A 126,788-nucleotide genomic window follows, 5' to 3' on the forward strand; every position below is an offset into this window, starting at 1 on the left:
CGCTCCAAATGTTCGTAAGAGAGAAGCTTCAGATCACATAGGTTAATGTAGACTTGATTCAAAGGCACCTAGTCCAAATCTCCTACACTTTTTTAGACCCCACCCACCATTGCAGCAGAAGACTATAAATATTAACTACTGCCAGCTGCTTGCTCCCAGTAGGGATGCCTTGCCCTGGAGTTAATCTTTCTGATTCAGTGGGGATCTTTCACTGCCAAACCAACCCAGGGACTTGTGAAGCCTGAGAAGGCAAAGAGCAGTTTGTTATCCCCATGACCGATTCCCGGCAAGTTTTTTAATTCCTGACTCCAATAACAGCAGGACACAACACTAAAATTCTTCTCAGATGCAGAAAGAGTGGACAATGATGTCATAGCATGGCTATTTCTGTTCCTCAGATTTGTGCAATTTATGTTGTTGGGGGGGAGGAGACACATTTTTATCTAGCATCTTTATTCTGTTTTTTAAAAAAGATTGATGAACTGATTTTTTTTTTTTTCCTTCCCTGGGGTTTAATAACCTAGAGCTTTAGGAGTTGTACTTCACTTGCTCCCATGTTTGTCCTGGCAAAGAGCAAAATGTAAAGCTGAGCCTTTTTTCTGCTGGGTGTTTTTCTTTTCTGCGATAAACACAAAATATGCAGTTGGTGTCATAAGAGCAGTAGGTGTGGGATTCAACTGACACTTCCCAGCAGAAAACTCTCCGTCTTGCCAGGCCGTTGAGGAGATGCGACAATGATTCATTTTGGTGATAACACAGCAGGAACACAAGTCCAATTATTTGCTATGTAGGTCAGACTGGGGTATGTTGGCATCTCTGTTTGCAGACTTTACAAAGAAGTCTGGGAATGGGAAGCATGACAGGAAAAACCCTATTCTGATACTACTTAAGTTGTTCCCCTGGCAGAGGTAAGCTATAAACAGTTTGCTGTCAAATACTTGCTGTCTAGCTGGCATAGCTGGACACTGTCTGTATATGAGGAGGTTTAATTTTTCAGATTAAACAGCTTGTTTACTCTTTGCCCAAACTCTGTGATTAAAGTCTGTGTCAAGGAGAAAGTCCTTAGAAATACTCAGTCATGCTGTTCCAGCATGAGTTCCCAAGAGCAGTTTATGTCCATGTAGATATTTCACGTACTTAAGAGTCAGGGGAAATTTGCAGGTAACTTGGTTAGTTCAGGACTTTTCTTGCAGCCCTGTGCCTTTTAATGTCTGTAATAGTGCTTCAGAAACCTGTTCACCTGTCAGTTTGGGTTTTGCCTATTCCGTCAACACAGGCTTTGCAAATTGGCAGGAGATTAAGTTGTTGGGGACATAATTTTGTGTAACACATTACAACATTTTATTGGATACCCCACTACACATCATGACAACATGTCTTCTTGTGGGAGTCTACCTCTCCCCTGATGTCTCTTCTTTCCAGGAAAGCCTCTGGTTATTGAAGATGAAAACCCAAGCTTTTATCTCCAGGTTTCTAGGTTTGTCCCTCCACTCCTCTATTACCATTATCTACATAAACAGCAGCACTACAGCTAATACTGCTCTATAGCTAGGAGAAGCTGAGGCACATATTGTGCCTTCCTATTCTGGGAAGAAAAACTCTTTCCCATATGATGCATCTCCTTGAAACTGACTGTCAGCTGCTTCTCAAACCAGTGGGAGAAATGCGCAATGCCTTACAACATCGATCGAATATATGTTATGGCAAACATTGCAGCCAAAGCCATACTTTTTTAGGTTCCGCATCACACACATTCAAGGGAAAATTTACTCTCACACCTTGAGACCTGAATAGAGTTTTGAAGCAGTTGGAGGCAGTGTTCCAAGATCAGATCATATACCCTTTTGTTCCCTCTGGAAAGAAGGAAATAAATCCTGATGGCTGGACATGATCTTGTCTAATGATCATACTTTTTCTTGGCATGTTTATTAGAACCATGTAGACTTTTATGAGACTGTTCTCCTCCCTCCATCAGTCCTAACCATTTATAGCAATTCTTTCTCTGGGGTTCAGTTAATTATCTTAGGAAAACCTGTCTCATACAGGAAAAATACCAAGTCAGGTGATAATAAATTTGAAATAACAATACATACCATCAGAGATTTTAAGTTGCATCACAATTCAGAAGGGAAGTGGGTGGTAACTCTGATATTTTTATTTCAGCCTCATCATGAGAATTTGATTTAATCTATTTTTTCATTGCTGGTGAAACCTAATTTAAAAAAACACAGAGAAATTCTGTCTACCTGCCTAAAGGTCAGATTTCTCTTCTAGTAGGGCTGAAGCCCTAGCCAGTGTTTCTTTAAGTATCTGTAGCTTAATGGCTTTCAGCAGAAGTCACTAGCTGAGGATCTTGATTGTTCTTCATTATGAATAAAAGCATAACGAATAATAATGGAAGGGGATTTTGATTTCTGCTACTGCACTCTTACGTGAAATGCATGCAAACACAGAGCAGAACAGCAAGTTCTGACACAGAGAAGCATCTGTATGTAAACGCAACTTGAATTTTCAAAGGGTTCCAATGTCCAATCTCAAAGCTTTTTGGCATCTTTGAAAAAATCACTGAAAAATCAATCACACAGCAGTTTATGTTGGGAATAAGAAACAGAGCATGTCTTCTGTTGAAGCATCACGCTGTGATGAATGGCCAGTAGGTCTGGTGAGCCAGTCGTCCCTTCCAGTCCAGTCTTTGTTTCTGTAAATGAGCCAGTGTATATCTGGAAGAATGGGAAGTTGTCTGGAAATTTGATCCAACTGATCCAACAAATAGCTTGGATGCTGTGATAAAAGCTATTTCAAATGTTCAAATAATGGTGATGTTTTTAATTAAACAGGGTATTATAACCTTGTTTAACACTACTGTTTGTTACTGAAAAAAGTGGGGGAAAAAGAGTATAGATTGTGAGATATGCTCTAATCTTCCTGTTTAAATATCTGTAACACCAGAGTAAGGAATAGCATGATAGGATGGAAAAAACATCTTTTGATAACATTTTACCACACATACTTTGACTATCAGGCTTAAAGATTGTAATTAGATTTGGATGGTGTAATAATTACTGTTGTATTAAGCTATTTTTACATGCATCTATTTAATGCACTCATTTAAATAAAGCTACTTTTTAAAAGTGTTGAGTTTGGTCTGATTCCTATAAAAATTAAGACAAATGAGGTTGCCCCTTGATTTTCTCCATTGGCACCAAGGATGCAGCTGAGAAGAGGCTCAAAACTTCCCCAGAGTTCAAGTCTGGATTTCTCAGTTGTTCATAAAGGTTTTCTTATTCCTCCCTCACAGTTCTAAGCTATTTTATGCACATCTATATGAAAGCTTCTTGTTGGGATATAACAGCCTATCCTACTGGCACCGTTTTCAGAACCAAGTGCCTGTTTATAATGAGCAAAATGTATGAAGATTTGCAAAACCACTCTCTCAGAACTCAAGGGGAATATAGTGCTTTCCTCCCCAATGTTGAATCAAGAGCAAGCTCGAGGATGTTAAACTATTAATGTGGATCAGCTGTGACAACAGTCCTGTAAGTCACCTGAAAGCCTTTTTTTAGTGTATTTACCTCACTGATAGAAGGCAAATTCAATCTCACTTTTTTTTGGCATAGATAATCAGTGCAGGTAGAGTAGGGGAATTTACCCATACTCAGTAAAAGGAAAAATATTTGGATTAAACTCTGCTGTAGTCTAAGCCCATGCAGTTCTAGGATACCAGGGAGTGCCTGTGGCTACACCACTTTACCTCTAGTGAAAACTGTCAACAGCAAGATACATATGTGCTCTAGTGTCTCAGCACAGGCTAAGAAAAGAAAATGTTGGACACCATCAGATTTCCCCATGCCTCTGGAAAGAAACTTGTGCAGCACCTTCCTGAGCGAGTTCTGGCTGTAGCTGCTCAAAGGCAGCAGCTTTGCACACCCTTTCAGATGAGATTTGCACCTTTTAGCTGAGTTTGGCATACCCTGTAACTGAGTTTGTTGCACACCCTTTCAGGTGAGTTTGGCGCACCCTTGCAGCTGTGGCTGCCACCGGGGGAGCTGCCCTCCCCTTGTTCCTGCTCCTGCATTGCCCTCTTGTGTGGGCACAGGCATGTACACAGCCATGCAGTGATCACCCGTGGAAAAGGGGCCATAAAAGTGACCCAGACAAAGCCCACAGTTCCCCTGCTCCTCTGTCTGTTTAATGAGCACAGGAAGCTACAAGCTTCATTTTCTTTAGCTTTTATGAGCTCTTGCAGCCTGTCAGCAGGATCAGACCAGTTTCTAATAACTTATGTTCTCCTTATGTTTTAAGCAGAAAAAGACCGCTGTGGGCTTTATTCCCAAGGCAACCACCCCCACCATTGCTGTACCATGCCTGGTGCCCACACAGCATCCCATGACGCAGAGAGCTGCTCACAGGGTTGGGCTCAGCAAGCTGCACTCCTCATTGGGAGATCCCCCTGCGTAAGCAAGTCCTTCTTGTGCAATAGCACGGACCCTGCAGCTTTCGCTTTTCTAGCTGTAGAAGAGGTAATGTGTAAAGCTCTGTCCTCGGAAAGCTGTGTCCTCATCCAACATGATTTTGGAGCTGGGAGCAATTATGCTTCAATGCTCAAACAAGCTGCAGCTCCAGTGAGGGAATTTTAAAATGTCTCATGCTCCATCAGGAAGTTTTAGAGTATGTGCCGTGTCTCACAGAGCCCTTCTCAGCATCCTCCCCTGCTGCCCCTCCCCAGGGGACCCCTTGGCCAGCAGCATTCCCCAAATCATCCAAAATCCCTAGGGTTGGGGGAGGCGGCTGCTCTGCTTTCTGTTGGCAGAAAAAAATTACCCCCAACTTTCCAATAAGGGAGAGACGAAACTGCTGTGACGCTCCTGGGTTTTGCTCTGTTTTTGAAACCCTGGGCAAAGCGCTCCATTTCTCTCTGGAAATGGGAATTCTGGCCCATGGAAGTGAATAAATCTGTTAACATGGAAAGGGCCTGATTCCCTCCTTTGCCCGTCTCCTCTGTAAAGTCCATGAAAGTGTTTCTGTGCTGCTCAACCCTGTTAGGCCTACAACGCAAAGCACGTTTTCTCTTGGTATAACACTGGAGGGAGAAGTCCCTTCCTACACAGACGGCATGAAAAGTGTGCTAATTCTGTTTTCTTCCATTTAAGGCATTTACACAGCTTGAAGAAATGTCATTTGTATTTCAAAACCAGTGAGCAAAGGCAGGCGGATGGTTGCTGTCAGCATGTGAGTGACTCTGTACTGCACCAAGCCTAAGAGAGCTCTTTGCCTGAAAGCAGGTGTGGCTGATGGACTTGCATTGAGGACCAACTGGCTACAAGCAATTGGATTTTGAAACAGGTTACAGCAATTTAACTTCCTCATCATCCACTTCAGCTCAAAACAGGAGAAAATTTTTCCATCATAGAAAATGATTGCTTCGTGAACGTACCATGGAATAGCCCATGAGAGAAACCCCCTCTGCCTTTCAGAGAGGTTATTTGAAGGGGTGGTTTGTGAGACTGCGGTGTGTAAATGTGAAGCTTAATCTTTGTAAGTAATTAGCTTCACACTGGATAAACACAGGCCATTTATCCATCACCCCTCTGAAACACCAGTGCTTTACAAGCTGGAGCACCATTCTCCTCAGGGCTGAGGTCCTTGGGGTCCTCAGCAGTTCGTTCCTCTCCATAGCGTTGCTGTTCTGCCCTGTGTGCCATTTCAAGCAGTTGCCATATCTGTACCCAGTGTGTGGTGTGTGCAGAGCGAGTGCCCACACTAGCATGTCGGCTGCCCCCGCCACCCCTTGGCATCCAGCCTCTGCTGGCAGCACCACTGAGAGCCCCCACCACCCTGTACATACCCGCCACTCATTTTACGGGAGCCTGGCAGGGAGGTAGGGACATGCCGAATGGTGGGGTGCAGCCGCGGCTTCTGCTGCGGTTGGGGGCAGAGCATCCTGCGCAGAGTCGCTCTGTGGTAGGTGCCTCTCTGGAACTCGGGTGCCCAGCAGCAGTCCAGGGCAGGTGCTGCCCCGCGACCCCCCCGTGCTTCTCTGCCTTTTGCTTCATGCTTTTTCATGGTGCTAAAAGCAGACAAGCCAAGGTCTGGGCTGTGTGCTGTCCCCCCCCCCCAGCCTGCTCACACCTGCCTCTGAACCTTACTCTCCTCTCTCTATTGTGCTGGGAAGAGCCCCATGTAGGTTCTTTATTGAGGAAAATATTTCCTGCTCTCTCTCTCTCTCCTCTCTCACCTGCCAGCTCATTCAGTGCTGGACTGCTGCATCCCTTGCACCCTTCTAGTATTAAGTCCATGTCTTGGACAAATGTTGTCCCTCTTCTGCACATTCAGCAGATGGGAGAAGGGCAGATCCTGACAGTCAGAAGACTGCAAAACACCACCTCCTGTCTTGATTTTGAGTTTATCCTCAGCATTAATAGGAAAAAACTTTTATCTGCATGGAGTTTAACTATAACCAGTCCTTGATGATGGCAAAGGTAATTGGAAGCTTTGGAGGAAGATTGGAAAGCTCTCCATCCCACAGTGTGTAGGGATGACACATGGACTTGGCCTTGCAGTAGCCTGCAATATGCTGAAAAAGACAGATTGGGTGGTCTGCTCCCAGGAGTAGCAACTCAGTGGGTGGGGAGATGCTGTAGATCATAATTTTGGATGACTTCAGTGCAGCACAGAAGACTAAACTTCACACTGCTGTTCCCTGTCAAAAAACATTTACTGCTTAGCTGAACCACAGCCGAGCCTCCTCATCACTGCTCCATGAAGTTACACGTGGCACCATGGGGTGCAGGTTATCCTGCTGTTGGGGTACACAGCAGTGTACCAGCTGAGGTACAAGCAGCTGACGAATCCCAGCACATCTCCCAGCCAGGCAACGACTGCGTTGATGGGCTTTACTGGAGGGTGTTCAGAAATGTACAACCACAGTGCTTGGAAAACTTTGAAAAACAAAGAAGGTGTCTGGCTCTGCCAGCAAAAACATCTCCTAAAAGGAGAAGATAAATTACTTTTTCTGTGTGGTAGGCTCACTTTCCAGAAAGACAAATGCCACCAATAGTGTTGGGAGGGATAACAGAGGCAGCTCGTATAAGGAGGTGATTTCTTTCAGCATGAAATTATGCGTCTGTTCTGCCTGCCACAGTCTTTGTGGCATCGGCCCTCCCTCCCTCTGCTCAGCTTCTTTCTCTCAGTGTGAGGCTGTGAGCTGCTGTGCAAAAAGTACATATTTTTAACATGGAATAGCTGCTTCTGCAGGAGCACACATCAAAGCCATCAAAGCACTCCTTGCAAGCTCTGAACCTACCTGACTGGCCTTCTCTCCTGAGGCTGGAGCATGAGACTATTGATTAGAAAGGGCCTTGCGGAAGTCCCAGGCAAGCTGGGAAAACTTTCCCATCCCTCCACAGATTTCTCTAAAACTGAATTTGAAAAGGAGTCTTCCCAGAAGGTTTGTTCATACTCTTGTAAGCATGAACCAGAACAACAATATAATTTGTTCTGTGTCATTTTCCTCATTAATTCTCATTAGGTACATGTAGTAGCTGCATTGTTTAATCCCTTTGAAGAGCTATAGACTTTTCTGTTTGGGCTCAGAGCTGATAAAGTCCAGTATATCAGATGCTTCTTATCAACAAAAAGCTTATATGTCATTCACTAAAAAAGTCATTTTATTAACGATTGAATGAACAGATAAAAATTGTAATAATTTGAAACTCGGTAACATTGGAATCACAGACTGCTGTCTGGCAGCCTGCTCCAGTACTATGACCACTCTCACAGAAAAGCATTTTTTTCTTGTATTTAAAAAGAATTTCTTGCATTTTGGCTTGTGCCCATTGCCTCTTGTTCTGTCACTGAGAACCACTGAAAAGAGCCTGGCTCCATCTCCCTTAAACCCTCCCATCAGGTATTTGTACATAATGGTGAGATCCTCTCTGAGCCTTCTCTTCTCCAGGCTGAACAGTCCAAGCTCTCTCAGCTTCCCCCTCTTTAAGAAATGCTCCAGTCCCTTAATCACCGGACCCTCTCCATTAAGTCCATGTCTGTCTTGTACTAGGGAGCCCAGAAGTGGACACAACACTCCAGGTGTGGCCTCACCAGTGCTGAGTAGAGGGGAAGGATCACCTCCCTCGACCTGCTGACAATACTTTAATGTAGTCCAGGATACTATTGGTCGTCTTTGCCAAAGTTCCCCAAATATTTTTTTGCCCTTCCTGAAGAAGGAGGAACATTTGCTTTCTTCCAGTCTTCAGGAATCTCTCCTGACTGCCATGACCTCTCAAAGATTATAGAGAGTGGGCTCTCAGTAACATTGGCCAGCCTCTCAACACTTGTGGGTGTGTCCCATGAGGTCCCATTGGCCTGCATATATCCAATTTGTTTAAATGTTCCCTAACCTGACCACTTCCACTGAGCGTAAGTCTTTGTTGTGGTACATTTTCCCCCTAGTCTCAGGGTAGTCTATAGCATCCTATAGCAAGGATGCAATTTTCTGTTAGTTCTCTGCAGTGTTCAGCATACTGGGTTTTTTCCCCATTCAGTTCTACAGTATTCTCCAGGAAAAAATGACCTCAACAACAATGTTTCCATGTAATTATAACCTCTACTGATCTACCTTCCTTCCCTCCCTTTTCCTCCCACTCACCTCCAGCACCTTAGTTCTAAATCCTCATCCTTCCTCAGTGCCTTCGGGAGGAGACGGTCTTTGCAGCTTCTCCATGGACTCACATTTCCTGCTCTGAGGTGCACAAGGGTTGCACGCTTAAACCCCTGTGGTGTATACTTGAAAATCTGCTTAATTTTGCAGAGAAGGAGAGCTCTGGTGAAGTTTTTCCAATAACCTCATCCCAGCCTCAGCACTGACATCATCAAATGCTCAGCAAGGGGTACCATTGCTGCATCTTTGCAGTGAAAAGGTGAAATGATTCAGTTTAAACATACAAATTTAACTTGCTACCCAGGGTGTGCTTTAGAATACTGCAGAATTTTCCTGAAAGATTAATGATGTTAAAAAGCCCTAATGGCAGGCGAGAGCAGCTTTTAGCTGTACAGCCATCAGAGGTGGCACAGGCTGCTGAGCTACTCCCTCGTGCTGCTCCCCGCTGGGGCTAGGGACCCTCGCCCCGGCTGCCCCACACTTGGGATGGCACAGGAGCCCACCTGCCCCACCACAGCAAGCCCAGCATGAGTTGGTTGTGCTCCTGACAAGCCTTGGGCAGCCTCAGGGAAGAGTTCCCAGCAGTTGCTGTCAAGCATGCCAGTCCTCACGCCTCTGTGGGGCAGGCATACTCTGAAATGACAGGTTTTTTCCAAAGTGCTCATCTGCCTTTTATGTTTGCCTCCTCAAGCAGAAGAATACTCTCTGCATTAATATACTACTGCAGCTTTTTCAGAAATATCAGCCTGGCCTTTGCCTGTCTGTTTGCAGAACCCCTCAGCCAGCTGGTGGAAAGGATTAGCCCCTGTCATGGTTTAACCCCAGCCATCAACTAAGCCCCACACAGCCACTCGCTCACTTTTCCCCAGTGGGATGGGAGAGAGTATCAGAAGGGTAAAAGTGAAAATACTCGTGGGTTGAGATAAAGATAGTTTAATAGGTAAAACAAAAGTCATGCACAAGCGAAGCAAAACAAGGAGTTCATTCACTACTTCCCATCAGTAGGCAGGTGTTCAGCCATCTCCAGGAAAGCAGGGCTCCATCACAGACAAAGGAAGACAAATGCCATCACTCCTAATGTCCTCCACTTCCTTCTTCTTCCCCCAGTTTTATATGGTGAGCACAATGTCATATTGTATGGGATACCCCTTTGGTCAGCTGGAGGTCGGTTTGGTCAGCTGTCCCGGCTGTGTCCCCTCCCAGCTCCTTGTGCACCCCCAGTCTCCTCACTGGTGGGGTGGGGTGAGAGGCAGAAAAGGCCTTGGCTCTGTAAGCACTGCTCAGCAGTAACTACAACATCCCTGTGTTATCAACACTGTTTCCAGCACAAATCCAAAACATACTATCTACTATGAAGAAAATTAACTCTATCCCAGCCAAAACCAGCACAGCCACCCTCCCTGTTTCTCTCTGCATGTGCCCAAGTCACACCAGCAACCCCAGTCTGCTCCCCATCTTTCTGTCTGGTCTGGGTGCCAAAAGCTGCTGCTGTGCCCCATGCTGACACTTTTTTCCTTCTCAGCTCTTTCAGTGAGACCGGTTGCAGTTTCAGCCATGGTGTGACAGTTGGATTTTGGACACTGCTATCTGGAAAGATTTTCTATCCAAGAAAACGTTACCCACTGCTCCAGGACAAAAAAAGGAGAAAAAACTGAGAAACTTATACCTCTACCCTGGGAGACCCATTTACAGTGAGCATGGAGAGCCAGGCTTCATCTACAGCTTGTTCCTACACACCCAGACCATGTTTTCAAGGCCAGATCAGGTTGAATTTGTCATAAACCAGATGTCTAAAGCTGAGTACACAGTCAACACAATGGGCACACTAATCCCTTAAAGAGGCAGAAGTGCTGGTCTCTGATTTCAAGCCAATGCCCCTGCCAGTTTGAGATGATTCTTAAAAGATTTCAATTAAATGTCATGTTCTGGAGTGTATAGTTTTAACTTGGAGAGAGAGAAGATCCTACCTACAGGCTTGACTAGAAAATGGGATGCATCCCATAAGGTTGCTTTTTTTCTGCATGTAACAGAAAATGAATTATATGGTATCATTCTCTATTAATCTGCATATGACCAAAGAGTGATTTCTACAGAACCCAGTGGGTTAATCCCACTGCCAAGGCTTGCCCTGCTATGCAGGCCATGCAGCGAGGCACCAGAAACTGGTGTGGAGGACACCGCTGGGGCAGAAACCAAACCGACTATGCAAGCATCTGCTCCTGGAAGAGCTGTAGGCAGGAAAGCCCCCCATGGTGAGCCAGGTTGCTCTGCAGCGCTGCTTCCGGAGGAACAGGATGTATCCACACACAGCTTCTGCTTTGCCTCTGATGTGACAGAGGAGAAGCACTGCAGTAATTGCTTGTGCTCTGAGGTTGATCATGTCTGACTTTCTGCAACCACACTCAATGGATAGAGACGATTAGTGTAAATTCCGGTGCTCTGTGGCTCTCCCCAGTGCTAGGACACTGATGAGCAGTGACAGTTGCACCACTGCTGTCCTCTTCCAGGGTGGATATTGGAGATGTAAGGGCAGAGACGTGGCAGTATGTGCCACTTCTTTCAGCCTGGTTCTGGGAGGCTTTTGGCCCCAGATATCCTCACTGCCGTATAAGAGAAATAAGAATTTCATTCAAAGGTACCTGGAAAAGCAGAATATTTGTGTGGATCCTTAGACACATATATCAGTATTTTTATCCGTATTTCTCCGAGGACATGTGACAGATTGCTTGTTTGCTTTGGGGAGGTGGAGGAAAGGTCAGAGTGGACACCTTAGCTGGCTTTTTTTGCTCTGTGATGCGCTCTCTCTTCAGACCCATGTCACCCTCCAAACGCCACCAGAACCAAATTTCCCCATGGTAACTCATATTATCCCGCTCTGCCCTCCCAGATCTCCTGTCCATTCAATCCCTTCACTTACCTAATGATACAGGACAAATCATGATCACACCCATAATCACACACCATTCTTCTGGACCCCAGTGGGAAATAATCACAAACCATTCAGAAATGCAATAAAAACATAGAAGCCTGCGAACAGTTGCAAAATCCAAGAGTCTGCACATGTTTGGACAGCTTGTGAAGGATGCTATGGGCATGCCGGTGTGCCTGCGCGTGCGCCTGCTGCCAGAGGGCTGGCTGGAGACCAGGCATGTGCTGCTGCAAGGTGAACGAAGGTGTCCAAGAGGTGCCGTCAGCACTGTGGTATTTGGGTTGAAGTAACCCTCTGCAGGTGATGTCAATTCTGGCAACAGAAAGGCAGCTTCCCAACATCTTTGGGTTTTGTTTACAAAGCCTTAGTCTCAGTCAGTGGCAGCCACGCTGACATGGCCAGTGGGAAGGTGGTTGTATTCCAGGCTTCAAAAAAAAAAAAGCCATTTTCCTGTCTTCAAAGACACTGAGCTGTATAGGCACTTTGTTTGCAGGAGATGCTCTCTCTCTTTAGGGGGAGAGAGCCTTTAGTGAAATAGCTTCTCATCTAGTGTCAATGCCATATGGGACACAGAGCAGCAAAAGAATAGTGGGAAACCAAAGTGAAGGACAGCAGATTTTGCTTTGAAACTTCAGTAGCTTGTTACAGAGAGAAAACAGTTTTAATATAAGGTCCAACGCATCCAGATTTGGCAGTGGAAACTGCCCAGTGGAGTTTTAGCTGGTTTACATATTTAAGAACAGATGTGAAACTGAAGTTCTGTTATTGCTGCGCATTTCTCAGCTGTTCTTTGCCATGAGATGTTTCATATGTTTTATACCCCAATGCACTTACCCTCCCATTGCTATAGTCTTGAAACATTTAAATTAAAACTTCATTTTGTAGAAATGGAAAAAGAAAATGTATTATTTGTCTCCCATCACCCTCTAATCACTCTATCTGCCTCTCTCACACACAGTTATTCTCCCAAAGGCTGTTCTGGGCTCTCTTGGTCTTTGTCATGCATGAGGTGGAAGCTTGGCCCTGAATTTTTTTCTGCCAACAGAGACTGCAGTCATTCCTACTGCCCACTTCAGCTGTGCCAATGCAACTGCTTTCTTGGGCTGTAGCATAAACTGTGTCTGTGAAATGATTTAGATTAAGAAATAACAAGCAAAAGGGGGAAAGCTGCATCTGTTTAATATGTGTTCAAGCAGAGAAAATAGTTTACTTTTCTTACCCATTTTACAGAAGTGAAGTAACTGTCTGCTGGCAAGCGAGGCGAGACGCTGGGCTAGCTGTGGCCAGCAGCTGTGCAGCCCCTGGGCACGGGGGCTCCATGCTGGAGGCTGCTGGGACCCCCAAGCAGGTCTTGGGATCGGGGCTTGTTGTGTTGACGTGGTAGGTTGCCCCTTTGCTCCAAATCTGTAATGAGCTGATGTCCTAGGACACACGGGGATTCACATGCCAGCTGATGAGGGATGGGTTTGGACGTCACCAGCACCAGGAAGCTCACCAGCAACAGTGTTGTGAAATGTGTCACCACCAGTGTGGCAAAATACAGAATAAAGCCATGAAAATAAATACCCCAAAGGGGCAGGGGCATCATGGTGTCTCACGGTTTCTTCTTGCTCCTTCCAACATGCTCCATTTACAACCTCGGACCCTGTGCTATATCCTCCACTCAGCTTCTTTCTCATGTGTCACCAAGGGATACTGTGCCTGGCCATGCCGTCAGCCACTGTCACAGCAGTGCCTTTATGTTGCTTCTTTCTTTCCCCTGCTCTAAGCTTCTCTGCAAACATTACCAGCTATACGGTCCCAGATATACGGTCATGAAAAAAACAAAAGAATTATAATTTCCAGCATCCAGGAAGCTGGCATATTTCTAGTTACAGCAAAAAAAGTGGCTGTAATCTGATTTGTACAGATGACTTGTATCAGAAATAGCGTGGTCAGCAGGGACAGGGAAGTGATCTTACCTCTGTACTCGGCACTGGTGAGGCCACACCTCGATTACTGTGTTCAGCTTTGGGCCCCTCACTACAAAAAGGACATTGAATTACTCGAGCGTGTCCAGAGAAGGGCAACGAAGCTGGTGAAGGGTCTGGAGCACATGTTGTACGAGGAGCGGCTGAGGGAACTGGGGTTGTTCAGTCTGGAGAAGAGGAGGCTGAGGGGAGACATCATCGCCCTCTACAACTACCTAAAGGAGGTTGCAGAGAGCTGGGGATGAGCCTCTTTAACCAAGTAATAAGCGATAGGACAAGAGGGAATGGCCTCAAGTTGCGCCAGGGAAGGTTTAGACTAGGTATTAGGAAACATATCTTTACAGAACGGGTTGTTAGGCGTTGGAATGGGCTGCCCAGGGAGGTGGTGGAGTCCCCATCCCTGGAGGTGTTTAAGAGTAGAGTCGACATAGCGCTGAGGGATATGGTGTAGTTGGGAACTGTTAATGTTGGGTTGATGGTTGGACTGGATGATCTTCAAGGTCTTTTCCAACCTAGACGATTCTGTGATTCTGTGACTTCCTTTAGTCAGTCTAAAAAATGTGACTACTTGAAAGCTGATTTATATTTCTAACTGAAGTCCAGAATCTTAATCTCCCTTACTGCTTCCCCTGTCTGAACTATGCTTGGCTGTATGCAGAGCGAGGAATTATGGTCAGAGGTGAAAGTCAGAAGAAAGATCAATTGTTCCTATTGCAAAAGCAAACAACAGTGCTTAATTGTTTCTGTATTTTTTTAATCAAGCGGATATTTCAGACTGCCCCAAAGAGCCAGCAGTGTGTGGGAGCAGCACAGGCTGAAACCAAATCAATCCACGTCCTCCTCCTCTCTTCAGGTGCTTGTTTTTCTTGTCATCGTTCCAGGGTGAGGACAAGCTCCTCCAGGGCTCCAGGCCTCTGTGCAGGAGAGGACTGCAAGAAACTTGTTTCTTAGGGCATCAGAATGGTGTTATCCAGTCCCAAACTGGGACAGGTCTGGAGAAATGTCAGGAAATCCTTCTGGGTCACCCTGAGTGCAGCAGGGCAATGCAACTGCATGATCAGTCTAGGAAGCCTAGCCCTCCCTTCATGGCTGTCAGCAACATTGAGGGACCATGCACAGAGCTTGGACCCCCTCACAGCCCTTGGAGGCCACAGGAGGAAAACAAGCTCATGCAAAAACAAGCCCTTTGGTGAACACAGGAGCTACTGATGCCTCGTTTCCAATGGGTTTGTGTTTCGTGCTTGCCCTGAGAAAGTGTGGTCTCCTATGCTATACTTTCCAAAGCAGGTGAGCTTCACCCAAAGCAAAAAAAGAGGGTTTCCCAAGAGCCTTGCTCTGTTTTCAGTGTCAGCCATGCTCCATATGCCTTGGTCCTGATGCCAGGCTCCACATGGGTGTCTGGATGGAGGCAAATCACACAGCTTTGCACCACACACCAGTGCCCAGTGCTCTTGCTGTCTGGAGCAGCTGAGCACAATGGAGAGCATCACCCATTTTGGAACAAGCCCTCATCAGAAATAAAGCCACAGACTGGGCTCCTGGCTGCCTGCATGTTTACATGTCTTCCTGTCACTCCCAGGCTGCCCAGGAATTTCCCCTCCAGTGGGATTTTTAACTGCTCCCTTTTTGCTCTCCTGGAAATGTGCTCTTTATTTTAGTCCTAGCATGTCTCCTTCAGGAACATGTCTTCAAGTAACTGAGGGCCAAACTGGGCTCTGCTTCAATCTCATTTCTAGCAGACTGGCTGCATTCAGCAGGAACAAACCCTTGTAGCCTAGACCAGCCCTCTCCTTCAGCCCCTCTTAAATATGCCAAAAGGTGCAGTTCCCCACAAAGACAAGAACCTTTGATGCTCTGGGACTGAACTGGAACCTTTGATGCTCTGGGACTGAACTAGGCTGTCATGGTTATGAATGATATTTCTGTACTTGAAATAGCCTTGTGGGTGGTGAGATGGAGAAGGACTGGATGAGTTTCCAGAGGTTGGCTGACTTGTATGTTCTACAGATTATTTTTTCCCCCCCTTCATACTTTTTCCCAAGGTTTCACGTGTTTTAATACACAAATATAACCAGGATGCTGTGGGATTGACCAGAGTCAGAAAGACTTTCATGATTGTTGGTGATTGGGGTTGTTATATTTCTTCTACATTTCCCGGTCACTGGAAGGCTGCAGTGTTCCTGTACGGGACGTAATGGGTATTGTATAAACCTAGGCTGCTACACTACAGGTTATCTGTGAGCAGAGCAGAGATGAATAAAAGAGTTTAGCTTGGGCAAGAGGCACACCCTCTACTTTGGCAAGAAGCAGTTCAAATTCTTACTCTGATTTATGCTAGTTTATAGAAAAGTCTGTACCGAGCTCTTGAAGCATGTGGTAGTATTTTACTGTATAAAACTTGGAATCAGCTTCAAGTACAGTATGTGGGGAGATCAAAGCTAATAAACTATACATTTTATATAAGGAATATCTGTGATTAAGAAACAAATTCATCTCAATGATAACCAACAAGGAGAACCTCGTTCGAAAACAAAGGCTGGCGTGTTGACGTTCCTCTGTTTGCTTATTTTGCAGGGCGATTGTTTATTAGAGCTACCATTTTAATATAAACTCTGCAAAGGCTTGTGTACTTTGCATGAAGGCGCTCAAGCTCTCGAGGCTGAGGCCCAGGCATGTGGCAGCAGATGGAGCTAAACTTTCTGGACTCATGACACCGAGAGCAGCAGCTCTGCCTCTGCTGCCAGGGAAGGGATGGGGCCTGTACCTTTCTTCTCAAGCAGAAACATGGTAAATACTTTCCTCCTGGTGTCATCAGACTGATATAACTGCTTCTGGCCATGTTTTTCCAAAAGGGGAAGAGGGAGAACAAAACCTTTGCTTGACTGTTTTTTGGTACAGCTAATGACCAGTTGCCTAGTCCCAGCTCAACAAGTGACCTGCAATGCCTGTCCTAGGGAGGCTGAGGAAGACCATGGCCCTCCTGCACCCCTCAGCACTGCTGCTGACCTTCCAGCCATCACCACGGATGGTCCTTCACTGGAGAGGATGGCAGCTGTGCCCTCTGCTATCCTCTTCTGAGACCTCCCCTCTCCCCCTCCCCACTCACTCTCCCTCACCTTGTGCAGTTCAGCTTGTATGTCCTGGTTATTTATGTGAAGCTGACTCTCCAGGGCTGCCCCACATGGCTATTTTAGTCATTTCCTCCAGCAAGTTCCTGCGATTGTTGGGCTGGCATTGTGTGAGTCACCCACCACGTTTCCTCCCATGCTCCCTCCCAGCTGGGAAAAGCCGCCTCCTGCTAATTTTCTTTTGTTAACCAAAGCATTCTGAAGTAATCCCACCTCTAGCAGCACAAAGGCTTTGCTAGGCTATGGCAGCCCTGTGCTTTGCAGGTGCCTGCACTGTTGACTGGAGCAGAGGATGGAGCTGCCTGGCCAAGCAGCACAGGCAGGAGAAACCAGCTGGGCTGACCTGTCCCTTTGTTTTCTGCCTGCAGCTCCATACAGTTGCTCAGTGTCTGGGGCGCTCAGCCGGGAGTAAAGCCAAATTTCAACCAGAGAGGGACCCAGCCCTGTGGCTTCACTCCTGCTCTTTGAGTGCAGTCCCAAGCCTGCCAGGGACAAGTGCCCATCTGCAGTGACCTTCCTAGGTGTCTCCTGCCCAGAGAACACCTGCATGTTGCAGCCAGCATCTGCTGGTCCCAGCATGGGCAGTGGTGTGTTTCTAAACCATCTGAGGCTGTCTGCTTTAGTCGACACAAGACACAACAAACGACACAGCTCAAAGCCACAGGTCTCTGTGAGCAGAGCCTTTTTGTTAACAGGGATGTTCATGTGATGGAGAGCAGGGCTGGCAGGACCCGCCCCGGCACACTGCATGTGTGCAGGGTGGTGAGAGGCTGCACTGTGCATCTGGGCACCACATGGCCCTGGGAAACTACTGCACACACCTGAGCAGGCACACTGGCTTGGCTCCCCTGCAAATGAGCTGCTAGCGTGTGAGCACTGAAAATATCCAAAATATACACAGGGCAGGTATCAAAATATATGTGATGGGCAAGTGTTAAAAATCTGAAAGAAACAGCCCAGCATGTTTCTTTTCATCTGTTCATTTTACTTTGGGCTTTTTGATGTTGTCATCCAAAATAAAAAAGCATTTTTATCCCCCTAAGCACCAGACTGGTATGGGATTAACATTTCTGCCCCCATAAGAGTAGAAAACATTGACAAGCTTGAGTCTAGCAATCCCTTCCTTTTATCTGATAGAGACATAATGTTTTTCACCTTTGTGCTGTGCTGGACAGACTAATCCTCAGGGATGCTCCTTGCACACCAGCCTTGCCTTCATTCAAAGAAATCTAGTATTATGCTTGTAGGAAGGTTACCTCTGGCCACTGATCCCCACTGGAGGTGCCCGAGGGCACCCTCCACCCCAGTATTGCTACCTTGCACGGAGTGTGGGTGAGATGCAGCAACATGGAGTCCTCTGGAGTATGCCCATTTGTGCCTGATGGGTGGGTGCTGAGCAGGCAGCTCCACAGCAGCCAGGCAGGCGAAGGCATGGACCATGAGCATGCTTTTCTTATGGCCACCCAGGTGGATGCTTTTCTGAAGCTGCCCCTGAAAGACTAGGGACCATGCATGGGCTTTATACTGTTCCTCCTTTACACGGTAGGAGATCTGGCATTTGTCCCCCATTACCAGCTGAGGACTTTGACTTGTCTGATGTTATTTCTACTGCTTGTTAGGTTTGCTCTTCAGTAACCAGTGACATGTTTCCCACTGAGAAGGTATTAAAATCATCACCCAGCTGCAGGGGATAATTATCATTTCTGCTGGAGAGACCCTGATGTTTCTTATTAGCACCAGCGGTATGTGTGGAAACCTGTACTTTGGAGGGAGCAGATGGTGAAATGGTCCCCTGAGAGCGCTGGGAGAGGAGGAAGACTGGATTGCCACCAGCAGAAGCATCTGCCAGCTTTGTGCCTGGGTAACATCATTCCGGGCACCGCCAGTCTGAGGCTTTTCTAGCACATGGAGACATGGCAGAAGGCGGGAAGAAAAGGAAAGGAGTTTAGAAGGAAAGCTCAAAAAAAGGGGCCTATGAACAAAATCCTATGACTTCTCTTCATGGCTTCACTCCAGAGATGCTGATCTGGTAACGATGCAGGAGGAAGGTCCAAGCCAGTGTTGTCTGGAGGGATGCCGTGAGCTGTGAGGATTGGTCTTGGCCTGTCCTTCAGCATCTCACAGAACGGGGCCATGAAGAAAAACTTGTCTAGGTCTGAGGGAGGGTGCATGGTCCAATCTTAGTGGGTTAGTGGGTGCACTTTTCAGTGCACATGCAAGGGGCCAAATTTCCTTTCCTAGCCACTGTGTCCTTACCCCATGAGGAACAAAAGGCCACCCTGTGCATATGAAAAGGCAGACGGCACATCCAAATTACTTCATTCATGTCTGGAGACATTAATTCTCCCTCCACCAGACAGCTGCAAGAAAGCTGTTGGCTCTGAGCCTGATGCAACAGCACATCAACACAAGGGTAATACATCCCAATCTTTCCTTCCCTTGTCATTTCTCAGAGCATCTAGGATCTTATTTCCTAAAAAAACAAAACACAATCTGAAAATCACCTGAAGGTCATCAAAATCAGGAGATCAGGAGGGCTGAAAGTGCCTCCTCACAGCTGTTTGGGGTTGTGCTACACCTGGGGGCTATCCTGCTTTTGAATTTGTTTCTCTAACAAATAGAATAGGCTGCTGTGGGGCCCCAGAAACATCCTTCTGAATTTTGGTGCCACACAGGGCCAGCTGATCCTTGATGAACTTCCTTCTGCTGCCTTTCAGTAGGGCCACAGGGCTGTCACAATAACAAGAGCATTGAGAAGTCTGCTTCCTTCTGAATTTAGTAGGCTTGGAAATCCTGAAAACCCTGGGGTTTGAGGTGAAGTAGCTGGTGAGCTGGAAAATGTTCAGTTTACTCCCAGTCCTGTTTCCTCCGACACTTGAAACAGCAGGAGACAGTGAAGGATTCATTCCCTTTGTATCCCCTATGCCCACAACCTTTTATCCTTGTCTTCCTCAGGGCTACAGAGAACAGGATCCCCAAAGGTTTTTTTCCAAATATGAGCTTTTCCAGTGGAGCCAACAGTTACCATGAGTGAAAGACTGAAAGATACAAGAATTTGAGAAGTCATATCCCAGGCCTGCCTCACACAGTTTTGTGCTGATCTGCATCTACTACCTAGATCAGTAGAGTAGGTATCTTAACTACTCGGGTAGTTACATTAACTGTAAGACTGAGGCATCTCACAATGCTGAAAGTGGTTCTCACATGAGCTCCCTTCTGCATATAAGAGTGGAAAAAACATAAGGGTGACTTGCCGACGTCAAACAAATGTTTGCAACAAAATGGGGTCTCCTGAGTTCCTGATTGCCACCAAAGATGCCCCAAGAACTCAGCAGGACTACACATGTTAGCACTGGGATGCTCAGGGGTGACTTAGACCCCTTACAACCCCTGTGCATTTTGAAATGTGTATGCCTGCTCTGCTTTAAATCCAGCCCTTTAAAGCTTTAAGATTTTCTGTCACTGGCACAGGGATGCTCCAACTGACCTAATTTTACTGATTTTTCTCATCTATAACCTCCATGGTTCATTGACTACAGGGATCTCTGGGTTTCTCATTAGCAATTAGAAAGCATTTGTATGCTCTTATTCACTCAGCACAGAACATAGAGCAAAATCTTCCAGAAGGTTATCCTTCTGCACAGGTCAGGGCTGCAGTCCATGGAGAAGCAAGCTCTTGCCTCAAACTCACCCCTTTTCCCTAAGAAAGGTGCAGCCAAGAAAACTGGAATCAGACATACGGCATTCACATAGAAAATTCTCCCTGTGTTGACATCTTGTTTTTTACGTAAGCTGCTCAAACTCAGAATTTCTTTAGACAGGTTGATTCGGTAAGCACATAGCCCTGAGATACTATTTCATCTCTCGTTGCACTTTTGGGTGGTGGAGTTGCCTCTCACAGTTTGGCAGTGAAGCTCTTACTGATGCATGTGATAGCACAGGGACTCTGGGGTGTTCTTCTGTCACCCCACCCTCACTATCGATTGTGGCAATGCTTTCCAGGCTCCTTCACACCAGCTCGGGTGAGGCTGTGCTGCTGCAGAGGGAGCGGGCAGGGTTTCCTTCAGCCACCATGCAGAGTCCTTCTCCTGAGCCATCACAAACAAGCCATCACAGTCCTTCCAGGCTTACACAGGGAGAAGGAGGAGCAGTACGCGGATCCTGCTATCTCTCTGCAAGGGGGTGAACGCCCTAGCATTAGTGAGATAAGAAACAGAGCTGAGATTACTATGAAACTCCCTCTCCCAGCAGCTAGCAGACAGTGGTGCTTGTGTCTCATCTCTGGGATAATGCTATTCCCAGCACGCCTACATCTGCACTCTTCTTTCCAGACTGGGGCTGAACCCTGTTACTTCTTGTTAGTTGATTTCTCAGTTTCCTTGCTGTCCCTTTTGATGTCCCATGTCCACCCATAGGCAGGGGCTCTGCTGGGGACCCTCACCCACAGGGTGCCGGTGTTGTACCAGGCCCATCACGGAGCCCACGAGGGGATGGCGAACAGCAACACCTCACATATGCTGAAGATATCCTGCAGGATATTTTCCATTCTTCATACACCATGGTGCTTCCCTTTAGTTGTTTCCTCCTAAGCACTGACCTGCTGTTTCTTAAGGGGGAAAAAGAAATTAAAAAGGGCAACTATTAATTAAGCCTAGGATTTCACAAATACCTTCTCAGAGGCTTTTGGTGAAGATCAAGTGTGGTATAACATTAAATATCTAGCGTGTCCTCTCAAAAGGGATTTGGTCTTTACATATGAAAAAGGGATGGGACTTAAAGATTGAACAGATCTTTTTAATATCTAGCTTCAGTGACTCAAAATAACAATGTGACTGAAGAATTTGCATGTGGGAGATTAGGCACAGTGATTAGCCATCAGGGAGAGAGCACAGGTCTGGGGAAGCTGTGCCACATTGAGGGTGCCACTTGGGGAGACATGGAGATACCTGGGAGGAGGTGACACAAGGCTGGAGAAACACAGACAGCCAAAAGGAGAGGGGCAGGAAAAAAGTGACTATATACATGAAGAAAGGTTGTGAAGCATTCACATGTGGTAGACTGATACTTTCCCAGTTGGCCATCAAGTGAACAACCCATCCTATTAAACTACTTCAGCATCTCTCTGTATACAATGAAGCCCAGGAGTCTTCCCAAAGGACTCTGAGGAGTCCCCCCTGCTAGACACTCGATCTAAAACACCACTCCTGCCCCAGGTAGCGTATTCAAACAGAAGACTTTATGCCATAGGTACATATATTTAAACACACACTTGCACGCAAGTTAAAAAAGAGAATTTCTGAAATACGTTTCTCAAGCAGACCAAAAAATATTTCAAAAGGCAGAATAAAAGGACGATCACAAAAAAAATCTTTCATACCCAGTTTGTTAAAATTAAGGGTTAAAAAGAGGGATGTCCCTGCTGCCACAAACCTTTTCTTTCTCTTTTTCTCTTTTTCTTCTTTTAAGCAAGAAAAGGATGAGATGAAGATGGGTCACATTAGAGCTGGAAGTTTTTTTCTTTAAACCTTTCTAGGAGGGCTTAACTAATGTGATGTGGCAGTGGCACAAGGTACAATGCAGAACCCTCCCTTGGCAGAGACCAGTCAAACTCGGTCAGAGCTGTGGGAAGGCTGCACTTGGCTGCTGCCTTGGCTCAAGCACCTTTTTCACTTCAGTCTTTCCTAAACAATGCACCTATAGTGTTTGGCCTGGAAAAAGTGCTTGTCTGACTTTCTGTGAAGTTGATTTCAGCCTTTTTCCCAGTCCAGCTCTGCGCCATTCTTGTGTCTGAATGAGCAGCAACTACCTACATGGGAAAAAGGTGGTGGTGGTTCAGTCACGAAAATAAGCATTCCCCAGCCTTTCCACAACATCCCAGTTTCAATTGTGTCCTGTTTTGTTCTGTGGAGCAAAACCCGGAATGATTTCAGTCATTTCCCTTTCAAAATAATTGCTTTCCTGACGCAGCCTTGGACAGTCCAAGCAAAGAAATATTTTTCTTTCTAGCAGCCCTGGTGAAGGAGTGGCAGATACTGCAAATGGAGCTGTGGTGAGCTCAGCATTACTAATGCCTATCAGATCTAGTTCTCATCATTGTAGTGCAACAACTTGCAAACCTAAAAAAAAAGTCCTAAAGCTGGTAAAACCTGTCCTCGGTTTGCCATTTAGATTTGCCCAATACAGAATCAGAAGAGACTGTTGTAAACATTTCTCTGACTTCCCAGGAAGCTCAGGCCAGAGCTTCACTGAATTAATTTGCCTTTGAACTGGAGTATTTCTGTTTAAAAATGCATTATAGGAAAATTTCTGGGTTTTGAAAATCCACCCTAGCCCATGCTAAACCATTCTTGTGTTTGGTTAATGTCATTCCTAAAGCACCTTCCTTTTGATCTAGAACCCCCATGTTCTGACATCCAGCTTCAGATTTTGCTGCACTTTGTGTTCCAGATCGATGAGCTCCCTGATCACATTTATACTCTCTTTAGCATTACTTACAGTGGGGTTTGCCTTGCCTTCCTTTGGATAGCTGCAGTGGGGACATCTCCAGCAGAGCAAGTCACCACAGGCTCTTTATACTCAGTTGAGGGAAACAGGTACTTTGTCACCTGTTTTAGACCTCTCCTTCAGTAGAAGGAGAATTTTACCCCTAAAGTGCTTATTTATCTGCATTGACTTCAAAAGGACTCTAAAGAATAAACTTAAATATATCTGTGCTTAGTCAGATGAGACCCACCCAAGCAAGTGGTGATCCCAGCCCTCTGAACTCATCTCTGACAAACTCCAAAACCATACCGAGAGCCTCACTGTTTTACAATGCAGAGTTATCACTCCTTCCAGTTACGCCCATCATCCTTCCTCAAGCCTTTACCATTTCCCAAACCCTTCCTGCAGCTGTTGCTACTATGATTCACAAGATCCCACCACATCCCACTACACAGCAGCCCAAGTTAGGGAGTAAGCTCCCTATCCATGACAAGGGTGAGGCATCATCATCATCATTCTTTCAGAGTTTATTTTTACTGCCCTGCCTGTGCCCGTGGAGAGCTCCAGGGTCCATTTAGCAGCTCCATGTTTGCAATGAGGCTGCCACCTAAATAAGCACAATCTGCTCCCAGGGAATGGCACGTCTCCTCTTCCCTTCCCTCCTCTTCCCTCTGCTATGCTACCCGAAACACCTTGTCCAAAACATCGTGATGGACCAAAGACATGAAATAGAAAGGTAGACGTTGTTGAGTCAAGGCCGGAACAGTTTCCTCAGCTCTCAGAGAGAATAGTCACTAAAGGAAAAGCTTCTCTGTTTGGCAGGGTGAGCCCTGAGCAGAGATTAACCGGTGTGAAAGATGGTTGCTGCAGGAAAACGCCGTCTTCCTGCTGGCAAAGCAGGTGCACATCTGGCTTTCTCCGTGCCCCACAGCAGAGGCAGGCGGCTCTGCAGCTGCAGCGACACCAGCGCCAGCTTTGGCCACGCTGCTCCTGCCCCTGGGGACAGGCACATGAGCCGCTGAGCAGTGGTGGTGCATCCCTCCCTCCCTGCTTCCCCCGGACTGCCATTTCCCCTCACCGCTCTGTTCCAGGTTTCCTTTTGGAGAAGCTTTTTCCTGGACGCCCTTTGCCTGCACCATTTATGTGTACTTTCAGCTTATCTGAAAATGCCTGTTCCCTCCGAGGCCTTTCTCCAGGACACTGCAGATCAGACAGACTGACTGAAGCCAAAACAAGAGGATCCCATTTTCCTTCCTCTCATCAGCTCTTGGGACATTTTGCTGCTTCTGCTAATTCAAAACAATCCTTGCTTGCTGTGGGGCTGTGTCTGGGTCTCTGCTCAGCCCCCAGAGTGCCTGTCATTCCCCTGGCAGCCAAGGAGAGGATGAGAAGTTTTCCTTTTCTTTCCCAAGTAGGAGTACCTGCCTACACCTTAGCCCAGCCTGCATGCAAACATACAGTGCCTAAATGAGGGACTAGAATTGCCACCACTGCAATGCAGCTGAGCAACAGTGCAGAGCAGGAGGGAGCACAACAAAAACAATAAATGCTCCATAAGTGGATGGTTTGCATATCTGAAAAGATCACCTGGAGAGATTGCTGACACCCCAGCGCTCTGGGCAGCTTCAGGTGCTTTAGAGCAAACAGCACAGATCCAGCTGAGCAATAGCTGCCTTCCTAGCCTGGAAAGTGAGGCCTGTCCCTTCCAGCCCTGTACCCTCAGCCCTGTCCCCTCCAGCCCTAACCTCCACCACAGCCATTATCCTTGATTTTCAGAAAACCCATCCCTGATGTCTATTAGGTTTTCCCATTTAAATACATAAAATGTGATGTATGGCCACAGGCTGTCAGTTGGGCTCATTTTAGCTACCTGAAGCTGGAGACCTAGTGAGACATGGGGAACAAACAGTCAGGAACCAAAGTGTCCCCTTCACCTTCACGATGGGGTGACGATGAGTTGGCATTGCCAGCTTCTGCCCTATTAACTGCTGGGTTTAGAATCCACTCCTAGGGAAAAGGGGCTTGGCTGAGCCTGACCCACATCCAGCTTATGCTCTGCAGCCCAGCAGAAAACAGGCTGAGGGCACCTGCTGTACCAGGGACCTCGTCTGGGCTGGCCCACCCAGTCTCCAGACCCATAACACTGCTGTGAGGACATGGCATGCATAGCCCTGCTGTCTTCCTGCCCATGCCCACGTAGACAGGGAGAAACTTTGATCTGTTTGCAAACTCGTATTGCTTCAAAGAGAGCAGTGGATTATACGAATATAAGAGAATATTACTGGCACAGAACTGCTGATTTTTTTTTTTCTTCCTGGTCTGGTTTTGACAGAAATCCCCATGCTTCTGTTGAACTTTTTCCCCATTAGTTTTACTACCATTTCATCCCATACTGACTTTCCCTCAGATGTGTCTTAGCTTTTGCTTTTACACAGTTCATCAATACCAGAGACTTCCTTTAAGATGAAAATAAAACCTTCATTGTCTGAAATTATTTGTTGTTATTTTTTTCTGTATATTCTTCATCACTGATCCATGGGAAGGTTCGTTGTTTTGTTTTAAAGACATGTCTATTGGGGTAAAGCTAAAAGGAAATCGAACAACCTACCAGAAAAAACTCCTGAAGGCAAGGAAGGGTTCCCAACCAGTGATACTCCTTCCCTTGCTAAGGAAGGCTCCACCAGTGCAACAGCTGTTGAACACAAGTCTGAGGAAATGCATTCCCCCAGTCATCTTCTCATAATACAGATCTGGTACTTTTGAGCCTTTAGTCTGTCAATCATTTCCTTGAGTGTGTAATTATCATGGATCCTGAAATATAAAGCAATCCTTAAGAAGGATAATATCTGCTAAGTAAATTGCATTGTTATGTACAAGTCTATTATGCATGTCTTCCTCAAAGATAAACCTTAAGTCTTGATGTTTGTTTGTGTAAAGACATCATACCTCCTCGAATAACTGGGGAGAGTATTGATAGTGAAGCTGTTGCTACAAGATGACCCATTTAAAAACATCCATCATCTTTGCTCTGATACATGGAGCAGAGCATGAACATGCTCATCGTAGGCACCAAGATACCGAGACAAGGCAAGTGGTTTTGGTGAGGGTTGTAAAGAGTGGCACAGACAGAAAAGGGTGGGTCGGGTGAATGAAGAGCAAACCTCAAATATCAGTATGGGTAATGTTCCTCTGCAAGAATTGTCTCTGCCTGTCTCTAAGGCAGAGTTCACAGAGGTGAAGGAAACGCTCTTTCATTTTTCCATTGAACTGCATATATTGAAGGACCATTCAAATCCATCCCAAATGTCAATGGCATTTTCTTTTCAGGTAACCCAAGCTAATATAATGCAGCAGCCTTAGGCTGAATCCAAACCGAGAGCAGAGTCAGGACAGTTATATTACTTCAGTTTGTGATTGTCCTTGTAAGTCCTTCATAAAAAAAGACAACTGTATCTAAGGTAGCTTGTAGGTGACAATGCATGCTGATTTGTGAGAAAGGATTTTCATGGCCTGCTAAATGGATTATCTAGTAATCCCATCAGCAGGGAGACTGGGAGAGCACATCATTACTCTGTCCCTGCAATCAGTGGGTTGGGTAGAGCTGTTCATTAGGCCCTTCATTAGGACTTGCAGCTGTTCCCTGCACACCAGCCTTTATCTTCTTCTGCCCAGAGTAACCAAGAGTGGCACATCCCCAAGAGACCCCATGTCCAATGTGACCAGTGTGGGGTGGTGGTTGCCTGCTCACAGGCAGTGGGTCCATGAGCCCTGTGGCCAGATTGACAGGGAGAGCAGGATTTCTGCAGCATCGCATACATGCAGCACTGATGCTAGGCAGCTTAAGGAAAGGAAGTCAGTATATTTGATTTAAGGCTCTTAAGATCTGGGCTGTTCTCTAATTAATTGCCTATTTAATAATGATAATAATAATTAATACTAAACTTATCTATTCTTTTCTTTAGTAGAACTGAAAGTGCAATACAGAAAAGGTGATTATTCTCATTTTACATATGGTGAAAGTGAAGCAGAGATGGGTGGATTACCTTCCCCAGTGTCACACATCAGTCTACTGACAGATCTGGGAATAATAGCTCAGTTTTCCAAGCCTTGGTCCAAGCTGGAGATGCCAGGTCTCCTGATGGGGTTTTCTGAGTGTCCATGACTGCTTCAATGCTGTTCCTATTGCAACACTTCCAAAAACTGGAGGAAACAACTTCTGGACCAGGGTTCACACACTTCAGTTCAAGGTCACACTGAAAATCAGCTACTAGATAAGAATTTCCTCCAGGGGAGCTGATGGACTGTCTCTCATGGCAGTACACAGAGCAAACTTGGCTCTCTGGCTGGTTCAAAGGCCTTCCAAGAGATACGTTTCCTATTTTGAAATGAACTTCACTTCTTTCTCTCTTCTCCTTTCCCTGTGCGTGCCCTGTACCACTACCCAAACAGAAACCACTGCATACATTTTTTTCTTTCATGGTCTCTTGTGCCTTGGTAGCTTTGATTCCCCTACCTCCCCACCCCCCCAGTTTTATTTCAAGATCCACTTTCTTTCTGCAGCCTCTTCACTCTTTCCTTGGCTCTTTTGAATGAATTTGTTGTGTATCCTCGGGTGTATGTCTTGCAACACCTCTCCAATTAGTGTTTATATTCATCCCAAGGCACAAGCTGAGGGTGGCTTTATGAGAATCACTCCATTGTCTGACACCTTGTACACCATTTCTGCAGCACTCAATATCGCCCTCCCTGACATGGGTATTCTGGGTTTTGCTGAGTTTGTGTAATGAGGGTAAGACCTCTAGGAAGCCTGTTTCTCTGGAGGAATTCAAGGATGATTAACTGTAAAGGTATATTTGGGTTTTTTTCTAACAGAGATTTCCTGTCTTTCTCAGATTTGATTAGCCGAATTCTTATTTTATGGAGAAAAAAAAGATGTAAAGTTCACTCTTCAGTGAAATAATACTTGCATCCTCTCTGTCAATGTGTGAGCTCTTGCATATCTGTTTGCCAGAACTGAAATTTTTGCAAAATCTCCTTCAGGCAAGGCTGTAGTGTCCTGAGCTGTAACAGGTTTAAGTAATCATTTTGTAGCCTGATATTCCTCAATTCCCCTTGCATATCTAACTAGAAAGGAGAGATGAAGAACAGCTTAAAAAAGCTGGGAGAAAGTAGAGTGTTTCTGTATTAGCTATTAGCAGGTCAAAGGCTTTTCCTAAGGAAACCTGCCCATTTAAACAGAAAACTGAGAGCACACGGAGTTTTTTCCTCTATCTTCCCTGCAGAGAGTGAAGTGAAATCCAGGCATTAGTGCTAAATTGTATTCAATTTTTCTAATGGCTTTACATAAGTAGCTTTTTCTCCTCCATGTCAGTACACTTGACAGCCGTTAAATACCACCCTTGTCAAAACAGGCCCTTGTCCTTTCAGTCCTTATCCCGGTAAAAGTCCCAGTTCCTGTCTAAAGCCATGAATCCCATGCTGCAAGTGAGCTGTTGCACTGGTCTCTGCAGTCCCTGTGTACAAGCAGGCAGCGAAGCCCCTGTGGGGCTGCCAGGGCTGAGTACACCGTGGCCAACCCGTCCAGCCCAGCCAGGGGCAGCCTGAGCTCCCTCCCAACACATGCCCCATCTTGCTCTTGTGCTCCAGAGTATATTAAAAAACGAAACAAGCTATTTCAGACCCTTTGAGTGCCTGAAGACAGTTACAAAAAATCTCTCTGCTCTGTTATAACATCCAGTGCCTCTAACAGTGTGGCGCTGCATGATGCATGGGAACCAAGCCTTTGTCAAGAGCAGCTCCTCACTGATAGGTTCAGAAAGACATATTGAAACTATAAGTGGTGAATACAGTTGCTTCTACTATCTGACATCTTCTGAAAGCTTCACAAATGAACCTTCAATCACTGTCTGAAATACATAAGAAGCCCTTGCATGTTGACTCCTCCCAGGATCTGAAGGGTCCTCAGCACTTGCCAGGGGAGACTCCCAATCTAGAGGTCAACGTCGGATATCTGGGGTCAGCCACCAAACCTTGGGGTTAGACCCCAAATTCATCTACAGCAAGGACACAAGCTTGCCCTCATTTGAATGTAGCATTTGTGAGGAAAGGAGTCAGGTTGGCAGCACATTTCATCTGAACATCTGACTGCTGGACTGCCTTCCATCAAATCCACCTTTGGCCCAGCTGGGCTTTGGCATGGTCTGGCGTCCACCCAAATGAGGACATGCACCAGGAGAAGATGGCTCTTTGTCCCACAGGACTGGCTTTCTGACACCAAGGTCAAGCGCCTCCTTCCCCTCATTGGCAGGGGTTATCCATGGTGACAACCAGCTGTTCCAACCTCCTCGCGCCCAGGTGAGGGTCACGAATGAGCTACGAGCAACCAGGTTACCACCATCAGCTGCTGCTGCTGCTCACTCCCATTGCTGTCAGCAGGACTTAGACCCCAGCAGAGCTCTGGCATGTCTGAATAGAGGAGCACTACGGGCACCTGCGATCCACTGCTGTCCTTCAGCTAATGAGTAACGATGAATTAAAGCACATTATTTTCAGGGGAGTGTCTGACAACACGCAGACATAGAGTGTCCTCGTGGTGGGAAGGGGTCCTGTAAAGCACATGAGACAGCCCCTCTCCGGTGTCTCCTCTGGCAGAGGAGTAGGTGACCCTGCTCCCGTGGGTACATCCCATCTTCGTGACACCAGCCCTCTGTCCAAAACTGCCTTGTCAGGGAGTGACATTACCAGCCTGGCTGGATTGAGCTTTTCTGTCTCCAAAAGCCCTATCAGCAGCATACATATGTAATTTGGCCATTACACCAACAGGAAAAAGAAAATGTTGCTTGCTTTCTGCACCATTTTCCCCTGGTGTCCTTTCTCTGTTATTTTTTTCCTCACTGCAGTCATTTAAACAATTTCCAGTTTCACATTGAAATGAAGTCATTTTAGGATGGCTTCCTCCTGTTTAAATTAGGAGGAGAAAGAAAGCCCTCCAATATGAGCAAGTAAAAACTATGTTCGGTGGTGGTAAGTCCCTTCACCGTTCTGGCAGAAGTACCTTGCCCATAAAAGTACTGTCACACTGCAAATCCGAGATACAGACTTGCAAGACAGTCCCATAAATCTAACTGCCAGGCCAAAAATATCTACCTGCTCTTCTTTCAGCAAAGTTATGGTGGTGGTTGTAAGCTTTCAAACACAGTATTTTCATTATATTGATATTTTCCAATTATATGTTGAAATATATTGGTAGTTAAAAAAGCTGATTTCATAAGAGGAATTATATTTTTCAGAACTATTACTCTCTATTAAAGATCAATAAATAAAATATTCAAGGAAATGCATCAGTTCGTCAGTGAGAAACAATAGACATCAAAACAGAAACAGCCACCCTGCAGTATGACTGCAGCAGCAGAAACCAGCCAGGACCACTCCCCGAAGGGCTGGGGACCCACAGGACCTGGTGCCCCAGGGGTGCCCAACACCCTTTTGTTCATCAGCTACAAATGTGACCAGTGGGACAACTTGGTTTTTTGGACTCCTTCCTCTGGCTGATCAGCCTTGTTGCGTTTGTTTCTAAACTGGGAAAACTTCTTGGGTCATATTTGTGAGGATTTTTTTTTTTTTTAATATCACTGCTAATTGACTGCTCTAGGAGACGGGGGAGTTAAAGGATTTAAGTTGATAATGTTTCAAATATGTAGGAGAGAGTAAGGACAGCTTTACACTAATGCACCAGGTGAAGGCTTGAGGAGCCCAGGTCAGCCGGGGTCACAGGCACAGTCCCCCAGCATGACTTTGAACCAGTCATTTACTCTCATCAGCTCCTCATCTGCAAGATGGTGAGGACATGTTTGTCAGTGTGCTCAGAGGTTGGGGTAACAAACACCACTAATGAATGGATGCTGAAAAGGGACATGACACTTCTCAGTTCTGGCTTTTGGGGCACTTGCTCCAGCCTTTTCTCTCCTGGGAGGGCTTGGTCCCAGGAGCAGCAGGAGATGCTCGGGGGCCATGATGCTGTGACTGGGTTTAAGCTGCTCAGCCAGGGAGAGGCACAGTGAATGCACAGCATCCCAGTACATGGGAGCATCTGTCTCCATCCATAGCTGCTAGCACTCCCACAGCAACTAATTAGTGTTATTAATGCTGTGTTCCCCTAGCTGGGCATGCTGCAGATTGCCTATGTTATATCCCTCCCTACCGCCCCAGGAAAAGCCCTGGAAGCAAACATGCCTTGAGCGTGCCCTGCAGGTCAGCTAACCCTGACCCTGCGGGACCAGAAGAGAGGGCTGAGCTTTAGACAAAGAAACCCCATGCAAAAAAGCATCGGTTCAAGGAAATTATTAAGGGTTTTCATCTTCTCTGCAGTGAAGTTCTTGCTGGTTGATGAGACCAGCCTTGCTGGGGATGCTGAAGCTGTAGAAGCTGAAAGGGACACAGCAAAGTCCCCTTGCCGGCACAGCCTGAGCAGGAGCTGGTGACATAAAACCTCTGTGCGCCCTGGCTGAGCCCCTCCCTGCCCACAGCGCAGCCTCCCCAGCAAGGCCACCAGCTCCCAAGGCAAGCTTCATGCCATGCGTGCCCAGCAGGCACCGTTCAACAGAGGCATCCAGCAGGGATCCTGATGAGAAACACAACATGCCACCAGCGCAGCATAAGCACCACGCTGCTCTGAAGATGAACACCACATTAATGCCAACATCTGCTTACACCGCATCTACTGCTGGCTCTTCTCCACAGTGACCACTGGCTGAGCATGCAGAAGCAAATGCTCCAGGGGAAAACTAAAGGGCAATTTTTTTTTGTCTGGCTGAAATGGAAAAAGAGGATCCAGCATACATGCTCCTGTATCAGAGACCCTTCTCGCAGGTGAGGGGGTGGGACTTTGGCTGTGCCTAAGGCAGGACCGGTATTCAGGAGACCTCCATGGGGTTTTTGGGAGAATGCAACCTTGCTGTCTCTCCAGGGCAGGCTCCTGTGCTGTGCCCACCACCATCACCAAGTGGGCTCCTGTGGAGTTCAAAGCAAGTGCTCCTGCTGCACACCTGACATCTCACACTTCATTCCTGGTGCAGACATCTCTCCTCAGCTCAGCCTGTGCATGCCCCTTCCAGCACAGCCGGTCCAGCAGCAGGGTGCCAGTCTAGCCTGATGATTACTTATGATTAATATATTGTGTTAATTGTAGTTCACGGAAGAAGTGCATGTGGCCCGTGGCTCAGAGAGGTTCCCAAGAGGCAGAGGAAGGTCTCACAACTGAGAGAGCATCTCATGAGCAAGGGCAAGCTGAGGGTTGAGCTAAAAGAAATCACCCAACAGCTTTTTAATTTGTCGCCTGGATTTTGATCCCCTCAGTTTCATATTTTTGAGCTTTTCTCCTCAAACAAGACAGCTACTAACAATTTCCTTACATAAACTCAGGTGTTTTCGCATAATCAGATTATTGCAGGAACCGGAACCTGTTACACAAGGTGCAAACACAGAATCCCCCAAGCATCAAAGTGTTGTCACCTGGATAGATGGGAAGCACATTTTTGCAGGGGGAGGGTTATCCTTCATTTTTAAATTTGCATTTTGATCCAGTTAACTTCTTGAAAATTTAGCAGTCCCTCCTAAGTTTTATCAGAGCCTCAAGGGACCAGTGTTGGGAGAGCAATGCATGAGGAGGACAACACACCACGGCAGCACAAGACTGCAGCAGGTTGAGAAGGGAAACTGAAAAGGGTCACTGGAAGGACAGTGCTCAGATCCTGGATGTGTCAGGGACTCTCTTTAGTTTGATGCTAAATTCTGTGAACTTGGTTTTCACCAGTGATTTTGAGCAGGCATTGGTAAGACCACCAACACCAGATAGATCACCTGAACTATTCTGCTGTGAACTTCTGAGGTAGCAGTCAGGTGAACCAGGCACAAGTCAAGAGTTGCTCTCTGAGTTATCAATCTGACAGTGACGCGCAGAGTGTCTTAAAGCCAGCAATTTAACCTCCCGTGTTTGTGTTTCTTTATCCATAAAATGGAGCAAATGAAGTATTTCACTCAAAGAGCCTGAAACTCATGTTTGTGTGACATACTGAAAAGCAGTGTTATGATTAATCTCATATCTACAGATGCATAGGAAATGAGGATAAACAAAATGCTTTCATCTTTGATTTCCTAAATTCAGAAATAATTTTTATCTTCAGATTGATGCAGGCAACACTATGTTGCCTTTCTTTAGGAGGCATGAAGGGGCAGTAAAAAGTGGGTTGGGACTTCGAGCGCATTTTTTCTCTGCCGTTTTGCTTAGCAGTTGAGTCTAAATGGAAGGAGAAGAAGTGGGTTTGTTTTCAGGCAGTTTGGTTTCCATGGGACTTTGAGTTATCGATCAGTTAACATCATTACCACAACAGCTGATGTGGACTTGCTACAGTCATATTCATGGCACCTCCTGGGTTTGCTAACGCACAGATTTTTGCTATCTTAATATACTGACGCTGGTTGTGGTTCATCGTTAAGGCTCCTCCTGGATTAATTTCCTTGTGAAAGCTATGCCAACCTCCAGAGCGTAAATAGCATGTCACTGCAGCGCATCGTGAGGACTAGATCCTGTTGGATATTTTCCAGCTGCATGTTTTTTCCATTTGACAATGCCAGTTGGTCAAAATGGGAATGTTCTGCAGGAATATGTTGATTTTGACAGATTGCAGCAGCCAGGGAAGTTAAAACCCATCAGGTTTGCCACGGGGACTCTTGCTCGCTACAAAGCCCCTCCACACCCCAGGGCCCCAGATCTCCACAGCAGCTCACGCAGCTGCAGGGCTGTGAACAGGAGCTGATTTTGCCTAAGGGCCCCTCTGGGCAACCCTCCTAGGGGATCTGGGCCCATGCAGGCAAACCAGGCAGGCACCTCTGCTTCCTCACAGCAGAGCTTTCCTAAGCTTTTTCAAATCTCATGACTTTTCCCGGAATGGAAGATTATTTTTCTGTCCTGACCCAAATAAGAATTCTTAAAGAAAACCTGTTTATAAACCTTCTGTTGTTCTGGAATACCAACACATAGAGATGTATTGGAATAATCGCTGGTTAACTGCTTTGCTTCTGAGTATTGATAACAAGTGTAACCATATCTCCTTCAAACAAAAAGGTAAACAAAAAGGGAAAAAAAAATATAATGAGATCAGGGAGACAAACCTGACCAATAATGGAAAATATTGCATGGGCCTGAATTTTGGCAGCACACCTCCTTGCCCTGTGGACCTCAGGTCCCAGCTGGCTCACATCTGGGCAGGGGAGCCACCAAGCAGCAGTGGGGCACAGCAGCCTGGCTTTGTGCCCAGAGAGCCAGTTGTGCTCTGAGAAGAAACTGCCTATGATATCTCATTGATTTCCTTGTGTGGCTGTGGACAGAGCACAGTATTTCCTCTTGTCCCATCTGCAAATGAGGATCAGGATGCTGGCTAGGGCTGCTGCCAACCCTGCTGTGACAACGTCACATCTTCTGGAGCCTGACCTGATTTATTTAATTTGAGCTGCCAAGTAGTTCTCAGAGGGTAAGAGCTTCAAACTGCTCCTGTCTTAAACAGATTTGAAGAGATTCGCTAAAAGCAAGAGACTCCATGTCCAGGCCACTCCCTGCCTACAGCCCAGCACAGTCTGACATTGCTTTTTTGTAGAGATCTGAAATGCATTAAAGTATAACAAAATCAGCTTCAAACTCAGGACTATCCATATGAGGGGGTAATGCATGCAACTAAGATATTTGCACCCTGATTTTGCTCAGGTAAATGTTCCCACTCCTGTCTTCATAAACCCTTTGGTGGGAAATTTCTCTGCATCTCTGTCATGGTCCAGGAGTCCTCCCTGACCACATCTTGAATAGCGACTAAGCACTGAAAACTTGCACTGCAACAGCAGCGAGGAGGCAAGAACAGGAGTGCGGCTCCCATGCTGTATGAAAACACATAATGTAGATGCAGTTGCTAATCTTTTTGCAATGCTTTCTTCATACTGAACTGATCAGTTCCCAGAATAAGACTTGTGGCCTTCTGTGAGTTTTCTGACTTGCTGTGGGCAGGTGGAAATGGCTGGCCATGAGGCAGGCTGACCCTGACTCCATCAGCAGCTGCTTCATTGTAAGCTCCCCAGCAGCTAGTGCAGGCACATCCACAGCACAGTCTGCAAGGCAGGTAGAGCTGCACTCAGGGCAGTCTTTGGCCCATAAAGTGTCAAATGCCTTGGTTTTAGAAGGAGCCACTGGCACTTAGAGCTTTCTACAAGGCACTCAAGATTTGAAAACTATCACCCTGTCAGCCCTGCAAGTTGTGTCTGTGAAGGATGGAGCTGGGAGCTCATTTGCCAGCCTCTGTGTTATTCTTCTTAATTTTACCATGTTTTCTTGTAATTTTTGGTGGGAGAGGTTGCTGTGAGCCCTTTGATCTTTGTGTAAATTTGAGTTTGATTATCAGAACTTTGCCAAAAATATCCTTGTTTTTCTCCATTGCCTCTAAATGTTTGTGCACTGCCAGTGAGTGACCCAGATTGACAGTGTGAAGCTTGGTTTTCTGGAATATGAACAGGTAGGAATGAGTTTTGATCTGCTAGGGGCAGTGCATAATTTGAGTACAACTACCTTTGTAGCTTTGCTTGTGAGTAAGTTTTCATAGCTCAAAGGAACAGTTTCAGCATCTGAGAAATCCTATGCTAAACAGCAGTTTCAGAAAAAAATTAAGCAGAATTACTGCAGCCATAAAATTGAGGAAAGTTCAGTTTGCTGTGACCTTAAGCTCAGTTTCTTTATACTTCCTGGGAAATCCTGGTGTTTTGCTCCTTCTGATGCTCACTCTAGACAGAGAATGTTCATCCTTATTCATCATTGTCATTAAAAACATGAAGAGGATTTACACTGCCTTCCCCAGAAAATGTGCCTTCTAATCCTCCAAGTGTACAAAGCAGAAATAAGTCCCAAACACCCAGGATCTTACAAGAGAAAACAGATTAAAGTGCATCAAAGAGGTATCTAACATGATGCTTTATTTCCCTTTTTAAGTGTTCTTTGTCTGTGCAGTTTTTTTCTTTAAGTTTGATTCCTGTTACCAACGGTGTATATTTGTGTAACAGGAGCAGGCAGGTGTGTGTCAGAGGTTCATGCCCTGCTGTGCTGGAAAGGTTGAGACACCTCACGTGAGAGAGGTCTCATCACTGAGAGCTCATATTTGGAATAGAAAAGCCAGACAAAGGGCTCCAAGGAAAGATGGTTTCTTTCAACATGCAGATGGGAATGGAGGCAGAGAGGTGCAGGGATAGAGTTTCTTGAGAACTTGGGGCTGTCAAGCACAAACAGGTTTTCAGAAGAGCTGAGCTCCCATTTAGTAAGTAAAATAATGGGCTAATTCTTCCAAAAAACTCTGGGCAAGGGGAAATGAGCTCTTCTGGGGATCATGCCTTATAAAGTTATTGTAACGACTTGGCTTTAGTGCCAAGTGTATGAATATCCATCACAAAGTGACTTGCCAAAGTGGTACAGGGAGGCTGCGATATGTCTGGGGATCAAATTCTGGTCTCTGAGACAAAGTACATTATTCAGGCCTCTTACTTGTCTAGAAAGCACAAGATTTGTCCTTGGCTTAGCTGTCTTGCTTTAGACAAAAAAAGAGAGCTCAAAGCACATCTTGCAATTCCTTAGGAGACTTTTGCGCATTTCCCTGGGGAGTTTTAGGGAAGGACCTGATGAGGATACTTCCTCAGGGCTGGTATGACTGTGAAGAGGTAGAGACAGCCCCACATTGTCCTGCCTGCCCTGAGCAGTGCAAAGAGCTTTGGGACTGAGTAGGATTTTAGGTCTTCCATGCACACTTTTATAATTTTTGAACAAATTCCTCCAGGGCTGCTAAGCATGATGAAGGCTTGGAGAATGAATGCCTGTGAGCAGGTTGGTGAAACATCTTTCCCCAAGTCTTATAATATCATATGCAGGATAACTTTTCTTGCAAAAAACAAAGGCAAAACTTAAACACTGCTCTGCAAGCAGTGCAAGGGGTAAGCATTGGTGTGGTGCCACCCTTTCTGTTTCTTATCCATGACCTACCTTTTATTCAGTAGGATCTCTAGCTCAGCATTTCCTTCAAACAGGCTTTCACACTGCAGCCTGGAGAGCCACTTGGCTAATTGTAACAGAAATAATTACAGGTAAGTAGCTGAAGGCAAGGAATGGGAACAGAGGCTTTCTTAGAGATGCAGTTTGCAGTTCTGGATGCATTAAATAGACTTATTCCCCTCGCAGCTGCCTGAATGCCTCCTGCCTTGCTGAAATTGTCAAGAATTGTCACATGAAAATATCCAAGGAGCCACAGAGGCCACAGGACAGGACTCTAATTCACATCAGACCCACCCTAAGTAACTTTCATTAGCAGCAATTAATCCTTTTCCTTGAGAGGCAGCTGTGAGGCCAGACCTGCTCCCTTCCCGGTGGCTGGCTCTGTATTTTGCTCTCATGACATAGAGTTACAAGCCTTAACCACCACCAGACAGCAGGACTGTGATGGCACCTTCCACTAACGTGGCTCATTTCACTGTCTGTGATACAGGGACCTGCCGGAGGTCCCTGGGCTCCTGCAATCAGACGTGTAAGAGAAAAGAGGAACCACTGGTACTGCCTAACAAGAACAATCATACACTTTGCCTGAATATCAACATTTTCTTAAGTTCAGCAAAGAGCTCTGCTAACTCTGTTTTCCTCATTAGCCTCTAATTCCAGGACCTCTGAGGTTCCTGCTCCTAAACCCCAGCTTCCTTTCCTCTCACCCTGCTGTTTCTCCATTTTCTCCACAATGTGCCCTGACACCTCCAGCTGAACACAGACCTCTGTTATTTACTCCCATGTCGTTGAATGCACCCTCTAAACCAGGGACTTTATCCTGCCACCTTGCAGCTGGACAAGTTTGTCTGAAAGAAGTCTGTGAGCTGTGGGGAGCATTGCTGTGTCCATACTTTTTTTTTGAGTCACCAGAAGTGCTACACGCTGACCTCCTGAGGCACACCATGCTCTTGTGCTATTTGTTCACACTTTTGTTATTCAAAGGACAACCTGGCAACATGTTGCTCCAAGTCTGGATTAACAATCAGCATCCTAAATATACATGCCATCACTGTGGGCGCAATGGCACAGTCCAAGCAGATGTGAGGTATCGCTGCTGTAGGAGCACATACAGCCCTTGCTGGTGTGGTGGGTTGACCCTGACTGGACACCAGGTGCCCATCAAAGCTGCTCTATCCCCTTCTCAACTGGAGAAAATAAAACAAAAGGCTTCATGGGTCGAGATAAGGACAAGGAGAGATCACTGCCTTGTCCCAAGGCAGCCCTGGGCACTGCCACTGAACCCTTCCTGGGACAACTGTGGGGCTTGAACTACCAGGCTTGAAGGTGACCACAGCTTCCCTTATAGCATGTGAGCACAGCAGGTCACCTCCACTGAAGTCCCAGTAGGTCCTTGGTTCATGCCTGGTCCCTGGTGATTCAGTCATTTAATCTTTTTGCTCCTCTGCAGAGTCCTGCAATTCCCTGAGGTTCACCACTGCAGCGGAAGAAGAGCCTGCACCATTACAGTTACTTTATATTATACTTTAGGTTTTGCCCAGTACTCATGTACTAACATTCAGTGCAACTTCAGAGGTTTCCACCATGTGAAATGAAGTTAATTGTTGGGGCAGTAGTAAGTGGTGAAAATTAAACCTTCCTCCACAAGTACTTGTTCCAGAAGCAGATTGATTTGAATTTGTTCATCATGACAGAGCCGTGGCAAAGCCTGCAGGACCTGGCTGCCATGGTCAGCCCACCCCATCATGTCCCTGCTCTTGCTCAGCAGACCTGGATCTTCTGGGACCAGTTTGGGGGTACCCCCACTCCATGTCCCCTGGACCTGCCACCTCCTGTGGATGCATGGGCCTGCCTGCATTGAGCATTCTCCCACATAACCCTGAACAGGGCTCAGAGTCCTAACGCCACTAACTGGGAGATGCTTCTTGCTGGGTTGGGTGCAACTTCCTCATGGTAGGGGCGAGACCGGCTGGTTTGGAGAGGGGAAACAATGCCCATGTAAGTAAGGTCAATGGCTGTCAGCCCCACTCCTGTGCCAACCAACAGGGCCTGGATCACCCAAACTGGGCACCCATCTGTTTTATCTTGTAACTGAGAGCTGCACATGCTTGATTTAAAGTGAAACTCGTTGGTGGAATTCCCTGGGTTAATTTACAATTAACTGTAAGCTATTTTGGTTTTAGCTCATCACATCATTTGTTGTTTTGTGTTCACCAATGCACGCGATTGACATAACTTTGGAAATAAGTAGAACAAAAACAAGCACTGCAATCCAGAAAGAAAATAATTCAAGATGCATCAGCTTAAATTCACTTTTTTTCTTGTAATTTTTTGGGGGTTTTAGAGCTATCACAATTTTGTGTCTTATGGTACTTGATATCAGGAGGGACTGGTTCAGAGCCTCAGTTCCTGGAGTACTTTGATTAAAGAAAACATTTGTTTTCTTTTACAACAGAAGTAAGTACCAGATGTCAAAACTGCAGAGTAGAAGTGTGAAAATGTGGTTTGCTACCATTCCCAATGTGCTGTTTTCCCAAAAGCTTGTGTTTTCTAGATCAATCATGTGCTTTTGTGCAAATCCTAATGGAAGATCTTTTAACAGTGTGGATTGGCAATATCACTTCTAGAAGTGGTTCCCTAATTCAAAAGAAATAGAAATTTTTAATCTCTAATTCTCAGTTCATTTTATAAAAAAGGGAGATTCACAATCCCCAGAATGCAAAATAGATGGACAACTATTCAGGTTCTTTTAACATGTAATTTCCCATTGACAACATCTATTATGATTTCTTCATTGTATTATCTCAGGAGGGGAGGTCACTGTGCAAGTTCTTGCTGCTGCAAAATTGTGCTTCATTGTACAGTTCATTTTTATTCGCATTTCCTTTCATTTGTTGCTCAATTCATCTAAGCATTGACTAAATGCAAAACTGAATCCCTAAATAGTTCTAGCATGGGCTGTGTTTTATTCTGCAGGGTTTAATGGAAGGCAGGGAAGCACCACAGCTTACAGACCTCAGCCCAGTGTGATTACGGTGCAGAAATATCCAGCATCGCACAGAGGGTGCTGAAAGGGATTGTTCCTCTCACAGAGTGGGAATAATTTGTTGCTGTTTACACTTGGGAAACACCATTCCAGCTAAGATCCGTAATGTTAGGGTTGGATGAAGAGGGAAAGAGCTCTAGGAAACTATGCGGAGCTGACTTTGTTTTGGAGGCAGCAGGCACATTTGTGGTCTGCACTGCAGCAGGAGGACACGTCAGGCAGGGAGCAGGTCTGGGCTGCCTCAAGGCACAAGAGAAAAATAACAAACTTCAGTAGTCAGGTGTTCAACTTCTAAATGCTGACTGCTGTGTCAGAGCCTAGATCTGGCAAAGGTTTCAGACAGAATGATGGGGTTTTTTTGTTAAAAAATATGAGCTTGAAGGAACCAGTTTGTGAATTTGGGTTCAATTTGTTGACTTGTCTAGGAGCAGAAAGGAAACGAACACTAAACCCGTCCCTCTGTTACTACTTTTCTCTGCATCCCAAAGAAACAACAGCAATGTGGAATGCTGAAATGTCTTGCCTTGACATTTTAGAAACGCAATTCTTCATGTACTTTATGTTTGTTTTTAGAGTGTTGTTTCTTTGTAAATTGAGTACAGTCTGACCTAAGAGATAAACTAGAAAAAGCAAACCATGCGTTAGGATCAAATGCTTTCACTTAATTAAAAATTATTTTTGCTTTCTTCCCTCCCACTTTTTTTTTTAGCTTCTCTGGAAAAAAGGACTCTTTTCAGGTCAACCTGCAGAGCAGCTTCTGCTGGCCTCTTTTCCTCCTGCTGTTTCCTATCGAGACAGCTAAGCAAAAATTAAATATATACCCCTCTGAAGCACAGAAACTTCCTTTGTGCATGCAAAGATCCTCCATCCAGGTGGAGCAGGGAGCACAAGAAAAGGAGATGGGTTGTTTTCTTCCTAAAGTCCTCTCTGGCAGCTTTCAATGTTGGTGCACAGGTCTGGTGCCTGTCATACCAGTATCTCTGCAAACTGGGAGACCTGGGCTCTTCCAGCTGGAGCCTCCCTCAGGAGGGCTCTAGCAACACCTGCCTCTGCCCCAGGAGCACTTCTCATGACTGCTTTCCTTGTGGGGGTCCCATGCAAGGATAAGGTAGAACCTGTAGCTGGGAAACATCAGTGGAGTTGATCTTATGGCAATGACAAAGAAAGCCAGCTGTGAAGGAGCAAGCTGTGCAACTGGTGGAAGAAGTTGGTTGATGGACCAAAGGGATGTTGATGGGAGGTTTGGGGACATTTTGCTTCTAGCTCAGGTGCACATCCCTGCCCATGGCACAGATGCTTTGGGATCCCAGTGGCACAGATACTTGGGATCCCAGGTGCCTACTGTGCAAAACCCCAAGCTCAGGTGATCCAGGCTGAGCCAAGAATCAGGGGGAGCTCAGAGAGCTCAGTCCGAGCCCTGGGAAGCAGGCTGACATCTCTGGAGATGCCAGTCCCAGTCTGCTCTGGGAACTCACAGGCTGAGCTGGGTGACAGGTTCTTAACCGCTGCTGGTCATTAAAGGTACCAGACCTTTACATCTGAGTGAGCTCACCTGCAGCCAGCGGTACCCGGCTGACCCAACAAGCTGACACTCTGTGCTCCCAGCCAGCACCCCAGGAGCAGGGCGCTGGCTGTGGCGCCCCAGCTGGCTGCCAGCTCCTGCCAATGGCAAGGAGCCAGCCGAGCTGCTGCTGGATGCGCCTCTGCCTCCCTCCTGCCGAGCGCGGGCAGCGCTGCCGGCCGGTGCTATCCTCCACGCCGGCGCGGGAGGTCTGCCCACAGTTTTCAGATGGGTTGATTACGTCTGCAAAGCACTCGGGAATGCTTTGGGATGAAAAGTGTTATGTAAGTGTAAGATGATGTTATTTATAGAGTCGGGTTTTATTAAAAATGGAATTAAACTTGTGTTCCTGAAGCCTCTGCTGTCAAAGCCAAACTGGAATTTGTCCCTGTTCCTCTAGTGTTTTGCATCCAAGTTGTTTTCCTCAGTTCAGCCCAAAGTTTAAGAATGTGTTTTATTTACAAATCGTACGTCTCAGAAAGTTAATAGATCTCTTTTCCATCAGCTGTGAGGTGGCCCTGGAAGCCTGGACTGCAGCCATGCTTTGCAACCACAGCAGCTGCGGCACCAAAGTGTCATAAACCAGGAAATGAAGGCAGAATTTGAGCTGGATTAAACAACAAAAACCCCAAACCAGTGTCCTGGGCACAATATTTGCCTGCATTTAACAATCTCCGTAGCAATCCATGAGCTGTAGGGAGGATATCCAGCTTACATCCCTGGGATGGCACTTGTTCAGCAGGCTAATGTCTGTGCTCCTGCAGAACTCAGGCCTTGTGGCCTTTTAAAATCTTGCTTTATTACCTTAGAGAGCTTTATTTGCTCCTTTGAAATGTTAGATTCAAATCCTTCATATCTGTACTTTTTACAAGCCATGAAAACTCAAATTGCTGGGATGCCTGCTGAAATCCATGCTAACAGGTGTTAGGAATATTGTTTTACGAGGTACAGCACCTTACATAGGTTAGTTTGCACAGTTCATCTGCTGCCCCTCACTTGTTGTAATATCTAGCATGAAATTCCACACATGCCTTTTATTTAGGAAAGAACACAAAAGTATGTTATCTTATTCCTCTGGAATTTTCCACAGTTATTTAGCATGTTAGTTTAAGCATAATTGGTTAGTGGGTTCTTGAAATTTATATCTTAGCAGTACTTATTTACATCAGGCTTAAAGTAGTTTGTTTCAGTTGAGGTAAATGTGAAGCATTAGATTGCAAACGTACCTAATCCATCTCTCCTCCCCCATGACTAGAAATCCTGTGGTTAAAATAACACAGTCTCTATTCAGAGCACAAACTTAGAGCTGCTAGTGGGAGCAGGCTTGGGATTTAGACAACTCTCAGCAGATGAGTCTGTTCAAGGGTCTTCCTCGGGTTTGTTTTTCATCCTACTTCTGATCCATGAGAGGAAACCAGGCTCTCTCCTCTGGACATGCAAGGTAAAGATTTTCTGCATTCTGTATATGCTTGCATGTGCTTGTAAAGGAGCGTATAAATGTGATTGCAAAAATGTTGTTTCAAATGCGATTGTAAAAATGCTGTTGCTTATAGAGTGTTTGGCAAATGGCTTCACAATCTTTAACTGTTAATCTGTTTTTGTGGATATGTCCATACGACAGCGAGATGATGAAATGATAATCTTGCACAGAGAAGCAAGCAGCAGCAATTCTCCATCACGTTAGAGAGGTTGAGCATGTAAGAAATAACAACCGAGGTGCTATTGCAATCAAGCCAGATTAAAGCAAAACTGGCATTTTGTTGACTGTCAGGTATAGTCCCTCCTGGGTTTGTCCAGCTGCTGTAATCCCCATGCGGGAGGCTGAGGTTGAGGCAGTGCCAGAGGGTGGCACTGACTCTGTTTACAGAGTATATGCTAATGCTGTTCCAGCGGGACTCTTACAGTAACAGCAGAGCGGTGCTTTCAGAAGTGTTCGGATGAGGCGTGCCAGGTAATTAACTGCCTTTATTTGCTCTTATTGCTTTCCAAGTCACAGGGGATGTAGGAAAGCATCATCTTTTCCTTGAATCCTTATTTTATTTGAAATCCAGGAAACAAGCATAATGCCCATAGAGCTGTACTCCCAGAGCCAGAGTCTGTTAACTCTCCCAGCCCCGACATTCTTGCTTTTCCCCGTGCTCTGACTCACCGGGGATCCCAAGTACCAAATCAGTCCTCCTGCAGGATGGTGTTCAAATACAGTGGGTCATGCTGCTGGATAAGAGAGAAACACCATTACTCAGGTTTATGCTTAATTTAAAAAAATGCTGCCCCTCCCTGCCCAGAGGCATGGGGCGGTGCGTGTGTGTGGGGGGCACTTATACTCTCCCTCTGTCAAGGTAGCACTAAACAAACACTGTTCCAGGTGCTCCCTTGCCAGTGCTGGAGAAAGCCTTGTCTCTCACTCAGAGACGCTCCCTTTCCTCTTCACTTCTTTCCACCCCACTTCCCTGAGTGAGACAGGATGGTTTCGCAGTGGTCTGCCTGCAATAACTGACCTCCCCTGGTATCCACTGTCCCACAGCCATGTCTCCCTGGTAGCACACACTCCACTCCTCTGCTCCTCCAGAGAAAAGAGGAGAACCCTACTTGGCACGCCGGGTCCCTTGCAGCAGAGAGCTGCCGCGCTGTGGGGAAGCCTCTTGGCTGGCAAAGGTGCCCTCGTCCCTTGAGCCAACAATGTTGCTTTGTCCTGGAGGAAGAAATGCAGCTTTATCCCTTGGGTGCCCAGCGCAGGGAGGGGCAAGCAGGGCTATAAGGAATACAAACACACAGCTTTTCATGATGCTCATGTACAGCACGCCGTGGCAGAGAGGCAGCTCAGGGGGGAGAGAATATGCGCAGAACAAAGAAATGCGGTCAGGCAGCAACTATAAAATTTCAATATAGAAAGTGGAGCTGATGTCATTTTAATGTCCAAACAGTGCCAAGAATTCTAAGCTCCGTATCAAGATTCAGTGCAAATCCCCCACATACTCACAATTTGTTCTTGTGGAAAAATGAACTTTTATGGAAAATATGCATGGGAACCTGCCAGAGGAGTGTGTTGCTTTATTTCTTTTATTAATTTTGAATACATTAGTTCAGAGAGCAATCCCATTTTAGCATCAGCTGCCACTATCCACGAAGCTGAAGCTCAAATGCAAATACTGGAGGTGAGGGAACTGTGGTTTTTTTGTACGACCAGTTGTTAGATGGGAAGAGCTGTTCGAGTAGGAAGGGGTGTGGGAAGGCTTAGTGGAATGACTGAATTAAGATTTTTTTACTGGTGACATATCTGAATCATGATAAGACGCACTTGAATGGAACAGAATCATCAGCTATTATAACTCTGAATGCATCAAAGGTGGGACTGCATGCAGCTCCTATGATTAAAGCTACTCATATATGTCCTGCTATAAGACTACATACGCAGTTGCTTATAACTTTGCCAAACTTGAACTATTTAGACTGAGTTTTTCCAACTTGATTGTCTGCCTTGCGCTCAGTTCTTTTCTGGAAAATTTCAGCCAAAACTGTTCAGCCATTTCCAAGAATGAGCATAGGGAAAAAGACATTGTTGTCCAACTGGAAAAAAAAGAAAGGAAGAAACAGGAGGGGGAACTTGGTGATCCTTTTGTTGGATAGTTCTTAGCCCTCTGCGCTTTGGAGTAGAGATCTGAAATTTGGCAGATTTGTGTTAGGACTGTGACTTTTTTTTTTTTTTTACTTTGTAAATCTCCTCCAATTTGGCTTAGTGACAGCCTTTGAAGGGAAAAAATAGCAACTTATTAGGGATGTGCTAGGGCCTAGTAGTCAAAATCTGCTGAGATTCCTTCCCACGTCAGCGAGCTCAGCCCATCATCCCAGCAGCTGCCAGTGCCGACCCCAATGCCTCTGTGTACCCAATTGGTGCTACCAAGTTCCTGCTGCTCCTGCTGCCTCCACACAGCTCTGCAGGGACCAGGCTACCTGTCTGCAGCTCAAGAGCAATCCCCAGCTCTAGGAGCAGGATGAAGCTGGGCTCTCCTTGTAATGCTGCTCAGGGCAGAGGGGTTGGGCAATGGAAAGGCAGGCAGGGAACAATACTCTTGACACCTTCCCGGTAGAGCCAGGAGGAAGCCAGGGACCGTAGGGACACTGGGCTAAGGGAAGGTCTGGTACTCGGATGCTAAAGCTGAAGGATGGCAAGGGACTGGGATGGGGAGTACATGGTTCAGGTGAGGAGTCAGGGAAATGTGTGTCAGGATGTGAGCCATAGGGAGAGTCTGGACTTGTCAGAGCCTGACGTGAAACCTGAGCTGCCCCATCCATGGTCCCTTTTTGGGAATATGAGTGCTGCCTTGCAGAACTGGCTTCATTCCCGCTCTCCCTGCAGGGTCTTTTGTGCTGGATCTTGCTGAGGCTTTTCCCAGTCTTCAGTCAGTAGCTGTGTGGTGTGCCTCCCCTGTCTGCACATGCTGTAAGACCCTGGTACTGAATGTCCCCTCTTGGGATGGGAGTTGATGGGAGCTCTTCCTTGAGCATGTCCAGTGACACCTGATGCTGAACACTCTTGCACAGCCCCAGCCATGTGTGTTGGTCACCTACTGGTCTTAGCTCATGACCGTGAAGCACTGGGCTGTGGGACCCATAAAGCCTTCAAGGGTGGATGTGGGCATGGGTCTTGCTGCAGAGAAGGCCACAGTGGTGCAGGACAGGTAGGATGGGCAACCAAGCCAGACCCCTGATAAAATGATGCTTGAGGCAATCAAGCTGGTTGCTTGCACACTGTCTCTTCCCTCTGTTTCCATTTTGTTCAAGCGGCTAAAGCACCTCCACACTTCTGACAGTGGTACCAGAGCTCAGAGACACTTGTGAAGCACCCAGACATTACAGTGAGGTATGCCACTGAAATTTTCCCAGTGTTGGGAAAATCAGTAATTTTTATTCAGAGGAAAAACTTGTGTAGCAAATGCAGCCTAGGACACACTGAACAATAAAGAAAAAACAAAATTTTATGTAACATCTTCTACAGTGAAGACAGTCCATCCTGTACCATGGGATGAAGCTGAGACCTCTGGCAAAATACTGTGAGATCATCTAATTAACAAGTGTATCATAACACATAGCACAAGGGAAGCCTAATTCTGGCAACTCTTGCCTCATGGGTTTTTCAATCTTAACAGTATTCTTGCAGCCTATTTTTGTATGCAATACATATGCAACATTTGCAGACAGATGGTGAAATGTCAGGGTTTCCATTTTGCCACTTGATGTGATTTCCACATTGAAAGGTAGGGAGCTGCAGTCTGCTTGTTTCCGCTCCTGCTGGAGTGACAGGGAGAGGTGGTTTCCTTCACGTTTTTTATGACTATGGGTTATGGAGCATCCTGTACAAACTCTGCTTCTACAAAACCAGGCAGCGAAGTTTCATCATCTTCATCAGTTCTTGGGAGCCCCATACACACCCTAGGACTCAGCTGTATGAGACAGTGTAGAAACAAAGACCAGAAGAACAGGAGTTGTCAATGTGAGAAGACCAGAGCTGCCTACAGACAGCTTCTGAGAGAGGAAGGAGTTCTAAGAAGCTGTGAGATGGTGTTGGACAGCCCAGCAGGCAATGCTTGCTGCAAACCAATGGCCTCGCCTTTGTCAAGGATGTCACAAGAAGGAGCTTTAAGAAGGGATTTGCAGGACAACTGAAACAGAAAAAGGAGTAGTTGGTGCTTACAGGCTTCTGCTCCAAATGTCATGGAAGAAAACAAGAAAGTGCTTGTCTGGACACTGTGACAAACAGTGCCCTAAACTTTGATGCTGGATGAGAGTGGATGGGTGGAGTGGGGAATGACAGTCAAAGGATGCTTATTGGGGCTATCCTTGTGGAAGTTGTCACAAAAGAAATAAATCCATGAAGCTGTTGTTGTTACAACTTTGATGTGATGAATACATGTGGGGAGTAACATCATGAATGAAGCAGTCAGGTCTGTGCATAAGGTTTCTTGCACAGCTCTGAAAGGGCTGCTGCCTCCTAATCTGCAACGCTGGCTGGTCCAGTCAGCTCCTTTCACTGCACACAGCCCAGGGAAAGCATGAGGTCACCTCATGGGTGCTAACCCAAAACCTTCATTGTTTGATGCATTGCTTGACCTACTTGAGACTCAGATACTGCTCCTATTCCACCTCTATTCCCAGCTAGCTACTGGCTATAACCCATAATGCTCTTCCTACAGTTTTGGTCTGAATTAAACCAGTATGTGTGACATAACTAGTTCAACAATCACAACACTGTGCCTTGGGAGTTAGCCTTTGCTGGAAACTAAAGTACATGCAGTTAATTCTGCAGTTCCTCAATGAACAAAATGGGGCCTTTGTGTAATTCCTATTTCTCATTTGTTTCCAAATAGTCATGAATCATGAACTATTTTGTCTCGGAAAGTAATGCTTTTTTTCCTAATGATCTGCTTTGACCTACTGTGCAGACCTTGGTGTCTCCACAGATTGTGTGGGCCAGGTCTTCTGTTCAGAGCCACGCCAGCGTCTTGGGTTTCTGAAGGTGGTTATACAGTAACATTGAGGTTCCCAGATACTGTGGCTGGAGAGAACCAAATTGATCCCAGCCCTGAGAGAAGCCTGCTACCTTCCTGCAGTTGCACCCCAGATATAAATTTGTCTTCATATTATTCTTCTGTCCAGTGACATGGGATAGGGTGAAACATAAAAGAAATTTGTTCATGAATGGATGCAGAGATTTTGTCTCCTACAAAGATACAGACATGGCTGTACTTTTGTAGCAACCATCTTGATAATCCAAAGAGTGTTCTCCTATATAAATCGTGTCCTACTTCGTACAGGGGATCTGCCATGCCTTCAGATGCATCCATGAAAGATGTGTCACCTGGACTGCGTGACCTTTACAGAATTCTCCAATTTCAGGGACACTTTAGATAAGTGATTTATTTGGTGCTCTGTTGGCTTGTGACTTAAATTCAGAAGGGAGTGAATACACAGTTATATCAGAAAAGAAAAACTCATTTCTGATATGGCAAAGGTCTTACCTTTTTCAAAAGGATACTAGGCCAGGGTGAGGAAGATGAGCATTTTAGCCTTTTGCACTGGTGAAGACCATTTGGGAAACTCCTACCCAGACATAAAATCAGGTTTCCCACCCTGTGGCAAGTATTGTGGGTTCCCCTAAGTCCTTTTCTATCAATTAATTTATAACACTGTTGTGAATCCCATAGTCCAAAACTACGTTTGGGACTTATGACATATATGGGTTCCTAATAACCTCAAATTCGCTGAGGGTTTTTTAACTGCTTACAGTCTTTTAGCATGTTTTCAGCAGTGAATTCCTGTTGTTTTCTCTTCTGTTCTGCTACTGCCAGTTGGATGTTTATGCTCGTGGCATTTTCTACCTGGAGGCCAGAAAGCATCTCCGTGTATCAAACCTCTGACAGCGCATGGCGTTGAACTTTGGATGTGCCAAGCTCATGGCACAAGGTGACTCCAGATCTGTAGTCACAGAGCACAATAAACTCTCACCCGAGTTTCCATCCCTGAGCCTCAGCCTAATCAAACAGGGTTTTAAAGTGAATCCATGTTGCATTGTGCAGCCCCCTAGTATCAAGGCTGTGATTGTGTGTCAAAGACCGGCCAACACACGTGATGGATCATGCATGACCGGCCATATCCACCTTTGTCCCCTTCTCCTCAGGCACACAGTCCTGCTGCTGCATGTTGGGCCACTAGCTGCCAGGCAGGCTATCACCTGCGGGGCTAGACCCTGCACTTACCTCTATCCCCAGCCATCTCATCAGACAAAACACCAATGGGGCTTGCAGAATGGCTTTCTTGCACAGCACATCCACTGCTGGGACTGCCAGGATTTGTACCTCTGCTGCACTTTGGCATGAGGCAGAAATGGTGTTGTTCATAATGGTTTGCTTTGGCCTCTTGCACATATGTAATCAAACGCTGCTGCTTTCCACATGCTACAGCTCTCTGTGTTTAAATTTAGAGGAATCTCCCTTAAATATTTATTTAAACAATAACATCTCTTGAGCTCTTTATAAACTGTTGTACAAGATTGCCTTTCGTAAAAGACCCCAAACTTTTTTTTAAAATGTATTCGAACTGCTTTCCCACCTGACTGCTGTGCTGTGGGCCAGCACTTCCTTCTGCCGGGGTTACAGATCCCACAGCTCAGAAAGCCAGTGTCTGCTCCACAGGTCTTAAGAGACCCAGCCCTCAAAGTTTGCCAGCAGCTCCCAGAGTTGCAAGGCAGAATTTCAGCAGTTATATTGTTTCTGTCCCGGGAACAAAGCAACCCCATAGCTTCCAGGAATAGGCTCCTTTCAGATGCAGGAAAGCTGCTGTGAGAGCTGTCTCTCCCTACCAGTATGTATACACAACAGCTGGGTTTGGAAACACAGGGATGCCAACTCTCTGCAGCTCTTGCTGGATGGTGGGGGTTGAGGCTGATGATTCCTTTCAATAGTATTTAAATTATAACTTCAGAACCTGCAGTTCAGGGCATTTTCTGAGCAAAGGACCTTCAAGACACATAAAACACACTCTGTATTATTCAGTTGGAATCCACAAATCTAAGAAGGACTCACCATCCAAAATAAAAAGATTTTTTTATTGTACATAAAAGAGAGGATTCAAACTCTTCACTTATCAGGCCATTTGTTGTATTTAATTTTAGCTAAAGCTGGACTTTCACCAAAGTATTGGTTGTAGTAATGTTAAATTTGTTTAAAAGTTTGCCCAGAATTATTAGTGCTTAAGAATAAGTGGTAGAGAGCTACAGTCCTTCTTCTGCATTTCTAATTCCACATTCTTCCAGCATCTTGTTGAATCAGATATTGGCAAGATCTCCATAGTCAACATGGATTTCGGTAGAAATTGGATTACTCACCAGCTAAAGTAAGTGCAAAGGAGATAATTCATTATGCTGTTCCTTAGTTGTAATTGAGGCTCATCTCCCTGTTCTAGGCTCTGTGTGGGTTTAATCACGAGAGCTAAACAGAGGAGAAGTACCAGAGCTTCTCTGAATCATTTTTATTCTTGTCCCAGTTCTTTATCGTTAATTACATCAAGGCATATTTCCATGGAGACTGAGAGTGGTGTCATCAACCTGCTGTCCCTCGGGTCCCTCTGAAACATCCACTTGCTTTGCTAAGTGCAGTGAGTCTCTGGAGGGTCCCTTAGGACAAAGAGGCAGGCTGCATTTTGCTCAAGATATTTCTTGTTCTGAGTGCAAATTTCAACAGACTAAATGAAAAGATATATCCTTTCAAGAGCAAATGCTATTGGTGAAGCTGGGGGATCAATTAGCCTTTTCTGGTGGCTGAGGATGATTGCAGAAACAGTTTTGAACATCAGGAGGACATTGAGTATTACTTTCCTCCCATGGTGAATGCCATATGTGGAAAGTCTGCCTCAGACATCCTTCTCCTTTTTCCAGTCTGAACTGGAAAGACCTCCTTGTACTTTTCTCTCCATCAGACAAGGCCATCATCAGTAACATGGATGTAGTATCAGAGTTCAGTGATTTCAGATCAATACTTCATTACTTTGCTCTGTTCAGAGGAAGCACATTTTCTCTGCGAGGGTATGTGGAGACTTTATCCAGCTTGCATCCACCCAGCCATCTTGTGTCAGTGTTAGGGTCAATTCCCTCCTTTTAATTTCCTCCTGTTCTTTATTCACAGCATCTGCTGTAGACCTTTGACAGTGAATGTGTCTGAAAGAGTATTTCCAGAATAAAGTTCTTAAGTCTCCTTTTTTTTAATTTCTTGCCTGTACTAGTTGATCTCAACAGATGTTTGGTATCAAGAAAGGGCTTTTTCTTCCTCTCCTTCCAAGCTTTTGCCTTTCAGCAGTAGCTCTTGCATAGCTCCTGCATTGCACATGGCTGCACTGGGCCCAGTGTTTCCATTTCATGGGAAATTCTGAGAGTCATACCCTTGTCTTTGTATGCAATCAGGACAGAAAGTCAAATTTCAGAAGATCTGACAGAGCTGCATGGTACTGAAAATGTTGTTTCAGACATGTCCAGGTCACTTAATTCCAGAAACAAAACATTTTGATGTTTCAGAACTGAAAAAACTTCTTTCCAGTTTGAACTGAACCAAAACCTCTGACTTCCTCTCAGTCTGACATTAGTCCATGCCTCTCTTTTCTGCTCTGGTGTCTCATGGGGGCTTGTGCTTACCTACACCCAGCTGCCTCACCAGCTGGGCTTCATGCACCCATGAGCCACAGAAATCACAGTTCTGTGTGGCTACACTGGAGGTGGGAACACATGTTCCACCAAGGAACACTCTTTTCTCATGATCCTGCACTGCTGTAATGGAAGGTATTGAACCAAAAAAAAGGACTTTGGTGGTGTGACCCAAAATACTACAGCAGAAATCCCATCCCTGGAGGCCCTTGGAAACCTGACGTAAGGCACCGAAAAATGCAAGACTGAGGAAACCTACCCGTGTATCGTGACCTGAAGCTGTGCCAGAAGAAGCAAGCCCATTCATTTCACTGTACTCTTGCAGGGGATGGAGCTGCCTCCTGGACACAGTGACACTCACCTCCCAACCTCCACCCTCCTAGATTTGAAGAAGGATCTTGAAGAGCAATGCCCCACATCTATGCTGGCTGTCCTATCCACAAAACTAGCCATTTCCTTCTGTCCAGTAAGTGCTGGAGGGCTGTGGCCAGCATAGGCATGGGGCAAGAGCAGAGCCAGGCACTGTGACCGCTGTACCGAGCACGTCCTGATGTTTGCATGGCCAAGATCTGCTCAAAGAAACATTGATTTAATTTGGCCATGCTTTTGTGACTTTATGAGCACTGAAACAGTGTGAGTCCAAATGATTAACTGTTGTTATTTATTAGGTATAATACTGCCCAGTCCTGGGACTGAACTCTCCAAACCGAAGCCCAGTTTGTCAGTTAGTCCTGCCTCCAAACAGCACCCAGCATCAATCATGGCACTGTAAATTGTTTACACAAAACTACAGACAACATAACCTATTAAATAACTCTCTTGTCAGTCAGATAAGTAAATATTTCGAACAACTGTGAAAACCATGGCAAGCTCCAACTGTCCAGACCAGCTCCAAGTGGATCCAAGTGAACAGAGGACCAGATTTGCCTTGTCTTTGATGTCCCTGCTCCAAATTAGGTTGAGAAGGGATCTGAAAACAAGCCTCCCTAAGGGACACTAATGCAGTTTTAAAGATGCTGAACTTTCTGTAGAGATAACAGGAGGAAGAAAACCATGGAAAGTGTTTGCAAAGAAACTATCTTCCTGAAGCTGTAAATTTGAACTTTTGGGAGTCAAAGCCTCCCCCTCCTTCTCCACATCCTCCTTGCTTAACCCAGACAAATGAGATGGATGCCAGCAAACTGCTGCTGCAGAAAGTATGGAGTGTTCACTCCTCAGGCCATAGCTAGAGACCGCAGTGGTGGGTCTCTCACACTGTTGGTGAAATGGATGGTGGCAGCACCTTTACACAACCGCCTCGCGGTGCAGGCAGCAGTCCCACGGGCTTTGCGTGTGAGGAAGGGAAAGGCGTTGGCATCGACTCCCACACCTCCAACTGCCTGCCCGTGGTAAGTTACAGTGCTTTTGAAAACACACCATCTTGCAGCTAACTTCTTCTGACACATTCAGCTCTCTGTTTGGTTTAGGATGTTGTTTTATGAGATATTTCTTTCCAATCATTTCCAACAATTATTTGGGATCTTTTTCCTTTTGAGTTCACTGAGTTGTACCAGTTCACCTCCTTTTCAAAAGGGATCGTGTTACAGGCAGGAATGCAGAGTTGAAAGGACCTGAGCCTTTGCAACATGAATTTGTTTTGGAAGCAAGCGAGTTGGAAGGAGAGGAAACGGGCAGCCCACCAAGGGCTTCAGCAGGATTATCCCACCCTTTCAGCAAGCCATAGCCGGGGCAACCTGTGGGCTGGGGCTGACCCTGCTTCCAGGGGAGGCAGAGACAGACAGACCACTCTTACCAGTTTTATACAGCACAGGATCTTGTCCTGTTGTTTGAAACCTCATCTAAAAAATCCCCTTGGGCACAGACCTCACTAATGTGGTAGCCACCATGAGTGTTGGAAACCTCTGCATGGGTGCAGCTGGCGTTGGGTCGCTGGGGTGCTGAAGAGGGCAGTCCTCCATGCAGAGCCCCAATGAAGGCCATGTTAAAAAGTTCATTATCAGCTGAAAGCTCATTGATTTGAGGCTAACCTGACACTGGGTCATTGGCTAAACAGCATGTTTGGTGTTTACTTATTTGGTACCTGACCGGGACCTCCTTTCATGCAATTCCTTTAATAAGATTTGAATTTTTTGTCTTTTGAGTTAATTTGATACCTCCTGTTGCTGGTGCATCTGGGTAGTTTTCTTAAAATATATGTTTACATGCACTGTGTGTACTACTTATTTAATGTCAGAGACATGTATGAGGCTGTCCATGTTTGCAAGAAGGCAGGGTTTTCATCCCAGGACTAGATCAAATGCTGCCAAGGCAGCACAGTAGAGACAAATAAAACATAGGTTGTAGAGACAAACTGTCAGTGGTTCTCATATCTGTTCATGTTTGTGTACAGCCATACTTACTGGCACTCCTGCCTCAATGTATTCAATATAAACTGATGATTGATGGAGAAAACAAGTTAAAAAAAAAGAGTAATTTCTTACTGTGGTAGCACAAGTGGGTAGATGCAGAGGGGAGATGGAAAAAGGGTACAGAAGTACCATTGACCTGGCGGCACACACGCCAATGTGAAATGCAGTCAATATAGTCAATATGTACATGTCCCACAGGTGCAGAGAGGTTTCACACATTGAAATAAATGCTTCCTAATTCCTAGACACACATGACAGAAAAGGACAGTGCACAGAAGGAAACATATTCAGGGTACCTGCCAGAAAGAAATGTGCTATTTTTTAAAGGAGAGCTGAAAACAGTCCAGCTCTGGATCCAGATCCAGCTCTAGCCTCCAGCCATGGATACTAACCCACACTAATGTGGACACCACCTAAGTGACATCACTCTTATGGACTGCATACCTGTACTGCATCGCCTACGTGGCTGTCAGTGAATGGAGTGTCCTGGTGTGCTGTATGTACCTGTGGACATTACAGGAGGAATATCCTCCCACCACCTGGAGACCCAAAGCCCCAGCACTCCCATACTGTGCAGGACCCCACAGGTCCAATAGCCCATCACAGTCATGTCCCCTCTCCCATGCTGGGGGAAGGGGTGATCCAACTTTTCCATCAACCACTGCCTGCCCCTGGATGCATACCCTGCTGACTTCTTTCTGAGTAGCTGATGTGTTGGTAATTATGCTACTCAAGGCTTTTTTGTAAGCTAAAGGTACTATGCAGCTATCTCTGTGTTAGCATTCCTATTGACCTACAATGGGAAGTTTGCAATGGGGGTAGATTTGCACTTAACTAAGTGCATTTCTTTTATTATCTTCATTCCAACATGTCACTGTTTTTTCATCCATTAGTGATTTTTTTCCCCCTCTTAACATTGTCTCTGATTTCTGTGTCATGAGGGGGAGTATTGTCAGATCGCATTCTCATGATGGGAGAGGCAGAAAATCCGTTCTGTATATCATGTGCCCTTGGCTCCCAACACCACAAAGGATTTCTTCAAGCCCTGCTCATTATCTCATTTTATACTTTAAAAGAAAAACTAAAATGCTGGTGACAAATGGCCTCGTTTATCACATTTAATTGACTGACTGTTCTTTTAAGCCTCCAAAATACACACTTTAGGCCAAAGCACTGGAGAAAGAACATGCCATTTACCCTGGTCTGCTGCCAGGTCACATTAAAAAATGTTCAGGAGGTGTTTGCTAGACCAGTACATGGAGCACGCTTTCTCCAGCAGTGTGTCTCCAGCTGTATTATGCTTTGCTCTTTGAAAAGGAGATTGAGCAATTGCATCAGAGGTACTTTTTATCCTTTTCTAATTGCACTAACAACTTACCTAGAAACTTGTGCGTGTGCAGCACAAGGTCTGTGCCCTCTGCAGAGGGTAGGACTTGGCAAAAGATGCAAGGGTCCCTGAAGTAGAAACAGCCATTCTGGAGGTGGTCAGCCATATGTACAGCTCTTATGCTATGAGGATGCTAATATTTATTACACTAGAAGAACTGAAGTTGCATGCACTGAAAGGGATGCACTTTGCTCCTAACCCATGCTTCCCAGACCCTCACACATTTTGCCCTGCTGCAGCAGAGCCCCTGACCCATTTGAAGCCCTGTCTGTGCCAGCCTGTGTGTGGCCTTGTGGGACCCCAAAATGGGGGCCTACAAAGCTTTCTCACAGCAGGGCCCATGCTCTGAGTGGCTTCTCCCCCCTTCTCTGCTCAGTGCAGTGTGGCTCAGCCTGCAGCTCCCACATCCCCCATGCTGCAAGTGCTACCTGCTGTGCCTCCCCAGGCTTTGACTGCAGTGGGTACACTCTCACCCCAGCACACTTTCCTCTTGGTTTCTACCAACCCTGACAGTGTTATCCCTTTCATGAGCAAGCAACAGAAATTGAGTTGGAGTGAAACTGTTATGGGAAGGGTGAAGCCTTTACAAAATCATATGTGGAAGGTGTCAATACTTCCCTATTGACTAGGGGAGTGCTTTGAGTGGTACCCTGGGCGTCTCCCTTCATCCCAGAACTAACCAATATTTTCACTGACAGCTTGTGCAATGGAAAAATAGAGAAATGTGCTTGTTGCAGATATGGCAGGTGTTGCGCTGGCTGCAGGTTGCAGTAATGACAAACTGGAGATGGGGGTTGAAAAGCCTTAAGATGCATTTTGGGAGGGATAAATGCACACCTCTCCCCAGCATCCCCAAGCCAGTCTGGGGCTGGCTGCCTGTGCTGCTGGTCAGCTCCAAGGACCTGGAGGTTGTGATGCTGACTACCTATAATGTCATACTGTTGCAAAAAAAACCCCAAACTCCATTATGGAGTACATAAACATAAATGCAGCATGCCAGATATCTCCCTTCCCTCTGTTCAACAACGCCTGTTAGTATGAGACTTCATCTAGAGATTTTTTTATGGATGGGGATGCTATTTCTCAAGAAAGGTGTACACAAGTATGTGCAGAAAGGTAGGTTAAATAAATTGGGTTTGAGTAAAGAACAGATGTCTGAAGGGAGAAATAATGACTTTCAGGCACATAAGGGTCCGAGCAAAAAGAAAGTAAATAAACTGTTCTTTGTCCCTGCTGTAGAGAGCAGCCACGTGCTAAAATTTCAATGAGAGTGTGTACTGGGTCTGGATGGGAGGGAGTTAAGAAAGATTTAAGAAATGTTCTTGATAGTAAAAGTAGTAAAATGTTGAAATACTTTGTCTCCAGAGACTGTGGAGATTCTGTTATTAGAGGTTTTTAAGAACAGGTTATCCAGACATCTGTAAGGACTGACCTAGGCATGAGATGGAGGGATGAACTGGAGCCAGCTTGAGTCCCCAGGGACCCTTCTGCATGACATTTTAATCATATTAATGTGAACACATAAGACTCCTCTTATAAAGTACTAAAAACATCACCCTGGTTTCTAAACAACCCCTAGAAAAAGTTTCAATCTCAACTGAATCTGTCTCCAGTTTGAAGATGGAGACCTTTTGACTTCTTTCCCCATCCCACCCTCTGACAAACCTGATGCAAAGGAGCCACTGAACCCCAGAGTCACAGAAATCTTCTCCCCCATCCTGTCCTCTGCTGGCCTGGGAGCCCTGAGCTATAAAGGGCAGTGGCAGGACTCTTAGCCCATGAGGCACCGGGGTACTCTGAGGTACTCTGGGAGAGCTGGTCCTACATTCTTGCTCCTCCCCACGGCAGCACATGTAGGGCACCCCAGAGCTTTGGGGGTAAAGCCCGGCACCAATCCCCATGGCTGCTCACCCCTGGGGAGACCCAGTCCTGGCATCCCCAGCCACCCAGCCACCCTCAGCTGACTACTGAGGGACTCGGCATTACATCCTAAGTAGAAGATTGACACAAATCCTGCTGCCCTGATTAGCAGCCTGTCTAATCTCCATGATGTCAGCAGGGTTTTGCGTGGCAGGATTTGGCCCACTGCCCTCGTATGGGCACTGTTGAAGAGCTTTGGGTTTTATTCCCCTCCCTTCTGGCCAGCGGTGGGCAGGAACAGGCTGCAGGTGTGAGTCTGCAGTAGGAGCCTGCGTTGCCGTTTTAGCCACCCAGCAAAATTCACTGCCAAGTTTTGTTTATTTCAGTGGGAAAATGGGACAGAAAGGTGTTTCCTGAAGAATGCAGAGAAAAACCACCATGCAGTTCCTCTTTAACTGCACAGCGCATATATATATATATATGTGGGTTTGATTATATCTATGTGCATAAATATATATTGCAATTACACTGTTTTCATGCTTCTTACAAGCACAATTTCTGGGGCTAAGACAAGGTACATGTGTGGTGGGGGAAGGAAAGGGAGAGACGGAAGGAGAGGAAACTGCTGCTGGACACGGCGGCTCTCCTCTAACCCCCATTTTTTACACTGATGGAATGCACCCAGCGACTGTTTCTACTATTTAAGGAAAAAGGTTCCTATACAAAATCCTGTGGTTTTGAAGTGATCCTTTTATAGGCATAAAGAGATTTTTCCACATCCCTCTATTTGATTTCTTTTTTTACTCAGACCTGGCTACTCAGATATTTGCAGAATATCATGCACTGGAATCACAAATTTCATTCCTATTCTTGGTACTGGAGATCAAATATCCCACCAGTTTACCACATAAAGCCACAGAGATGCAAACTGAAGTCAGTTTAGCTGTAGGGCAGTGTAAGAGAGAGTTGAATGTGGTCCCATACCCATCCCGAGGGATTTTGACCTGGCAACGCCCCATCACAGAATTGAACACGCTGTATGTTCTGCAGTCGGTTTGCCATAGTCACAGAGCTCTCTAATGACTTGTTTACTCTGTGCTTCTCAACAGTGGTGAATATTAATGGCATTTGTAATCCCCTCCATTTGGAATAAGATTAACTATATGTTAACCTTGAGTTAATAATACAGGTTATATGGCATGTATCCTAAATTGGATGCAATGCACAACCTGCACCTGGAGCAGGAACCTGAACGCTCATTTCTCTTGTCCCAGAAGCGGGAGATGTGACATTCATGACTGTTCAGGCCCAGAAAACAGTGAGCACAGCCCGCATCTTGAACAGCGAGTTGCCATCAGTGATGTGGGACAGGGAGGTGACGTGGGGTGCCTGGGCTGTGATTGTGGGTGCTCATGCAGGAAGACTCGTCCAGGCAGCATGTGTTGCATGCGGAATCTCAGGTGGGAGACATCCGGCCTGAGGGGAGATGCTGAACTGCTTGGCCCAGCCAAAATGCTGGGATGTGAGGAAGCAAAGCAAACCTTAGGGATTTACAAGCAAGCCCACAGACACCTGAGAGCTCTCTGAGTCCTTCTTCAGGCACCAATGTCCTTGGGGGCATCCAGGCACACGTGTTAAGCTGGGGACCCGAAAGCACCATTACACAGCTCAGTGCTTTGTAAGGACCAACACAGTCTTTATTACTCCAGACTATACAGTCATATACTGTGCGGAAGGTAGCTTTTTTGCACAAAACTACAAAACAAGGGATTTACAGAGCCCTAGTAGCCGCTCAGTGCCAGATGTCTATTATCTCATCACATACATATGCTGCACAACGATGCCGGCGCTAATACTTTCCTTCACCACTGCGGAGACATGCCTGGTACCACCAGTTTGCGCCGACATAAATAACAACCTGTCCAAGCATCTCCCCTACAAGTGCTGGGGGAAGGGGGAAGGACATATGTTCCAGATGGAAATACAGCTGGGGGTTGTGCCCTTGGTGGCTTCAGGTTACATTATTTTATCTCAGTGCGACCTGAGTGGGAGTGATGCCTCCATGAACTGCATCGTATTTGGCTGCTTGCTCACTCAATTTATGAAAGTAGGGGGACTGGTAATAGGGACAATGGCAAAACTACTGCAAAGAAGCTGAGACCCCCAGTATAGCGTAAAAAAAATTAACCTGTTACATGGTTCCCACTTGACAGATGAGGCCTGTTCATTTATTCCTGCTTTAAAGTGATGTAAATCTCTGACTTCAGAAGAATAAATCCTGGTTTACTCCCACGCTGAGTGAGTGGAAAATGCTGAAGTTGGATTTTGGATCAATGGTACAGGTCTCAACTCTCCAGGCTTTGAGGACTCTCAACTTGAAATCATCTTTTAACTGCATATGAGGCCACCACGGAAAATTATGTGATCCAGCTATGCTTCCAGCTCATCTAGAAGGAACAATTAAGACCAGGCTGAAGATATATTGACAGAATGGGGATGGAAAACTAAGTGATGCCTGCCCACAGAGGGACAAACTCATAGCACTCTCCCAAATTGTGGGTGGTCTATTGTGCATCACTCTAGTCAATGAGAACATTACACTCATACATGCAAACCTAATTTGAAAAACCATTATTTAAACTGAACAATGAATGTATTGTAATCTCATCATTCGCTCACACTGAGCCTCAGCCCTCTGTTCTTCTCCAGTACATAGTAGCCTCTTCAAAATCCTGCGATTTGATTTAAAAAAAAGAATGCTGTGGGTGTAAAGTTAGCATAGAAGTACGCAGACCACTGATGACTCTGTTTTCATCCACACAGAGCATAAGGCAACCAGATGATTTATTTTTATTGGCACTGCAGGTAAATAAGCTTCTACTATTATGAAAGAGAGAAGTGCAGGTTGGCCTGGGCTGTCAGTCAGAGGGCACCCAGCAGAAAGACTACAAAACCCAATTCAGTAATTACATCCTCCTCAAGGACATATTGCGGAGGAAGGCCAGGATCCCTGCTTCTCCCATTGCACTCAGAAATAACCAGGAGTTCTCCTACTCAATGAAGGACTTGGACTGATGTTGATTTTCTAAATGTTGTGGCATGTCATGGGACATCACAGCTGTGCTGCAACTGAATCAAAAATCAAAATATCCAACTAAAAATAAGAACTAAACACTGAGTCTGAAAAGTAGTAATCCTCTATAAAGGTGCTGACACCTGGTACCACAAACCCCCTTCCCAGACTTCGGTGGGGTGAGGGCAAGGGCAAAGTGGAGCCTCTGTGCTTGGAGAGCTGCAGCCTGGGGAGGATCACCAGCTCCCAGGGAGGCTCACCAGCTTCTCCCCCTCTCCCAGGCAGGCTCAGGTCCACGTGCCTCACCCCCGTGCTTGTCAAATCTGTTCACAATCCCCCACAACCTGTCCTGCCACCCTCCTGCCACGGGAGGGGAGAGCAGCCTGTGATTATTCTCGTTTTTCCCCTGTGACGGCTTCAGCAGGGCTTTCTGGTGTACAGAGCTCACCGTAACAATCCTATTCCCTTTGCGTGTTGCTCTTCTGTCTTCTATAAAGCAAACATTTTGTGATCACCTGGACTCTGGAATTAAGTGGACAAACTTCTGATGTATATTCCCACTCTTGCCAGGTTGTGTCTAATTTATCCAGATCCTGCACTTTTGTTGAAGGAGACCTTGATTATCATGTAAATTACATTTTTATCCCATTCCTCTGAAATCTCAAGTGGGAAATAAACTTTTTTTGGATTAAAGATTGTTAGAGGATTCTAGCGCCATTAATACAAATGAATAATCAGGGATGAACATCAAATTATATTAACATCACTGCAGAATTGCTCCATAGCTTTAAATTTCAGTGTTCCAGGTCTGTGTGCCTCCACAGTTGTACTCACACTTCTTGGACAGTAGCACTGTACTTTGTATCCCCCTCTACTGAGGCGAAAACAGGGCAGCTCTCCTACAGCTTCAAGGCCAACAACGAAGACACTCCAAAGAAGAGCAAATCACAGCCCTATATATGTGCTATGGGCATGTGTTAAAGCATCTGCAGTGGGGATGCTACTCAGACTTTTGTGACTTAAAAACTTTCCTCACAAAATAAGGGATTTAGTCATTGGTTTCTTAAGTCATCATTGCAGGAAAAGTTTGCTTTTGAACAAGTTTTTTCTAGTGGATTTAAAAAATGACACCTGTAGTTTAAGTTTCCAATTTTTGAAAACAAAATACCTCGAGAAATTTGGATTTCATTTCCATCCCTGGTACCAGGCCTAACAACTTGAAAAATATCAGAAAGGGTCTTTTCTATTCGTTTTTTTTTCCCCCTGTTTGTCCCTCTCTCTTTTACCCTCAAAGCCTCAAAAGGTCCCCAGGTGCCTCCTGCCTTTCCCACATGCCTTGCCAAATTGGTTCACCTGAGTGACACCAGGACCTCACCACCAATGGCCCCTTGGCACAGCCTGCATTTTGAAAAGGGGTGAACACCCCATGGGTGCCAGCTGTACAGGGGAGAAGCTGCACCCCTGGTAACCCACAGGCACAGATAGGGCACCCCAGGTCAGACCCCCAGTGCTGTGTCCAGCAGCTGCTCCCATTTCTCAGTCAGGGCTTAACAAAGGTCTAAGTGTACTTTAGGCAGCAGCTGGGCGTGCTTGGTGCTTTCTGCTGTTGGCACTGAAGATCAGGCCTCAGAGGGCACTGTGCTTTCCATGATGAAATCTGTTTGGAAACAATAAAGATCTGAGGGCTCCCTCAGCCGGAAAATCAGATCCGGCTTACCTGAATGTCAGGTCATCCAGGCTGGATGAGCTTGGACTGGACAGGAGCAAACAGCAATGGAGTTGCTCATAGGAGCCTGTGAGGTTGGTTTCCTGCAGAGTCCTGCCCTTCACACTGCCTTGGCCACTGCCCTCCCCAGTGGCCAGGGCTTGCCTGGGCAAAGGGTCACCGGTGCTGAGGACGGCCCCAGCTCATTGCATGTCCCAAACCCATGGGGACTTCACGGCCTTGAAACACCTCCCCTGTCAGGACTGGGTGAAAGTGGCTGGCAGAGCCACATGCCACCAGGGACAGATGGACAGGCAGCACAACCTCAGAGGCCTCCTCTCAGTGGGAAATATAGCTAAAACATCTAACTGGTTATTTGTACCTCTCAGGCAGCAGGCCAGGTCCCACTGCTACTGGGCTGCCAGGTACTGGGAACACCAAAATGGACTGTCCTGCATTCCTGGGGTCATCCTACCTGCATCCCTAACCACATAGCCAAAGTCCTTCTCCACCCCCTCCCCACAAATTTCTGTAGATGTGGAAGAAGGTGGATTCTGCAAGGAAACCTTGGTATACAGTAGCTCTGAACATGCCGAACTGCTCAAAGAGAGAAGTCCCTGCTCTGGCTGTACACCCACCTCCCTGGAGCATCCTACACATACTCTTTCCCTGGGCACGTGCTGCCCAGTACAGGGTCTGAGCACCCCCATGTTGAGCTCAGAGTTTCTTTCCAATGTGGGAGGAAAAGGCAGACCCTCACACACACCATGGGTTGAGTCTGGGCCTGCCTGCACAGGCAGGGCTGTGCCCATGCCATCACGAAGCTGCATGGTGAGATACCTCGCTTTGGGAGAGGGCGTTGGAGACAAAGGCAAGAAGTGCAGAAAACGTGTGGAACTCCCGGTTGCCGTGGCTGTAATCCTCCTCGTAACCCCACACTGTTGCTGCTGAAAGACAAAGAAGGCAGTTCAAGGCAGCCAGGGGCTCAGCCTCAGTTCCTTCAGTCAGGGGATGCTGTGGCCTTCAGAGGACACACAGTGGGATGGCAGGTGTTGTGATGGGCTCCTCCTGGCAGGCACCAGTTATGGCAGTGCTCCTTTCCATGGATGTTTTCGGGCCCCAGCATGCCTGGATTTGCACTTCTTCTGCTGCCAAGGCATGAGTGCCCCCAGAGCAAGGACCCCACCACTGCATCCTTCACCCCTCTCCTTTTGGGCATCACACCATGAAATGGGTGCGGTGGGAAGTGATGTCCGGAGGTTATCTTGGGACTAAGGTAACCAGCCCTTACCCTGTTTGCCCATGTCCTTCTAGTCAAAGGTAAGATTATTCCCTTCAGCTACTAGAAGCTGGAAAAAAAAATGACTCAAGTCTGATTTTGTACCACTGCAGTTAGATTTTCTGTCCTGTGCAGGGGAAACAACGAAAGGTGAAATCCCTGTAGGGAAGGATTTGTGAAATTCTGCAGGAAATTGGTATTACAGATAATTGTTTCCTGCTGAGGGGGATCTAACAGAACCTTGCAGAAAAGCTGCCCTTTTCAGCAATATCCACTGCAGTGTACCTAGGCACAAAAGTCTGTCTCTAGCATAAATGTGCTTCGTTGCACATTTTCCTGCTGCACCTGAAATCTAATATTGGTTAATTCTACTGAGATTTCCTTTAAAAGAGACACCACAGTGTAAATGGTAAACCTGTTAAATTGCAAATGAGGTGAAATGGTGGGTGCTTTGGCCTCTGGAGAATGAAGACTTTGATTCTTAATGGTAGCTATTGAGACTTGCCTTTTGAAAATGTGTAGGGAAAATTTATTGACTATCAGAGCAAAATCTCCCCTCCTAAGCAGGCTTATACTGCCAGAAGGCACCCACTTCGTTTCATAACATTTGGTTGAGGACAAAAAAGACACGAGTAGCTTCTTTTTTGTATCTGGTGCCCAGTATCTTGAGATGTCCTTTATTTCTCCATGTTGAAGGCATCCTGTTAAAATGAGCCAGCATTAATAAAATAATAAATATGATAATTGATGTAATACTAGCTTTTACCATTGTATACAGTCATGGATTTGCTTGTACACATGCAGAAATATCAATTTTTTTTCTCTAAGCCAAGACACCTTTGGTAAGCTACTCTGAACTACAATAGTGTTAACAGTGGATGAGAGAGTGGGTCCTCAGACAAGCTCTCCTTTTCGCTGTTCCACTGAAGTTACCAAAGTAGATTCATGGAGCTTGCTGGATCAGATACTGCTGTCCACTGAATGAAGCCCTCTTGATCAGCTGCCTCTGACATCTCTAAACTTGAAGCAACAGAGACTTTGACCTAGACAAAAGAAACCTTCTGTTTATAATTATCACAATCTGAACAAATCCAAGAGCACTGTGACTGTTTTATTAATAGAGTGCTTTGCTGCTCCCAACCTTTGCAAAATCTGTGTATCTGGCTCTCCGAGAATATTACTACTTGGAGCTATTTCATATGGATTGTGAAGGATAAAGACATTCCTGAAAGCTCACTTGCCAGCTCTGCTGCTCTGCCAGCACTAGTAATTTGAGAAGGAATGATGGTCCCTTTGAAATACAGATCACAGCATGGCTGGAGTACAGGGCCCAGCCAGATACACATGCATGGACAGACCTACAGATGATTTTCCGTCCCACAGTAGCCCTCATCTTCCCTCTTCTTCTGCTCTGCAGTTTTCCTGTTGAGGACACATGTAGGCAGAGAAGACACCAAATCTGACCTTTGAAACCATTCAGAAACATGCTTCCACATCAGGCTCTCTTCCTGATTGTAGGAAGAGGAGCCAGCGGCAGAAGGCTGGAGCAGGAAGGAGCTCAGATCTCATGTTTTCCTTACATGTCTAAGTAATAGCTTTATGAAGAATTAGAGTATTTTTGCAGGACTGAAGGGTGTTGACGGCATCTGGTTTCAGATGATAAACCTTGCTTGTCATCCCAAATTTACTGGCTATCAGATCAGCTCATCTGTTAGGTTGGTATAGTGGCTCCCTGACATCATCAGAAGAGAATGTGTTACATCGATTAAGCCTTTTACAGTCCAGCATGGATTTAGGTAAACTGCAGTAACTGAAGGGCTTAATGAGAAAAACAGCTTGCGTGTGTAGAGTCCTACCTGAGACATATATTTGAAAAGTGCAAGTGCCTGTTACACGGAGCCCTAACTGCTTTATCAGACAAGAGGAGAAACCTGGCAAAGCTTAATGATCTCATGACAAGACACGTGAACGCAGTTGAAAGATCACCCAAACAGATGCTCAGGCTGTGAGAATGGGTGCTGCCATCCCAACTAATGAGTTCCCAGCACACGTGCCTCAGTTCATCATCTATCCCAAGAGCTTCCTGGGAAGTAATTGGCTTTTCAAGGAGCAGGGTGAATAAGCTGTAGCAGAAGAGGAACTACACAGTCCCTCTCACTCCTTGTAAGTCACTGGAGTTCAATAACCAGACTTCTGTAACTATTTTGAGCTCTATCTTGAGGAAAGAGGCACATGGACAGATATACTCTGCAATGTATCAGAAGAGTTGGTTAATGGAGGAATTTTATACCATGTTAGGAATGACTTTAAGCTGTTCTTGTACAGCTTTATTGATGGGTGGCAGTATGAATGGCTTTGAGCCTGGTGTCCCATGACCCACCCAGCTTCCACACATGCAACAGCCACCAGACTGCAGAGTCCACCTGGCTTCACCATTCCCTGTCAGGCCATCAGTAACAAAGGCAGTGGAAGAGGGAGCATCTGTTTTCTGTGATGGGTATGTTCATCACTTCTATCCTGGACCCCTCTTAGGGAGCGGGAGAAGGGGAGTGCTACATGGGGGAAAACATACTCAAGCCAGGCTAGTGGCAGACTCTTCCCTCATCAACATCAAGTCACCCTTGTGCCATGCTCATCATGACTCTCCGGCTGCGAAGAGCCAGCCAGCAGCACCACCTCCATGGTGGCTGTACCAACGGGGAAGAGCAGCACTGGCCACAGTTTGGGCAAGAGCAGCTGTGGTTGCTGAATTCAGAGCTCAGGACATAGCCGCAGAGCATCTGAGTGACCCCTAACACAGCCACCTCGTCTGCAGCACTGGACGGCAGAAAGACAGGAGGCAGGTGGCCAAGCCCAGCTAGTATGGCAGCACCTAGAGTCACCCCATTGCAGAAGTCCAGGTTTTTAAACAGATTCTGGAAAGGGGCGTACAAAAGGGGGAACCTAAGCCCTTAGGCAGCTGTGAATCGCTGTCTTGGATTTAGGCACCTAAGTGCTTTTTTGGACCTCATCCCAAACACTTCATTGAGTGAGTGTTGCATTAACAACAGCCCAGTCAGAGGATAAGCAGCAACAGAAATGCTCCAAGCTGCTCTTTTAACGCATTCTAGGATGTGAACAAATGATCACTGCAGAAACAGCTGTACTGGGCTATGGTGTCATTGCCCCAAGCTGTTTCCTGCATCACTTCTACAAGGAAACACCCCTCAGCAGAGCTTTCCTCACTAGCTTCACTGCAAAACCATCAGCCTAGTGCACTCTAGAAACCTAGCTGGGCTAGTACCACTGACCTGGTGTTGAAATAGGTTTGCAGCTTCCACTGTCCCTGCATCTGACACTGTTAGAGAGGAAGGTGGCTCCTGGCAGGTAGAGGAGGATAGCATCTTAAAGTAGTATTGTTATTTCTGGAGTGATTGTTTGCCTCTTTCCTTAAATATGGAGTGACCACTTGTAAGGACGCAGGCTATGCACTGAGCTTTGCAACTCACTCTTCAGCTTCCCTTCTGAGATGTGTCAAGTACCTACACGGTTTGTGGTGCTGCTCATGACCACTAATTTCATGTTGAATAGGAGAACAGAGGCTCTTCTAGCAATGATGGGAATTAAAAGGTAAGGCTGCATTTGCCATTTTTCACTTTAGGCAAGCGTACTCTGGAAGATACATGGTCACAGGTGCACGCTGCCTGCAGGGCACAACAAAAGGCAGAGCTGAAGAAGGCTCATTTCTATTTTAACTTTCTTCTTGGAGTGGATGCAGCTTGGCTTCTCTGATGTTGTCTACCTGACGATAAGTTGCACGTGCAGGGGAGGGTTTAATCTTTTTTCAAACAGCACTTCATCTGGAGGCTGGCTGGCTGCTTTTCTCCCAGAGCCTTCCTGAGGACAGACAAGGCACTCCAACACAGCTTGAATGAAGGATGGCCTTCTAGGTTCTGGTCTTTATGAGATGAAGGGAGGTCTTGTGAGGTCCCACCCCATCTGGGCAGGGGTATGTGGGACCCCCAGAGTAGGGATTTGTCTGTGGGGTGACTGGGTTTGGGCAGGGTGGTGATGCGATTAAAGAGTCTGCATGGTATAAATGTCCTGCATCACCCCAGTCTTTAAACAGCTTGGCTCCTAAGGAGAACCTGCATGACACTTCTGTATCGTAGTGCTGCAATATGCCCAAATATCAGGGGTGAAGCTTGAGCCAGTGAAAGAAAGGATGTGATAAATAAAGGCTTCCATGGTGGCTGTTTCTGATCTGAAGCACAGAGAATATGGTGAGGTAGAGGTGTAATTTCCACTGATGAGTCTGGAAGACCTCTAGTGAATTGGGGGCTGTATAAATTGTACAGAAGGTGGCCTCAGGACAAAATAATCTAGTAAAATGCACAGGGACACCTTCTGATGAATCTGAATGAGGCTTTGCCTAATAAAAATCTTCTATTATTTTGGTGCTTGGTTCCATTTTCCCTCTGGTCCTGGATAGAAGGAGGGAAATGGAAGAATTCAGCTTGACAAGAAAAGCATGTTGGTATAAGAGCTTGGATCTCTCTCTACCTTTCAAGCAAGATTTCTTTGTAATATCAGTATCAACTTCTACAAGATAATTAATAGATTTCAATGACTTTAAAACCCAAATACAGACCTGCAAACCTTTATGGTGCAGGCTGAAGTTCTGGTGTTGGTGCTGCACTCCTTTGCACAGCTGCAGTAACTTAAAAGGTTATCGAGCAAAACCATGTTTCCATAATGCTGCTCAGATAAGTTCCTGGCAAAAATAGTTTTCCAAAAATATGTCTCCTCTCCAGTCCCTCCAAAAGCAATTCCAGTGGACAGCAGGTAAGAAATGGAGATGACAGCAGTATCTGCAGAAGTGCATACTCTGCTGTAAAATAATATGAGAGCAAATAAGAGTTAAATTCAAGACTAAAATATACATACACAAGGCAAGTTTATTACTGTAGGGCTTAAGACACATCCCCACTCACTCCTCTAAACCTGTCCACCAGCAGGTGTGAGGGGGAAGGAAAGCAGCTTGGCGAGCATGACTCTGTGCAACCGGGATGCTCTGCACAGCTATATTTTTCTTTTTTTTGATTCCTGCTGGAAGCAGAGGTGGGTCTGTACCACCCCCACAGATAACAGCACACTCCTTGTGTGATTTCATAGCTTTAAGTCAGGCATTTGGAAAAGATTTTGCTATGAAGAATGGATTTGAGTCATAATCCTTTGACCCCCTGGCCTGTTTGAGATGGCCGTGACATGTCATTGGTCTCTGATATCGATTCTCCATGCTGCCTCTGCCTGCTTCCGTGGCAGTGAGCTGCTCCGGGGTCGGTGCACATCCCTGGCCTCACTCCAGAGTTCTGGGATCTGTGTAATCTCCAGTGTCAAGATGTGTTTGGATATAGAAAGCCGTGACACTCTGGTATATATCAGCTAGATAACAGGAGCATCCCCCCACCCGAGGAGACAGATGCCTGGTGCTGGGTGTTGAGCTGCTGAGGGCCAGTCCCTCTACGGGCTTTCTGCCTGCTCTTTAACCCTGGATGACAGTCACATCTTCACAGGGCTGTTCCTTGGAAGATAAACATAGCTTTCTGGTTCAAAAATTACAAGCCATTCTCACATTTTTTCTCTTTAACGGAGAGGGACTGTAATTTCAGCTTTTTGGGTGAGGCTTTTTGCGGGAATGCACTGGCATGAAGGGGTCTTGCAAACTCTTGTTGAACTTTTTGAGTACTCCTGTTACAGACAGACCTTTCTTCATGCTTTGCCTTTGCTACTGTGCTCAACTTTTCTTACAAAAAAACCCAAACAACATACTATAGATAGTTTTCTCCCCTTGGTCTCATAAAACCAGTTCATGTGGATCTATAGGATGGAGGCAGTATATCAGAAAGAGCAGTGCTGCCTTTTGAAACATAAGATTTAAAAATTAATGTTACCACAGCTAAAAGCTGAAATTGGTTATTTAGTTAATAATAGTTAAATAGCTATTACTTGAGTCCTAATAGAATTCATACAAACAACACCACAGAACATTTATAAAAAGAGCCTTTTTATTGTGTTCTGTGGTTTTGTATTAAAATGCACCATTTCCACGATGCTCCCCTCTGCAGAGTGAACCCGCGCTCCCCGGAGAAGCGCTTGCTGCAGAGGCTCAGCGTGAGCAGGACCCAAGGCCACACTGCTCAAAGTGCAAGTGCTGTGGGAAGGATAGCCTCTCAGTTTTGAAGCTGTGTTTATCTTCTGCCTTCTAAAGGCAAGCAGGAGGACTATGGGACTCCCCATCCCACTGCATGCCCCTGCCTGGCTGTGCACAGGTCCCTCAGCACCTCCATGCCTCTCTAAATGGCAGTGACCAAGGCTGGGGGAAGGGGGTAACCTGCTCCAGGGCAGGTTTCCTTTATTTTCCCAATAATTACAGTCTGGCCAAAGCTTTGAAGAGTGTAACCCCTCCAGACTCTATTTCTTAATATTTGCTGCTCTAACTATAGGTTCTTTTAGCATCCGTATATATTTTTGTTTGTTCCTTGTAAACCTCATTCAGTTGTATCTTACAGCAGGGATTTTCACAGCCTAGCTATATCAGTGCAAATAAGTAAGAATCCTTTTATCAGTACTGTATTTGCCATCTTCCAGTAATTGTTTATACATATATGTAGGAAAGGAAGGAGACATTCCCAAACCACCTCTCCTGTTTCTACATTACTTACCTCTATCACCCTGCCCCTTATGCATGTCCTCCCCCAGGTGCCTCACTATTTCAGACTCTATTCTCCCAGATAAAGAACTGCTCAGCACACACTATGTGTCTGCAAGTTAAATTATCTATATTACTAAGAATATGTTTGCAGATGAAGTCTGTTGTGGTTTTTTTTTCAATGTAGATTTGCAATTAATTTCATGAAAAAGGCAAAGAATTTCAAGGTAATGCCTGTGGGCAACCTGAGCTTGCTCTCATCCTTCACTGTAACTCCAACGTGTCAGTATCTGAACTTGCCACAGTAAATCTGGAGTCACAGTTGGACGGTGCTGAGGTATAGCTAGAAATCTGGTGGGAGGACAGGGTGGATCCTACTGCTGGACATCAGACACGACCTGATGGGCTGCTGAGTGTTGGCTGGGAGATGCCGAGCACTCACAAGTAATGGTGAAGTGGGCACTTCCCTGGAGATCAACATCCTCTGGTAATACACAAGATCTGACCAGGGCCTGCTCTTCTTCTACCTTAATTGAAGTGTGTTTTCCACTAGTCCACACAGTGATATTAATGGGATCCACAGCTCTTGCTAAAACCCTTCTTTCTGATTAGAGAAATCAAGCTAAAACCTTGCCTGTGCTTGGAAAAAGACCACTTCCCAGCTGCACACCTCTCAGCCATGACCTCACTTCCCAGTACCTGTGAGACTTCACTCCTTAATGAGCAAAGCTCACATCACTAACAGGAATGACGATGTGGCAGTCACAGCTTAGCCTCCATATGTACCCTCGTACAGATCAATGAAGCTGTGATAACATCTGTATCATACCATTCGTGTACCCTTTTACATAATTCATCAAATTTATATTACTTCAGTGAGTGAATGCAGGGATTAGCCTTCTCTAGAGTAGCAAGCATCCAAATTTTAAACCAGGAAAAATAAGATAGATCCAACACCAATAGGCTTCACTACTGCTTAACTATTCCCCTTTCATCTTCCTCTACCTTTGGGGACGACCCTCTCCCTCCCCAATCTCGACACCTTGCTGGGAGGCCAGCTGGAACTCCTAACCCTTCTCAAGAGAATGACTGTAAAAATATTTTGGTCAGGAAACTCTCCTGAAAAATGAGGCCTAACTGTTCTGTTCCTCAGCCGGGCGACAGGGGTAATTACTGTGATAACTTCCCATCTCTCCTGGGTGTTATGATGAGAAACTCATTAATATTTGCTGAGTACCCTGAGCCAAGTCCTTGAATGAAAGAGCTGTAAGGATTATTTTAACAATATTTAGCACTTCAAAAGTTTTGGAAGCACTACCTAATTTTCCCAAATGTAAACCAGCTAAATTCTGAAGGGTAATTTGTGTGCCACACCTCTTAGCCTTTTGGCAGTCTTCACAGTGTTCAGAAACACACACAATATGGGTGTACACTTCCTCTGTGTTAACTAGTCTTTTACTTTTTAGCTTTTTTCCCCCATTTTTTCCTCCCACCAGCATGCATCCATGTGTCATACTTTAGGACTCTGAGGTATATCTAACAGACATGATAGCTGAGTCCTTACATCTAAAGGAAAATACTCTCCTTCAGTGCACTATTACTCCTCCCCAGCAGCCTGTGGCCCAGCACCTTGCACAGACACCAACTGCTGTGTATTAAATCATCCTTCCAGAATGGTCACCACCCAGCACCATGAACTATTTCCATCGATTCAACGCACACCCATCCCATCTGTTTCTTTGGGATGCTTAGGAAGTGATAAAGTAGTTCAAGAATTGAATCTCCGAATAGCAGGTCAAAATACAGCTAAAGAAGCACCAAAGAACAGGCAAATGAAAACATCCCCTTTCCACAGCAATGCTTAGTGTTTCCCTTGATGTAGCAATAAAATATCTGAAACTCCTCTGTTCCAAACTAAAAAGAGGTGCCAATTCTATAAACAGGTGATTACTGGCGGGATGGGTAATGTGACATGTTTTCTTGCAAATGGGTAATAGCTGTTTTGTTTATGACTAGCATCTGTTCTAAGAAAGTTTAATATATCATGGCTGTAACATGCCATATAGGATGGACAAGACGAAAAAATAAGCACAGGTTTAATAGCACATCTGTGGCTAGTTAGTTATGGTAAACTTCAGGTATGTGGTGATTTCAGCGTATGTTCCTAAATACATTCCCGGCAACTGGACCTAAGACAAAAATTGTTACAGTCTTTTAGGGAATAATTAATGCACCTAGTCACTTCAAACCACACCAAATTATGAAGAAATCTGCTTGATTTCAATGTAAAAACCACTAATGCAGGATCACCTCCAGAAATGAGACTCCAAGCCTGCAACAAGCGCAGTAGGAACGGCAGGAAAGCTCTGAGCAGCAACACTGCTGATGGGACATAAAACATAAACAGAGGACTCCCGATCAGGGAGGTTTTGAGGCCAGAGAGAATTATAAAGGCATAAAGCAGCAATAACTTGCCCTGAGCAGAGCAGGACTTCCCATTCACTCATCACAGCAATGGCACGCAGCAGGGCTGTTGCTGAAGAGCTGGCTGGCGTGCAGCATGCCTGTGTGTTTTTCCTTTTCCCTTCCCTGTGCATTAATTCATCTGTATTTCCCCCATCTGGCCTGTCTCCCTCGTGTTTGTGTGTTTCTGCTTTCCACGATTTCTGTCCATAATGGCCACTCACTCAGACTTGCAGGCGCTGCTTTCTGTCTACCGAGGAGCCAAGCCTCGGCATTTCCCGCTTGCCCAGGCACGCGGACCCGCTCTACTGTGTCCCACGGGATGCTGAGCTGAAGCTGACTGCTGTGACACTGGGGACGGCTTTACTGCTTGCTGGGTTTGGGCAGCCCCCCCTTGCTCCTGTCCAGATGCCCGCCTTTGCCACACACAGCCACCATCAGCTTTTGATTCATGGTTTCTTTGTCCTTGTCCTTGCCCCCTGCAAGACATGCAAAGCAGAGGGGCTTATATGTATCTCTCCTGTTGCCCCATCATGCCACCCGGCCCCATCACACTGATTTTCACCCATCTCAGGAGTGCTCTGAGGCAAGGCAGAGACTTTAGCTCTCTTTTCTCTTCCGCAGACCCCATTTGTATGCTTCTTTCACAGACACATTTAGTTCTTCCAACCTTTTAGAGGCTGGAGCTCTAAACTGAAGAATGGCCAACTATGGTCCCCTTTTGTGGAAAGAGCCAGAAGAGGGAGATTTTCCCAGGTGGCTGCAGGACCATGGGCTTTGCAGGGGAGCAATGCTCCATCAGTTGTGCACATTTGCTCTACCATCAAAAAGCAGAATTATTTTCCTGCCTCCTCTGTTTGTCTTCATCTTTGCCCTTCTCCTGGCAGTCACAGTCTGCATTGCAGTAGCCACCTCAGACCACAACCCCATTGATCTGGGCACTGAGCTAAGGCAAAACTAGAAGCAACATCTGCCTAAAGAGTTTACTCTCTAATAGGCAGAAGGCAAGATGCAGTGGGAGCAAAGGGAGTCCCTGAAAGCCACTCTGCCACCGAGGATCACAGCACCCAGACTTCCCAAACCAAAGACTAACGGCTTCATGTGTCATACCAGCCCCCTGGGCAACCCCACGCGGACACAGCTTGGGGCTGCCACCTGTCATTAGTCATTTATTGTGAATGCAGCCTGGGAGATCCCTCAGATTGTCTCAAAAATCATGCAGTTTTCTTCCTGGTGTCTGACCATGGAGCTGTGTTCAGCTCAGGTTTTCAGGCTTTTCTCTGTAACAGAAGAGCTAGAAGCACAGGTGGCTGTTTTCTTTTTTTTAGGAGGAAAGCTCTGTTTCTCAACTCGAGGCCTTTTGACTTCACTCGGGGAAAATCTTCAGCGACTGCAGGACTCCAAATCTGCAGAAGTGCCTCCTTCCAAGGGCTGCGCCTCCCTTTGCAGCCCACAAAGTGCTCTCGGAAGAGGTATAACAAAAAATACCCCCAGGTTCAGAGAGGCAGCTCTGAGGTGTGCTGTCCTCTGCGCTTTTATCGTACTCTCCGCAGGCTGTGTCCTCCTGAAGACAAAAAGCTATCCCTTCTCTTCACCTTGACATTGTTCAGTAAATGATCCAGATTTCCTTGACTGGAGTGACAGCTCCAGCCTGTCCCCTACCTCTTCCCACCCCCTAAAGCCAGTGCCACCGCAGCTTTCCCAACGGAGAGCCGAGAGCTCTGGCAGTGAGGACCTGCTCTGTGCGGTGCATCGTAACTACCCAACAGGGAGCAAAAGCTTTTTGGCTCAGGAAGGAGGGATGTAAACAGGACTGTCTCCTACAACCAAGGAGAGCAAACAGCTCAGAGCTGCAGCCATGCAGATGAGAAAATCATCCTGGAGTTTTTTTCATACAAGACAGTAGAGACGGGTATTAAAAAACACCCACAGCTCCCAATTTGACTGTCAGAGTCAAGATATTTAAATAATAAACAGTAACTTGTGCCAGCACAGCTTCCTTGATGGAAACCTGTGCTATTACCACACCCACAAGAAGCTGCTCTGTAACAAAACCTAAACCTTTTGGTGATTGACTGTGTCAGTTACAAGGCTTTACCATGGGAAAATGCAGGGGTTTCCCACCCAGCAAAGCCACAGAGAACTCCACAGGTACTCTGCAGGGATGGGGTGTAAGGTCCCTGCGCAGGGTCCTGCTGGAGGTCCCCCAGTCGCTGGTGGCATTGCCCTTGGTATATGCTTCATGTGTCAGCAGCTGCAGGCTCAGAGGCTCGCTGCTGGAAGACAAAAAGAAATGCCCGTAGAAAAGCAGGTCAATGACAATTATTCCCAGAACCCTACAAAATCGGGGCACCAGGAAACCTGTACTCAGTTCTGGGCTCTCCTGCAGACTTCTCCCCTGACCTTGGACTCATCTCATAACTTCACTGCTCTTGTTTTCCTGCTTTTAACTAGAGCATGTATTCAATAGGACTCAATTTATGAACACGTGTAAAGCGCTTTGATAGCCTACGGTAAAAGTCAATTAAGACATGGCGAGCAGTTGTTGGGCCCAAGCAATTGCTGAAGTAAATGATTCACAAACATACCCTTTTAAGAGTGTCATTAAACCAAAACAGATTTGCAAATTAATCACCTGTTTCTAGAGGCTGAATAAATGACGGGGAGGGGAGAGGTGGAGAAGTAGGCAACCAGTGATGCTTCAAAAACACTTGTGGATGTCACAGCGAAAACCATGGCGAGGACAAGCCCTTTGGGCGTGCGGGTGGCTGCCCACAGGTGCAGTGAGCTTTGGAGGGGTCTCCTTTGGTCTCTCTCCATCCTTGGTGGACCCTGGTCTTCCCTTCTGCAGATTTTCCTTGTGCTAAGAAAGTTGATGTTTTTCTTCTCGGACAAGCCATGGGCTGAGCTCAGCTGTGGAGAGAGGGGGCAGGAGGTGCCTGCTTAACTTTTCGGGGAAAACAACCTGGTCCCTGTAAAAGTGTGCTCCTGGCAGGGCTGCCACTGCCAGGGAAGGTTCTTGGGGCAGGCCCTCCTGGGTTATCTTTATGGAAGGATGCACAGTGTCAGACATGTCCCCATACATGGCTTTGCGGCTAAGCGCCCAGGGAGCAGGCTTTGGTGCTTGAAGCTAACCAGACCTTCCAGGGCTCGGCTTTTTTAGCTTGCAAGTGCCTCACACCCGTTTCATCGCCGGTGCAGGACATCAGCTCCCCGGTGTGCAAGGAAATGTATTTACAGAGATGAGTTAAAGGAGGATGGGTGGATTCCGGGCTGGGAGGGCAGCGTGTAATGCCTGCAAGGGCCGGTGTCTGCGGCTCGCTGAGGGCAGAGAAATGTGTCCCCCATGGCTCGGCGGGTGGGGGGTGATGTCCCCGGTCATCCAGGCTGTGCCAGGACGGCTCTGTGCGGGGACGGGGTGGAAAAAAAAAAAGAAAAAGAAGCACAAAAAAAGAAAGGGGGGGGGGGGGGGGAGAAAGAAAAAAATCCCGCAATGTCTTTTCGGTGGAGAAACCGGAGCTTTTTCTCGGCTGGGATGCTCGTCGCCGGCGGGGGGGGGGCGGGACGGGGAGAAGGGGGGGGGCGGGCGGGGCGGGCCCGCCCCGCCCGCCCCCCCCTTCTCCCCGTCCCGCCCCCCCCCGCCCCGCCGCGGGCTCGGCGCCTCCCGGCTGCCGCTGAGCGCGGCGGCCCCAGCCGCCCCCCGAGGGTCTTGCGGCGGCCGCCCAGAGAGGTGAGTCCCGGCAGGTCGTGGAGGGGGTAGTGGGCAGCCGGAGGAGCGGGGACGGAGTAGAGGGGGGGGGGGAAGAAGAAACGACGCGAAAGGGGGACTCGGAGATGTCCCACGGCGGGCGGCGATGCGCGGCACCCGGGGGGGCGCACACAGTTCCCTCGGGGTTCCCTTCCCTTCTCCGGCCGCTTTGCACCTGCTCGGTGCTCCCCCCGCCTTCATCTGTCGAGGGGCTCTCTGCCGACATCCCGAGCCCCTCCGCAGGGCCCAGGTCCCCTGGGGAGCTCTCCTGGAGCAGGAGCCCCGGGGAAGTTGGTGGGAGCCGCTCACCTTTATTTCGCGCCCTGTCGCTGCTGGCCCCGGAGCCCGGGACCTGGGCACCGGCTGCGACTCGGTGCCGGTTCCCGCCGACACCGACCAGGATGTGGCATCAGGGTCTGAAACACCCAACTGCCGCCCCTCTTGGTGTTTAATCTTATTCTGCTATTTACACAGCAGTCAAATAGACCTTTCGGGTTATTTCTTTTTTGGTGGTTGTTTTAAAGCATGTACTGTTGGAAAAAAAAAAAAAAAAAAAGCTATTCTGTCAGAAAGAGATCTGTGCTGTTATGTCATTTCATAATTGCCTCAGAATTACAAATTATGGCCTTAGTCTGCCACTGGATCTGTGCCAAAGGACTCTTGCATCTATTAAGGGTTTGTTGGTTGTTTTTTTTTTCCCTTTCTTTTTTGTCAAGAGTTGAGAATAATGGCTTTTTTGTGGCATGGACCCTACATGTTAAGTTACTCCAGCCCATGTCTTTAAGTGAAAATACGATGTAACTGTTCCGAGTAGTCAGTCTGATCCACAGAGTCAAGACATTAAATCTTGGCTAGTGACAATGAGAATTGTGTCCTGCCAAGAAGTATTCAGCTACACTTCTTTGCATGAGCTGAAGCATTTTCTCTTTGTTATTTTAGAAGTTCCAATTCTGCCCAGAAACGCTGTTGCTGTTTGTGGGTAACAGACACATGGAAAATAGCAACCTTCCAGCTTCAAACTAAAGAATATCAGATTAATGACAGAGAAGGGCTCTGCAGTTCAGAGATGCAGCCACTGTGAGAGCCTCAATTTGTGCCAGCGCTGTTTGTAATCACAGGGTCTAGATCTGCCCTATCCTACTATGCTCGTGCAGTTCTACCACTCACCATGGTACCACCTGGAGGAAAAAAGTGTGGTCCTGCCAGCTGTTCCCTTTGCCAAGGATGCTGAGGGCAGCAGGAGTCCGGAGGAGGTCAAGGCAGGTTGCTGCTGCAGGGTAGAGAAGCAGAGCAGGGCTATCCCCCTCAAGGAAGGATGCTCTCCTAAGCTGTGCCACCGGGGAATGTTATAACGCTAACTAAAACACTAATTTAGTCTGTTGTCTCGAAGGCTGGGCCCTCTTCTTCGTCCTCTCTTCCTATGGTGATCAGGATTTCGCCTGCATATATTCACCAGCTCTTAGAAAAGATGGATCTGTCAGAGTCTGCCGGGCTGCGTGTATCAAGTGGCATATTACAGTAGTATATTGTTCTTTAGATGCATAATTTCACTGGCCTCTTATGACCTAAAAAGCACACAGAAAATAAACAAGGGCATATTGTTCGTTGGGAAGGATGCAGAAAATTCTTCTGCCTTAGCCGTTAGTTAGAGAAAGATTGCTTTTAAGTGTTTCTCCTGATTGTCAGAGAAATGACATGGCACATGTGAGCTTGGTTTTTGCCAAGCAGGCTTTATTTGGAAGGTGAGGCATTTCTGAACTTCTCGGTCACCTTGGAACTAGTTACGAGCTCATAGCAAAGTCCTGCCCAAATCTTCTCTTCTAATTAATTTGGCCAGAGGCCATCCTAATTAACCTTGAGGGAGTTCAGGGGTGGGAGAGCTTGGTATGAAACAATTGTTCTCTTGTAATTTGCTGTTCACAATGTGTTGACCAAGCCACAAGCTGCATCTCTAAAATCCTCTGGGTCTCTTGCTGAAGCCATTACACCGGTTTATTTGTTTTTTAACAGATGTTGTTTTCCACTTCTTGAGTGGAAAGGGTTATCTCACTTTCTGCAACCTTGTTATTGTGCTTTGTTTCAAGAGCCAGTGGACTCGGGCTTGCTGGGGAAGCTTAGTCACCAGTTCCAGCTACGAAGGAAGGGGTTGGTCAGCCTTTCAGCAGTCTTGATGCGATCATTAAGGTCTCTATGTTAACTGATGGCATCTTTTCACATCTACCTAGAGATAACCGTCAGTTCTTCTGGTATTGGCAGGGCCCGCAGAGAACAAAAATCAGCAGCAGCCTCTTTGTCACCCAAGTGTATTACAGTTAGGATATTAATAGAATTTGTCAGCCATAACTTGGACCATCTCAAATGTGGGGCAAGGGAAGGGGGTTTGAAATCTGAGCTAGTCAAAAAAATTTTAAAAAAGTTAAAGGCAGAGTTCTGCTTTTTGAAATGCCAAGGGCGCCTTGCAAGTCACCAAGTATGTGAAATTTTAGGATGATTCCTCTTCCCCCATCATGATGATGGCTGCTTGTCTTATTGGTCTGGGGGGCTCATCCGTGCTCAGGAGCAGGGCCACCTCTCACAGCCTGGGTTTACCTCACCGGCAGGCAGCCCTGCCCAGCACACGCAGTGCCTCAGCACCGCAGCGGCACTTGCGTGTAGGCTTCTTGAGTGTCTGTCTTATTTTTTTCTACGCTAATGCACACAAATGCTACTTTGGCATTTATTTTCTGGTAGAGCAAGGGGTCGGGGGGAAATCCTGCTGAGACTACAAGGCAGGACACACAGATGCAAGAAAGAAAGATCAAAGACGTCTATAATACAGGAAGAAGCAGAGGGTCAATCCAGAAGAGAGGGCATTTGATTATACATACAAGGGTAATATAAAAGGGATAACAACACAGGAGAGGATGGTAATGTCTGAAAATGAGTAAACAAACAGATGTGTAAGACTATGCTGAAAATTTACTTACTCCGGCAGACACAATCCTTATCTCTTTGAAAGAGGAGAAGACCACACCAACCTTGGAACACCTCTGCTCCCAGCCACGTTTGTGAGCGGGAGAAAGTGTTTGTTTATGGATCTCTCCTCCGTGAGTCCTGGCCTGATGGGCCGGCCTGTCCTGCTGTGATTAGTAGGATGCTAATGTGTGTAATCCTTTTGATCACAGAGCCCAGGCTCTATAAGTCATGTCACTGTCACCTCAAAGAAGTTCAACTATGTGATAGATCCCTTATTAAAAATTTGTATTTTGAAAGATTTAATACAGTTATTTTTGAGATCCTTTCTTTTTTGGTTCGTACAGATGGAGAGCTTTTCTGCTAAAAAAAATGCAAACAATAATAATGATCCATGTAGTCCTAGCATGGGAGTAGCTTATTAGCACTTTGCCCATAGGTGGTTTAACATCTTGATTTTAAGATGTGAGCAACAAATGTGGTTCCATGTGTTTTGTTCCACCAGAGTGAATTGCTCCGTACAAAAGTGTCGTAAACAGCATGGAAACATTTGTCCGAGTCCTAAAAAATATCCTCTTCTGGAGTTCCTTTTTGGGAGGGAAAGAGTTGGCTAATTACGTTTTGTTTAATAAATGTACTATTTTGTTCTCCTGTTGTGACAAACAAAAGCTGTCATTTGAGGAAATACACCATATGCTGCCAATTGGTCTAAGGACTGGTTATATCTGGAGAACAGAGTAGCAGTGAGTGCTCTTTAACAATTGCTCCTTCTCTAAAAAAAATCTGGACCAATTTCAGTGGAGTAATGTGCTGCTCTGTCATCGGTGGAAGCAGGCCGTTGACATTTTCAAAACCAGCTAATAGGCACAGCAGTATCTTTGCATGCTTGGATGTTTCCTCTCTCCCTTTTATGCGTTTACTTCTATTTGGATGCTTATGAGTCTCAGCGAATCAGTGCTCAGTCGGGGCTGGATTGGTCCATGGGAAATTTAAAAATCAACCCTATTGGCAGATTTAAAAATCAACCTTATTTCGGATACAAACTCTCATCCATTCACTGTCAGACACGTATTTCAGAATTGTGTGAACCCAGTACTCATCTATCTATCTCTCTACCATTTTTTCTTGGCAAATCTGAGAGGGTGAGCTTTGAAATATGACCTGAAACCTCCTAACAAACAGGGCTGGCAACCCCTGGAGAGCAGCTGTCACTCGTTAAGGTCTCCCCCAGGAGATGCTCTGTGCTCTCTCTCATACCACAGTGGGTTTGTTGATGCATCTGCACTGGTGACATACAAGACAGGAATAACTACCTTCTGAGAGTTAAATAAACTCTTTAAGACTTGCTCCTCTTCTCCTCTTCACTTCCTAATTTTATTGGAGACACGTCGTATCTTTAATTTATTCTCTGGCACAGTTCCTTGGTGATTTGAGTGAGGATGTTTTGCTCAAAGAATGAAAAGAGAATGTGAACTGTAATTTTCACTGTCTATGAATCTGTGTTAGAGAAAAAATGTGAACTCTCCTGCCCACAGGTAATGAGGTTTAAACACAAAAATTCACAGGTTTCTTTTTAATTTCTGTGAGATGAATGGGAGAGACTGGCCTGGGAAGACATGTGGGAGCCAACATGAAGTTGGCTTATCTTCTATCAATGGCTGTGGCACATCATCTTCGCATGTACTCAGCAGAGGTGATTATGCATTTAGCACTAGCGGCTTTGAAGCCCTCAGTATGGTGTTGGCTGTAATGGGAACTTTCTTGAAGCTTTGCCTGGTGCATGGTCGTGATCTGATGAGAGTCCTTTGGTCAGGACCCCGTTCTTGTGCCTCCACTCAGCTTGCCTACTGCCTCTTCTCTGCTCAGGATCCTTCAACATGTAGCATGTCTCTTGTGTCTCAGTCTCTCTGTCCCTCCCATCCCTGGAAGAGAGGCAAAGTTTCTGTTCCTACTAAGTGCTGCTTGCCACCTTGCCAGGCCTGCCTGCCCTTGGCACCCCCTCACTCTTGCCCGCAATGCAGAGGATGTCAGGAAAAGAGGGTGCAAGCTAGGTCCTTGGTGGCATTTTGTGATAAAGTGGTCATTCTACTTTGGACAGGTGTAGCGGGGGGAAAGCCACGTTGTAATTTGGGTGAGGTGGCTATTTACAAGACTGGGAATCTTGTACAGAAGAGTTTTGATTTTCTTGGAAATGTGTGGGGCATGCCAACAAAACAATACCTTTTTTGGGGGGGTGGAGAGGAGGAACATCAAAATGTTTAGTTTCCATCCCAAATCTCTTGGTTCTGAGGCAGGATCTGCTTCATCTGCACCATTCCTGATAGATCTTCATTTAGCCTATTCTTGAAAACCTGTACTTATGGAGATTTACAGCGTCCCAGCGTAACCGGTGGTTAACTATCATCATGGCTAGACAGTTCCTCCTAATATCTAACCTAAATCTCCCTCACTGCATGCTAAGCCAGTCCATTCAGTTTTCCACATCCGCAGGGAGCAGGACATGATTATCACTGCCTTTTAGCAGCCTGACGTATTTAAAACTTGTTATCATCTCTCGTTCTCTCACCTTCATTCCTCCTCCCTTTTCCTTCAACTAAACAAGCCCACTTCTTGTACCCTCTTCTCCAGGGGTCACACTTCCTAAACTTTTTATAGTTCTTGTGAGCAAGTGACAGGGAGCAGCATCTTGCTTGAGGTAGGGCCCAAAACTGGATATAGGGCTGAGAGGAGTAAAGAGTCTGACATGTGATGCTCCTCTTAGTATATCTCCAGGCATATTCACCTGTGTGTACCAAGCCCTGCACTACTCCTGATGTCCTTTCTTTGCAGCTCTAGCCCCAGAGACTATTTTGCCATACCGCTTCATTTTGCATTTTTGCATTGCATCCTTCTTCTTCAACATGGTGTTTTACACCTGCCTGTATTGAATCTCAGTCATTCGTTTCAGACTGGGTCTCTAATTTATTAAGATTTTATTCTAATTGTAATCCCTGAAAATGCTTGCAGCACTCCCTACAGATTTGTAATTGTAATCTTTATTCTAATTTACAAGTCATTAATGGAAATACCGAATAGAGCAAGACCCCAGGCACAGCCCTTATGTGTCTTTTCAGGTTGACATTGAATTTACTAACTATTCCTTGAGGACAGATTCAAAGCATTTGTATACCCACCTAGGGTAAATTATACCTCAATTGTATTCACCTGGTTTGCATATAAGACTATCACATGCATCCATTCCATCAAAAGCTTTCCTCGTTCCAATATGTGACTTCTACTGTTTTTTCCTCCCTAGTCACTATGCTCCCAACTCCGTCAAAGAAGAAAATTAAATTGATTAGACTTAATTCGTTCTTGACAAGTCTGTATTTTCTGTTTTCTCATGACTTTATCATGTGGGAGTGGATGCAGCTGCAGTGCAGGGTGGGAAGCAGGGGGCTGGAAAGGCTACTGCTCCTCCTGGATTGCACACTTGCTCCCTCCCGCTCTGCGATAAATCAACACCTGTTATAAGTATTTACAAGTGGGTTGAATAATAATTTGTCTGAGTTGATATCAAAGCCAGGCTGTTTGGTCTATGATACCTCAGATCTGTCTCCTTCTCACTTTTGTTTGAAGTTAGATAATACGTTTGCCCTTCACCCATCCTTTGGGAATTTCTAGGAGGTATTTACCCATGGCTTGGAGGCTGCCCTGGCTAGTTCTCTACTCCTTCCTTACTCCTAGCCTACACTTAATTAAGCCCTCCAAGGCTTACATTAATATTCTCTAATCTCTTTTTCCTGTCTTCTAGACTGTCTTTGAGTTAAATTCTAATATTTGATCATAGTGAACATTACTGCTGAAGGCTCTTCAAGCACATGGATTTTATCTTTCCCGATGGAGTGTGTGTCTGCAAGCCACTGAATGTGGTGGTGGTTGTTTCCACAGTGGAGGGCAGGGGCATGGAATGACAGGGTGGCTGCATGCACAGCAGCACAGCAGCCTGCCATTTACAGTCCCCTCTGACTTTATTGTCCCAAAAAAGATGAAATGATCAAGGTAAAAGCCTCATTTAATGTGTTTATTTTTGATAAGCTGTCTCATATGCACACATGCAAAACCAGAGTGAGAAAACAGAGGCAATTACAATGGCCAAAGACTTAGATATTCTCCTGGGATGTAGCTCAGGGTTATATTTAGACTGAGTGAGTAGTTCCATCTAGTATTAAAACTTCTACTACAAGAACCTGTTTTCCATTGCTGTAGTCTGTCAGGCTTTTATCACTTGATCTGAGACTTTCAGGTTGTGTCTCTCTCTCAGGCTAAATTTATTTTAATATCGTCAGCTAAACCAATTCAACCATTTCCAAGAAAAATTAGGAGGGAGGAGGGAGGACAGAAGGAATGTTGTTTTGCCCACATTAAAAAGTGGAAAGAAAATAAATCCTCCAGCTGTTTGATTGAGAGCTGTGGTGCCATCATGTGCAGGAACAGGATCTATGGTGACAAGGCTTGGAGACATCTGCGCATGTTCTCAGCAGATTTGTCTCTGTTTCTAGCTGCTCTGTTTTCCAAAGATTTTTCCCTCCCATCCATCAGCACCCCCCAGCCTCTGGTTCTGAGCAGCCCTCTCATGACCCAGCCCTGTGCAGGGACAGCTCTTGTGCCCTAACCACTCCGATGGATGTGCGAGCAGAGCCTGCCTGCCTAGCCCTGGTGTAGTGCCCCTGCCTAGGGCTGCGGCAGTAGAGCTGGATTGACCCTGAAATGACGGCTCCTGCTTTTTCCAAGCACAGGTGAGATGGGGTCTCGGCCCTGGGAGCAGAGAGGGGGCACAGAGGTGCTTCTGCTGGAAATGCAGACGGGACAGAAGCTGGTCATCAGGGTGGGAAGGAGGAAATCGGGGTGATGGACACAAACTGAGGATGGGTCAGGAGAAGCTGTAAGGGGTACGGGAGGGCAGGGCAGGCTGGCTAGCACAGTGGTGGGCTGTGTGGGAAGAGGACTGGTGGGGCCAGGAGTTGGGAAGGCAGGGAAGGGTTGCTGAGGGGTGGCAAGAAGGACAGGTGGGTGTGGAAAGTGGGAAATGAAGGCACTGGGGTGCATGGTGATGAGGAGTTAACAGAGGTGGGAGGAATATGGGGCTGCCTGGACAAAGGTGTTGGTGCTGGATGAGATGGGCAGAGGGATGGAGGAGAGCACAGTAGACAAATTACTGCAACCAATTTTTTGGCTCATCCAGTGTCTTCATTGTGTGGACAGCTGACTTGCCACACTTGGGTGGTACATAGTCACTAGGTTCTTGCAGCAGTTCTTTTGAGTGTACCTAGTTCACTTTTAAGGATAAGTGCTTTAAAAAATCATGTTGTAGGCACTTCAGACTGGGCGCCTAGAATGGAGAGGGTTGTTTTCACTTTAGTCTGTCTGCATAAATACTTCTGTCTGGCACACGTCTGATATAAAATGGGAATAATGTCACCCAGACGTGAGTGAAGATAAGCCAGTTTAATGTATGACCCATCTAGATAATAGGCTTTGTAATTCAGATGCCTGTTAGTAACTCTGTCTTCAGAACAGTGTTTGGATAGCTGCTGTAGATAAAGCCCAGGAAGACTAGCATCACCTAGCCTGCCCATCAACTGAGGCAGGAGTCCTGCAGAATTCAGTAGCCTGAAGTCATATAATTACAGACTGCAGCAACTTGTGCATCCATGCAGGGTGCCTTGATTTTGGCAATTCATGATATTTGTATGCTTCATTTTGCAATATGGATCATGTTCCTTTGATGTTTTCTCTTCTGTAAAGTTGTACAGAATCACTTACAAAAATGTTATAAATAGTTCTGCAGAGGTGGGCAGGGTGAATCATGCACAAGGACTTCAGGGTTTGTATTCAAACAGTTAAAGGGTTGCCACCTTCCATTTTATTTCAAGTAGCAGAGGGCGGGTGAGATGTAACAGAGTGCAGCCAGGGCTAAATTCTCTGTCACTTCTGGTCTCCCACCCAATACGTGGGTGCTGTGCCAGGACACTCTCTGGAACTAGAGCTGAAGGAAGGAGCATACCAATGGGCTGCTCGAAACACCGTGCAGGGAGGATTCAATGGCATGCGAGCCATTTCAAAGCATGGAGGTAAGAGCTGCTTCTGCCACTGCTGCAAGTGTTGGCATTCATCATCACTGGTACTGGTCACCGTATGGGGGGTGGAGGTACCCCACCCCAAAATCATAAGGCTTGGAAACCCCTGCCACTGAAAAAACCTGCAGATAGAGGCAGACCATCAGCAGAAACCAGTGTGTTTCCCCCACTGAGAATGGGCTCCAGAAGCAGCTCAGAGGAAACTGTAGCACCAGATTTCTTAAGGGTGTCTTTCAGCAGTGCTTTGGGCTTTTCTCAGGGCCAGTGATGAGATCCCCGCTCTTGGACAGAGCACCCTGAGACAAGGTGCTCTGATGACGTTTCCGTCTGGTGGTCCCATTGTGTCCTGCTCACTGAGGCTGCAGGTCCCCATTGTGTCTGTGTACAGGGGGGCTGATGCCGATTTCCGCCATTCAGACTGCGCTTGTTTCTTTGCATCTGAGAGTGCTGCTGAGAAATTTCCAGAGACAAGTTTGGCCTCTGTTTCCAGTGTAGTGCAGAGTTGTACCGGCTGACGGGGACAAGTCGGAAACACTGGCAAGATAGCAGGCATCCTCAGGAAGCAAACCCTATCAGAAAGCACTGATGTCATTGGCAAACAAAACAAATGAGCGCTGGAAAAACAAACTGTTTTCCAGTGTTGTTGATCTTCCCTCAAATTAGAAGCTCTGCACTGCCTTTACTCTTTGGCCCAGTCTGACAGATTATTTACAAGACAGTGTTGCAGCAACGGTTTTGTTACTCCTGCCAATCTAATTCCTTTGATTTTATTTTTTAGATTTATTTATCTAAGGGAGGGTGGGAAGAGCATCCCAGCGTCGGCAGCCAGGTTTGGAAAGCTGGCCGGTGTCTTTGCGGACATTGGGTGCTGACATGGTTGATGTCGTGCAGGCTTTACTCGGTCAGAGCCACCAGCTCCCCTGCCCCTGGCCAGGTCCAATGCAGGGGGATGGTACCTCCCCATGGCTTCTGCGCAGCCCTTCGAGGCATGTGTCATGACAGCGTCCCACCCACCACCACTGCTACAGGCTCCTGGGAGCTTGTGGCATGGGCATGGAGCATTTCTCCATGTGGTGGGTCTGGGGCGAGAGAGCTTGTTTGGGGGTTTGGTGCCGAGGGCACTGCAGCAGGCAGAGGGTTCAGGCTTCTGCACCTTGTTTATTCCCAATGTGAAGCCGTGATGGGCACAGTGATAGCATCCTGCTCTCAGCTGGGCCTTCACGCCACCCGTAGCACTGTGGGGTTTTCCCTTCCAGATGTGATTGAGTTTGCAGAGCAGGAGGAGACGGTCACACCAGTTCCTCATTGCTCCTCACCACCCATGCCAAAAGGAGGATCAGAGTAAACCCCATGGGCGGGAGGTTTCTTGTCAACTCGCCTTTGCCTCTCTGATGGCACCATGGCTGCAGCAGGCAGCAGAGAGGGGGTTAAGCTGTGCTCCAAGCCAGCCTGACAATAATAGCAGGAAAAGCACATTTCTTCCTTGCACCTGCAAGCACTCCGATGGGCTTTCTGCTGTTTATGGTAGTCACATTGGATCTTTCTCTTGTTAGAAGCTGAACAGCTCTAGCAGCCAGCTGTTCCCCTTGCTCTGCTTGTACCTGGCTTCTCGCATAGTCCGGGGCAGTGGGTGGATGGAAAATCAGCCTTTTAGGTCAGCATTCAAAAATAACCCACGAAGCCTTCCCTTCCTTCCAAGAGGGAAGGGTCCCACTCCTCCCTGCTTTCTGCCTGCTTGTAGTTACTGCTGGCTCGCTTACTCAGAGCACTTACTGGGAATTTGGAGTCCTGTTCTAGCAAGGGATACTCCTAAAATATCTTCGGCACAGAGCTTTATTTCTCTGTTTTTAAAGGGTGTGTAGTGTTAACATGTGCGAAAAGGGAAGAGATTCATTAAGCTCTAGAGACAAACCGGTTTCAGCGCTCAGCAGGCTCTCAGGCTGAAAAGCCACTTCTGCAGCGTTCCAGGTTACCAGTTAAATTGTGGTTCTGCATAAAAACTGTGCATGTTTTTCCACACTGTGGGCTCTCTTTGGGTGAATGCCATGACCGCTGTGGGCAGTGCAGGGCAGGGGCGGCTGGAGGGTCCCTGCGTGCCCAGGAGCTGTGCATCAGGCTGGCCCAGAGTGGCTGGCTGGACCGGCTCCACAGTCTGCAGAGCATCCAGGAGACAGGGCGGGAGCAGAAAATGGATAGGCAAAAAGTGGCCATAATATATGGAGTGCTGCACCACAGAAACTGGTTTATATTCTAAGCCAACCCATCAACTTCTGTGTATACGCAGCCTGAGAGATTTAGTACTAATAAACACACAGCAGCCATCTCAGTAGTTGCTCCATCTCAAGTAAATGATTGTAAATATCAGTGAACAGAGTTCTCCCATTCTTCTTGACCAAGAAGAGCGTTAGAGACCAGTATATAAAATGCACTTGCTTGTCACAATCTTTGCAGAGACGATCTCCTTTTGAGTAGCTACCAATGCTGGGCTCCTGTCCCTCAGGTAGACCTGCTTTAGGTGAACTCTGATTGCAGAGAAAATCATCTTGAGTGTTTTATGTTTTATGTACTGTTTCTGTGTGTTTCCATTCTTCTTTATCCACCTTTGTTTTTATTTCTTTCTTCTGGTAACACAGTTCAGGCAAGGAGTAATGTAACAGAAAGGGTCCATTTTCGTGTACAACCTACAGAATAGATCATTACCTTCCATGTGTTTTAAAACTCTGGAAGAATGGGTATTCTGTAATTGCCATAATAAGCTGCGAGAGTGGTATAAACAATAGAGATTGTGTCCAGCCAACTAATTCAGTTTACTGGATCTTTGCTCTAGTCAGTGCAGAGTTGAGGGTTGTCACTGGGAAGAAAAATCTTGACTGCCCCATGTCTTGGAAATCATTGAGACACAATAGACGTGGTCATCTCAGGTTGTTTCCAGTCATTTTATGCAGTGGAAATGTGCTGTAAAAATAGACCGTACTTGAAGTCTAAGGTTTTGTATTATTCTAGTTGAGAATTACTGATTTTGAGCAGGCCAGTGCAGGCTGAAAAGAAAGTAATCTGTAAAAAAGACTGTTTAGCTGGGGTATTGCATGATATGACCTGGGTTTCTCATGTGGTTTCATAACTCATTTTTGTTCTCATGCATATTTTGTTCTTGTTCATGTGAACATTTTTTCTTAATTGGAATATGCAGAGCTGTAGGGAGAGGCATATTGCCCTGTAATCCGCCTCCTCCTCCTGCAGCAACTTAAAATGTAATACAGAGCACACCTCTCCATGACTGGAGAAAAATTTCTTTTTAAGGAAATGCTTGAATCAAATTGTGGGCTTACCTCCGGTGCAAAATTTTTTTTGAGATCACTTAGTGAAATCTGAAAGCTGCAATCACCAGTAAATTCTTCAGTGGAACGGATTGAGTCAGCAGCAGCGTGGCATCTGCTGCTTGGCTGAGTGCATGGAGGTGTATTGTCTGGGGAAGGTCAGCACAAGATTCATCAGCATCTGTACACCCTTTGCTTCATCTGTTTTATTATAAGGGTGCAAGATTGAGGCCAGCAGATGAGACTTTTAGCTTCAGCAGCCTACCAGCTGACTGAAGATACCTTCCCTTGTTTAAAGCGACCTTCTTTTTGTTTTTGTTGTTTTCAGTGATGGGTCCTGCTGGAAGGAGCTTTCTGAGGGCACAGCTGTGAGTGAAACCAGCACAACATGTTCAGTGTCCAGGACCTCCTGATTTCTCATGGATACAAATTGTCAAAAAATCCCACTGTTTCATATGAGAACAGGTATGATGGATACCAGCATGAAATCACAGGGAACAGATCGGCTCAGAGAACGCTGAACGGGTTTGAGGCAGAATCAAGAGCTGGGGCTTACAGCAAGAAACCTCTGGTGAAAACCAACTCGAGCAGCACCGAAAGCAGCCATGGGAGCCAAGGGAGGCAAGCAGGTCCTGGTTACCACCATGACCTTCAGGGTTTGTCCACTTTTCATACTTCAGAAGGGGGGTAAGTTTCAGCATCATGTCATGGCTTTGCTTTCTCTTCCTTTTGGTCCTGACAGATAACTAAGCATGACCCTAACCCTTGATGCCATCTTCCTGTGATTCTTTCCTGCTCCCATACTAGTGACCACTTCCATGCACTGCAAGTCCACACAAAGCAGTGGCACATCCATTCACCTTCTGCTAGAGCAAGGCCTTTGAGAATACTGGGGTGATGGGAAGTGGCCCAGTGTGGGAAAATTTCATTTACTAATGTGGTCTGTATCAGAAAGGCCCTTCTGATGGGCTTAGAAAAGCTCAGTCCAAGTACAGTAAAAAAAAGGTGCAAAAGCTCTTCCTTTTCTTCAGTTTTAGAAAATTGAACCCAGCTTCTTCTGCCACATACACACTCTGGTTTTTGCTGTTGATTCAGCCACATGCAGCTCTTGGTGGATGTTCCTACACGTACTGAGGACTTACTTGGTTTTTTTAAGGCCGCTTTCATGGAGTAAACATGAGAAGGTGCCTGTAAGTTTCTTTTTAAAACAGCTCCAAGCCAGTGGAAGCTCTTGTCGTCACTCCATAAAATGTGCTTGTACAACCATGGCTTGCTTAACACGGAGTACGTGCGTGCTGGGGCTGGGGCAGGCTGGGCAGGAAGAGCTGTGTGTACACACCGCCGCTCGGCCATTGTTCTGTGGCTATTTGAGTGCTCCAGATGAACAAAGGAAAGGGGCTAGAGCAGGACTGGAAGCCAGCCCAAGTGTGACGAGGGTTTACGAGGAAAAGCCCCTTCCTCCTGACGAGTGGGCTTGAAACTGAAAGCAGGGTAAAACGCTGTCGCCTTGAGAGCTTGTCCTCTTATGAAGACCTTCTGTAACACATGGCAAAGGCATGTGTCCCCAGGCTGCTGGGCTTGGCTGCTCTTTCCCTTCATTTCTCTTCCCCTTGCAAACCTGTTTGCCTGGAGCAGGAATGGCTCCCAGCTGCCAGCTAGTATAATGGGCAGGAAGAGATGTGAGCCCTGTAAAGCAGTCGTAGGGCAGCAAGTCCCAGCCACGGTGAAGGTCCCCCTGTGGAACCATCCCTTCTGGAGAAGGAAGGAGAGGACACAGGTTTAAAGGTAATAAGGAGGATCTGTCATGGTGTGTTTTGGGTGAAGTAAACTGGACAGCAATAAAGTGAGGAAAGATACTGAAAAAGTATGAAAGAGAAAAAAGTTTTGAAGCAGGGGAAGAGAGTGTGCAGATATGCCAAGGAAGGTGGCCCTTGGCCTTGGAGCTGAGTTTGTAGTGTGGAGAAAAACTGGTGTGAAGAAGATATGGCTGTGCAAGGCTGGAAGCCCTGTAAGGCAGAGCCTGCGTGGGTGCATGGTGATGTGTAAGGATCGCTGCCTCCCTGCCTCCCGCTCCTCCAGGTGCATCTGCAGGGCCTCGCACATCTGCCCCACATCTCTGACGTGGCAGAGGTATCTGTAACTGCTGGTGTTGACTAAATACAAAATAATGCTCTCTGACAGTTTAAATGTCGTCTTCTAACATCTCAAAATGCAAGGGGTGGAACCTGTCAGTCTATAGCATAGTTAAATATTATACCCTGGGTTTAAAAAATGGCTTTTCTACACAAAATAGGGAACACAGCCCTGGAAATGGCTTTGTTGCACTTTCATAAAAATAGAAATATTTTCTTACTATTATTGTTACAGCAAACTCTGATTCCCAGTGAGCCTGTTGGGAACTCTTGCAAGGCCCTAGCAGCTATGAACAAGGGAAAACCTCTGTTATCGGCTGTCCCTTTCCTGTCATCCCTGGGTGTGCAGAGTACCTCTGATGCGGAGCGCCACACTGCCGCTGCCCTGCTGGTACAGGAAGGGAGGAGCGAGCACTCTGGGCCAGATCCAGGAAGGCTGTCTGCAGCTTCAGTGCTGTGGCACCTGTGTTTCAGCTGCTGAGCTCCAGGGTGACGAGTCCCCCTTCAGAGACACTCCCCTGCCCTGGGGAAGCATCCGAGGCATGGGGCTGCTGTGCAAATGTGAAAACTGAAGAGAAGACTTTTGTGATGGCCCACTTTGGAGTCTTTGGGCCTGTTACAGGTGGGCTATAGCGAACTCCACCAGGGATTTTGATCTTGCTGTCTGGTTTCTGGACTGTGTGGGAAATAGGTTCCTGGTTCTCAGGCTGGGAAAGAACTGCACACTGCAGAGACTTGGGGACCATTTGGGCCCAAATTGGGGACAACCACCCAGCAAGATCCAGCACAAAGACGCTGCTCTTTGGGCATCACAGGCTTCCTGCAGCCATCTCCTGACACTGCCTTCCCAGTGCAGCACGATAGCAGGAGAGGGCCACAAGAGGCAGCGTGTGTCCCAACTACCTTCACAGACATTGACCAGCTCCATGGCAATTCGGAGCATGACTCAGGCTCCTGAGCCAGGGAATTAACCACACTCTTGCTCAGACCACTGATGTAGGTCTAATCACCTTCCAAACACCACAGAAGTGAGAGATGTTGCCCACCTCATTGCTGCCTTCGCAAACAGGTTTGCAGGGCTCAGGGTGTTTCCTGACAGCGGAGGATGATGCTGTTGTCTCCACTCACCAGGCTTGTTCCGCTGATCAAACCTTGCTGAGGAGGAGGAGAGAGGCTTCATAGCAACTGCATGTGGGCACATCACACCGCCCACTGCTGCTGCTTGCAAGGAGGGAGTGACGCCCCAGCAGAGTGGGGAAGTGATGTTTTGCCCCATTCCGTTGTTCTTGAGGCAAAGTGTGGGTGAGCAGATGGTGGGAGGACTGTCCTGGCTGTCCTTGCTTAACTGAGCATTAGGAGTAAAGGTGTGGAAGAGGAGATGAGGCAAAGAAAATGGGAAAGCTGACCCTATGGGTAGAGATGAGAGGGTTCACAGAAGGACAACTCCCTCCTGCTTCTCTTCTGAGTGGAGAGAAGAGGTACTTTGCTTAACTGTTTGTGTGGGAGGAACTATGTTGGTAGCTAGCAAATTTAGAGATAAATAGATAACATCATTGATGAGATCACCTGCTGGAAAAATTAGAAAAATGTACTGTACTGGTGTTTCCCAATGTTGGGGCTTGGAAAAGTGGATGTGAGGATAGGATCCCAAAATAGAACAGAAACTGCCAGTGTCCAGAACAACCCTCTGAAAATTTTCCCCCCTTGCTACCAAATGTGGGAAATTTCTTAACAGTGCCTTCTTGTTGGGCACAAAGTCTGTCCTGGTGCCTGCAGCTTGTGCACCCTGAGCTACTGGGCGTGTAACACCTACTGTTTGCACACTGGCAGCCAGAAACAGGGACAGAAACTCCCTGGATAGCCCTGCAGTGGCCTCATTCTGCAGGGCTTTGACTTCGAAGCCTGTACCACACTCCTTCACTTCTTGCCCCTTTATGTGCATCACACAATGTCCTGCTGGTCCAGAGTCACCCTAGGGGAACTGGGCAGCTTCAACCCATAGCTCTGAGAGTGGCAGCTCAGTGAAATGTGGTCATGCAGCCAGTGCAGGGTGGACTGATGGCCTCATTTCTTGCAAAGGTCTAAAATTCATAGAAAGCTAGCAACAGTTTGTTTTTTTAAAACAGTTTTAATTAGATTAATTTAATATAGAATCTATTCAAAGCACTTTATGACAGCAAATGTGATATTTTTTAGAAGCAGGCCTGTTAGAGAAGAGTTCATAATGTTAAAATCTACCTCCTTGGTCCCATGGGACCACTCTGTCCCTGGCACTTAAATATTCGTGGTTGGTCCCATGGGACCACTCCATCCTTGGCACCCCTCCCAGCTGTGAAGCACTTGCAAGCTGCTGTGTCTGGGTGTGCATTTCTTTGCGTGTCAGTACCAGTGCATGACGGAGCGAGACAGAACTGCGTAGTGGCACAGTCAGAAACTAGCTGCTGCCAAGAGGGACTGTGCAGTCTCTTCACTGATAATATGTCATGGACACAAAGACGGGAACATGACTGGCGTTCGCCATCCAGAGATGTAGCGTTGCTGAGGCTGTAGTGAAGCATTTTGCACTTGGGATGGCTCTTTGATGCTTCGCCTTCCCACCACTTCATTGACTTCAAGACCCAAAAGTGTCATATATCCCAGAAGGAGACACTCTCTACTGAAGTTGTGACCACAAGCAGTGCTGCGCTGCCCTGATGCCGTGCCTGCCTGCCTGCCCTGCCTGCTACATGCAGGTGTGCAGGAGCTGCTCCCATCCTTGGGAGCAGAGGAGTCTTCAGGCTGGAGCTAAGCTGGAGGATCCTTAGGGAGACCGTGGAGCCTCCTCTTCCCACTGCGCAGTGCAGTGCCATCCTCTCCAGAGGTTTACAGGCCTACGATACAGGCTGTCTGTGTAACCACCTCTAGTGCCTGAGCCAGGAGCTGAAGAGACTTATATTGTCCATCTTGTGAAAAGATCAAAGAAAAGATCACTTTTAAAAGGCTCTAAATACCTCCTTTTAAATGTCTTTTCTACACTTGCATTGCAATGATGACATAGTACAGAATACATGATGGTTTGTGTCATGTTCTGAAGTTCATTACTGGAGCCTAGTTATTAATCTTTTAATCTTTAAAAATAAATTTAATCTTTTAAACAGCTTTTAATAAATGGAGGAACATCCTTTCTGTAACTGAAGCTGTCCTAACTTCGGTTAATTTACTTTAATGAATGCCTGAGCTTGGGTTTTGTTTGTTTTTAAAGAAACAAACTAACCAAAACTCTTCTGTTTTAGTGGTTTCCTAGGACAGAGTCGAGTAACGCTTCCTTCCCTATTCCTGCTTTCCTATTAAATCATCTAAAACAGACTGCCCATTCCACTCCTGTGCTGTCAGTTGCAATTGTTGCAAATCTCAATATTACTGTCTACCATACCTCCTTCCCCTAATGATTTTATGTTTGGGTTGATAAGAATTTGGGTTTACTTCAGGTTTTTTTAACTGTGAATTAAGCATTGCAACAACATCTCTGGAAATTTAAAGATCAAGATTTTTAGATGCTTTTCTATAAGACATGCTACCACTGAAGCAGGAATCATTGCGGGGAAGTCTAATGGCCTGCGTTGAGCGAGATGTCAAACTAAATAATCGTAATGGTCTCTTCTGATCTTGGAATCTGTGACTCTGTACTTCCTGTGATTTCTGTAGACCCTTTTATGATGATGGATAAAATCAAACAGAAAGACCAATCTGCCTGTTCCCTCCTCACTATTGCTAGACCCTGTTTCTCACCTTGTTTTGTAAACACAGATACAAATGGTGCCATAGCATCATGGGGATGAGATGGAAAGGTAGATTTGATAATCTCAGAAGGCAGCAGCATTTGTTCAGCTGCATGTTTCTACATGCAGACACATGGAAATGTCCGTTGTTACTGCAATCAACTTTCCAATATAGAAGGTTTCCTGTTATATCTCACTGATTACTGAAGATGTCTGTTACTTCCTGGGGTTCAGCAATTGAACTGTACTTTATGCTTCAGAGGCAGAACATTTTGTTCAGATGTTAAGTCTTAATCCAGTTGAATTAATATGAACAAGATGCTCCTTTTCCCAGTTTGGTTTTTAAACTTTTATAGTCATTGGATGAAGTTAATATACATAAAAGAAAATTGCTGTGGACCTGGATTGCTTAATTTTCATTCTGAATTTTGAATTGTATTATGTTTTCATAAACTACTATTTTAAAAGATCATTGTTTTTAGTAAAAAAGAGCCAGATGACACTCTTTATATACCTTGGGGTGAAGGGAAGAGAAAGAAATTCTTGGGTTCTATCTACATACTTGTCCTATTTCTGTCAATTTTGATTTTTCTTTCCAGTCCTATGCTGGTGGCAGCCACATAGTGTAAAGGCAGTTACGTTGCTGGACACCTTAGGTACAAGAATAGCAGAACACAGTTCAAGTAGAAGATTAATTATTTATGTAGAAGGGTGCCAATTTTGTTCTGCAGTAATACATAAAACAGTTTACGCTCTGTTCAGAACACACAAAGAAACTATTCTGTTCGTGTAAATCTGTGTTCTGAATTTCTAATCCACAATAAAATGTCTAATGTCTCTCATATTTCAGTAACAGATTGCTGGAGTTAATCCTTCTTTTATATCAGAATTTTACACTACTTTTGAGGTATTTTAGATTTTAAATATTGGTTCCATCTTAATCAGAACTGTGCTGATACATCACCATTGTTGTGGCATGTATCATTTCATACAAAGCACTTTGAAGAAATTTGTTCCCTCAGAAAGATGAACAAGAATCAACACTGGAAATTACATGTTTAATTTCAGCTCTTATACTAGGATGCAAATCATGTTTCTTACAGAACATATCTTATGAAATAGCCCTCTACCTGTTCTCCCTACCTCTGCTTTCTGGATTCCTATTAAAATTATGTACCACAGTAGTCCCCTTGACATCTCTAGATTTTGATGAAGCAGAGTGCAGAAATAAGTTCAACACAATCATTTCTGGTTTTCTGGTGTCCATCAAGGAGGGCTGTGCATGTTTGCACAGCATGTAACTGTGTGCATTTGTTTCTGTTTCTAACAGCTTTGCATAACTAACAACATGCCAGCAGAGCATTGGTCCCTTCCTTTACTCATGTTAATGACTGACTTTTAAATTCTCTCATTAAAATCATAAAGTCATCTGGTTGCAAATAGATTGCACAAACCCGATTGGCATAACTCAACATTTGACATCCTAATGGCCTTACCCATAAGAGAAAGAAGGGGCATCTGTGCAAACTGCCTGTGACGCTGTGTTTCTTTTTCAGGGTTTATGACAGGCCTCAATTAGCATGGTCTTCCCAGCCCAAGACTGATAAAGATCTCGCCTACTGGAGAAGACGAGGGCAGGACTTCAGTGTGCTCCTGGGCTATTCCCAGAAAGCGGGTGTGGAAATGAAAGGCCTGGTTGCAGCCCCGGGAGCACCCCGGCACCCCAAAGAGAATCAGCTGAAGGTGGGGACGGGCGCAGGGTATGTCAGAAGAAGTGGCTTACAGGAAAGTTGCGAAGTGCCTGGTGACTGCAAGTGGCAAAGTCTGGGAATGGAAAGCTGGAACCAGCCAAAAAAGGTTGGGAGGCAAATGTCCGAGGGCGACAGGGAGAAACTGCTTCAAGAGCTGTATTCACTGACCCTGGGAGACAACGTACTGAGCACCAACAACAAGGGGAAATCACAGTCGTTGCCAAGGGTCCTTTCGCCCGAGAGCATGAGGTGTGTGGAAATGCCCTCTCTGACCAACAGTAATAACTCTCTCAGTGTATCTAAAACCCCCTCCTATCCCCCAAACAGACTGAGTGTGGAACCAGTGAAGCACCACGAAACGGGAGGCCATTTCCTTCCCCTGGTGAAACCCAAGTATGGAAGACCTCTCAAGCCTCCGTCCTACGAACTGCAGCGGCAGACCAGGGCACCTGCGGAAACCACGGGTTTCCAGGACCACTACCAGAAAGATGAACCTATCTCCTACTTAGCCAAAGTAACTGAGCCAAGGCAAGATGCTTGCATTCAAGACTCTGGTTTGGAACCCCCGGTCTACGTACCTCCACCTTCTTACAAATCCCCACCTCACCAAAACGTCACCCCACATCCCCTCAGTGAAGTGCCTAACACCAACACGCACGCCAGCAGCGACCAGCAGGGTCCTGCAGAGCGGGTTGTCCCCTGCCAACAACCAGCCATGAATACTTTTGAAGCAGCGGGTGACCGTTGCAAAGAGAACCATCTTTCTCACGGGAAGCAAAGCCATGCAAGGCGCCCTGCTGACTACCTGCGTTCTGTTCAGTATATTCCCTTTGATGATCCTCGGATACGACATATTAAAATTGCACCACTGGAAGGTCGGCAGGACAACACTAAATACACTGAAAATGCATGTAGTCCCAGTTCTGGTGCTTTGCAAGAGAGAGATCTTGAAGTACAGCACAACAGTGCCTTTTTGGATGCGTCAAACTTGTCCAATTCTGCAAAGGGAGAAAGAACTTCTGACAGCTCCACCCATAGCAACAGATGGTTGGCACCATCCATCCGAGATCAGGAAAACTGTGCCTTGCTGGACCAAAGAGACAGTTGTAGCACAACTAGTCACAGCCCCCGTAATGAAGCCAGTTCGGAGTACACAAAAGGCAAACCTTCTGTAAGAAATTCACATATGGACAGCACCTGTGAGACTGTTACAAAAGTGAAAAAGTTTGAACCTGGAACCAGGATGCAGAGCAAAAAGAGTTCAAAGAAAAAAATGAATGAAACTATATTTTGTTTGGTCTCTATCCCAGTTAAATCAGAATCCAATCTGCCAGATACAGATAGGAACAACAACATAACCCAGAGCCCTGATAAGAATGGGTTTGATAACAATGGGGCTTTGCAAGAACAAAGTCTCTTAAGTATGTCTTCAACAGACTTGGAGTTACAAGCGCTTACAGGAAGCATGACCAATAAAAATGAGTTACAAAAACAAGAGCTGTGGAGACCAGAAGAGTTCAAACAAATGAATGACCTCAGATTTATTCAGCCTACAAAACACAGAGAGCTCAAATACTCTGGCTCCTGGCCAGGTGATCAGTACAAAGACCAGCAGACACAGACCAGTTTCACCGAAGAACCTAAAAGCCCACAATTTTTCCATGGTACAAAGCCTGGGCAGCCCAATAGTAACAAACTGCTGTCTCCAAAGCTCCCAGGATGTACAACATCCACAATGGGGTCAAAACAGACAGGGTTACCTTCTGAGGAGAGAAGTTGCAGACAGAGCGCTTACGGCATGAAGGGTCAGATGTACCTCAGCCAGTCTAGCAACAGTGCGTTTTCCAGGACTGCTACCTCGGTCCTTCAGGCCCCCTCCCCAAAAGCCCACCAGAGCCAGCCCATGCCTGCCCAGGAGAGGGAAACCGGCCTTCTTTCCAAGGGGGATGTAGTTAAGGGAGAAGCAGGTGCTCCCTGCAACAGTAAAGAGCTGTTTGGGCAGTTCCTGTTGAAGCCTGTAAGTCGCCGTCCCTGGGATGCAATAAGTGAGCTAGAAAGTTTTAACAAGGAGCTGCAAGGGCAGGAGGAAAGCACAAGCAGTGAAGAAGATTTGGAAAGTGCTGCGGCTTCTCCACAGGCAGGTGCCCTTACGCAGAGGAGGGCGTCCAGAAATGAGAAGTTGAACCAGGAGCCAAAACACGGTGGGAAATTGGAAATAGTTGTGCCAGAGGTGCCTGTATTTAAGTCAGGAAGAGTTAAAAGTAAGTCTGAAAGTTGGAGCATGGAGATGGAGCGAGGTGGTGAGCCAGGCTGCGTTGGCTCTCGAGGCTTCTCACAGCCAGGAGGGAGCAGTGAAGGAGTCAGGCCAGCAGATGGAAGTCTGATAACAGAAATGAGGACAGGGGAAGCCAAGAGCAGAACAAGCAAGCAGCCAGTTCGCGTGGGCCCTCTCAAGAGAGAGGCCAGTAGCCCAAGCAGTTCATGTCACAGTAATCCTTTCAATAACCCTGTCTTGCAGGAGATGAGCGAAGACCAAAATTACCTAGATTTCGTTAAACTGAGCAAAGGTGCAACTCCCACAAATGATACAGTATTAGAGAGAGGCTCAGTAGTACGCTTGTCACTAACGAAGAGGAACCAAGGGCGCTCTGAGCCGGATTTGAGGTCAGTGGGACTTGGTGTAGCCCCAGGACCTGGTGCTAACAATTCTGATCACTCTTCAAATGCAAATGCAGTGGAAATCCCTGTGAATGAGTCATTGCAGGCAAGAGCTGCAAGAATTTTAGGTATAGATATAGCAGTGGAGTCTCTCCTTCCAGATGACCGTGTTGGGCCCCACCCAGGCACTATCCCTGCAAATGATGCCCAGGACTTTAAGTCATCAGCGGGGAGCAGAATAAGTGACAAAGAAGGAAAAAAAGAGAGTTCTTATGAGGGCAGACGAAAGTGTGGCTGGACAGAGAGTGCTCTGTTTGTCAAAGTGGGAGGCCGATCTTTATACCCTGATGAATGCCAGACCACTCACCAGGAAGCCAGCGCTAAAACACTGGTAAACGAGGAAGTTGTTGAACAACCTGTGAGTCCCAGCCAAGGTGAGGACCAAAACTTGGTTTGCAAGTCAGCTGTGAATCAGCATTCAGAAAAGAGAGTGAGAAGTACGTCAAAAGTGATAGAGACACTCCAAGGCAAGCTCACTTCTCCACCTAGCCGGACTGCCATGGATCGCTTAGTGCGAATGAAAGAAGTTGACTCTGTGTCCCGGATGAGACGTCTGAGCATTAAGAGCGCAGACTCGGGAGAGGAGGTGGATGAGGAGAAGCTGTCAAGGGTACAAGAGGAGAGAGGAAGCAAACTGGCAAGCTCAGGGGTTGTTTCAAAGCGTGTTATCTCTCTCAGTGAAAACGGATATTTAGGTGGAATGGACAAGAAGAAGACCGACAGAGATTTTTCTTTAGGTAAGACCCTATTATGGGAGATCCATATGAGTACTGCTTCCTTATGTCATGGGCATGATCGGTTTGCTTATGCCCACATACTGCTGCTCAAATAGTAACAGGCTGTAGGTGGCACTACCCCTGTCTGGTTGCCACCCTGTTTGCTCTCCTTGTGGAAGAGATAACATGAGTGTTCTCTGATCCCATTTCAGAAAAGTTACTGTAAAACTCACTTGTGATGCTGAAGCTCATTCACAGAGGCTGGAGTGCTCCCTGAGGTCTTATCTCTGTCTAATTGTTTCAGGGAACTGCCAGCTTCAAACAGCAGAGTTCAGAGATAGTCACTCTAGTGCCAGCATTTGGGAACACGTGGTGATTTAATCATAGCCTCTCCCTGAATATCCATTTTTTCCTCTCTAATACTTAAGTAGAGACGTAGTATATCAGAGTTCAGAAGAAACTAAAAATAAACATCTGATGTTCTTCTGTGAAGCCTCTGGGAAACGGCTGCATTAAGGGACCTGGAAAATGCTCTCTCTCTCTCATGAATATTTTCCAGATCAGATGTTGAGAATAACTGTTATCCCCAGGTCAAATGGAAAGTTGACTTCTTCAGTGAACACCTCTTTTTTGTGTGTGTGTGTTCCTCATCTCTCAAAAGTGAATAAACTTGTGTAGTCCACATGCAACCCCAAAGTAACTTGAGCTGTTCTCTCTCCGAAACAGTTTTTATACAGCATTGTCTTGAACAACTGAAAATCAGTTGTTGCCATAGATCTGTGTAAAGGGATGAGTCTCCCAGGCCACCTGTCTAGTCCATTAAATTAATTGGAGTGAGCAAATGTATGGTGTGAAAGTTGTTAAATTAATATTAATCTCCTCCTTCCTTTTTCCATCCTCTCTGTAACAGCTGACACTCTACCTTGAAATCTGTGCAGGTTATTCATTAAACCTCATCGATATAAATCTGTTCACAGTTTTCCAGTACAGAGAGACTGAAATTAAATGGAGTATACTTTAAAGTGGATTTATGTATTTCCATCTGAAGAGAAATATTCATATCAGTTCCAAGTATTGCCTCCTGCAGTTTTGCAGCCTTTCCCTTCATGTCTTTTTCTGTATTCCACAGCTCTGTGTCTCTTTCTGCTCTGAACTGTATGGCTCTAGACCAGATTTTCCAAACAGGCTAATTCAGCTTTCTTGTACCCATCAGGTCTAGTACGCCCCACATGCATTTCATATGCTTTCCTCCCTTGGGGTTTCTGCTGGAGTGAAGAAAATAACTGTTGTGGTGACATGACTTCAGGGATGTATCAAAACAGATTGTGTGTGTTTTATTGGAGAGTTATTCTGTAGTAAATTAGGTCTAAATTTATCCCTCTTGCTGACAATGCCAGGCTTGTGTTCTGCAGTGTGTTCCTACTGCAGCGGTTCCCTTGCAGACGTAACAGCCCTCCCCATGTCTGGATAGCATGGATGTCCCTTCCTGCTGTGCACATCCAGTACCGCAGGGTAACACACACTCACACGGGGCAGGAAGGCATCTCCTCCACTGACTTCTTCCCATCCAAAGAGACCCCGATTGGTTGATGGCACAAGAAATTCACATTACCTTAATGGGGTAGGACTGAAGATTCATGTTTGTAGAAGGCCTGATGTTGTCTCTTCCTCTGTTAACTCTCACTCTAACTTCCAGACCAGCTCACTGGTGCCATTGAAAGCCAAAATGAGAATCCTGGAAAACCATTATACTTGTTGCTTTTAAAGAGTAAATATTGCTAAAGGCCATTCTACTTGGGGTGAGGTAGGGTGATGTTAGTCTTATAATTGCAGACTGGGCCCGTCGCAGAGGCTAGAGGCCTTAGCAGAAACAGGTTTTCACATGTATAATGCAGCTTGGCAGATGAACAGTCATCCTTCAGAGTAAGAGCTCTGTCGAAACTCAGTGCAAGAAGCTGATCTTACTATGCAAATACTGCCATTAGAAGAATGTCTCCAAATGTTCCCAAATGCACTAGATGTCTTCTCTCCTTTGCTGTTTGAAGACTGCTTCCATGAGGCTGCTGATCTGGCTTTGTTTCTGTAGAGAGCATTCCAAATGAGCTTAAACAGATGTTGAATAAACATTTCTGTATCAGTGCTAGAACTCCAATGTTTGTCCCCCCAGAAGTGTGATATAGCCTGGCAGTCTGGCCCTTATGTGTCCTTGGTTTAGGTGCTGAGGGTGTGGGTAAGTTTTCAAGGAATAAACTGAGCCACACGGTAAGTTTTCAAGGAATAAACTGAGCCACACAGAGGCTTCATGTCTTGTGGCCTGACTTTCTCCCCCCTGCTGCTCCCCAAAACAGTGAGCACCTGCAATTTTGTGGGGACTTCTATTAGTGTGAGTGTGTCTGGCCTTAGGAAAATCAGGCTTCTGAAATGTGAATCCATTTTTATTCTTAGGCAAACCTCACACAGACAGTTCAGAATTTTTGTACGTTCTAGCAGTTTAGATGGAAAATTATTTACAATTGAAAAAATGTTACTGCTTTAGAAGCATCTTCCCACACCATCAGTGCATTAAGCTTAGAAAGATGCAGCTTTATCCTGGAGTGCACTAGCTCTCAAAAACTTTTTTCCTCTTGATTTTTTTGCATTCATGTGGTGTCTGTTCTTGAAGTTTGGAAATACCAGGAGAGGCTGAATAGTGATAAGCAGTTCTGAAAACGTAAGTGTTGCTGGCACAGACTCCTTTCTTGGCTGGCCTAGCAATTTGAGGAGAGTGAGCAAGACAAGCAATAAAGGATCCTGCACCAGGAATCCACCCACTGGGGCCAAATCCAGAAGTTCTTTCCTAGCCAGTCCTCTCTTCATATGAGTCTGGATGCTGCAGATGGACACTTGCACACAGGAGTAAAAATTTCCCTCTGAGGATTTTTATGCTTGTTTGAATGAAGACATTCACTCACATCAACATAAAAGTCCTGAGGGTGAACATTTTACTCCAAAGTGTGATATTATGTGTACAACTATTTTCATGCTCAACTGTTTAATGCGAGTGCTGTGGGAGTACAGCCTACGGGAGAGACATTTAAGGTTAGCACAGATACCCAGGTTGCATAAGAGCAGCAAGTAGCACAGGGTAGCACAGGCTGCAGTGTTGGTTTGTCCAGGCCCCTGTGTGTCTACAGACACCTCTGTAGGTAGCCCTGGCTTCTCCACACCATGACCGTGCGTCCCAGGGAGCCTAGGGTAAGTCAGACACGTGCATGATGGCACAGGGCAGGCAGATCTCACAAGGCAAAGCCCCTTCATTGCAATCCTATCCCAGAGTCACAAGGGTGAAGGAAAAGACTCGTATCTGCTCACTTCATGGCCAATGTTGGGGTAAATCCGATAAATCTGATAGAACAGTGTCCTTGAGGCTTCAGGAAAAGAAAAAAGTGTGGTCCATCCTGTGAACTGACAAGAGGTAGGTTGGAAATGAAGAGTCAGTCCAGTACTTTAATGAATAACGTTCAAAACGTGAGCTGCCATTTTGCAGACTGAAGTGAGACAGTCTAACAATAGCGATGCAAAGCACCTGTGCTTTCCTGTATTCTGTTGAATTAATCTGAAACCAAAGATTTGCAATCGAATTAAAAGACCCTGATGACTGGATGGCATCATCACTTCATTGGCCAGCCTTAAACACCCTGCTAGGATGCTTAAAGCATTTACTTGTCCTTCACGTTCAGTAAAAGGGGGGGCAAATCTTATGTATTTCTCTCCCTGTCAAAGCATCTGAAAAGTAGAAGTAATCACTTAGCCTTCAGTGTGCTTGCTCCTACCTACCCACGGCTTCCCAAATTCTATCTCCATGCATATGATCCAAGCTGCTCCCAAATTACATGGGTGTAAATACAGAATTTGGGTCAGGACTGTAGTATGTATCTTTAAGGCCCTAAGTCCAGTATTAGCTTCTTTTTTTAATAAAAACTAGGGAAAAGATGTCTCATTTCCGCAGCTAGCAATGTTGAATAGATTTCAGGATACATTATTAATAGTGTTTTACTGTTTTTTTTCAGACATGTATGACCCCACAAAAGTTGAAAAAGTGTGAGATGAACGAAGAGGAGAATAGAGAGATCTCTGCTCTACTAAGAATGTTCCACTTATTTTTTTCTGGGTGCTTTTTGTTTGTTTTTTGTTCTTTGATGCTTGGAAATTGCCTCCATTTGTGGTGTTCATGGTGTACTGATAATGCCTTTACCACTGCCACTAGGAATTAGCTATTTGTATCTGAAACTGTTGCGGAGACCACAGAAAAATCTGACTTCTACATTGGAACCATCTGGCTTTGTAGTGTTAAGACTTAATACCTACTGTTGGCAAAGAGTTTTTATCTGAACTCTATTTCAGTCTTCAGCGGGGATGATAAAATGCATGAAGTGAGGCTTTTGAGCTTTCTCTTTGGTGTAAATGTAAACGTGGGAGATTAGTGAAATGATTTTTAAAAGAATGTGAATTTATAAGCTACACTTCTAAGTATCTACAGTCTAAACTTTGTTTAACTTAAGGGATTTTTGGCCATAAGTAGAAAGTGCTGCTGCACTACATGGGGGAAGGAATGCAAGAGAATGGTAGTGAAGACTGATTGTGAAATTATTTCTGACTTCCAGAGTTTGAATTTACTCGGATTAAATACTTACTTGCCACCTAGAGAGAAGAAAAGCAAAAACCCCAAAGCTTCTAAAAGATGGAAGACTTTTGTAGTACAGTGTACAGAACGTGTAATTATAGTAGCTGGCAACTAGTGTTTCAAACCAATGCAAAGTATACCACTGGCTGTTTTGCACTCAGTATTACCTATTTTTGTTTTGCTGTTTAGAAATTCTTTATATGAAAGAATAGTAGCTGGTTTAAAATAGCCCATTTTAACAAAGTAACTATATTTCTTGTTACAGAATACTATCTATTTTTCTACGATGTAAACAATTGCTAACAAGTGGCAAGTATAAAGAAGTATTATTATTATTATATTTTAAGAAGACTTATCCCTCTGAGTGAAGGTGCCCCAAGCAGATTTCACTTGTATATCTTAATGCACACTCCATATTGCCACATACTCAGTAGTGCTACCTTATTTTGTTCTGAAAAGAGCCATCTATGTATGTATGTATGTATGTACTACAGGGTTAATTTCTGGTTTTCCCCACTCAACCCTTGGATCGTTCTTCTTGGAGCCGCTTTCTGAAACACAGCTGAGAACTGTCCAGGCTGGTGTTGCTGCCATTACATTCCAGTGACAGCAATTACCAAAAAGTGGGTTTGGATCTTTGTCCTGGTGTCTCTGAGCAGCTCAGAAAAATACCTGGTTTCTTTCCTTTACTTTGTTCCCTTTTAGAGATTATGGGTTTGGATTAGGCCAGTGTATAAAAATAAACAAAACTGGGTTTAATTCTCCCTGAAGTCAACTGATGTTGCTGGGGAGGAGTTCAAGTGTCTTTTTGATGGCGTTTAAATACATGGCTTTAAGTATATTTTATCTGCACACACAAATGCATGAATTACAGAGTTTATAATAAAGCCTATGCATTCTGCTCTTTGATACTGAATTAGTCTGCATAGTATCTGTGTCTTTAAAGCCTTTATGTTCACTCCTGTGTGTTTTTTTGTAAGTACATGTGTACTAACATTCTTCTGCTGACTTGTTCATGTACTTCACTGGTCTATTCTACTGGCCTTTTCTGTTTTTTAGCATAATTTTATTTTTTTTAAATCTTCTAATTTGTTGAAATATTTTTTCCTAAGTCTGTAATTTGGAAAGAACGACAGGGAAAAACACTCATCCTGTGTTTTGGCAGCAAGAAGTTCTTGTCTGTAACACACGTTTCTGTTACATATGGACTATTTAAAGCTTGTTTGAAAAGAAAATGTGGTGTATAATTTATTTTATTAACTCTTGTGCATGCTTGTTGACAAACTGTTCCCACCACTCAGTATAGCCACCTTTCTTCATCACCATCTAGGACATGTGGGGGCTAGTAAATAGCTACAAAACATGTTTTGCCCCCCATCCCAATTCTGCCCATAAAAAAAGCCATTTCTTAAAAAGAATTGCTTCAACTCTCATCATCCCACTTCCTAGTATGCTTGATTTCTGGAGAACTGAAAATTGTCCCATATAACCAGTCCTGCTACCTTCATTTCATGTCCCTGTGGAACAAGAGTTTTCTGTGCATTTTATTTTCTTCTGATGGGGAGGGGGTTAATCGATTCTGCAACATGTCTGTTTCACCAGTCATGTCATAATTACTTTTCCAATGCACATAAACAGCCAAAAAAAGGAAGCAGCAATATTGCAGGCAAGGTTTGATTGGCTAGGAATGAGAAATTAAAATCCAGAAACTTAGTAAGCTTTGTTTTGCAGTAGTATGTGACTGACCAGTGGATGAAAGACTAGACTTAGTACTGCTTTAAAAATAGTGTATTCCTCTAACAACACTAGTTGTTTCATTTGATACTATGATACAGACAACTGAGAAATACATGGAGTACAGTTTTATGAGTGATCGTGCCTCAGTGTTTCTACAGTACTGGTGCCATAATTAGAATGTCAGCTATTGGAATGGCCTGGATGGTACCACAGCTGAACACCTTTCCAGAAGCCTTTTGCCAGTAGCAAACAGCAGTCAACAGAAAATTTCTTTTACACCAGATGTAGTTAAAAAACAGGAAATGGTGAGTTTCGGTGCCTGTCTCACTGGGTGCATAAAATTGTCATGGCAGCAGCTGTCTCTGGTCGTGGCACTGGCAGGAGCTGAGGGCTGCGCCGTGCTGAGGAGGAGGACGGGGCCGTCGGTGCAGTCCTGGGACTGCAGAGCAGCGTTGATGAACTGTGCATTTACCTTTCTTCTCGGGAGGAAGAGCAGAGCTAGAACCTCAGAAATCCCGTTGTTACAAGCTGTTGGGTACCCCACTCGTGCTGTCACTGTACTGCTGCAGCTGGGGAAGCAGGGTTGGATGGCAGGTTATCAAAGGGCTTGGTTAGGAAGATACTGGTTTCATGAGCACTCCCAGATATCCATGTAAAAACCCCGTGCCTGGTTTATACATTAAAAAAAAAAAAAAAAAGTTTAATGGGGGACTCCTCAGGATATGGATAGCTAAATAGGACCTGCCACCTCCTTCCATTTACCCTGTCGGACTCCAGCGTGGACTGTCAGCCTAAGGGGTCAGTGACAGCAACAGCAGCTGGTGGCAGTGCTCATGTGCCAGGAAGACAACCAACGAACCCAAAGTTTCACGCTCTTCCATCTGAGCGACAAGAGTCAGCCGTGAGCTCCGGGGCTACGGCCCGGCCGAGTGCAGCGTGGCTCGCCCGTGAGGGCGCAGAAAGGCAGCGGGCGGCGGGCGGGAGGCAGGCGGGAAGCGGGCGGCGGCGACCGGGCGGTGAAGCGCTCCCTCCCGCGGTTCCCCACAGCACGACCGGGAAGTTTGTTTCCACGAGGAATCGCTGTTTCCGGACCCCGCTCCTGCCTCCCTGCGAGAGGCGTTTGGAACCAGCCCGAAGCGTGGTCTGGAAAGAGCTCTTGAGGGTGTGTGTCAGATCCCACAGGCAGCACAGCTCAACAGGGCGATGGGGGAGGCAAAGGCGGGAAACCTGACTAAGCATCACTTGTCAGCTACTAACTCAAGAAACGCCCCCTAGGCATAAGAAGGACTGTTGTATTTCATGCCACAGGTTTCACAGCAGGTTAGTCTTACTGCAAACAACTTCATCACTTATCCATTGAGTTTCCTTGACGCAGCTCCTGATGTTGGGAGCAAATAGTCTATATAGTGAAACATCCAATAACTCTTGAAAAACATGAAGGACAACATATGCTTAAAGTGGTAAAGTAGCAAAATTAATCTGTCACCCTTCGAAAATAACCAAACCCATCAATCTTATTTGCATATAAATACTGGAATTCAGTAAAATGCTTGCTTGTGTAATATCATAAATCAATATTAATATCTAGGGTCAATGTTCTGTTGCTTTTGCCACATGGACAGCCAGTTGAATATTAGCCTTGTAGTACTGACCTTCTCTTTGTGTTACAATACTGGTATTTCTTCACTGCCCCTTTTCAAAGGAAAAACCAACAAAGTGATTGGGAGAAAAGTAGAAGTGAAATGTTCTTACATTTTAAATGGCAGAAGTTCTTGCAATTGCAAAGCGGGCGCTTTTGTCCAGGTTCAAGATCTGACAGGCTTCTCAGGTGAGAAGTGAATCTTTACTTGACAGGAGCCATCAACTCAAAGAAGAGAGAGAAAACAGTGTTAAAAGGAGTGGAAAGGATTGACAGCTTGTCAGCCTTTTGAATGTTTTCTGTAAAGCTGTCCTTTTGGAGGACATTGCTGTTTTCTTGGTTGAGGTTCAAACGATCCCCTAATTTCCCTCCACTGGCAATAAACCACGATGCTGTAGTCCTAAATTACTGGAGTGAGATTTAATTATAAGTGGAGTCTACAAAGTTTCTTCTGCACAATCCCAATAAAGGATCAAGCTGAAGATTTCATGAGATGATGACTATATCATTGAATTCATTAAAGAAGTTGGGAAATTGCAATTTAATTCACTTAATCTTTCACGAAAATGTTCACTGCACCTCCCTCTGGGAATTTAACAAAAGCTGTTTACCATCAACTCTATTTTTAAAGAAAAAAATGTTTCAAACAAAGAAAAAGGGAAATCCTGCTATCAATGGCAAAGCCCAAAACCACAATGCTACCTCCCACCCATGCTGAAAAATATGTTTGCAATATGGCTTGCAGAGCTGCACAGCAGGGAGAGGGTGAAGGGAACTTAAGTCAGAATTGACCGACACATGGCTGAGGTTAGAAATAAAAATGAAATTTCCCAGCCAAGAGAAACCGCAATAACATACAGATTATAAAATGAAGGAGGAACTTTCTACCCTCAACGGCAGCAATCTCAGCCTTCTTTCAAGCTCTGGACGGCAGAGAAAATCATCAGAACTATTCCAAAAGCCATTCCTAACCTGGAAGGAAAACAAGGAGATATATGTGCTAGACAGTATATCAGTATCCTTGTGTCTTTGTTCTTATACAATGCAGATAATTCTCCACACTGACTTTCAAGATACTGTGGCCTATCTCCAAAACTAATACTATGTCATTGTCACAGTCTTCTGCTTTAACTAGCCCAAGGGCAGATTTAGAGGGATAGAAAGAGAGGAAATAGGGGTAAGCAACTACAATACTATTTATATTATATCAGAAGATGAATGTCTTTTAAGAATTTCTTTGGGGTTTTTTCTGCACAATGCAAATACTGTCTTTCTGGGCTTAAGTGTAAACTGGAGGGGTGCTGTTATTCAAAAGGAGGCATTCTCCAAAGATTATGCATGGATACGCTCCCCTGTGATGTTGTTGATGTTGTTATCATGGGGTAAAATGGAGCATGTGCTCTGATGTTTGCGTTGCCTTGAGAAAGATAAATGTATTGGTGAAGTGTTAAAAGGCTGCAGTATTCTCCAGGGGACTGCTACTTCAAAACCTGACATTGTGACTGGCCTGTTAAACTGTCAGGTAGAGAAATTGTGTTTACTTGAAAAAATTACTTTCCACATCCGCACTTTCTCAGATCGGCACAGGGTGTAGGTTACTCATTTCCAAGTTGTGTTCTGTTTGTTTGCTACCTTTAGGGTATGTTCTCCCTCTGTGAGAGTCAATTCCTCCTTTACTGCTTGGCAACCAGGCATCTGCACTGGGTAAACCTACAATGTCAGAGCATTTTTCACTCCATGTGAGTATTTTCCACTCCCTTTGCACAAGTTGATATGGCACCAGGATAGTTTACTTTGGCTACATTACAGTAAAGAATGGCACACTCTTTATCTGTGCTGATAGGGTTTCAGGAGAGCTAAGTTATCAAGTTGATATAAAAAAACCCCTTTTTTTTTCAGGCAAAAGTGTAGGCTGCTCATGGCTAGAATGTGTAGCTCTGTCTTTTATCACTGCCTCACTAGCAGGTTAGACCTTACTGTCACGCTCACATGTATTGCTGTGGAAAAGCGATGGATTCATCCTGGTACTGCTCATCTGTCACCAGCAAGCCTGTGGTACAAAAGACCCGACAGATCTGGAGAGGCTGAAGATGGAAATCATCGTGGCAGTTTTGCTCTCCTTTTCTTTCCACCATCCAGCCGATCTGACCTCACTATACCCTCTCCTTCCCCACCTGCTCGAAGCATACAAATCTCTAGTCCAGCATAATCCCATCTTCCACTCAATTTGAGTCAAGAAACCAATTTTCCTACTTTTTCCTGCTGGTAGGAGAAGACAGGCATTCAGTTCGTTCCAATTGCTGATGGGTGTTTTTTTTTGTTTCTACTCTTCACCTTAGTTTTGGTCCCTGCATCAATTCACACACATTGTTCATTACCTTTTCCAGAAGTAGCCATATACATAACAGAATTGGCTTATTTGCTATCAGCCACAAGAGGAGGAAGTCCCCGGGAAGCTTAGGGACCAAATTGTCCTGTTACTCCAAGGCCTGATGCTTCAAAGCAAGGGGCTGGCCATGTGCTGGGGAACCTACACATACAGCCCAGTTGGAAAGTGAAGGCATGAGGGCAGAGACCCTTCTGCACTTGCTCCCACCCACCCGCACCCACCACCTCTGCAAAGAGGTGGGCAGCTGTATCAAGGCTGATGCTGGCCCACACCAGCAGGGAACCATCTCTTGCTTTTGCTCTTGGATGTTACCCATCCAGCACTCCTATGACATGCTTCAGGCAGGCAGACGTTCTCCTATCTGCCACCAGACAGGGACAGGGGCTGGCCAACATAGTCTATGCTCCCTCCAGACAAATCTGTAGATGCTCAGGCCCACCTTGGCCTGCAGAGCAAGTCAGTGGGAAAACATAGAGGTGGCTAAGGGTGAGCGAATGCTGCTCAGCCCTCACTCAGGTTTGTTGCTAAATCAACCAAAACCCTCCCAGCTACAGGGCTTCCCTTCACCCCCTCTCCAGCATTAGCTGGAGAGCCACCAGCTCACTCACCCTTTGTCACACTAGCCCACACACGCCTGACCCTTGGCTAATCACATAAAACCCTTAGCTCTTATCTTACTCCACACACACCACATCTTCTTTATCTCTCCCACTGACCTCTTCCAGCCCTAGAGCATGTTTGACCTTTTCTGGGTAACAATGGTATGCATGACCAGGTTCAATTAAAGCTGTATTATCTCTCTCTCTGTTCTGCTCTGAATCTTCCATTTCTTGGGGAAAAGAACAACAGCCCCCCAGGAATCCTTCTGCACCATTTACGCAGTGAGGTGCTAACGCCAGCTTGCAGAAGTGTCATACCTCGGGGGGGGGTGATGCAGAAAGGAAGAAAGCCAACTCCCTCCTTTTACCCCTTAAAATAAGAACAATTCTTGTAATGATAATTAAGATCACGGCAAATGTTTGCAAAGAAAAATATGAAAAAAAACCCCTTAAATCTCTTTCAGGTGCTATACTGCTGCTCTGTAGCAGTGTACTTCAAAGGCTGGCTGTAGCTCGCTTTGCCATTGATGTAAGAGCCAGTCCTTGGGAAGGGCTAGGGGGACAGATGTTGCCCTAACGAGGGAGATTCAGCTTCTGCTCTCACCCCTTCCCTATTCTATTTAGCCTGCAGAGTATTTAGACTCTCTTTCCATGTACTGCCCCAGGTACAGCCTTTAGCCTCGGTTTCACTATAGTAGCAACAACAGCCAGTAACCTGAAACCCGCTGAGCAAACAGCATGGTGACCTAGCCAGCTCACGTCATTGAAGTGGCAGGGTTATGACATTTTGTGGGCAGGAAGGCTTGTCATTTGTCCCAGTTTCTCATTATTATTGTAGCATAATGTTTAGAGTATAAAGGAAGTCCTCTGCTCTCTCCAGTGGTGGGTCACACTATAAATACCGCAGATGGCACAGGACAAGGAGGGCTGTAAAACTCAGGATGTGGGTCACAGGATGGCTGTCTGCTTTCTGTCTGTGAGAACACGATAATAAACTCTCGCAAAGAACTCTGATAACACCACATGAAAGGAGTACAAACACTGTGGAGGAGATCTTCGGCTGCTGTAAAATGTCACTGCTCTCTTCACTTCGTGATATGCTGCTTTTCTTATTTCCTTCCCCTCTCAGGCTCCTCTTGAGTGCCCGAGGCCAAAAAGCATCCACAAAACTTTTTGTTCCTTCTGCATTACTTTTCAGCTCTTTCTCCCTCTCAGTGCAGACACACCTCCATGTTCCTGAAGCACCCTCTGTACCGTAAGCAGCTCTCATACAATTCAGTCACTTCAGCCAAAGGTCCCCTGACAGATAAGAGCACCATGCCAAAAATACAGGGCCCTTTCCCCTGCCCCCAGGAATCACAGTCACTGCAGGGAGCTCCTGGGCCAGATTTTAAACAGAATCATTCCTTATGCAAAATTCATCCTTTATTCCCCTGGAGAAGTGAAAAACAAAATTCATGAATGTTGTCAACTCTTGTAGTAAGGGGATGTTCATGGAGAACATTGTGACTTTTATTGCGGTGTACTTTGCATTTTTATTATCAAATGATTATTGGCTATGGTGTTGGTGTTTTAATAACCTCTCGATAATGTTTTTGATAACAGATTTAGAAAGAAGATTTGGGGGGAATGGGAATAATGAAACAATTGTGGATACATTTCAAACCTTCTGCAACGCTCTTTGAAACACACACATGCCCCCAAAACTAATTTTTCGTGTTTTTTCATCCGATCACCTCCAATTCCCTCACTCCTAACCTTTCATACCACAACCACTAAAGCCTGGTGTGCACAGAGGTCTGTGGAGCAGAGTATCTATTCCACCTGAAGTTATAATTCAGTGGTTGCTAAATGTCGGTGACTACATTTATATCTGTACAGTTTTGTTGACTGCTTAGAAATTACACTGCTTTAGCTATGTGACTGAAGCAGTAGAGTTTTTTAATACAGGTCCACATTTCACCCAGACTGGGTTGAAAGGTGTAACTCATGCCTCCTGAAGCAAAGGAGATTTATTTCTTTTTTATTCTCCTTCCCCCTGAGATAGGAAGTGCCCTCTACTGCTGCATCAGCAGGATATGCCCTGTGACACAGACTTCATCTGGCTGAAGAGCTGTTAATGGGTCTGAAAACCATATCCTACCTCTGCCTCCCTCCACTCAGCGTGTGCAGGAGAGGCAGGGAGCCGAGCAAGCAGCATGGGAGAGGGAAGCGGAGACCCCTGATACACACAGCTGTTATCTGTGATAAGCTGCATCCTGTGCCATGCTCCACCTCGCTGCAGCAGGGAAGGCGTTTGAACTCCAAGACCCTTTCTCAGTTCAATCCCTATCTGACAAACACACAGCAGGCAGCTGGAAGAAAAAAGCAAAGTTCAACCCATCCCCAATGACTCAGTTTCTAAGACTTCTGACCAATTTCCTAAAACTCTGCCTTAAGTATTTTTTTAGGCAGTATCAGTACATTTGAACCATAAAAATAGCTGGAGGAGTTCATAATAGCCATTGAGCAGTGAAGTGAAGAGATCGAGCTGAGAAGGGAAACAAAAAACTCCATTACATGCAGGCAGAGCAGTAAAAAAGCCAAGCTCCTTTCAGGAGAGTCACTTGTTTAAAACGGCGGCAGCTGACCTCTGATCCCCTGTCAGCCAGCCCATGAACCTCACTGGAGTGTGGTTGTTGGCTTGCGTGTCCCCTTTACAGGCAGTTTGGAACCACTGCTCTTGCTCTGACAGTTGGGTTTGACTGTGCTCTTGAGTGGAAACCCCTGGGAAGGCAGCGGTGGACCTTCTTCCCCAACATCCTCCTCAAGGACTCATGACGGTCTAGACCTTCATCCTCAAAGGTGAAGGCATCAGAGGAGACAAAAATCACAGCTGTGAAGTATCCTCCCCTTAACTTCAGATTATCTTTGTCAAACACTTGTTCCTCCTTTCAGTTTTCACCCTGTTTTTACACAGCAGGGCACAACAAATGTTCATGGGCCTCAGTGGCCCAACAGGGAGTTGGCCCTTTCCCCTCCTGTCTGGCCAGCCTGGAGCACCCCTGCAGCAGGATCTTCCTTCTCCATTTCTCCCCCACACAGAGGAGCCAAGCGAGGCCGAGGAGCTGCCGTGACCCCTGCCTTGCAAATCTCCCCAGCGGCACAGCCGCTGGGCCACAGCCCCCACGCCACCGCAACTCTGCAGAGCTGGCAGTCATCGCTGCCCACACAGGGCAGCCACACAGCCACTATCCCTCCCGAGATGTGCCCCGACCCTCAGCCAAAATCTGTGCGGAAACACCAAGGGTTTCCCTGACCCACCGGAGCTGCTGCGCTGCAGCTGGGGCAGGTGCCATTTTGTGCCAACACTGTGGCCAGGGAACTGCGGGTCCCCGTCTGGGGGCAGGCTTGCTGCCACTGTTGGCTGGTTGTTTTCTGAGGAAGAAATTCCATCAGTGAAAAATTGCTCCGCTTTTTTATTTGGTTTATTTGTTCTTTATGTAAGGGAAAACGTGACGAGAAGAGGCCACAGTTTGTCAAGTCTTGGAGGCTACTGCCCACCCTGTGGCACCCCCGCTCTGCACTGCCTCCTCAGGGGTCCCCCAGCGTCCCTCAGGATCACGGGGCTTTATCAAGAGACGGGGAAATACAGGTAAATTCAGGCACTGCAAAAAACCGCGTTGCAGTCCCAGTGCCCAGAGCCGCTAACCTCGCCGTCCTCGCTGCCGCCGGCCGCGCTTCCCCCGGCAGGCGGTGGGCCGGTGGAAGCGGCTGCTCTCCTCCCGCCGGCCCTCCGGAGCCGAGCCCCGCCATGGGGACCCACCGCCCCGCCGGGCCGGGCCGCGCTGCCGCCGGCCGCAGCCTTTGCAACAGCGCCACCTGCGGGGCGCGCCGCGCCGGGCCGGGCTGGGAGCGGGGCGGGAGCGGCGGGGCGGGCGGCCTCGGCCCCGCCGCGGTGGCGGCGCCGCGCCGCGCCTGGGGCCGCCGCGGCCCGGGGCTCCTGGGCAGGGCCGAGGAGAAGGCCCCGGTCCCGCGAGGTGCCGGCAGGAGCGAAGGTCTTGGAGCATGCGGGGACACCGTGGTCGGGGGGCTGGGGTTCACACACGCCTCCCCCCCACCCGGGAGAGCGGTGAGCTGAGGCAGAGGGTGCAGTTAGACTGGTAGTCCTGAGGATCCCTGGGGAGCTCGGTGTGGTACCAGGTGGAGAAGAGACCTTGGCCCTGTGGCAGGGCAGGGTGGTCCTTGAAAAGCTGCTGCCAGGCCCGTCATGACCAGCCCGCCCAGGCGGCTCAGCCCCCACAGGCCAAGCTGGCCAAGAGGTCATTTGCCACCCTGGCCCTGCTCATCTTCATCGCAGCCTTGGGGTTACTGAGCAGTGTGGGGGTCGGGGAAGAGTGCAGAGGAGAAAGGTTGTGTGCTGGCCAGTGTACCAAACATTAAAGGGGCTTGTGAGACAGCTGAAACACACACCAGGCTGTGATAGGGCAATAGGATATAGCAGGAGCACTCAGAGATAGGTTGGGGTTGGGTGAGAGACTGATGGGACAGGTGGGAGCTGGTGGACTCCAAGCCCTGTTAAACTGGAGCCTGGACAAGGGGCAGAAAGAGCCAGTGGCAGGTGAGGGTGGGGAGGCCAGGTAGATTAGGTGTGGTGGCTTGCTGCTCTAGCTGGTGCTGTGACACACTGTTAGAAGCATCATTTGGCAGACCTGGAAAGAGACAGAAAAAAATCAGAAAACATTCCACTGGAGCTCACACTTCCCTGGATTTACCTATGAGGCTTGCATCCATGTATGTTTGTCCTGAAACACCTTCACTGTGACTTTCCGTCGGATAGGTGTACCTGGGAGCATGTACCTGACCTCAGCAGCTCCCTTCTGGTCTGCAGAGGCACCCTTTACAGCACCTGACCCAGTATTGTTCTTTTAGGTGGCCAGTCCATCTACTGCCATCAACCAGTTTGCCCTTGTAGTATCCCTGAGACACGTGTTGCACTTTAGCAACTTCCCCAAAGGCATGGGGACCCACAGCTACACTATGAGAGGATTTCCCAGGACTGGGAAGCAAAACGTATGTGAAATTACTCAGCAGTGTCACCACATTCACCAGTTACCACTGACCTTTCAAAACATCTGTCTCTACTTCACCGGCATCTGCTCTTGGTTCTGAACACAACACCTCTAGTTTCACTTTGGCCAAAACAACATCATCAACATTTGACTCCAGTAAACCCCTTCAGAGCATCCTGCTTTCCTCCCCTAGCCATCCTTCCTCCCTGGCCTTGGTGTCATGCCTGGTTTGTTCTCATTTACACCTTGCACTCTGGCCAAAACCCTCTGTTGTTAATTCCTTCCTCTTTCTAAACTGGAATGTCAATAATTAGTAATCAATTTATTCCAACTAATGGCCTATACAGACACAGTTTCTCCTGCTCTTACCGAATATCAAATTATTTATACAAAATAGGATACTTTTAGGAGAGACAGATGTAACCCAGAATCTCAAAAAAGAATAAAAGCTAGTGCATGGCAGCCAGCCCCTGCTCTGCCTGGTACATACCCAGATTATGAGGTTGGGTTGCATGCTGCAGGCTGCTGGGCTCTTCTGGTCAGGGAGACTCTTATTTTTAATGGGTATTTCAGTGATGGTTCTTATGGATGCAAAGCAACAAGAGGCTGTTTTCAAAATTGCATTAACCACAGTTTCTTCCCACTTGCCAAACCCCAGCAGCCAGAGCTCCACAGCTCTTTTCATGGCAGCCATCCTACACCCCAGACCCAAATAAGTAATCCATAATCTCATTTGACTTTGATACCACAACTCGATCGTCCTATCCCAGTCCTGTGGTTTCAGACCCAGCATAGGCAAATTTGACATTTCACACTTGTATGGAAAATAGCTTGAAGGCAGTGAGTAAAATGAAAGTCTGTGGAGGTTGGCTTTGTTTTTTATTGCTGATTGTGTCGAGATGGCTAAAGAATAGCTGGGAAGGGATTAGGCATGTTAGCTTGGTGCTGGAGAAGGAGAGCTGTGTCTTGGCATTTCTTTCATGGGGAGCTGGGTCCCAGCATGACTGGGAACACCCACTGAACTGAACAATTAATTGTCCGGCTGCTCTCTAACCTCACCCACAACTTAGACATTTTTCCCAAAGTTTGAAAGAGATGTTGCCAAATTAACCCCATTTTTCCTGAAATCCAAAATCCATCTCAATCCCAAATTTACCTTAAGTTTCTTCCGACCTTTGAACTCAGTGAACCTCTGTTGTGGGGAAGAGGACATTTATATTGAAACATGTCACAAGATCAGCTGGAAGGAAGAAAGAGGAACATTTCAAGAGTGCATTAGCATGAAGGTAATTTTTCACCCTTGATTCTGATGTAAATAGGTTCAGTGAACTTGGCAATGGGCTTTGTGTGCTTTCCATCTTATAAAATGGTGAAGCATTTTGAGATCAAAAGCAAAAGGTTGTACTAGCACTACATCTTTGTGAGTGTGTTTTCCATTGTTTCTCATCTGTTTTTCTTAAAATGTGTGTTTTTCCAGCTGTCTACACATCTTCTCTCTCTCGTCTTAGCTGGGAGGTGGGCAGATGCCTTGGTCTGTCTCCTCCTCTGTGGTGACAGAAAAGGCAGGCAGTGCCATCACACTGCCTGTGCTGTGTCAGCCTCAGCTTGTTACACAGTCCTTGGAATTGCTAGCCCTTTGCAAGTCACGCAACACAGCATAACATTTTTTACCTATACTGATCCCTTTTGTGTTACAGACTATTGATGAAGGCTAATCCCTTCAGATCTGCCTGGGTGGAAAGAAACACAAGGGAATTGCACTCCTTTTGTCTCCCCTTCTCCCCTCACCTTCTAATACTGCCTGTGATAAGGCACGGTGTTCGTATAAAAGACACTGAAGAGGGAGAAAATCCATAGTCATGACAGCAGGACAAAAAATGAGAAATAAACAGAAAAGGTTTCAAGTCCTGTGAATAGAAATTCCTCTTGTTTCAAATGAGTGATAGATCAGACTCTCCTCTGCAGCTCTCCAGAAGCATTTATCTGGCTTTTTTCTGAGCTGACCAAAGTCAGAGCACAGGCTACCCAACAGGGAAATGCCTGCCAGCCACCACCTCTGAAAAAACATTTCTCAGATTAAGTCTTACTTCACAAGAAAAGACAAAAACAACATGCAGCCTGATAGATATCTGCATTTGATAGATGCAAAAAGCCAAGCGGCTCCCTTCAAGTACTTGGAGCCAGGAGGGGGTGAACATCTCTCCACGGACAGCCACAAGAGCCCCGCTTCCTCAAGCACGTCCTCCCGCTCCTGCTGTGGCAAAGGCCAGGTTTGAGTCCGGCAGCTGAGAATCTTGCCCTCCGGCCAGTTCCCAGCACCTGCAGGCTGCTTCCTGCACAAGCTGGGCCAGCTGCTTCCCCCGGTCTCTAAAGCACACAGATTTCTCTTACACTGTTTTTCTGCACAGATTTATTTGCATAAAATGAATGTTCTTTAAACCCAGGTTCTTCTTTTTTTAAGATCAAAAGCCTAGTGCCCTTCACTGCAGCTGTGTCTGTCTTTTAATGTGTAAGCCAGTATTATTTTAAAGATCTACATAAACCAGCTTCAGGGAGTGCTTCTTTCCTGCAGTGCAAGAGGCTTTAGGGAAAACATGTATCAGTGAAATTGAAATCCAAAAGAATAGAGATGAGCATAAAGCAAAGAACCTGAAACAGAATTTAGGATGATAAATATTTAAGCGTATTTATCTAACATTAGGTATCTAAATCAGAACCTTTTTTAAGTTGTTGTTTCATTTCTCATATTTTAGCCCTCAGAAAAACAGGTAAGGAGAGGCAACGCTCACACAGACAGTCAGTGTCATACTAATGCTTTTCCTTTCTTGTCTGAACAGGGCTTTCTGCAAATGAACAGTAACATTTTTAAAGAAGCCATCTGTAGGAAGAAAGAAGCTGATTTGTATGAATACTTGTTGTCACCTTGATTTAATAAGTGATCAATTATAGTCCATGAATTAGTCCTACAGGTTTATAGTGTAGAACAGGAATCTAGTGATTCAATCTGAAGAGACTGGCTACTCACATTAACCAAGAGACACTCTCACTTTTGTCTGTGGATTTAGTTCAGTACAACTCTTGGTGTCAGTCTAATCTCAGTGAATGTCTACAGGAAAATGTAGAGGATTCTTTGTAGTCCTTCTAGATCTTCATAAAACACCAGTCCTTAGATTATTAGCTTTAAACCCTATGTGGAGAAACTCTTACAGATCTTACATCAAGTGCTATTTTGGAGAGATCTGACAGCTCTACTTATTATTTGGGTTGAAGAATTTTCCCTGTTATAAGACCCCAGTCTTCCTTGTTTGTGATTTTTGCCAAACTTTAAAAAATGTTTGGGCAGGAGATTTTCCATGCCAGACACCTGGCTTAAGCTACTTCTAAGATCCAAGTTAAGGATGAGAAATGCTTTTTTAACTTGTGGCCTGAAATTCTTGAGTGCCCTTTTTTGGGTGGGGATTGGGATGGGTGACAGTTCTTTCACTCTCCAGAAAGGGCGTGCAACGTGGCAAAAGAACTGACTATAGTGCAGAGCACAGAGCAGAAGAACAGCCTTTGAAACGTGAGAGCAGTTTTCAAGGTACATTTTACAGACTGTGATTTTAGTACCCCCCGGAGTCCATCATCTTTGAGCACAAACAGAAGAGAAGCACACATTGCAGCAAGGAAGCACAGGGATAGGAAGGACAGTACCACCCCAGAAAGCTGGATTATCCCTGTCCCTCTGTCCCCGAGTGATGCAGGGCACATCATTCAAATAGTCTTTGAAGAGGTAGGTAGTGCCACTGAAAGCCAGTGGGAGCTCTACTTTGGGCAAATGAGGTGCCATGCTTAAAAATCCTGAAAAATCAGGTGAGACACACTTCAAACAGCAACCAGTCTTCTGGCAAGCTCTGGCTGTCATAATTTATATGGGTGAGTGTAGATGGGATCTTCACTCATGGAAATTCTAATCTCACAGACTGTCTTGAAAATAGTAATCGTTTTCTGTGGAGGACAGACACTACAGTGATGACTGCCACAGAAGAATAACATGGCTGTGTCATTCAAAGTGCTAAAACAGAGCGTAATGACCTTCTTTCTGGTATTGCATAGCTTTTGAATACTTGTCTTGGCAACCTTTGTATTGTTCATCTAATAGAAGTTTTATGTGAGATAATATGACTTGGACAGGCTGGAATGCCAATTATTAGGCATGCTTCTTAATGTCTTTCTAACTTTACAGTTCCAACATGGCAGAAGCCCAGCCCTGAAATTGGGTTGTCAAATATGATTGATCTAAAACTATGGTTTTCAGCTGTCATCTGTGGATCCCTGGAACGACTTGTGCAGGGATTGTCCAAGTTAACTGCCTATTGTCAGACAGCTTGCTTTTGAAATGCAGGATCTTCCCCTCCACTACATGGTTCTTTAGAGGTTTGCAAATGAAAAACATGGGTTTGAAGCATCAAGGCTGATTTTCTTGGTGTCCTGTTGCTGATGGCTTGCTGGTGGGATGTGACTGGATACATATACCCAAGTGTTGCCATGTGATTAGAACAGAAGAAACTTCTTGTGGTAAAGGTTTTATTTGGATGTTTTCTCTTTTATTTTTCCTTTTGTGAATTGGCCACAAGCAGGTTATGACTATTTAGAACATTTTTGCTTAATCAGAATTACTTAGTGATCCCTTGTCAAAAGCAATTTGGGAGCAGCCTATAGCTAGTATGCAGTATTTGAACACTGACTTGAGTTGACTGAATTCATGACTCATAAGGATGGTTTTGCTCCTTGTTCTCCCACTGGGCAAGTGAAGCTTAGCTTTGGGTTTTGTGCATGATCACTCCCCTTGTACAAGTCCAAATTGCCCTTTTCCGTGAACATTTCCAAATGTTGCTTAAAAATATACTGCTTGGCACAAACAATAGACCCTGTCAAATCCAATGTGCACTTGAACACCTGCAGGGCCTCTGGAAACAAGCTCCTGATTGCTGGAGAAACATGAACAACTTAAATTAAAGGCAGTAAATGCTTCACCTCACACTTCCTTTTTATTAAAATGCCTATAAACGTTTTTGGCCTTTATGATATCCCTATAGTAAGTGAATCACTTGTAAAGATGTGAATGAATGTTTCCAGAAAATGGCTCGTATGCACAAGATCTGGCCAGGGAAATTGCTTGGCTGTGTACAGGACACCCTCTGGAAGAGCTGTGTGTCACTTGTAGGTCACTATAGCATGAGATACTGCAAGAGCAAAATAATTATAAAATCATAAATCAAAACATACAGCAATTTCCCTTGTTGACTACTATAGGTCTGTTAACTCTTGGCTGTCATGGATTTTGAGCACCTCTGAAGGGGCTGATACTAAGCTGTGCATTAGTCATTAGGTTTGTTAATTATGCAATGGCCTTTTATGGATTTTGAGGTACAAAAATAATAAAAATTAGAATCTTCCACAGTTTTTTGATGAAATAACTTAGCTGCTCTTTTAGTAACAGAAATCTAAAGGGTTCAGTAAAGCAACAGGGTGTTTAACTCATTTTTTTTGCACTCTAGACATAAAGGCATAAACTGTTTTAAGGGAAGGGAGAAGGGGGCTAGAAGAGTTTTGGTTTGTCCTCAGAATTTCCCCATCTGGATCCAGCTGTTGTGTTGATCTTGTCTTGTAGATAGCACTGTACATAGCCATGCTGTTTGTATTCTGCTATATGGGCAACTGGGATTTGGATATTGCAATTAGGCTGAAATCAGGACCTGTGGAGGGATTTCATCTTGACTGGAGCCAGTCACCCTGGCTCCCTTTGTAGCCAATGGAAAAAGGGGGGAATTGGGGAGTATGGTTTTTTAGGCGTCCAATTTAGGATGAGACATGACATGCCCAAGACTCCACGACTCGTATAGACTAGGTCTCTATTTGCTAAACATTATTTATTATGCCATACCCGAATGTCTAGCATGTCTCTTACTCTATAGCTCCCATAGTCACTTGCCCTATAGCTGCAGCTCCCCCTGCTAACCATGCTGGGCTCTACTTTCAAGTCGGGCTGGAAAGTCACTCCAAGTGTAGAAGACATCTACAGGGTCTCAGCACTTAGCTGAGCAGTTCTCTGAGACAGGAGAGGCTACACTTAGGAGGCAGTGAGCAGTGGGAGCTGGGGCCCCCCTTCTCCTTGCCACCTCCCCGGAGCTGCCAGAGCACACAAGACAGTAGCAGGAGCAGGGTGGTGTACAGAGCACTGCAACAACCCCAGTGAGGTCGCATCTTGCTGTGACATCTCCTGGGACACCAGCAGAAAGGAGGAGATTGAATTCCTTCTCCCGCAGATCCCTATCTTGTTTCTATACTATTCTTGCTCCAAGAACCTTGCTCCCATGCACTTCTCCCCATAATTCAGAGTTTTATCTTTCCTCTGTAAATCACACGCATAATGCAGTATAGAGCCCCATTTATGAAAACAAGATCTATAACAAAACCCTCTTAACACCAGTAAATCTTCTTTTAATGAATTGGGCCTGTAGCTTCAATTATGAAGCTGGGCTGTGACGGCTGCTGAGCGAGCCATGCCAACAACAACACTGAGGCAGATCACTGTCATAAGGGTGTTAGGAGAGTCTCAGGAAAGGCTTGGACGCTCCCTCTTTCCCTTCAAGCACTTTCACATCTGCACTGCATTATATCCCCGTCCAGATGACTTCGCTGGGATCTCCAGTGTTCTTGGGAGTATTTACATTATCAGAAAAGAAACCACTAATTTATTTGTTCAGTCTTCCACATAAATATACCCATAGCCCAGTGTGAAACAGCTCACATTTATTTGGTTTGCTTTGTTTTCAAATGGACCTACCCTGGATTTTCAGTTTTACAGTGTGTATAAAGAATTAAACTCTTTAATTAGATCATAAACCCTCTGGATCATATTTTTACCCTGGTTTTGTGCACTACATACCACCAGAGATTACTCATCTTCAGCATTATTAGAAATAGAGCACTTCCAGGTATCCTGTAGGAGCTGGACTGGCCACTTATGGGGAAGGCCAGATCTACTGGCTCCCACATGGACAGCTGATGTGGAAAGGCTGAAGATGCTATTTCTGTCCTCTCCCTTGGGTGGTACATTTGGACCATCCACAAGACAGGGTGTTGCGGAGCCCAATTTTCCCTTCTCTGGCAGTAAGAAATCGCTGGTGGACACTGAGATAGGAGATGCTCTTATCCTTCTGGCCATGGGCACAGAGAAAGGGGCAAAGCACAAAGCAAATGCTTACCCTCAAACCCTCCTGCCCTCCTCTGTGACCAGTGTGATGATAAAGGCACCGGGCGGTAGGGACACAATTGCCTGCTCCTGCTCTGTGCAGGACCTCAGATTTCCATCTTTAATGTGGAGACCAGGATGATTTTCGCCCATTCTTGTCATATTGACATCAATTACAAGGTTTTTTTTTCTACCTGCTTCTTCTGTTGGCCTCACAGAGTAGCTCTCTTCAGTCATCTTGGTGTTGTAGTAAAACTCAATATTGCAGAGGACCTCTTCGGCTCCATTTTATTTTTAGACGGCCTGCACTTGTCCTGTTTTCTGTCTTCCTGCAGCAGGCTGAGTCATGTTGATTTAGTGATGGAAGATCCCTTGATGGAGAAATGGGAGAAAGGAATATTAAAACAATAAATTTCACTTACTGGAATGCTTGGCCTAGAGACACCTGGTCCTGTGGACTTTCATCACTTAAAGTGGATGCTGGTCTAAGTAGAGTTAGTGCAGCACATAAGCACTCTTGTGTACTGTGAGGTGGACTGCAAGGTGGGGTGATGTCTGGATTGATGACAAAACCAGAGACCTGGCTTGCTAAAGAGAGATTGCTGAGCACTGAGGAGAACTACTGATGTTTTTGTGTGTCGTAGTATCTCCTTCCCCTAAATTATGTGGTTTATCAGAACTGGTAAAGAAGAAAAAAGATATTGAAAATATGAACATTTCCAAGACAATCAGTTGAAACTTGGGCTTCTACACAATGTTAATGATCCAGCTTTGCTACTGCTTTTTTTCTGTGAAAGTGCCTGGCTTGGACAGGAGTTTTCATTTGGGGAAAATTTGGAGAAATTTGGGGAATATGTCTCTGCAGATTTTGAGTTGGTTTTTTTTTAAGGATCACATTCAAAAATTCAAAATTTCAAAGTGGATTACTGCAAAGACATATTTCTATGCATTCCTTACTTTATTTAAATCTTAAAAAAAATTCAGATGAAAATAGGTACATTCTGCATAAAATGTCTCTCCTGCTTAGCCCTACCCCAATCCTGAATTAAAGCATAATCCTGCACATCATTGCTTGGCTGGGGAAGGGTGGCCGTGCCTGGCCATGCACATAGGTCCTTGCTGGCTGCCTTCTCTGAGTGCTTACACCGCTGGAAGAAAGCCACCAGCTGTCACCTATATGTGTACCCAAGAGCAGCAGAAAGGCTGCAGATGTTTAAGCTCCAGGCCACAGCGGTTTGGGGTACGCAGAGGAAAGGCGTGTGGGTGCGCATGCGGCATGGCCTTCTGGTGACATTCACACGACACCTATGGTGCTTGGGAATTTGAGGATGAATATTTCCCCTGGTAGTTCAGTTTCTGAAAACCATATGGGGGCATATCAGTAAGGTCAGGCATTGCTCATGAGTCAAAAATGAGACAGTACTAAAGCTCATTCTTTATCTATATATCAAATCCTAAATGTTCTGGTCTGGAAAATCATTTTGCTGGTTTAGACTAAGCATTAAAGGCCCCGGACTTGGGGTCAGCTGCATGACCCAGGAGGGGATTTAAGGGAAGGGTGTGACTGAGAAAGCAAGAGAAAAGCCCCTAGGACTGGCAGCCAGTTTTAGTCAGAGGAACTGCTTTGTTATTGTGTTACAGCTGCATGGTGTTTTTAACTATAAACCATGCTTCAGACTCAGGCTGAAATGAGCTCAGGTGCCGCAGTGATTCGTACAGCAAAACAATTTACAAATCCCACATGAAGCAGTGTTTGAAAGTCTTTGAAAGCATTGTTTGGCCAGCAGCAGGGCTCTTTCCAAGCTCTACTCTGGTTGCAACTCTTACTTCTAAAGGTACAGCTATACAAACAATGGACTGTGGGGATGTGCATTTACATCACATCATGTTTTCCACAGCAAGGTCCCCTTCACAGCCTGTGGTAAGTGAAAAGTTGCTTAACCATAAAGGGAAATTTGCTCCAAGGCAAGAGAAGTTGCCACTAGCAGCTACACTGACACTGTAAATCCACACCTCCACTTCATTCAGAGTAATCTGCTTGCGTAGCTGTACCCTGTGTTACCAATGCACTTGCTAGAGGTGAGGTTTCATGGCTGCAAGAAGCAGCCATGCAGGAGGTACGTGAGGAGTGTGCTGGGTATTGGAAATGGATACAGCTACTTAAGCAGCCAACGGGAAAAGAGAAGTCCAGTGTAAGTGTCACTTTACAAGCCTATGCATTACAGTGTTATCTGCCTCCTCCGTCCATTGCTTGGAAAATTCTGGCTTGTGGGATGTTTTCCAAATGGATCCTAATCTTGACTCTCGCAATCAAAAGGAGATGGGCTGAATTTGCTGTCTGCTCCATCAGACACAATGCAGTTATTGGCCACGTCAGCTGCACGTGGAACTAGTGGGACCTGCTGGAGGCACTTGCAGCCTCGAAGGAAAACAGTTCCTGCATTTCTGACGAGCTCCTACGGACAGTTCATGGCCTGGGTTGGTGGAAGCCCCATCTCATTGTGTGGAGAGGCTATAGACTCCGTGTAGACTTCATTTGATGAACTTCAGTCATAGTCTTCATTTTATCTGTTACCCTCTTTTATAGGACTGTAAGGGAAACAGTGCATGAATGGGACAAGGATTATACTATTAAGTCTATCCATATTCCCCCATAGCTAGGATTTCTAGTGCCTCTAATTCCCCAAATTAGTAATGAGGTTAAATAGTGCCAGAGAAATATGGGCTAAGGTTGGAGCTCCAGCCAGCCAATATCTAGGTAATAATTTAAAATGTATTATTCATGAACACTTTATTAATGTTCACATTAAGTCATTATAATTCTTTCAGTACCAATGTTCCTGCTTCACATGAGAGGTGTTTAATATTAGCTGCTGTTCAGCCCTTTCCAGCCAAATAAAATCAGTCTTAGTTCATTCTGTCTCACTTAGATCAACAAACATGGAACATAATGAACTCACCCTGCTCTATGACTTATCTTGCCAGGATGGGAAAGGCAACGTACCGCAGCAAAACATTGCCCAGCACTTTCCTTTGGCAGCACATGGTCCAACTTGGGCAAGGGCTGTGGCAGTGCCACAGGGTATTACACCCTCCCAACTCCTCCGTCTGCCGGCACAGGAGAGCCACCATGCCAGCCCTCCCCACCACCAGCTGCTTTGGAAGGCAATACGGCAGCGCGGTGGGTCCTGCAGTTAGACTGCTTTCCAGAAAGGCTTGAGGAAGGATATTCTGCATCAGCAGCCTGCCTCCTGCCCTGTGGCTCCTGTCCAAGGCACGAGGTGGTTGCTGGGTTGGACACTGTGAGAGCAGCCCTGGTGCTGGTCTGGCGACACAGGAAGTCCAGGCTCTGCAGCAAGTAAC

General features: G+C 46.0%; 1 protein-coding gene across 3 annotated transcripts; it reads left to right on the top strand.

The window, feature by feature from the left end:
- The first annotated feature begins 43,268 nt into the window (after window positions 1-43,268).
- Window positions 43,269-105,689, top strand: JCAD (junctional cadherin 5 associated). 3 transcript variants are annotated; one of them, XM_074866923.1, is made up of 4 exons: window positions 76,533-76,629; window positions 89,364-89,722; window positions 96,482-100,131; window positions 104,160-105,689. In XM_074866923.1, the coding sequence occupies exons 2-4, from the start codon at window positions 89,424-89,426 to the stop codon at window positions 104,192-104,194; spliced, it is 3,984 nt and encodes a 1,327-aa protein (XP_074723024.1). In that variant the 5' UTR covers window positions 76,533-76,629; window positions 89,364-89,423; the 3' UTR covers window positions 104,195-105,689. The 3 variants fall into 3 exon arrangements, with proteins under 3 accessions (XP_074723016.1, XP_074723024.1, XP_074723007.1); XM_074866915.1 differs by lacking the exons at window positions 76,533-76,629; window positions 104,160-105,689 and adding an exon at window positions 43,269-43,285 and having other exon boundaries at window positions 96,482-100,226; XM_074866906.1 differs by lacking the exon at window positions 104,160-105,689 and having other exon boundaries at window positions 96,482-100,226.
- Window positions 105,690-126,788: the final 21,099 nt, after the last annotated feature.

Source organism: Strix uralensis, chromosome 1 (assembly GCF_047716275.1).
Source record: "Strix uralensis isolate ZFMK-TIS-50842 chromosome 1, bStrUra1, whole genome shotgun sequence".
Classification (NCBI taxonomy): Eukaryota; Metazoa; Chordata; class Aves; order Strigiformes; family Strigidae; genus Strix; species Strix uralensis.

Excerpts from the sequence above, each read along its gene's own strand:
- JCAD (XM_074866915.1), top strand. The coding sequence starts at position 89,424 with ATGTTCAGTGTCCAGGACCTCCTGATTTCTCATGGATACAAATTGTCA. Across the intron at positions 89,723-96,481 it reads TTTCATACTTCAGAAGGGGG|GGTTTATGACAGGCCTCAAT; the intron begins GTAAGTTTCAGC and ends TTTCTTTTTCAG.